This window comes from Sturnira hondurensis, unplaced genomic scaffold (assembly GCF_014824575.4).
Source record: "Sturnira hondurensis isolate 20B ecotype Veracruz unplaced genomic scaffold, ASM1482457v3 Scaffold0020601, whole genome shotgun sequence".
NCBI classification, from domain to species: domain Eukaryota; kingdom Metazoa; phylum Chordata; class Mammalia; order Chiroptera; family Phyllostomidae; genus Sturnira; species Sturnira hondurensis.
Window position 1 is genome coordinate 2,905,559 of NW_028093232.1, and position 139,548 is coordinate 3,045,106.

Here is a 139,548-nt window from a genome sequence, read left to right on the forward strand (position 1 = left end):
TCATGAGTCCCCCGCCAGGAACTGGCCTGCAACCCAGACATGCACCCCGATTGGGAACCGAACTGCGATCCTCTGGTTCACAGGCCCGTGCTCAATCCACTGAGCCACGCCAGCCAGGGCTGTCTTTAGTTTTTTTGAATCTAGCTACTTTTGTGTTAAGACCCAGAGACATAACTACGTTTCCACTTAAAGTAGCACTTAATAAATTGCTAAGTACGATATAGAACTCAAAGAAGAAGTTATTAAATGTTTTGTGGTCCAGAAGGTAGCTTGCACAATTTGAGTGGGAAGATAAAAGAGTGGTCACTTAGAAAAGAAGATATTTTCTTTATTTTCAGAGAGAGGAGGGAGGGAGAAAGAGAGGGAGAGAAACATCAATGTGTGAGAGAAACAATTGGTTGCCTCTTGTTCACCCCCAAATGGGGATCTGCCCGCAACCCAGGCATATGCTCTGATGGGGAATGAACCGGCAACCTTTTGGTTTGCAGGCTGGCGCTCAGTTTGCAGAGCCATACCAGCCGGGGCAACACTGTTCACTTTTAGACCTTAAATTAGTTGAGACTGAATACAAAACTCCTGAGGGGGAGAGTGTTCTGTTTTGGTAAAATCAAAGGGGATGCATATTTATTCATTGACTGTTCTTAAAACTTGAAATGAAACAAGACAGCAGGAAAAAAAGCAACTTTGCGATCTTTTTGTATCTACTTCAAGTACTATACACATGTAATCACCATTGCCAGTTCTGTTCATCCTAATCAGGAAGGGGTTAGAGAAAAATCACCAGATGGGGTTACTGTAGCTGTGCCTTTTTAAGGGGAACAGGACCTGGCTTTGACTCCAGGGTCTTATTTTAGTCAAACTACTTAATAACTGGGTGACTTTGGGCAAAACCATCCTTCTTCAGTATGTTTCCTCACTTGTACAATAGGGATTTGAGAGTGCCCACCTCATAACATTGTTGGGCGGGTTAAATGAGACAGCATGCTGCCTGTCTCAGTAAACATTTATTAGTAGCTTTTATTGCTTTCTGGGTTAATGACTGTTTGTACTATTTAAATAATCTGACAGAAATAAGACTGCCTCACTTCTTTTCTCAGTTATCTTCTTGTTTCTCAGTCAGTGACATTTTAGCCCCAGTTTTAAGAAAGTGGTCAGTTTAAATCTTTTTATGAAATGAGTTTTAGTCATTAGCTTGTTCTATTTATATTTAATTCTTATTTCCTTTCTTTGCATAAAGCTAAAATTGATGTAAGAGTGGCCATGCTTCAGGAATCCCAAGTTTATAATAAGGCTACAGGGCAACAGTTCTGTTACGAAAATGTGCTGGTCCCGAAGTGGCATGACATATGGACACGGATACAGGTAATGGATTGGGTCCCTGGCAAGGCAGCTTCTCTGACCATCTGTGTTAGCGCGGACTTTGACACTCTTTGCTCTGACACACAATTTTTTGAAAAAGTATTGTTAACAACCTTGGTAGAGGTGAGATTACCCTAAATTGTGTTTTCACCAGTAAGCATTTATGCCTACTTACGTTCCTCTCTCTGCTCATTTAAGTAGCTGTCAGTACTTGGCCCTGAGGTAAACTAACTTCCTCCTTTTCCAGAAGAGACTTCGTCTTTCTCTTGCCCTCTACACACACCCCCTACACGCCCCTGTCTTTTTAAATGCCTTGTGCCTTCTTTGACCTGGAAACAGTTGCGTGTCTCTCAGGATGTAAACTCTTTTGCCTTGCTGCTCCTATTTTGATTCTACACAAGATGTTTCATCAACCTTCTGAAGTTTCCTCTCGATAGAATGGCTTCGGTGTCATTTATTCCATAACACCGTGAAACTAGCTGGTGGAGCAAGAGTGTCTGGTTGTAGTAAAGGTTGACCAAAATGAGTCCTTTTGAAAATGTTGCTACTGCCACGAGCGTAGTCACTGACAAGGGTGTTTGTTCATATCAAACACATAAGGGTGGGCTTGTGGGGGGGTTTTTTTAATGCTCTCTTTTTATTATCTGATACAAAGATCATATTCCATCTGGGCCAAATTATAACCAACATTTACCATAGTCAGTGATTTGTGACAAAGGATTAAGCTTCTCAGCCTGTCATTATGGGAAACATTTTCAGGGCTGTTTATGCCTGGCAATTTTCTTAATATTCTAGACCCTCGCTTTGTATGATCTCTTGTGAATAGCTGCATTGTGGAGGTCCTTTTCTCTCCGTGTTCTGGCCCGATGGGAGATTCAGGTCACGTTGGCAAGACACCCTAGCAGCTGCCTGTCTGTGCTGGGTGCAGCGCTTGAGCCACTGCATCTCTGTATTTACTCTCATGGGCTTGGACCACCAGTGCCATTTCCGATTTAGATATTTACTCTAACGTTGTTGTTGTTGTTGTTTTTATTATATTTGTGAAAAACTCATCTTGATATTATTTGTGTTACAGATCCGGGTGAATAGTTCCAAAGTGGTACGAGTCACCCAGGTGGAGAATGAGGAGAAGCTGAAGGAACTAGAGCAGTTTAGTATCTGGAACTTTTTTTCCTCCTTTCTAAAAGAGAAATTGAATGACACCTATGTTTACGTGGGTCTATACAGCACAAAAACCTGCCTCAAGGTTGAGATTATAGAGCACGACACCGAGTACAGTGTCACTGTGACCCGCAGTAAGTCTTACCTGTGTTTTTCCCATGGATTCTATGATGAGAAAGGGCTGGACACTGGAGGGTATAATTAGTGAGACAAAAATCAGCCCAAGGTAGTTCCATTTTGGTTCTGATTACAGCCTGAGTTCACCACTGCTCCCAGGAGTTTAGGGAGAGTCCACCCCACATTAAACCCTTTAGGCCTAGAATTGAGACTTCACTTTAGGTCATTCCGGGTACCTCCTTACCCAGAGTAGCGCAGACTCGTGTCCCGAATACGTCCAGCGTCACTGACCTAGTGTTCCCAGAGTTGTTTGGCGGGAGAGAGCTGTGTTTCTGCCTCCAGGCACTCCTAGACCAGGACAGATGTCCTGAAGTGCACAGGTCTGCGTTTGAAGACGTGAATGGTTCAACAATAAAAACTGAAAAAAGGTAGAACTGAATATCGATACTTCGCTGGTAAAAAGTATTTGCGCAGTGATGAATATGAAGACCACTGCAGTTTAAGGTTGGTCAGTGGAACTGGGAGTTTTCCCTTCTCTAACTGTCTGAGGAAGCTTCACAGAGGCGGCAGATCCCTGTCCTCTGGAATTCTCCCTGACTTGCCTCTCCTTTGTTACCACCCAGGGTCCTGGATTGTTGCGGGTAGTAGAAATGGTCCTGGCTTTTGCTACACAGTGTTTTGTGCCCTTCTGATCGTCCTAGAGCTCCACAGTTCTTTGGTTGTATAGGATTGGCCTGGTTGGGTTTTTTCTTTTTTCGGTATTCCTTTTACATTTGCCAATCCTTCTTGCTCCCGTTCTGTTTGTGGGCCTCCCCAAGACTCAGAACTCTTGAATGTGAAGGCTGTGGGGGTGCCTGTTACAGCACCGAGGGCCCTCTGCTTGGGCTCCCTGGTCCTGGGTGAGATGTATTTTAGTGGAGGCTTTTCCATCACAGTGGTTGTGTAGCGAAGGGAAGTAAATGGTGGTGTTGGGCAAGAAAAATAGCCAGTTAGAGAACAGCAGAGGGCCCTGACCCAAAGTTCTAGGCAAGTGTGTTAAATTCCAGCCTGAGTGACCTAAGGCTTGAAAGCCTGAGTGATGGAGACCCCTTGTGGGCGATAGCGCGAAGTGTTGAGGGCACTATGCCTGGTTCTGTGCAAAGCAAAGCTTGGTTTCTTTTAGCCTTGGTATAGGCAGCCAGAATAAGAATAGATCCTCAGGAAAGTTTGGGTTAGACAGAGACCTAATCACACTTTCTCTTTGGAAGGGTGCCCAGGATTTGCGAGGAATTTATTATGTTGTTTTGGTGGGCTGTTAGCATTTATTTTATTAGCTGACCAATAATGCCAACGTTGCCATTTATTCTGTACAGTAATTCCCCCTTATCCATGGTTTCACTTTCTGTGGTTTCAGTTACCTGCGGTCAACCTCAGTTGAAAATATTAAATGGGAAATTTTAGAAATAAAAATATTTAATAAACAATTCATAAATTCTAAATTGTGTGCTGTTCTGAGTAGCGTGATGAACTCTCACCCCATCCCATCTGGACGCAAATCACCCCTTTGTCCAGTGTATCCACGTCGCACACGGTCGCTGCCCTCCTGTCAGCTGCTCGGAAGCCGTAGGGTTAGCAGATCGATTGTCACAGCTGACTTTCCCTGCACAGCCGTGCTTATGTTCACGTCCCCTTTGTTCACTTAGTAATGGCCCCAAAGCACAAGAGTAGTGATGTTGACGATTGTGCTATGCCGGAGAGAAGCTGTAAAGTGCTTTTTTTAAGTGAAAGGGTGAAAGTTACTGACCTAAGGAAAAAAGTTGTATGCTGAGGTTGCTAGGAAAAATGGTGAGAACGAAATCTTCTGTCTGTGACATCGTGAAGAAGGAAAAAGAATTCCGTGCTCGCTTTGCTGTCACACCTCAAACTGCAGAAGTTGCAGCCACAGCGTGTTAAACGCTTAGTTAAGATGAAAAAGACATTAAATTTGTGGGTAGAAGACGTGAACAGAAAATGAGTTTCTGTCGATGGCAGTGTAAAATGACCACATTCACTTAAGTAGTAACTTTTAATACAGTCCATTGTTATAATTATTCTATTTAATTTATTACTTATTGTTATTAATCTCTTACTCTGCCTGTTTTTTTAAAGATTTTATTTATTTCTTTTTAGAGACAGGGAGAGGGGGGGAAGGAAACATGAATGTGTAGTTGCCACCCACACTCCCCTCCCCCGACCCTGCACAAGGATCCTGGCCGGCAACCCAGGCATGTGCCCCGACTGGGGATCGAACCAGCGACCCTTTGGTTTGCAGGCCGGCACTCAAACCACTGAGACACACCAGCCAGGGTTACCGTGCCTGTTTTATAAATTAAACTTTATCATAGGTGTGTATGTGTAAGAAAATACAGTGTATGTAAGGTTCATTATCATTCACTGTTCTAGGCATCCCCTGGGGTCTTGGAACATATGCCCCGCAGATGAGGGAGGACTGATATAATGCCTCAACTGTTTGGTTCTCCTATTAAGCAGAAGTCTCTATTTTTTTCAGGATTTGACCCCAAACTCTTTCTCGTTTTTCTCCTTGGACTTACGTTATTTTTTTGTGGAGACTTGCTGAGCAGGTAAGTTCCAAGGCTGGAGTGCGGAATGACGGGGCTCAGACCCACCCTGCCAGATTCTTACCAATAAAAAATCTGGTAAAATCTTTAAATGCTGCTATTTCCTTTCTCAGGACTTTTATGGCTAGGCTATTGCCTGGTTGGATAATTTTTAAAAAATATTTTAGTATATGTGTTACGATTTTGGTTGTTTTTTTTTTTTCTTATATTGAAGAAGATTGGCAATAATGAAATCCTGCTGTTAGGTCGACCTATCTTTTGATGAGATTTAGCCAGTCCATTAATCACTCTTTCCACCATTAGAAAAGAAATAATGCGTTAACCTCTTCTTTTATTTTTAAATTTTTATTTATTGATTTTAAAGAGAGAAGGAGAGAGAGAGAGACATCAGTCTGTTGTCTCCCTTACTCATGCACTCATTGGTTGCTTATTGTATGTGCCCTGACCAGGGATCAAACCCACAACCTTGACTTATTGAGGTGATGCTCTAACCACCTGTGCTACCTGGCCAGGGCCAAACCCTTATTTTCACTGGGCTACATGCCATTCAGAGGTGAAAAACAAACACTAACCACTTGCTCATTTCCTGCCTTTAGGAAGGTACTAGTTAAACTAGGTGAAACTGACATGTGCAAATATAAAGAAAACATGTAGATAAGTAAACAAACATTGAACAAAGGTAGGACCAACATTAACTCTGTACACCAGTAAAAAGAATACTTGTGGAATAGTGAACAACAGATTAACAATTATTCGAAGTTGGGCTGGAGTGAGGTTGGTGGGAGTTGTTCCTTCTTTGGAGGGATCCTGGGAGAAACACACCAAGGGGAGAGTGACTGATACAGAAGCCTGGGTGTGAGTAAGGAGCTCTCTGTTCTGGGCCCTGTGTTTGGTTTATCCTCTTGGGTAATCAATTCAGTTCCAGTTTCCGCAAGGGACAATGTATTTGTTCCTTTCTTCTCCCCAGAGAGCTGTAGAGTTCTTCAGAAGGAAGATTCTTACTGAAATTTGGATTGGGAGGGGGGCTGGGATGGGTCTTATTTTGCAGAGTCTTATTAAGCAGAGTCTTATTTTGGGGATGTACTTGAGGGGCCTCCTCGATGCTAATCCTCGTCATCTGGCAGCAACTGTGTTGTTCCATTCTCTTCAGTTTTCTGGTCTCAAGTTTTGGGCAAAAAACTGCTCTAATCTTGTACCTTTTGCCATCTTTTGGCTGGGACAGTTGTCCTAGTTGGAACAATGCCATGTATGAAGAATACACAGGTAGTCACGTGATACATTTTCTCTTCCCAGAAGCCAAATCTTCTACTATTCCACGGGGATGAGTGTGGGAATTGTGGCTTCTCTGCTAATCATCATTTTTGTCCTGTCCAAGTTTGTACCCAAGGTGAGTAGCAGAATATTCGTGTGGTTAAGATGAGCCTGGATAGTCGAAGGGTGGGTTTTCTTGGATAATCTTCGAGCACTGAAAATTTGCTTTGATGGCTAAGTCAATGTCCTACTCTTTCTTGATTCAGAAGTGTACTTTCTGTGAGGAAGCTTGGAGCCTGATTACATACAAATGCTCCCTTTTTATTTAAAATTCTTTGCTAAGTGGGGGATTAAAGTCTCCTTCCATTTGCTTATTACGTAGTTAGGCTTCTTAAGTTATTTAGCCTCTCATTTTCCCAGTGTTCTTTGTAGACTGTACATTTTAAATGTAAAAAATATTTGTAAGAGATGTTTTTCAGTGGTGGTTTTTGTAGTTCCATTTTGCCTTTATGTATGGAAAGCCTTTTGTAACTTGCTGCTTTCACTTCTACTCTGTCTTAGAAAAGTCCCATTTACATCATCCTGGTGGGAGGCTGGTCATTTTCGCTGTACCTCATTCAACTAGTTTTTAAAAACTTACAAGAGATCTGGAGGTGTTATTGGCAGTATCTCTTAAGTAAGTGTGGTTGGTTTTGCTTTCTTTTTTATATATTTATAGGCTATTTTAGCTAATTTGATCATGAAGTTAACTTTTAGGAGTTTGAAGTCCACACCATTGTATTAATTTTTAAGAATCATGGTTCTTGACTTCTAACCCCTCTACAGTTGTTAGCTTCTCTTCAGTTAAAATGATTGTGCTCGGGAGAAGACTTGAACTTGTTGACGAGTACACCTTTCTGTACACGATAGACATCTTCTGAAAACCTATAACTTGACTTCATTTGTATTTTAAGTACAATTACATTAAGAAATACCTGTGGTGAATCTGATCTTTAGAGCAAGAATCCTTCGTACAAATAATAACCCTTAGTCTACCCTTTGGGAAGTGATTAACCTGGGTTTGCATATATTGGGTTTTTTAAACAGACTCTTCTGCTAGAGTTGTTCAGTGTATAGCAGTGCCCCATCCACACCAAGTAAATTCGGGACAAGGAAAGGCAGAACTTAAAGAGATAAATATATCTGAGTAGTGAAAAAGTATGAAGGATTAAATAAAGATCGTGTCTGTTTTCCTGGTTTAATCGGTGCTATATAGTGAATTTACTGCTGCTCCCCACACACATTATTTTACTAATTATAGATGAAAAAGAATGTCTTCTGATAACTCCTCTCGTAGGCTATGTCATCACGGTCGGCTTCATGAGTTTTGCGGTCTGTTACAAGTATGGGCCCTTGGAGAACCAGCGAAGTATCAACCTGCTGACCTGGACCTTGCAGCTGATTGGCCTGTGTTTCATGTACTTGGGTATCCAGATCCCACACATTGCCCTTGCCATTGTCATCATTGCACTGTGTACCAAGAACGTGGAGTATCCTCTTCGGTGGCTGTACATCACCTACAGGTGACTGAGAGGCAAAGTAACAGTGTTGAAATGTGCAGTGTGTGACGCGGTTGCGGCAAGAGGATACAGAGGTGTTGATCTCAGAGCCTGTCTTCTGGTGGATATTTATCGTATTATTGCTTCTGTTTTTGTTCTTCCTCAGTCTCTTTTCTTTAGACTCTATAGGCATTTTTATCATTTCTAGACATTTTATATAAAATAAAAGCATCCAGTAAAGTGTCATGTGTTCCCATTGCCACTAGGTGGTGCAAAAGATACTACTTTTCTATCAAATGGCTCAGGTCACCCCTTTCAGATTATTTCACACTGGCTCACAGATGCTCTGGGTGTCCTAGTCTTAACGTAAGTGTGGTTCATAGCATGTTATCACCTCACAAAGTGAGTACAGAATGACCTGAGGCTGTCAGTGGTGATTCTGTTACAGAGAGTCAAGGTGAAACCTTCAGGTTGGGGAACCAGGTTTCTGGGCCATGGTCTTACACTATCATTTTTTGGTCATTTTCCCTGTTTTTGGAAAATAAATACTTTATTGTTTATTGGAAAATATGTGAATTTATTTGTATTAGTGAATAATGCTGCCTGTCCTGACTGGCCACTCATAGTCTGACATGTCAAGAGTACACCATGACTAAAGGCATCTGTGGCAGAAGGGTGGGAGCCGTGACTCTTAAAAGTTCAGGCTCTCTGCTGTGTGCTTGGTCCACTGAAGGGAGCTAGAGCTAAGGGTGCGTGTAGATTACTGATTAATGATTCATGGTGTTATTTTGGTGAGCACAGAAAGATGTGTAAGGCAACAGAAAAGATTGCCCCCCCTCGTCTCCTGACAGAAGAGGAGTATCGGATACAAGGAGAGGTGGAGACCCGAAAGGCTTTGGAGGAGCTTCGAGAATATTGTAACAGTCCAGACTGCTCTGCTTGGAAGACCATTTCTCGAATCCAGTCTCCAAAGAGGTAAACTCTTGGCCAGATATGCGAAGCATTTCTCAGGGTAATTGTGACCTTGAGTTTTAACAAAGATCATACTTCTAAGTAATCATTTTATATTTGCGGCTTTATTTTCCTGTTTATGTGTGGGTAGTCCAGAGGAGGGTATGCATATCATCATATGTTAAATAGTAGCCTGTCTTTTGGTTCCTCAAAGAACCATCTTCTCTGGCTTTGATTGTAGCACGGAGATGAGAAGACCGTCCTACCGTATCAGGACTTCCCTCTGAATAGTATTGCATTGCTCTTTGAGGGGTGTTTTTTCTCTTTGTTTGCAGGGCAGAGGGGTGGGGGGTTTTTTTGTTTTTGTTTTTCTTTTTATTTGGGAACAACTCCACCAGTGAGTATATGAAGCTTTAATTTGGAATTCTGATGGCATAAAGTTTATAGGACCATAAACATGAACAAAGTGTGTGATGACCCTTAATCTTTTCTTATCAGGATTACAGATGATTAAGGAACCTTGGCACTTCCATAACTAAAGAGGATAGAATGCTGCTTATTAAGCAGGATGGAGTTTCAGGGGAAGTTGGCCTATGACCCCAGCTTTCCTTTTCTCCTGGTTTCTTGCTTTCGTTTACTTAACTGCCAGAGTAGGGGCCGGGGAGGTCATCTAGACTCAGTATGATTTGAGCATATCAAGGGTTTCAATTTATTCTTAATTTGAAATAAAACCAGAAAGGGCAGAAGGTTTCTAATGAATATTACCTTCTCTTTTCCAGATTTGCTGACTTCGTGGAGGGCTCTTCTCACCTCACACCAAATGAGGTTTCTGTTCATGAGCAGGAGTATGGATTAGGGAGCATCATTGCCCAGGATGAAATCGATGAAGAAACATCCTCCGAGGAGGGGGATTCAGATTCTTGGCACCGCGCTGTCACGCGGAACAGCTTTCTGAGTTAGGTAGTAGTTGGTTACTTGTACGTGGACTGGCTTGGTGCCGGGAAGGCCCGGGTCCCGTGTGTTGCTTCTCAACTCTCTGAGCCAGAGGGAGGCTGTGCAAAAACCCCCTCACTGAAGCTAGAGGCCTGAGTAGGTCTCTCTCTGAAAACGATCTTGGTGGTCTCTGTGGGACCCCTGAGGAAGGAGAGTGGAGAAAGCATGAATGCGTCCCATTGGTTAAGCTATCAGCTCACCTGTCTTCCCAAAGGAGCAGATGGGTGCAGCTTGGACAGCACGTTGTCTCCTGACTGGAAGCCGAGTCCACCGTGGCGTTGAGGGCTGAGAACTGTCACTCGGGCTTATGTTCCATGGAGAAGTCCACACGACTGAGTCTCCTTCATGAACATGAACTTCTTTTTTTCTTCTTCTTCTTCTTTTTTTTAATATCAATGTATGGCTGCCTCTCATGCATCCCCTGCTGGGAACCTGCAACCCAGGCATGTGCCCTGACTGGGAATCAAACCGCAACCCCCTGGTTTGCAGGCCCACGCTCAATCCACTGAGCTACACCAGCCAGGGCGTGAACTTCTTGTTTTATTTCAGAATAATCCTTGTTTTAAGAGAAAAATGGATTTTTATTTGCTTGTCTTATTTTTTCAACAAATATATATATATATACAATCTTAATTTCTTAAAATGGAGGGAACTCATGTTCCAGAACCAGCAGATGCTCCAGCGTGACGAACCCCACAGGCCCCTGCGTACTTACCCAGGGGCTGTTGCATTGAGCTTGGAACTAGTTCTCATTGTACAGTATTCTAAGTCCTGCTTGCTTTTAGGAACGTGCCTATGGGTTCTTCTGTAGGGGAGGCCGCTGGGCTTTTTATTAGTCGACTTTCAATTTCATCTTAAGAACAAATTTGCATTCTTCCCTTCCCATTCCTCCTAGCTCCCTTTGCCTTTTCAGGAAGGGTCTGTTTCCATACCTGTGAAGTTACGTACAATTCAGTTTGTTTCATTTCTCATATTCTCTTCCCCTTGGTTTTTAGCATTGCTCCTGCGATTTAGAAGTGATCTTAGGGAATTTAAGTGGTTTTTATAGGTTCTCCATTTTTCTTGTCAGCAAGTCACATGTCTGAGTGGCTGTGGAAGCAGGAAGCTGTCGCCTTTCCCTTTGCTTCCCTTGTCTGCCCATTCTTCCTGTTCCTGTCTGTCTTTCTGACCATCCATGCCCTTCCCCCAAGAAATTTGTCTAATTTTGTAAGCTCCGAAACTGTGAAGCTTCTTGATAAAACATACAAGTTGTAGCTATGTAGCTGCCACAGTTTGCAGTGCCAGGAGGTCGACCTCCAGGGATCTTCATGCCTTTGGGTGCTCATTTATCTCTCAGGGTTTAGACACATTTTTCCATGAATCTGTTACACTTGTTTGCAATTCCATTTCTGATCAGGGATTCGTGCTCCCTTTTGTTACAGTGGCATTAATTTCAGATTCTTTTGCCATTGGAAACTACCCTTGTAAACCAGCAATGCCATTTATGAGGGAGCAGATTTCCAAGTCTCTGTCATTAGTGGGTTCTGGCTTTGTGATCTTCACCCTCATACCTTGAAAAAAGCTGTAGTTACTCTGGCTGGGAAGAGCACCACATTAGGCTGCTGGATCACCACGATCAGAGACGATGTTTAAAAAGTCTTGATGACTCCTTCAGACCAGCCATTTAGCAGACAGTTTTGAAAGGCCCTGGGCTCCATTACTTACTTCCATCATGTGGTCAGTTGATTATTTCCAACTGTGTTTCCTATAGCTTTAAACTGTCCTAAAGTGACAACTACCTCAATTGGCAGCAAACAGGCATATAGTGAGAAGTGAAAAATAAGCAGTTTGAGGCAGATGCTAGCTGTGGGTTAAATTAAAGTTACAGAGTAAGGGAGCTTTATATTGGGAAACTTTTATTCCTTTGTGAGTTATGTACACGGTAAAATGTTCTCTCTCTACAAAGAACTGTTAAGACCTCTGGAATATACCATTTTTGTCCTCATTTACAGAAACTGAGGCCTAGGGTATTCGAGCATAAGTGGTAATGCAGCTCTCCAGGTGGTGTCAGTCCCCCCAAACAGCTGCTTAGGGAAGGCGGTGGTTTGCCCCCAGGGGGATTTTTCCTGACTCTTGTCTTTATTTGGATGAGAAAGCGCTATGAGTTAGGGAAAGGTTTTTCTCTTATGTTTAGTAAATTCCTTGTGAAATAAAGTTTCCATCTCAAGACCAGTTTTTTCACTGTGTTTTGAGTTTGGGGTGAGTAAAATCAAACTCAGTTCATTACTTCATACCTGGAAGCTGGAGATTGAACTGTAGGAGGGGAGATGACAAGGGGTCCCCATGCCTGAGAGCTGCTCTCAGACAGTGAAGGCCGGTGCCTCGGTTGTGCTGTGTGTCCTTGCCCTGCCTGCCTGTGAGGTTCTGCCCCGGATGCGCCAGAGCCTCCGTGTGCTCAGAGACTGCCTAACCTAGTAAACCTTTAGAAGTGGCTCTTGTCTCCCTCTTGGCCACTTAGTCTGCTGGCTCAGGCACTACTTGAAGCCCCCGTTTAATTTTCTTGGGCAGTTACAGCTTTTGCAGTTTCAGCAGTCTCATCTCAGACTGACCTCGTCAGGAGCTATTGGAGGATGACTGTGGAGTGAGCTGGACCTGGAGCCCTGTCTGCTGCCACGTCAGCGTCTTGCTTTGCAAATATGGAGCTGTCTGTTGGTGCAAGGGCCTAGGGGCTCACTGGCATTGGAAATCTATTGCCTCTAGTCGGTCTGACTGAGTTTGTGTAGGGCGTGTCTCTCATTAATGGGAACTCAAGAGCCGACTGGCCCAAAACATTTCTCTTTCACTTTCCCACTCAGATGGCTTTCATGAGACCAATGTCCAAAAATAAGGAAAGCTAAGCGACTTTGACATTTTCTGACAAATTTCTATCAGCCACTTTATCTCACCAAAACTGTTTTATTTTTACCCCAAATTCACGACTTTTATGTCTAGTATAAAGGAGGTTTTGCTTATAATACTTCCATTATAGTTCCAGTGTTGTACTTTGTGCTAATAGAGCCCACTCCAGGGCCCAGCCCTCTCTGCGTTAACTGCCTTCCTTTCTGTCTGATCTCCACTGGGTGCGTATGACAGGGTTTGAAGAATGAAAGGACCCACATAGCCCAGATAGTCCCTCTGGGTCCTGACAAAAGGCTTGGGGCTGGATTATGCAATTGCCTTCAGTTTTTCTGTTGTTCCAAAGAAAGGGGGGTAGTGGGTTCAGATGGACGCCTGAGTAGAAATGGTTCCTAGCTGTGTACTCATAACTTCTCTGAATTGAGTAGTGAAAGTTGAAGTAGGAGGAAAGGAAATGAAATGTCCTTCTTGTGTTCCTTTGGTATGACATATGAGATAATAACCTATATTGAAATGCCAAGAATTTTATCTGAACCAAGGAGAGGACAGTTTGACAGATCTGTTAGGCCTTCCTGTTACATAGGCCCTGGAACCAACTAATGAACATAAAAATAGCCATTGTATGAAGCAATTGCACCTAAAACCTTTTTCTTCTGTTTCGGTGTAGCTGAAATTATTTTCTTAGGGAAACCTATGCAATTGTGACCCAGTAGCATCTCTTGCTAACTTAGCTTCTGGATTCAGTTACTGTTGAGTTGGATTCTAAGGGTGTTCGGTGCCTTATGTGACCGGAGCCAGAGCCTGCTGGGAATGAACAGCGCAGTCACGTGAAAGTGCAGAGTTTTAGTGAGGACGGGAGTGGCACACAGCCTCCCAAAACGTGGGGCTTCGTGCTCCCGCACCCCAACTCGTGTGTGTTGTCTTCCTCCTCATACTTTTTTCGTTATGATGTGTACACTTTTATTAAAACCGAGTGGCTTAAAAAGTGAGTTTTATCTTGGCTTTAGAGTTTATGAAATGCTGCTGCTCTGTCCGCCAGAGGATTGGACAGCGCAGTTCTCTTCCTGCTGAGTGATGCGATCGCCCCCTGTTCGGTGTGTGCACAGTTTCCCAGGTTCCTCTGCACTCTGACAGTAACTTGGGGAGGATGAAATCACTGTCTCTGGACTTTTCTCGGGTATGGGTGATCTTTTTATCACGTTAACATAGCAGAAAACTGAGTGTATTAGCGCTCTTACAGCCTGCGGTTACCACAGTTTCCCGTGGTGGTGAAACAGCTGGGGCAAGGAATTACGGGGCAAGTTTTAGCGTGTGGGTAATGCCTTAGTGTCATTTAAAAATATTTTTAAAAAGATTTTCATTTATATTTAAAATAAATGTTCTTGAGTGTTCGAAAAGAACAAAATGATCAGGGTTGGCTCTTTGCCCTGGGTCTCATTTTTACTCTGTTCTGTAAGTAAAAATATCAATGTCTTATATATTTTTTTATTTTTACTCTACAAATTTGTGAGTAATCCCAATTTTAATAAAGTTTATAGACTATAGAGTGGTTTCTCTTACTGAAGATGCACTTTTCTTGTTTGGATTTCTTGTTTGTATTTCTTGTTTGCAGGTACTCAATGCTTAGCCCCTCGCTTTTATCTTCTCAACTAGACACCTTGCGTGCCGTCTTCCTGAACCACTGCTGCCATCCTGGGTCTGTCTGACGCCACTCCAGCCCTGCTCCGGGTGGTTTCCCAACACACCACATCTCCAAGGGTTGTTTTTTGTTTTTAATTTACTTGAGATAGAGTGATTGGTTGATTGATTGATTGAGATTGATTTTTTGTTCCACTCATTTATGCATTCATTGGTTGCTTGTACGGGGACTGAACCTAAAAGCCTTGGTGTATCAAGGTGGCCCTCTAACCAACTGAGCTACACAGCCGAAGCCTCAGAGGTATTTTTACAGAGGTAGCAGGTTGTACCATAGTGTTGTCTCAGAGAAACCATGTATGGGTTACTCCTGGACCAGGGAGCCACTCTGTACTCTAACATCTTAGTGATAGAAGGTGTTTGTTTTATTTCTGCACTGGGCCGAGGGGAAGACTCGGGTCCAGCTGTGAAACACCCGCCCAAAACTATAGGGTGGAGGAGGGAGCAGTGCTATAGCGAGCGTTAGGAGCATGGAATAAAACCTTCAGTTAATGTCTAGGCCCAGCTTATGTAGTAGGAGTCTGGTACCTTCTGTTTTTCATGTTTTACCTTTTTTCCCCCCTCTCTGGAAATCTGTTATAGCATTTGCATTAATTCTGTACCTGTCTCCTTTCATAGTTATTTAGATTACATGCAGATTCATTGTCCATTTTTCAAAGATGATGAAAAAGAAAGAAAACAGGGTGTAGACCATGTATAAATTTATATAGATTAATTCACGCTAAAGACAACTGTTTTCCTCTACCTCTATAACTATACTAGGTAAATAAGAGGCATAGGTGATCATTAATAGCTGAATTAATAAAACTTAAGCATAACTACCAGGTGTGCTACATCATAGGGTTTTAGGGAGGATTTTTAAAAAGTTGTTTAAACCAATTTTTCTCACGCTTTAATATGCGTCGGGAACATCTGGGGAGCTTGTTAAAATGCAGACTTTTGATTCAGTGAGTCTGGGATAGGGTCCAGGATTCTGCGTTTCCAATAAGCTTCCAGGCGATTCGGCTGCTGCTGGGCTGTGGGCCTCCCTTTGGACAGCAAGCACGGCAAGCCCCTCCTGTGTCACTGGACACATAAGTACCTGATCCATGTTACTGATCGACATCAGATAATTTGTGAGAGACAAGAAGACCCTCTGCCACCAAATGAATTCACCGTATCTGAAAACTGTGTTTTTATTGTGTAACATCTTTTAAAAAGTGAATATCACTGGGAGGACTAATAAATGTGAATTGGTTTGATCAGACTGCTGGCCTCCACACTCCATCAGAAATCAGCACTGAAGGAATTAGAAGTTTTTTTTTTTTTTTTTTGGCCAGCTCTATTGAAGTGTAATTTATATAGAATAAAATTCACCAGTTTTAACTTTTGCTGAGTTCTGGCTAGTAGAAACAGCTGTGTAACCACTGCACCATCACGGTGTAGAGCATCTCCGTCACCCCCAGTGATTTCCCTCATGCCCTACACAGACGAGGAATTTTCACCGGCGGGAGAGGGAGGTGATATTGGCGTCTGATGGAGGAAGGCCAGTCAACGCCAGCTGCTTCAGTTTTGTCTGGGGAACAGGAGAGCACAGCTCCCCACGTGTCCCCTTCACCTCAGGAATGCTTGGACAGACCTTAAAACTTTACCTGACTTGGAGGTATATTTTATCCCTTGTTAATTTGGAGTGACTCATTTGTCCCAGTTTGCCTAGAACTTTTCTAGTTTTGGCACTCAGATTTCCATGTCTAGAGAACTCATCTTAGGTCTCAGACAAACCAAGACGGACACCCCAGCTTGTTTCTAAGCCTAAGGTTGCCATCTCAGTTTCAAATCACTTCCCGCCCTGGCAGTGTGGCTCAGTTGGAGTGCTCTGAAACAAAAGGTTGGGGGTTTGCTTTCGGTCAGGGCACATACAGAGGTTGCATGTTCGATCCCTGGTCCAGGCATGTACGGGAAGGAACTGATCAATGTTTCTCTCTAAAAAACAATGAAAACATGTCATTGGGTGAGGATTTTTTTAAAAGCCCACTTCCCTTGTGAGCCCACAGTAGGCACTCAGTAAACAAGTGAATGGGTGGACGCACGTTCCTGGCTTGGAAAACAGGAGACCTGGGCTCTGGCCCCACCTCGGCCAGGTTTGCAGCCGTCTAATGCTGGGCGAGTGCTTTCTCACCGCAGGTCTGCTCAGCTGTTTCCTCCACTGTGACCGGGGGATCTTCAGTCATTGTCACCTCTGATGCTGTGATACTGCTCTCCCTTTCTCCCTCTCCATATGTGTGTGTGTGTGTGTGTGTGTGTGTGTGTGTGTGTAACCAATAAATTATGAAAGGTCAGGTTGATAATGGAACTGCTGATGGGCCAGGCTTATGCAGAGTGCCTCTGCAAAGCGATAGTGTTTGGACCTTGGACCAAGCAGCTGTGACTACAAGTTGGAGAATCAAGAATCTGTCTTCAGCTAAGTGTCTGTAATAACCTAATTGCCCCTTGTGCATGCCTCCTGGGAAGGAGGACGGTAGGCAGAGGGAGTCTGCTGTTCAGGAATTTTCCTGAGTGGGTGACGGGGTACCCTGGAAAATTGGATTTTATAAACTTATCTATTGGAGGCAGATATTTTCAGCTGGGCAAATGCCCAGGAAACATTACCTCAGGGTCTTACTCAGTATCCTAGCACAGAAGGATTAAAATTAGACCAGGACTTGGCCTGGAACCTGACTTGGGGTCAGGAAGCAGCGTTCTGTTCCTGGTTCTGTCTGTGGAACTATGGGCACATTGTGTGACCTCTCTGAGCCTCCGTGTTTGCCTCTAGTTTTCTTCCTCAATGGAGTGTACTGCCTACCTCACAGGGTGGTGTAATTCAGTGTGATGATGCAGGTGGGCGTCCGTGAACCTGATGTCTATGCAAATAACCTGTGTTATTGTTAACTGTAGTTTTTATATCTGTATAATGGGGTTTGATTCATGGTGGGTGTATGGAAAGGGATCTGAAGATTTTGTCTGCTTAGTTCCCCAATTAATGTCAGTGACACCCCCTGGCTTTCAGGAAGACAGGAAGGGCAGGTGCTGACGCTTTGTTAGGAAGACACCCAAGCCTGCCTTCCTCCTCGAAAAAAATTTGCCGTTTTGGAAAAGCTTGTCCTTGGCTACAAGTTCCACTCCTGCTCTCATTCCCAAATTTTGGGGACAATGGCACAAGATACCTACTTGAGCTGCTCAGCCAGGGCCTGCCAGGTGCCCTTTGCTGCCAGAGGCACTGTGCCTGTCTCCCTCCAGTGCTCCGGCCTGGGAAGGGTTAAGCGAGCCACACCCGCAGCAGGAACGGCCTCGGACTTTGTGCTGAGCAGCCGGCTCTGGCTTCTGGTTTGACTGACACGGAGCCCTTGCTGGAGGAGCCAGCACAGAGGAAGGTCAGAAGGAAGAGTGGACACTGGCAGAAGGAGGGCAGCCTCTTTCCTGGTCTCCCGACACCATGGACAGCTCCCGTTGACAGGCACCTCTCCATTCCTGGGGCTGGGCATCCTCTGCCCCCTTCCTGCCAGATTGGGATTTCATCCGCCATCCTCCAAGGGACAGTGAAGTTGCACCCTAGTTCCCGTGTTGGGTGAGTCTAGTCTGGACTTGTCACTGCTCTCTCTCATCTTGGGGCACCCAGCTAGGGGCTGCTTCCTTCACCCCTTCCTGCCCCCAACCACTCATATTTCCAGCACCCTCAAATCCAAATTCAGAGAAGATGCTTTCTCCCAGCCCTGTTTCAGCTTCTCACCCTTCCCTGCCAAGTTACTTAATGACTTAACTTTTTTTTGTTAATGTGGAAAATCTGAGACAAAAATAGTACTGAGTTCATGGGGAGGTTGTAAATGTCAAATGAATGAATGTATGTATAGTATTTACTTTTTATTTTTTTAATTATTTTATTTATTTATTTTTAGAGAGAGGGGAAGGGAAGGAGAAAGAGTGGGAGAGAAACATCAGTGTGTGGTTGCCTTTCCTGTGTCCCCTACTGGGGACCTGGTCTGCAACCCAGGCATGTGCCCTGACTGGGAATTGAACCGGCGACCCTTTGCTTCACAGGCCTGTGCTCAATCCACTGAGCTACACCAGCCAGGGCTAAGTATAGCATTTAGAACCCTACCGGGCCCATGGTGATCACTACGTGATTCCTAGCAACTGCTACTCCCAGTGTTTTTATCTCTCCCTTCACTGTGTCCTTCCAGGAAGTGACAAGCCCTCTTGTTTTCCTGGAGCTTGGGGAAAGCAGAGTGAAGGCAGAAGGCAGCCTGCGTCCCCTTGTTCCGTCTTCCATTCCTGCCTCCTTCCCCTCCCCCACACAGGTCAGCACTCAGGAGAGGAGGAGGATATCGCTCTTTAACTCCTGCAGGGAGTGGCGTTGACCATTGTACTAATAATGTACTAATAATTCTGTCCTGTACCAGGCCACCCCGCCTACTCAGTCCCACGGGAAAAGCTGAGGAGGGCTGGGCTTCCTCCTCGGGGTGCACCTGCCGGGTGCCCATGGTGTGGGCCCGGGAAGCAGGCTGAGGCTCCCTGTGTCTCCGACTCTGTCCCTCCACGCTTATTCCCATCAGCTGCAAAAAAGCTGGGTGTGCCCCTCTGAAGTCTAGGCCAGGTTATAGGAATTCATGTAAAAGCTGAAAATAGAAAAATAGGGACAGAAGTGTAGGGACAACAGGCACAGCCACCGGTCCTGACAGTTCCTTGCTTGTTGGGGAAACAAAGTGTACTGTATTTTCCTCAGGGTATTCCGGTCTTTCACAGTGGAACACCGGCCTCTGCCCTCAAACTCACTACCTTGTCTGGTCCCCATTTGAAAAATTACTCTCCCTGTAGCAAGGAGAGGTGGGGAGAGACCTTTGGAAGAACTTTTGAAATGGACATGGGTGGGTTGTGTCCCTGAACCAGGGACTGTGGGAGGTAAGGGGGTGAGGGGGAGAACTGGGGACAATGGTCAGAGAGTCTAGACTCCCGCCAGGGCATCAGTGCAGGAGGGAGAGAGCGTTTGGTGACCAGCTGTGGCACAAAGCTCTGCTTGTCCTGTCCTCTCCAACCCTCTCTCTTGCAGGTGCAACTGTGCTTCCCCAGTTGCCACCTACGGTGCCTCCCTTAGGCTGGTGGGCAGGGGCAGGTGGTCTCATCCCATTCCTTCCCTGTTCCCACCAACCCTGACCAGGGAGCAGAGGATTCCCCCACCTCCTGCCAAGTTTTCTGCAGCCTCCCACACTCTTCCTGGGCTAGTCCAGAGGCCTCTCCGGGCTGGGGTCTCTCTGGGGCTGGAGCTGGGGTGGGGAGGGGAGGAAGGCTCTCAGGCCCGTCTGCCTTCCCCCTCTCTTTACTTGTCTCTGAAGCTGAGAAGACATCAGCAAACTGCCCCCTTACTCCCAGGACCCATAGGCCCTCTGGACATGATTCTCCTGGAAGGGTCCATAGGGGTAGAGGACCTCGTGCTCCTGGATCCCCTGGAGCAAGAGTCTCTGCTCAGGAACCTCCAGCTGCGCTATGAAAACAAGGAGATCTACGTGAGTGCACGAGTTTGCCCGACTGTGGGTGTGTGGCTGAGGTCCTCGCGTGTTCCTGCTCCCCCGCCCCCTCACTTCCTTCACCTTCTTCCCTGGATCCAGACCTACATTGGGAGCGTGCTGGTTTCAGTGAATCCCTACCAACAGCTGCCCATCTATGGCCCAGAGTTCATTGACAAATACCGGGACTCGACCTTCTATGAGCTGAAGCCCCATATGTGAGTAGAGAGAGGGACCACAGGAAGCTGATGCATGTTCCTGGTGATGAGACATGCTCATTTCCTCTATCCTTTCTCCTGAAGGAGGTTCTCCAGCTGCCCCTTCTTCCCCTGGCCCTCTGGAGGCCCCTTCCTGGGCCTGTCACTTGCCTCAGAATTGGAGGGTAGATGACTTTGGAGGCTGGGGATCAAGACAAAAATAGTCTATTGGACTGGCCCCACATGAGTCCTTACCCACTTCTTCCCTGCAAGCTATGCGTTGGCGAATACGGCGTACCAGTCACTGCGGTCCCGGGACCAAGACCAGTGCATCCTCATCACGGGCGAGAGTGGGGCGGGGAAGACTGGTGAGGCGCCTGTCTGGGGGAATCACCACTGGAGCTGCCCCCGTCTCTTTCCAAGCCACGCCTAGTCCTGCCCGCGCCTAGTCCTGCCCTGGCCCTCTGAAATGCCCTCTTGGTTTTCCTTGACTGCGGGGTGTGAGGTGCTGGCATGAGGGTCGTTAAGGAGGGGAGCGAGGGGATCCACATAAGGGTTTCTCTTGCTCAGAGGCTAGTAAGCTGGTGATGTCTTACGTGGCCGCCGTCTGTGGGAAGGGGGAGCAGGTGAACTCTGTGAAGGAGCAACTGCTTCAGTCAAACCCAGTGCTGGAGGGTGAGAACTCCAGGCTCTGCCCTGTACCCCCACCCTGTCACCCCCAGAGTCACTCAGCCCCAGACCCTCGTCCCCGTTGTTCCAAAACTACTGTTCTCATTCAGCCTGAAAAATCGGAGGTGGCACGATGGCCATCCTCCTTTTCCTTCTCTAGAGTCCCTCTTCCCCTCAGCCACCTCACTGCCCCTCTCCTCGTCTCCGCAGCTTTCGGCAACGCCAAGACCATCCGCAACAACAACTCCTCTCGATTTGTGAGTGGCCTCTCCCTCCCCAGTCTGGGAGGAGGGGTGTGCAGGACTCAGGGGGAGGAGGGGTGTGCCACCGGCCCTCCCCGGACAGGGGCGTGACAGGAGGACATGAAGTCTCTCTCTCTGGTCTCTGAAGGGAAAATACATGGATATTGAGTTTGACTTCAAGGGATCTCCGCTTGGTGGCGTCATCACAAACTGTACGTATCTCCCCATTCTGCCTACCGCCTCCCACTTCCACCCGCCCCAGTGTCCCTTCCTGCCAATCTGCTGCTGTGGGTCGGCAGCAAATTAGCTTGCCAGGCTCCCCAACCACTGGGAACACCAGGGATGGGGGCAGAGTTAGAGGGAAGCTGAGGTGTCTCCCAGCCCCTCCGGACACTGTTTTCTAATCCTCTGCCAGATCTGCTTGAGAAATCCCGCGTGGTGAAGCAGCTCAAAGGGGAAAGGAACTTCCACGTCTTCTATCAGCTCCTGGCTGGGGCAGACGCACAGCTGCTGAGTACGCGCCCGCCCCAGACATCCCGGCCGCCACTCGGGCCCCTCCGGGCCCCGCAGCCTCTTTCCCCGAGCCCCTCAGATTTCTCCTTCCTGCGTTCCTCACCTGAATCTCATCCACCACTGCTGGGAGCAAATCCCAGGACCTCTGGGCTCTCTTCCTTAAGCTCTCTTGCCTCTTCATTTCTCATATTCCTCGGTCCTGCCTGGGTTCTTCTTTCTCCAAGCTGGCTTCAAAAAGATAGAACACTCATTCGCATCTACGATCCTTTTCTAGCTTCAATGAAAGGGATTGTATTGATAGTTCGACGGGAAATTAAGTGGGATGCTGCAAGTGTTCAAGATTTTGATGAGCTTTAGTTGCAGTGGTCCCGGGTCTGCATCCGCCTCACCCAGGACCCTGTCCTCGAGTTCCTCTTCTTACATCTACCCAGGTTCCGTTCATTCATTCATCAAACATCTCGTGAATATTTGGTGTGACTGAACACTAAGGGTGTAGAGTTGAGTAAGACGCGGATCCTGTCCCCTGAGGAACTTAGAGTCCCCTGGGGGTGGCGGACGTGTGAACAGACCCACTGCAACCAGTGCGATCCGTGCCTGCAGACCTGTGCCGACGGCTGTGGGAGCCCAGGGCGGGGGGCGTGCCGCCTTGTCCTGGAGAAGAGCCTGTCCCAGCCTGACAGCCGCGCTGGCCTGAGGTGGCTCTGGGCGGGCATCACTGCAGGTCTGGTGAGACCCAAGGCCCTGTCAGAGTTTGCCTCCCAGTGCCCCCTCTAGCTGTCAGCCCGGTGGGTGTCTGGCCCCTGAGGACCTGTCCCTTTGGTTTCTGGTTCTTCTGTGCTGGGTCTGTGCCTGTGTCACCTTTCCCTGGGGCAGATCTCTGTGGTTCAGGAGCCCCCACAGGTCTCACCCTCTCCTGGCTCAATGGCCTTGGCTGTGTTTGATGTGTCGGGATCACAGGCACCAGTGTCTTGTTCTGGTTGGTTCGGTGGCTCACTGCTTTAGGTCGGGTCCAGGCAGCGCCTCCCTAGTGCCACCACCCCAGGGCCTTTCTGACTCAGTCTCTGTTCAGACGTCCCCTTTGGCCGGCTTTGCTTTCAAAACTGTGCCTGGGTAGAAGTCGCCATTAAATTCTAGTTTGAGAGATACTCGCTGAATCTCCCATCATTTGAATAATGATCACTGATGTCCCTAAAAGCCTTGACTAACCTGCTCCTTGCCATCTCAGGTAAATAGTGATCATCCCTTTGGTTCACTTATTTAAAAGAAAGAAGTTCCCGTGTGTCAGCCAGGCGTACGGAATGTGGAGATGAAACACAGTCTCCACACGAAGGTTGTCCCTCTGTGGGGGAGAGGGGAAGCAAACCCCAGCGCCTGTGGTAGGGACTGGGACAGAGATTCGCGGCGGGGGAACACCAGAGAGCAACGCGGCGCAGCCTCCACGCCAGGGGAAACCTTCCAGAAGAGGGGTCAGGGCCAGAATGCAGAACCTGCCACTTAGTCGGTGTTTAGTGAAACAATAATGAAGGCGCCAACAGGGGCGAGAGGTTCGGCCTGCGGCGGTGCGGGATGGCACTCACCCATCTTTTCTTACCTTCGTCCTCCTGAGTCACTGGGACCAGAGCAGTGGGGGAGGGGCGGCCTGTTGGTTTTCATTGTTTAGAATGCTGAGGGTAGGAACAGGAATAAAATGAACCTTCTCTTTCATAAAAGGTGGGAGAAAACCCCAGTAATTACCAACACCTAAATCCTAAATACCACTTAAAATTTTAGTCTATTATAGGAGTTAATGATTCCAAAACAAAGAAAGCAAGAAAGAAACTAAAACAAAAATTCTTTGCATAAGTGAATGAGCCAACCTAGGACAAGGCTGGAGGGCCCTAGGCAGCCGCACCCTAACACCCTGCACTCTGGCCCTCCCAGACGCCCTGAAGCTTGAGCGGGACGTGAGTGCCTATGCCTATCTGAACGGGGAAGTGTCCAGAGTGGATGGCATGGACGATGCCTCCAACTTCAAGGCTATGCAGGTGGGTGTCCAGGGTGGGGTAGGCTTGGGCCTTTAGGCCACCCCCTGAGCCCAGGCTCTGGCTTCGAGAAGGGAGGCATTGGACCGGCACCCCAGTTCAGTTCCGATTTTCACTTTCTCCCTAAGAGTGCCATGACTGTGATTGGGTTCTCCGAGGAGGAGATGCGGTGGGTGCTAGAGGTGACGGCCCTGGTGCTGAAGCTGGGGAACGTGGAGCTGTCCAAGGAGTTCCAGGACAGTGGGATACCAGCAAGCGGCATCCTTGATGGGAGAGGTCTGCAGCCTCCTGCTGAAGTCCCCGCCCAGTTCCCTGAAACTCCTGCTGTCCTCCCGCCCTCTCGAGCATCATTGCCTTCACTCTGATTAGGTCCACTCAGCCTGCTCCTGAGTTCTACCCCAAACATACTCATCGAGGACTCCCAGTAAGGCATGTAGGAATGAGGTTTCAAAGTTTGATAGATGTAGGTTCTGAGACCTATCTGAGTCTCGGTTGATTTTCCCAGAATGGAGACAATTATACCTATTTCAGGAGCGTCTCAAAGGAGATAAGGAGAACAAAGTTCCCAGATCTCCCTTCCCTCCTCCCCCTCCCCAGACTTTCTTCAGGACCATGTTCTGAATTAGCTGCAGGGACTTCACCAGCAGGACTCGGGGACACCAATTTCCCAGCGATTTCACTTACCGACCCTTCCTCCCTCCCCGGGAGAAAGCCCTCTCTCAGGCCATGTCGTATTGCCCCATCACCCTAGGTGTTCGGGAGATAGAGGAGATTGCAGGTTTGAATTCAGAGGAACTAGAGAGAGCTTTGTGCTCCAGAACCGTGGAAACCACTAAAGAAAAGGTGGTCACTGCACTGAACGCCATCCAGGTAAGGGGCCCTATGGAAGGGACTGATTCTGAGGCTGCTCTGCGGCTGCCACACTAACGGCTTGGCCCTGCCCTATAGGCTCAGTATGCTCGGGATGCCCTGGCTAAGAACATCTATAGCCGCCTCTTCAACTGGATAGTGAACCGAATCAATGAAAGTATCAAGGTGAGAGACGCCCTCCTCCCTCAGCACTCCCCCGCCGGCCTCGCTGCTCCGGCCCCGTCTCCAGCCCCATGCCTTGGGTCTGAGATGAACAGAGGAAGGACAGGAAGTAGTGCACAGTTTTTTCTGGCGGCGAGTTGCGAGTTGGAGTCTGGCTTTGGAGTCTGACCACCTGGATAGGCTACTTACGAGCCGTGTGGCCTTTCAGTCTCACAAATTCTGAGCCTCAGTTTCCTGATTTGGAAAATGGGACGTTCATGCCCACCTGCTTCACAGGTTTAGCAAGGATCAGATAAGGCGACGTGCGTGGTGACCATGTAACCCAGTTCCACTCAGGTATCTATCTGAGCAGCCAGAAAACAGATATGCAGGGTCCAGCACAGATAATTCCCCTTTTTTATCACACAATCTTTTATTATAAAATCATAAGCATGTAGTTCTGTAACATAACAATATCACACTCAAGCACACCGTATGACATTTTAGGCGAAATGTTCAAATTAAAACTGTAAATCATTTCCCCCACATTATTACCCTACCAGACACACTCAGCAGGTGTTACTTCTGCCGGACCCTCTATATGAAGCTCACAGAGACATTACTCTTAATAGGCCAAACGTGAAAACAACCCCATTGTCCTTCGACTGATGAACGGATAAGTGAATGCGAGATATTCATATACAATGGGGTGTTACTTGGCCATAAAAGGAATAAAACACATATATACTCAACATGGATGAATCTTGAAAACATGTTGAGCACATGAAGCCAGATGCAAAGGCCATGTTTTGTATGGCTTTTTTTGTATGACATTTCCAGACTAGGCAAATCCATGGACATGGGAAGTAGGTCCATGGTTACAGGGGCTGGAGTGGGCAGGGAGAGGGGAACGGGGAGTGGCTGCTGGTGGGTGTGGGTGCCAGGTTTCCTTTGGGAGTCTGATGAAGTGCTCTGGAATTGGGTAGTGGCAGTGAATACACTTTAAAAGCCCACTGAATTGTACATGTTTAAAGGGTCAATTTTCTGGCCCTGGCTGGTGTGGCTCAGTGGATTGAGTGCTGGCCTACAAACTGAGATGTTGCTGGTTCGATTCCCAATTAGGGCACATGCCTGGGCTGCAGGCCAGGTTCCCTGTCAGGGACTTGTGAGAGGCAGCCGATGGATGTGTGTTGGGCACATCGGTATTTCTCTTCCTCTCTTCCCTTCTCTCTAAAAAATAAATAAATAAAATCTAAAAGAAAGATAAATTATCTGGTATGTGAATTAGATCAAAATAGAGCTTCATAAAAATTATCTACATGAAAATACCACCAATTAAGGAGCTATTACTTAATAGGGGGCAAAGGGGCAAAACGGGATTTGAGTCTAGGTTTTTGGTAAATATTTAGCCCTTTTGAAATTTGTTTTTTTTTACCTGTAAAGTGGGAATAATCACACCTTATAGGGTTATGATGTGATCAATGAAATAAGAACCTGAAACTTTTCGCAAAATGCTCAACAAATATAAGAGATGGTTGTTCTCCTGAGAGGACTTCAGTGTCTTTTTACCTCACACCATGGGAGCGCCATCCTGGAATCTGTCTGCGTCTCCTTCCTTCCTCCTTCTCCCCTCTTTGCTTGTCGTCCAGCACACAGAAGAGGAAGGAGGGTAAAATCACAACAGTCCCTTTACAGCTGGGTCAAGCTCACCCGAGTTCTGTTTGCCCCTTGCTCCCATCCCATCCACAGAGAACCTGTGCTCAGATTTACCTTTTCCTCCTCTCCAGGTGGGCACTGGGAAGAAGAAGGTAATGGGGGTCCTGGATATTTATGGCTTTGAAATATTAGAGGTAAGAGAACTTCGTCACCCCTCGGCACCCTGCTTCCCTAGGGTTAGGGGCAGATGGGCTCAGAGGGGCGTGTCAGAGTGGGGAGAGAGGGCTGAAAGGAGGGACGCATCTTGGGCTGAGCTGGTTTCTCCTTCTAACCTGTGTACCTTCCCTTAGGACAATAGCTTCGAGCAATTTGTGATCAACTACTGCAATGAGAAGCTGCAGCAGGTGTTCATTGAGATAACACTGAAAGAGGAGCAGGAGGAATATAAGAGAGAGGTAAACTAAGTCTCTTCCTCTCTTCTCTCTTCAATGACTCCAGACGCATGCCAGGTCTGTCTTCTCCTGGGTCACAGTTTCCTCTCAGTAGTTCCCAGGTGGGAGCACAAAGGACAGTACGTTTCCCCTGCGCAACTCAACATTCCAGCTTTACCAACAAGCCCTCGTTTTCTGCTCTCCACCCACCCAGTTCTCGATCCTCCCACTCCAGGCCAGGCAAGGAGGGGGGCAGACTGATAGACGTGGGGGTGGGGGTCATGACAAGAGCGAAGTGACAGCTGTGCTTGGCCTAGGGCATACTGTGAGCCAGATTCAGAAGCGACATTTCTCCTGGGCTTGGCACCCCACCATGTCCCTTTCTGTGCTCTTCTCTGACGCCTCCGCATCCTTGTCTCCTCCAGGCCCCGGCTGATGCCCCCTTCCCCTCTTGTAGTGCCCTCACCCAGACTTCCTCACCAGAAGGGCCCCGTGGCTCAGAATTTCCACACCCTTCCCCGTTCTTCCCGAAAAGCCCTGACTCTCCTCTTGGGCTGGATGCTGGAATAGCTCTCTGATGGAGCTAAACCACTCCGAAGTGTGAATGGCCGAGTCTCACACATCAGAGCCCTCCCAGAGATGCTCCCTGTGAGCTCTCAGGAGTCTGTTGTGCCAGGATTTCAGGCAATGTGGTAACAATGTATGAAAAAGATTTTTAAAGTATTTTGCATGTTTTTATTTTAAAAATTTAAATGGTCAAGTAGATAATACATTCCCATGCTTCAAAACTCAAAAAGCTTAAAAAGGTGTGTAAAGAAAGGCCTCACTCTCACCCCGTCCCTTCTCCTCCATCTCCTTCCCTATCTAGAGGCTCCTAAAGTGGGCTTCCTTCCAGGGGTCTTTGGTTTGTGATCAGATAAGTCTGTAAATGCATTTTCCCACAACATTCATTCAAGTACCAGTGACTACACTCTCTTCTATACCTTGCTTTCATACGTTCACAGGAGATCTTTCTATATCAGTATATAAAGATGCTCTTTTTACAGTTGCATAGAATTATAAGAACATCATACTTCCTCTAATTAGTCAGGGAAGGCATTTTTAGAATGAAATGGCCTTAACGCCACACTGCATTCCCTAAAGACCTGTTAGCGGGGAGGGAGAGAAAGGCTTGGGTTCCCCAGGCACACCTGGAAGTGGCCTGAACAGCAGGCCTGGCCCTTGGGTGGGTCAGGAGCTTTCCTGCCTGTAGGCCTGGTGCCCAGCAAATCCCTAAAGCAGAGGAAGATTGTCTTTGGGTTTTCTGCTTCTATACCATTCTATACCCTCACTGCTGCTCTGGGTCTGCCCGTGCGTCTCTCCACTGGCACCACAAACTCACCGTCAACCTTGGAGGAGTGGGGATGTCCATGGAAACCTCACCACAGGCCCCTCTGAACTGTGGGGCTTTTCAATGGCCCCTTGTGGCAGGGATGAAAAGGGGCCTGAACCTAATGAGGTCTTTGAAAACTTGTCTTGGACCTGCTCCCTGTAATTTTCCATGTCTCCCCTTGCCAGGGCATCGAGTGGGAAAAAGTGGACTACTTTGATAATGGCGCCATCTGTAACCTTATTGAGCATGTGAGTTCTCCTCCTCTTACTTTCGGGACCTCCCCTGAGCATCCTTCCCCTGCCCCTGCCACCCCCCGCCCCTCGGCCTACTTGGTGAGTGGGCAGGAGGTCCGGACATCCTGGAGGACCAGGCCTAAGTTGCACTGATCTTGTCCCCCGGCCAGAATCAGCGAGGCATCCTGGCCATGCTGGACGAGGAATGCCTGCGGCCTGGGGTGGTCAGCGACTCCACCTTCCTAGCGAAGCTGAACCAGCTCTATTCCAAGCATGATTACTATGAAAGCAAAGTCACCCAGAACGCCCAGCGCCAGTATGACCACAGCATGGGCCTCAGCTGCTTCCGCATCTGCCACTATGCGGGCAAGGTGATAAGGCAGGGCTGGAGGGTCAAGACTGGGGCACGGGCTGAAGGCAATGGGGGAGGAACTGGGAGGGGAGATGAGAACTAGGAATACTTCACAACGAGAATGGGAAGGCCAAATGCTGGGGCAAGGTCATGGGCTCTCCAGACCAATAGCTGTTCCTCTACAGGTGACATATAATGTGAACGGCTTCATTGACAAGAATAACGACCTACTCTTCCGGGATTTGTCCCAGGCCATGTGGAAGGCCCGGCACCCTCTCCTCCATTCCCTCTTCCCTGAGGGTGATCCTAAGCAGGCATCTCGCAAACGCCCCCCAACTGCTGGGGCCCAGTTTAAGAGCTCTGTGGCCATACTCATGAAGAACCTGCATTCCAAGAACCCCAACTACATCAGGTGACGTACTGGGAACATAGGGGAACATGCTACATGTGCGATAGCGTGTGCGTGGTCCATGTACCGTAGAACAGGTCCAGGGCTGGGGGGCGGGTCTCTGGATATATGGGTATCAGAGGTCAATTTCCTCATGAAAACAGCCACATGAGTCAGCCACTGAGGGTCCTGTAGCGGGGAGAGCATTAGATTTGGGTCGGGACCATACTATAGTGAGTGAAACAGGAGAGGCTAGTGTGCCCACTTCCTCTGAAACTTTTCCCCTCAGGGGAATGTGTATAGGGTTGGGATATAAAGACCAGCATGGGTTACACTGGCAAAGGTGAAGCTCCTGAAGCCTGCACCTCGCCCTGCCTCCCACCAGGTGTATAAAACCCAATGAGCATCAGCAGCGAGGTCAGTTCTCCCGGGAGCTGGTGGCAACCCAGGCCCGGTACCTGGGACTGCTGGAGAATGTGCGTGTGCGGCGGGCGGGTTATGCCTTCCGCCAGCTGTACAGGCCCTTCCTGGAGAGGTACCGATTGCTGAGCCGGAGCACTTGGCCTCGCTGGAATGGGGGAGACCGGTAAGACTCAGTGGGGAGCAGAGCAGGGCAGAAGGGCAGTGCAGGGAACATCTGCGGGGAAAGAGACTCTGATCTCTATTCCCAGGGCGAAAGGGATTAGGGGAAAGGTGGAGAGGACCCTCTCCTGGGTTGCCCCTGGGCAGCTTTCCCTGTTTGCTCTTATAGGGAGGGGGTTGAGAAGATGCTGGGGGAGCTGAGTATGTCCTCAAAGGAGGTGACCTTTGGGAAGACAAAGATCTTCATTAAAAGTCCCAAGACTGTGAGTTGCTGATTACACTTGTGTTTGGTAGGGGCGGCAGGCAGGAGAATCGGAGAGCTTATCTGAGGGAGAGGCTGGGTGGGGAAGGGAGCGTCTGTAACCTGGAGTGGGTAGTGGATGAGGAGGTGTCTCTGCAGGGACTGACTCCTCCGGTTCCCACCCTACCCAGTAAGCCCTAGGAGTCAGGGCTGCTCACCTATACAGACCACTCTGGAGAGTCTCCAGTTGGAAGTGGGACTCCTCAAGGGTCTGGGTGATGAGTCACTCAGGTCTGAGTATCCACATTCTAGTATAGTGCCTGCTACAGAGTGAGAGTTCATGTAGATGCTCATTAATTAATTAATGAATGACTCAACTGAGAAGACAAAGGAATGATGGAGTAAAACGCTGGCTGGGAAGTCTCTGCGGCTGTGGGGTACAGGAAGAGAGAGGGCGGTTCCCCAAGGCCAGCCTCTCTGTTCCCCCTTTCGCCTCTCCACAGCTTTTCTACCTGGAAGAGCAGAGGCGCCTTAGAGTCCAGCAGCTGGCCACACTCATACAGAAGATGTACCGAGGCTGGCGCTGCCGCACCCACTACCAGCAGATGCGCAAGAGTCAGATCCTCATTTCCTCCTGGTTTCGGGGCAACAGGGTACTAATCACCCCAAAAGTCCCATCCCCTCACTCTACTAGGAGAGTGGGAAGTGGGAAACATCTTTCAGGGGGTGGAGTTTTTCTAATGGTCCCATAATTTGCTGCAGCAAAAGAAACGCTATGGAAAGATAAAGGCGTCAGTATTACTGATCCAGGCTTTTGTGAGAGGTTGGAAGGTAATTAAAAGGGGGAGGGGTTCCCCCTCACACATGGGGTTCCTTCCCCCACACGGTTCCTTCTGCATTTTCCCAGCTGCAGGGGGGCGGGGAGGAGTATCGGGAAGCAAGCCCTGCCCAAACTCCCCGGACATCCCTCTGCTCAATGGCCTGTCTGTGTCTGGGTGTGTTTGAGTGCCTGTGTGAGTCAAGGAGTGTGAGTGCGTGCTGGGAAGATTTGCACGTGCTCATGGCTCTGCCTTCTGCTCTGAGTGTCCTCATTGCCGATTTGTCTGGCTTGACTCTGCAGCCACAGTCTCAGCTCTTTATCTTCCTTTGTTCTCCATGTGGCTGAAAAAGGGTAGAATCTCTTCAAGGTCTGTCTTCTGTCTTCTGTGTCTGACTATCTTGTACTTTCACTCCTTTCTTGTACGTCCTCGCCAGGCCCGCAAGGATTATCGAAAATACTTCCGGTCTGGGGCCATTCTCACCTTGGCAGATTTCATCTACAAAAGCATGGTAAGAGGGGGGTGTTGAGGGTGGAAGTGGGGGTGGGGGGTGGGGCGGGGGTTTGAAGAGGGAGGGACAGGTTTGATAGAGAAAGATGTGGCATTTGAGAAGAGGTGACTCAAAGCTTTCTCCCCAAGAGCTTCCGTGACCAGCATGCCTCAGGGCCCAGGGGCAAAATCAGGGTGCATTTGCGGTTGAGTGGACACTGTAGGCCACCTTGTGGTAGGAAGGGGTCCCAGCACACCCCAGAAGAGACTGGGGCTGGGTGGTTTGCAACAGTTGAGGAGCTGAGCCTCATTGCAAACCAGAGTGAGGACATCCGGGGTTAGCTGATGCAAACTTCCAAGGTCCATTTTACAGTTGGGGTCAAGGTGGAAGAAGTATGTTTTCCTTCTATGTCTCCTGAAACTATAGTGGGCAAGTCTGAAATTAAGCCTCAGGAAGGATCTTACCTCTGGAGGACTGAGGTCAGAGTGGGCAGGAAGAGGCCAGGACCAGGCCTGGGCTTTCAAACTGTGGGCAGTTTCCAGTGAGAGGAAAACAGGGCAGAGAAGGGTGATAGATAGAGGGGAACCAGACGGGAAGGGAGCAGCACTTCCAGTGAAACCTGGTGAAAGGCCAGAGAGGAGGAAGAACGGGGGGTCTTAGACGGAGGGCTGGGGTAAGTTGGAACTGCCCTCCACTGATTTGATTTTTGACGATTGTTAGGACTCTTACTAACTGTGCTCATTCAGACAAGAGACACATTCATTGGGACTCTTTGTTGTGGGAGAGGCTGGATCTCCGGGCCAAGTGGAGGAATGGGGGCTCTGGGCCTTCACTGTGTCCCCTCCCCGCTCCCCACGGAGGCACCTTTCCTGGCTTCCTCAGCCGCCTGGTCTCTGCTCACAGGCTCCAGGGTGTCTGCTTTCTCAGAGTTCCTACGCTCTGGCTGCATAACTGCATTCCTGAGACCTGTAATCTGGTTTTGCTCTTATCTCATGACTTGCCCTACTTCTGCCTTGTCTTTCTTTTTGTTCTTTTAATTTTTTAAAAAATTTATTTATTTATTTTTAGAGAAAGGAGAAGGGAGGGAGAAAGAGGGAGAGAAACATTGATTGGTTGCTTAGCGCCCCCATCTGGGGACCTGGCCCACAACCCAGGTATGTGCCCTGACTGGGATTCAAACCCCTGACCTTTCGGTTCACAGGCTGGTGTTCAATCCACTGAGCCACACCACCCAGGGCTGCTCTTTTATTTTTTATTTATTTCTTTTTTAAAATTCTCCCACCTCTATATTATCAGACATCTGCTGACACTACCTTAGGAGCTGTTTAGATCAGTATTTCACCAACTTGCACCCTGTACAGAAGAGTGCGTGCCGGGAACTGCTAGGCATCCGTGTTTCTGACTAGTCTGTATTTCGCAATTGCTTTGCCTGTAACTAATACTAATACTAATACTAATACCAATACTAAGACCTACTATGTCTTGAACACCTACCTGTGCACTAAGCCCTTTAGGGGCATTAACTCTAATGCTAGCAACAACCCTGAAAGGTAGGCCATTTTACAGGTAAAAAAACTAAGGCCCAGAGAGATTGAATAACTTGCTAGGAGCCCCTACAGTTGGTAAATGGCAGAGCTGGGATACAAACTATTTGACTCCAGAGTTTTAACCACTGTGTAAAGCTGCCTGCCCCCTCCCCCAATAGAGGCCTGGGCAACTGAGGCCTACACGGCCTTGGGTAGACCTGGGGATGGAGGGCTGTATAGGGAAAAGCAGAACTTTCTAGATCTATAAAAAAACAATAAAAAAAGAAAACCCGCAGAGACTCAACATGAATTGGAACATGGGGGATTATGGGAGATGCTTAGGAATGTTTATTGAGTTCAATCAAACCAGACCAAGCACTGAGATGAGACTCCAGGGTGATGAGACCAAACCCACTAGCTCTTTCTAGTAGAAGATACAAAGAGCTTGGACAGTTCCTGGAGCAATATACTGTGTGCTGTGCTTTTTCCTATTTTAATTTTTTAAACCTAATGTCTTAGTAAAAAGTTTTCATTAAAATTCCCTAAATTTGGAAGTGCTCAAGAGCAAGTCATTTTCTTTTTTCTTCTTTTTTAAAAAAATTTTATTGGTTTACTTTTAGAGAGAGAGGAAGGGAGGGAGAGAGAGAAGGAGGAAAATGTCATTATGTGAGAGATGTCAGTTGCCTCTCAGAAGGGCCCCAACCAGGTACCTGGCCTGCAGCCCAGGAACATGCTCTGACTGGAAAGTGACCTGGTGACCTTTCAGTTCACAGGCTGGCGCTTAATCCACTGAGCCACAGCAGCCAGGGTTCAAGTCATTTTCTTTTTTTTTTAAATATATTTTATTGATTATACCATTACAGTTGTTCTATTCCCCCCCCTTCATTCCCCTCCACCTGCACCCCCCTCCCCCACCATTCTCCCCCCTCAGTTTACAACCATGTGTCTCAAGTTCTTTAGATTCTAAATTTCCCCCACTATTCTTGCCCTCCCCCCTATCTATTTTCTACCTACCCTCTATGCTATTTTCTGTGCCTTCTCCCCCCTTCTCCTCTTCCCACTCCCCTGTTGCTAACCCTCCATGTGTTCTTCATTTCTATGGTTCCACTCCTGATCTAGCTGTCCTCTTGGTTTGCTTTTGTTTTAGGTGTGGTTGTTAATAACTGTGAGTTTACTGTCCTTTCACTGTTAACATTTTTCATCTTCTTTTTCTTATATAAGTCCCTTTAACATTTCATATAATAAGGGCTTGGTGATGATGAACTCCTTGAACTTGATCTTATCTGAGAAGCACTTTATCTGTCCTTCCATTCTAAATGAAAGTTTTGCTGGATAAAGCAATCTTGGCTGTAGGTCTTTGGATTTCATGACTTGGAATACTTCTTTCCAGCCCCTTCTTGCCTGTAAGGTCTCTTTTGAGAAATCCGCTGACAGTCTGATGGGTACTCCTTTGTAGGTGACTGTCCCCTTATCCCTTGATGCTTCTAGGATTCTCTCCTTCATTTTAGTCTTGGCTAATGTAATTATGATGTGCCTTGGTGTGTTCCTTCTTGGGTCCAACTTCTTTGGCACTCTCTGAGCTTCCTGGATTTCCTGGAAGTCTATTTCCTTTGCCAGACTGGGGAAGTTCTCCTTTATTATTTGTTCAAATAAGTTTTCCACTCGTGGCTGTTTCTTTCCCCCTTCTGGTACCCCTATAATCCGGATGTTGGAACGTTTAAAGATGTCCTGGAGGTTCCTAAGCCTCTCCTCATTTTTTTGAATTCTCATTTCTTCATTCCTTTCTGGTGGGATGTTTTGTTCTTCCTTCTGGTCCATTCCATTGATTTGAGTCCCAGTTTTCTTTCCATCGCTATTGGTTTCCTGGACATCTCCTTTCATTTCAATTAGTTTAGCCTTCATATGTTCCTCTAATTTGTGACTATAATCAACCAGTTCTGTGAGCATCCTGAGAAACAGTGTTTTGAATTGTGCTTCTGAGAGGCTGGCAATTTCTTGGTCGCTGAGAGTTATCAGCTCTGGGACTTTGAGTTCTTCTTGCACCATCTTTCGGGCTGTTCGTGCCTGTTGCACAGCAGTATCGGAGCCCTAGGTGTTCACCAGAGCAGGGCAACTAAGTTGCTGGGTTGTGACGTTGTATGTGGGGGTGGGGTCAAAGGGGTACTATGGCGTCCTGTCTGCCGCCTCCCGAAGCGGCCCCCACAGGTGCTGCAGCTGCCACTGTCACTGGGCCCACGCGTTTTGTCCCACTGCACACGAGTGTGCCACCGCCATCAGCCCTCACCCCCTGGGGCCTGCGTGGTCCGTCTCACTGTGCGCAAATGTGCAACCGCGGTTGGTCTGCCCCACACCCTGACTGTGTCCGGGCTGCCTGTGTGCCCAGGTCTGGGGATCTTTCCTGCCCAACCCTGCTCTGCTGCTGGCTCCGCTCCTCTTACCATCCCCGTTGAACTGTTAGTGGTTGTCGGACCTCCGTATAATTCAATTTTCTGTTCTTTGGCTGTGTCTTTGTTCTCCAAACCTTTGTTGTATTCAAACTTGGTTGTGGGAGAAGGCACAGTGTTTCCACCTATGCCTCCATCTTGGCGGAATCAAGTCATTTTCTACACCTTCAATAACTCTATCCCATAAACAAAATGGGTGCTGGTTACTCCCCAAAATACAGAGACTTATGAGCACTGGTTCTAGATAGGGGGGAACTGAATGGTTAGATGCCACATGTGAAACTTGATTGGATCCTGGAACAGGAAAGAATAAAAACAGAGCTAAAAAGGACATTTTTATTTATTTTATTTTTTTGAATTTGTGTATCAATCCCTTTAATTTTTTAAATTTAATTATTATTCAAGAACAGTTTTCTGTCTTTTACTCCCATCCCAGCCCACCCCCCCGTGCTCCCCACCACCCTCCTATTTCCACCCTCCTTAGTTGTTGTCCATGTGTCCTTTATACTTGTTCCTGTATAAAAAGGACATTTTTAGAAGTTTATAAAGGACATTAGAAGAAATCTGAGTATATACTCCTGTTAGATGAGTAAATCTAATTAATCTTAATTTTCTTAGGTGTAGTGATGGAATTACGATTATGCAAGTGAATGTCTCAGTTCTTGGGAGATGTGTGCTTAAGTTTTAGGGGGAGATGCTGTGCTCCCTGCCACCTGCTGCAGGATGATGGAGGTGTGTGTGTGTGCACCCTCTGCATTTGCGTGTGTGCGTATGTTAGAGAGCACCAACAGGGCCAGGTGCTAGCGTTAGCAGTTGGTGAATTTAGATGCGGGGGTATGGTATACAGATGTTCATTGCAATGTTTTCTTCAACTTTTAAGCAAGTTTAAAAACTTTCGAAATAAGAAAATAGATCGTATTAAATTTTTATAAGCCTTAAGTCAAAGTATGTCAGGCCTCCCCTTAAAGCCTTCTAGTGGCGTTCTGTTTCACTCCTAGTAAAAGCCTGTGTCCTTACCACAGCCCACAAGGCCCTTCGTGACCTGTCCTTGCCCAGCCATCCCTCTGGCCTGCTCTCCTCTTACTCAATTCAGTTCACTCACACTCGTTTTCTTTCTGTTTCTGGAATACGCCACCACTCATTTCTGTCTCGGGGCCTGCTTTTTTGCATCACAGCATATATAATTAACTGGCATCACATTATATGTATTTATTTGCTGTGGGCAGTCTCCTTCCCCAGCCCCAGTAGAATGTAACCTCGATGAGAATAAAGAGCTTTGTTTGTTCTGCTGGTTGCTGTGTCTCCTTGCCTGGGCATAGAGCAGACACTCAGTAAATGCTGAATGGTAAAAAAAAAAACCAAAAAAAACCCCAGAAACTCAAGACCTGGGAGACTAACTCCCAAGGACTCACGGTCTAGAGGGGGAGATTTCCACACAAATAACAGCACAGAAACAGAAGTATAGACAAAGTGCTAGGGGGCTCCAAAGAAAGGAGAGGCCCCCTTGGACTGCCTCTGAAAGGAGGGGTAGAGTGTGGGCTGGCGATGTGAAGCTGAGAGCAGCATGAGCTACAAGGGCTCAGAGCCACGATGCTGGGGCTGGGCGGAGGGCAAGGCAAGGAGCGCCGGGTTGGTGTGCCAGGCTAATGCAGGGGATCCTGTGATGGGCTAGGGCTCTAAGGAAAAGACTTAGGTGAGGTGAAGAAAAGAAAAGAAAAGAACATCAGGTGAGGTGTTGGGCTTGACTGATCAGAAAGGAGGGAGGACTTGGTAGCGCAGACAGTAGCAGCCAGCTGGAGGCCACAGTCAGCTGAGAGAACAGGAAGCTACAGGAGCAACATATGAAGGCCAGTTTTCACGTTGGTTCCTCCCACCTCACTTCCCTGGGTAGCGGGTCTCAGCTTGAAACTCATCCTCTCTTCCTCCAAACTCCCATTCGTGCTCTTCCTGCCTACGCTGCACCCAGAGATCTGGGGGATGACGCCTTCCATCTCCTCAGCTCCAGTCTCCTCAGCTCCATTCGCTGACTCTCACTCTGGGTGGGCTTCCTCCGTTTAAGTGGCAGGATCTGGGTGTGAGTGGGCCTGTTGGGGTCTGCCTTCTCATCATTGCACTGTCAATCCTACCGCTTCTAACCCAGGTGCAGAAATTCCTACTGAGGCTGAGGAACAATTTGCCGTCTACCAATGTCTTGGACAAAAAGTGGCCAGCTGCCCCCTACCAGTGCTTCAACACAGCTAATCGGGAGCTGCAGCAGCTCTTCCACCAGTGGAAGGTGAGTGGGGCCTGTGCACCTCTCCCTCATTTGCCTTTTCTTCCTCTTGCCTCTGGTTTTTCTCTTCATCTTTCTTCAACTCTCTTTCTTTCTTTTAAGATTTTATTTATTTACTTTTAGAGAGAGGGGAAGGGAGGGAGAAAGAGCAGTAGAGAAACATCAATGTGCGATTGCCTCTCGTGTGCCCCCTACTGGGGAACTGGCCCACAGCCCAGGCATGTGCCCTGACTGGGAATTGAACCGTCAACCCTTCGGTTTGCAGGCCGGCACTCAGTCCACTCACTGAGCCACACCAGCCAGAGCTCAACTCTTTTTCTTTCTTTAAAAAAAAACAAACTGTGGTGAAATATCTTTAACAAAATTTACCATTTTGAAGTATACAGTTTGGTGGCATTGAGCACATTTACATTGCTGTGCAATCATCACCGCCATCCATCTCCATAATTTTTTTAATCCTCATTCAAGGGTATGTTTAGACAGGAAGAGGTGAGAGGAGAGGAGAGAGATGGATATGAGAGAGAGACATCGATTGGTTGCCTTCTCTATGCACACCAACTAGGGATGGAACCGGAAACCTTTTGGTGTATGGGATGGCACTGCAACCAACTGAGCAGCTTGGCCAGGGTCATCTCCATACTTCCATTCCTACATCATCCCAAACTGAAACTCTGTACCCTACGAAGCAGTAACTCCCTGTTCTCCCCTCCTCCAGCCTACTTTCTGTCTCTAGGAATTTGACCAGAGTCATATGCTGCTTAACGATGGGGATACATTATGAGGAATGCGTCACTAGGTGAACTGCGTTGTGCAAACATCATACTGTACACTCACACAAACCTAGATGGCATATCCTACTACCCACCTGGTCACATGGTGCAGCCTGTTGCTCATAGGCTACAAGCCTGTACAGTATGTTACTGTACAAAACAACATGAGATTAAATCAAGCACAATAGAAAATAATGCAATCAAGAGACTCAGTGACCTTGCCAGGTGGCTCAGTTGGTTGAGCATCATCCCATGCGACAAAAGACTGTGAGTTCAATTCCCTGTCAGGGCACATACCTGGGTTGTGGGTTTGATCCCCTGCCAGGGCACAAAACAGAAGGCAACCGATTGATGTGTCTCTCTCATGCTGATGTCTCTCTCTCTCTCTCCCCCTCCCTTCCCTTCTCTATAAAATCAGTAATAATATCCTCGGGTGAGGATTAAAAACAGAGAGATGTGATAAACAAACACAAGATGTATGAGGCTGCTGTTGGCATAGTGTGGCATACTGTTTATGACAAACTATTTTAAATATGGGAGTAGCGTGCACTCTAAAACAGTGATAAAAAGTATAGTGTAGTAAAAACATAAACCAGTAACAGTCATTATCATTATCAACATTATGTGCGTGATTGTATGTGCTGTAGTCTATGTGACTGTCAGTGCAGTGCATTTGTGCACACCAGCACCACCACAACACCTGAGTAATGCGTGCGCTACGGCGTTACTGCGGCTGCAATGTCATTAGCTGACGGGAGTTTTTTAGTTGTTATGATCCTATGGGACCACCATGGTGCATGCAGTTTTTGTGGACTGGAATGTCATTATGTGGTGCATGCCTGTATTCTAGGCACCTCATATAAGTGGAATTGTACAATATTTGTCCTTTCCTGTCTGACTTGTTTCACTTAGCACGGTGCTCTTCTATTCAGGAGGTACTATGGAGCGCCTGTCTGGGACTGGGCCTTGGGCTGTTTTCTGGGCACACAGCCCCCATGGGGCTTGTATGTTATTGCTTCTCACCCCCACCCCAGCATCCCTCAGTCGCCATCCCCTCCCCGATGCTTCTCCAACCTCTTTCCTCTCTGAAGTGTCTAGTGCCTGTCCTTTCCCCTCTGTCTTTATTCTGTAGTCCTGTCCCTCTCCTTCCATGTCTTCATGTTCTCCCCACCCCGTTCTCAGCCCTGCCCTCTTCCCCCATGATCATAGCTTCTGCCCCAACCCACCCACAGTGCAAGAAATTCCGGGATCAGCTGTCCCCAAAGCAGGTAGAGATCCTGAAGGAGAAGCTCTGTGCCAGCGAACTGTTTAAGGGCAAGAAGGCCACATACCCACAGAGGTGAGGACCTCCCAGACCCTGCCCGTCAGTTTCAGCACAAGGAGGGAGGACATTCCCCGGGGGGGACGGAGCAGTGGGTCTACACTCAGTGCATTGGAGTCACTAGCAAGCTCGTTGACGCCCAGACGTTGCACCACGCCTCTCAGAGTTTCTGATTTAGCAGGTCTGGGGTGGGGCCCAAGAATCTGCCTTTCTGACAGGTTCCCAGACCTGGAACCAATGATGTTGGCCCCAGACCACACTGGGAGAACCACTGAGAGAGAGAATGCAGTGGGGATGTGGGAAGGGGCACCACGGGGCGAAGATGGGAACTTAAGGGGAGGCGCAGGGCCTGGGGGTCGGTGGTAAGGACTTTGTCTCCACTGCGTATTTCTTATGTGTCCTCAGTGTTCCCATTCAGTTCTGTGGTGACTACATTGGGCTGCAAGGGAACCCCAAGCTGCAGAAGCTGAAGAGCAGGCAGGAGGGGTCTGTTCTGGTGGCAGAGACCGTGAAGAAGGTCAATCGTAGCAATGGCAAGGTGAAGGCCAGCATCCCAACTCCTCCCCACAGCCTGTTCCAGGGCCCAGGCTGGTAGCTGGGAGGGTGAGGATCTATCCCACCATTCCTTAACCTTTCCTATTCCATCCCTAGACTTCCTCTAGAATTCTACTCCTGACCAAGGGGCATGTGATTCTCGCAGACACCAAGAAGTTCCAAGCCCAAGCTGTCATTGGGCTGGAAAGTGTGACTGGGGTGTCAGTCTCCCCCTTCAAGGATGGGCTTTTTGGTTTGCATCTGAGTGAGGTATCAGACTGGTTGGGGGCAGGGCCTCAGGCCAGAGAAGGTAGGGGGCATCGCAGGGCTGGGGACGGCTAGCGGTGATGGGGACCGAACCTCCTCCTCTGGGCCTTGGATGTCTCTCAGGCTGCTCCTGAGAAGAAAAAAATGAATCCTTTCTCTGCTATTTTTTTCCCTCCTAAGATATCATCAGTGGGTTCCAAGGGGGACTTCCTGTTGGTCAGTGAGCATGTGGTTGAACTGCTGACCAGAATGTACCGAGCCGTGCTGGACACCACACAGAGGCAGCTCCCAGTCACCATAACTGAGCAGTAAGGCCGTGAGCTGGGCTGAGGGATGGATTGGGGCAGACAACAAAGTTGTTGGTCATTGTGACTGGGAAAATTCGTGCAGTAAGAAAGCGAAGCGTATTATGTCAGAGTAGGGCTCAGAGGAGCTTCCTGGTCTCCCCACTCAAGTTCTCTGGAGTCTTGACTCCTCTGGTGGCCGGAGGGGTGGAGTGCATTTGCCTCAAAAAAAGGAGGGGAACCCATCATGAAAGTATGGGCATAGGCGATGAGGGCACTAGCTTTGCCTTTCTGTCTATTGCCCCTCCAGGTTCTCTGTGAGGTTCAAGCAGAGTGATGTGACTGTCACAGTCATCCAGGGGCCTCAGAGTGGTGAGAACGGCAAGCTAAGCTGCAAGAAGAAGGGGAGTCATAGGCTGGAAGTCACCGTGTCGTGAGGCTATGGGAGCCTAATGCAGAGATGGCGGTTCCTTCTTCCTGGTCCCGCACCCACCCCACCCCGCAGCTTTGTGGGAGGGTCTCACGTCTCAGGCCCCAGATTGTCGGCTGGTGCTCGGAGACTTATGAACCCTTGAGGAGGACCATTCTTCCCTCAAACCATCCCAGTCTTTTCTCCAAACTTAGCTTCCTTCTGTCCTCAGCCTCTTTGCCCGCTAATAAAACAAATGACTTCCCGATTTGGTCAGTGGGTGAGTCGCGCTCGCAGTTCCCCATCTTCTCACTGACTTATACTCAGACCCCTTCTCCTCCCCTCCCTCTCCCCCACCCCCCCCCCCCCCCCCCCCCCCCCCCCCCGCCTCCCTCGGGCTCCTCGGAGCCACAGCTAATGCAGATAATAAGAATGGAAAAGAAGGGAAATTGTCTCCAGGTCCTTGACCGGCTGAGCTCTGGGGGGAGGGTTGGAGAACCTGGGGTGGGGGCAGGGCGGTTGGGGATGGGACTGAGGTCGCAGGTGGCCAATGGGCTGATTCATTAAGTATGTCCCTGGAGGGAAGTGAGGGTCCCTGTCTTGACGAAAACTGGGATCCTTTGGAGATTCAGCCTCTTTTCACACTGGGCTTCGTCACCCCTGCCCCACCCCAGCACCCCCTTCCTTTCCCTACACCAGAAATGCCAGGCTGCTGCCAACAGTTGTCTTGCTAATCACTGTCTGCAGCTGAGGTCCGCAGCTGGTGGCATTTGACGGGGAGGCCCCCCCAGCCCAGACTCTCCCATCCTGAGCACTGGCCCCTTCCCTCTTGGCTTCATGATTTCCCCTGTGCTATCGTCATTTTTTTTCTCGGTTTCCAGCTGTCTCATACCGTCTCGTCTCGTTGTCCTCATTTCTGTGGGCTCTGACTAATACTAATACATAATATTCTCTATAATGCCTTTTTTTAAAAGAACTCACTCGGTTTTTTAAAATTTATTTTTAGAGAAAGAGGGGGAGAGAGAAACATCGATTTGTTGTTCCACTTATTTGCACATTCCCTGGTTGATGGTATGCGTCCTGACTGGGATCAGACCCTCAGCCTTGGTCTATGAGAATGATGCTCTAACCAGCTGAGCTACCCAGCCAGGGCTGTACAATGCTCTAACGATGTCCCCCCTTCATATGTATTTCCTCACAGACTCTGGTCTTAGCCTCTCCCACCCCAGTGTACCTTCAAGGAACAAGCAGCTCCTCTTTCTGCAGTAAAGTTTAGATCTGTGCCCCGTGAGATGGCTGCCTTTGTTTCTGTCTGGATGTCTCCCTGCCCTTTCACAGTCTCTGCCTTTTCTGCCTCTTTCCTGTCTCCACCCCTGAGCTCACAGCACCTTGAAGCTGGGGTCTCCCTCCACCCCGCTTCCAGCCATCTGCAGGCAGCTCACGGCTCCAGGTAATCAGGCTCTGGGAGACCCGATTAACTCCTCTTCTTGCCTGCAGATTAATCTTGCTCTTTGAGCGCAAGCCTCGTATTCTAGCCCAACCTGTACTTCGCTGAGATAGGACCCAGGGAGTCAGTTCTTTCTAGGCAGATAAGGGGCTGGAGTTGTGGTGTGCTGTGTCCTAAATTGGGGGTATCTGAGGCTCTGGCCAGTCTATTGCCCCCCACAACAGCTCCCCCATCCTTGACTTCTCAGAATCAGCCAGGAGGTTCTGTCTGACTGAGAAGAGGCAGTGACCAGAGCCTGACCTCCCCCGCGCTCTGTCTCATCTCCTGCTCCCAGGGCCCAAATTGTCGTCGCTTTTCCAGTGAAGTGTCTGGTCATTTTCTGAAGCAATTTCAGAAGAATATGCAGCTGCTGCTCCCAACTCTGCTTTTCCTTTCCCAGGGCCGAAGGCGCTCTCAGCTTTCTGGGCTGGGGATGGTGGGAGTGAGGACAGGCCGGGGTCCCTGCCCTCCCTCCTGTCCCCTCCCCAGGTCATGTGGGTGGATGCCAGTTTGAGGAAGGGTAGGGGTTCCTTTCCTTCTCCACACTCCAGCTCTCTCTTCCTCTCTTCTGTCTCTGCCTCTCTTCTTTTCTGGAGCCCCGGAGTGTGTGTTTTCCTCCTCTGAAGCCTGGGGGGCTCAGTGTCCCCACTGTGTCCTAGGGCTTGAATTCGCTCCATCAGGGCAGGAGGAGCTGGGGATCTGCTGCCCTGGCTGCACTCAGCCCATCTGGCCTGCTCAGCCTAGGTTGTTAGAGCTACTGACTACTCTAGGGTCCCCTAACCCCCACAAGGAGCTGCTCCAGCGTCTCACAGCTCATGCTAGCTCTGGCTCAGCCCTTCCGGTTCCTCCATTTCTTCCCAGGCTCTGAGGGACAATTTGAGTTTCTTGCTCTGTGAATTGTTCCCAGCTGTCTCCTGGCTGCAGGACCAGAAGCTGGCATGCTGCTGTTCTTCACAGGTGTCTCCAGCCGGGGTCACATGTGGCCCTGGCCTCTCCCCCCCACCACCCGAAGCACCCCTCCAGGATGTTGCACCCAAGTCGTGCATGTGGTGGACACAGGCAGGTCATCTGTGTGTACAAGCACTTGCCGAGTTGGCTTCCACCCCTGCCCACTGGAAACAGCGGACTAACCTGTCTCCTCTCAGCTCAACTGTACACACCTTTTCCTGCCTCACCCTCAGCCTTTCCAGCAAAGGGAGGGAACTCCAGAGGGAGGGTCTGCTAGGGACCCTGCCCCTCTTTGCCAGTGACAGCATCTGAGCTCCAGCGCAAATAAAGTATAGGTGTTCACAGGATAAAAGCACATAGGTGCTTTGTAGCCACACCACCCACTCTGTAAGCCATTTGCATATGATTTGTGGGCAAAACGAAGCCTCGCCTGCAGTAGCCATCTAAGGAAAGAGTGAAGAAACAAAATGAAGTCACCATAGCCAAGGTAACAAAGTTACTTAAATTGGAATGGTCTGGCCCTGGCCCGTGTGGCTCAGTCGGTTGAGTGTCATTCCACAAACTGGAAGGTCACAGCTTCGATTGCCAGTCAGGGCACCTGCCTGGGTTCAGTCCCAGGTCGGGGTGCTTACAGAAAGCAGCCATTTGATGTTTCTCTCCTTCTCTTTCTCCCTTCCTTCTCCTCTCTCTAGGATTTTTTTTTAATTTTTTTAAAGATTTTATTTATTTATCTTAGAGTGGAAGGGAAGGAGAGAGAGAGAGAAATATCAATGTAGGGTTGCCTCTTCTGTGTCCCCTGCCAGGGGCCGGGAACTGGCCTGCAACCCAGGCATGTGCCCTGACTGGGAATCGAACCGCGATCGTGTGGTTCGCAGGCCCGCGCTCAATCCACTGAGCTACGCCAGCCAGGGCTCTCTAGGATTTTTTAAAAAATTAAAAATTAAAAAAAATGAGCTGAAACATGAGGAATAGATTTTATTTTAATTAGCTTAAGAAACTACATTTTTCAATTGTGCATCAATGCCTGGAAATAGACAAAATTCCTATAGATAATCCTCTGAAGAGCTTAGGACAGAATGTTCACGTGTCCAGACCACGTGATACCCATTACCGAGACTACTGGACAGCTGGAAGATTGCCATCTCCGACTGATCTGGAGGCTAAGAATGCAGGACTGATTTTTCTCCAGAATGTAATTTTACTATAAGAACCCTCAACTCTTTTCTTTGGAACGCTCTGTTAAGCTGGCAATGTTCTGGTTTTGTTTTTCAGATTTACAAATCTTAAGACCCATGAATAAAATTTTGCGATTTAATTCTAACAAAACCTGATTCGTTTTTGCTTGTCAGACACCTCCAACGCCTCCCTCCTTCACCACCTCTGACTCTCGTTAGCCTCAGCTCTTTCAAGTCTTTGCTGATCCCAGAGATCAAGGGGCAATCAGTTCTACACGCCGTGCTCCCCCACCCTGGCTGCTGCCGTGCCTTGTGAGATGCCACATCATCAAAGGACATTATTCATGGTGAACCTTTGCTGAAGCTGCTTCCCTGGTGCCAGGGCTTGGGAACAGGATGGATGAGTTGGTGGGGGGAGGGAGGCTGATGCAGAGATGGGACCCAGGAAGCTTTAGTCTTTAGGCTTCAGCCTAACACATGCCCCCTCCTGCACCCCCAACTCCCTCCAGTCTGCCAAGCTTAGACCTCCTCCAGATTGGGGGCAGGGAGGAGGTGGGAGATGGCTAGGTCCAATTAGGGCAGTCCCTGAGCTTTTTGAAGAAATGAACCGTTCGTGTCATTTATGCACAAACAGCCTCCCACTTCTATTCCTCAGCCCACTGAAGGCTGCCAGCCTTGGGTCCTAGCCCTGTAATCAGGTGGGTAATGAGAAGCTTTTGATGAGGTGTCATTAGCTTTTCACATAATAAAAGGGCCTTGGGACCCAGCTGCTGCCCTCATTCAGGGCGAGCTTAGGTGGAGCCCTGTGAGGCCAGGGTGGCTTCTTTCGCTATGACCTGAGTCCCAGAGTGGGTGGGGTGCTGGGAGTGTGGCGTGGGGAGGCACACTTCAGGACCCCAACCACACTGGGGAGGCTCTGAGGGGGGGTCTGCACTGTGGGTTGCAACCAGAGGAGCTGGGCTCAGGCTTTCTTTTTTTTGTTTTATAAATAAATTTTTATTGAGCCCCTATTATATGCCAAACACCATAGAGCTGGGGATCTAACAGCAAACAAAATGGACAACAGTCCTTGCCCTCGCCCTGCTGACGTGCTGGTGGGCGTGGCATAGGCAGACTGGGGGTAAAGTGCTTAGCATGTTGCCTGTAGTACATGCATGAAGGAGAGAAATGGGCAGGCGGTGCGGAGTATGAAACGGTAGTGATTTTAAATAGGGTGTTTGGGGAAGGTGTTGGTGAGCAGAAGGCACTACGGTATGTGTATACACGGCAGGGCGAAGTTCTCTCCCCAATCACAAGATGTAGAGGAGTACGAAGTCCCAAATCTGCAAGTCTCTTGGAGAGGTGGGTCACCGCTTCTCCTGAGAGGGTTAGCTATTCAGTTGCTGGTCAAAGCTCATCCCAGTGCAATAAAATGATAGGGAAGTTTAGAGTGACAAAAGTCTGAATTTGAGGCTGTTCTGCCGTAGTTGTCTGTCCTGGAGCACGTGACTGAACTTTCTGAGGCTCAGTTTCCTCATCTGAAAAATGGAAATATTTCCTGCCCCCATAATGGTGGTGACCCTGCACCCATTAGAAATGATGGAAGTGACTAGTCACTCTGAAGCACCTCTCGCCTTATGTTTTCTCTCCGGGTCTTTCCCGTCCTGACTGTGACCCACCTCTCCCACGGGGCCTCTGCCTCGGGTGTGAGACGAACAGAGTGAGTCCTCTCAACAGTGTGGGCCAGGAACAAGAGGCTTGAGAGGTCAGTGGGGAAGGTGCCTGAGCTACAGGAAGACAGATAAGAGTGGGGGAAAGTGTAATTGTGAGGGAAAAAAAGACGCAATTAAGAGACCAGTGCTGGGAGGGGTGCAAGTAGGGGAAGAGCTCAGTTGCAGTGTTTTTTTCTTCCTTTCTGAGACTGTAGCAGGAGGACTAGAGGTTAGAACTCTAGGATGATGCAACCAAGTCAAGCTGATTCCCGGATCCAGAGGCGTGCAGGGGGGACATCGAGGGGGGAGGCATTGGCATGGGGGAGGTGGCCGGTGGGGCTGGACACTGATGGGATCTCTGCATTCGGTGGCAGAGAGAAGTACTGACTCCCAGTTTATCTAAGGACCAAAGTGATAGGTCCACTCCAGCTGAGAGAACAGAGGGTACCATGAGGGCTAGAAAGGATGCCAGGGTCACCTCCTCATCCTCACGGGCCTGAACTTGGCTGTCCTGGTTGTCTTGGTGGTGGGAGGGCCAGAGAAGCACCTGCCTGGAATTGTTCTGGCCTGGCAATTTAAAGGGCAAGGAGCTGGGGGCTGTGAATAAGGAGGAGAAAGAGGACCTGGGACCACACCTACTGAGCAGGCAAATTCTGTGACAAATAACACCCAGATTATTCCCAGCTGAAGGACTGTTAGAAAGTGGGCTGCTGGATAACCCCAGCTCACTGCTGAGCTTGGGGTGTGTGTGTGTGTGCGTGTGTGTGTGTGTGTGTCTGCATCCTGTACCCTCCTTCCCACCAGCCTTCCTCCTCCCCTCCAGCCATCCTGGGATTGGCGATTCTCAGCCCCTCCCCCAGCTCCCCCAGACCCTCCCAGAGCCTTTATCAGGGAGCTGGGCTGGAGATCCTCCACATTCCCAGATCCTCCCCACTCCCTGGTTCCCTCTTCACAGCAGCACCAGCAGCACCAGCTGCACCAGCAGCACCAGCTTTTGTGGGGAGCAGGGCAGAGATCCCGGCCTGCCGGCTCCCTGATTCTACTAGACCACCCAGCTGTAGGCTCAGAGCTGCTCCAAAGGTAGGTGCGGATGGGAGAACATTGGAAGGACTGAAGCTGGAACCAAAGGACAGGGGCCAGAGTCAGCAGAAATCAAAGAAGTGGCAGCTTTTGATCGGGGAGTGGGGAATTGATTGGGAAGTGAGCAGATAGCAGAAAGAGGTTGAGAGCTAGTCATGTTTGGAGCTTGTGAGTGCAGATGGATTGTTCCACATTAGAAAGTTTTTGCTTAGGTCTTGGGGTTGCCTAGTGCTGGAAAATAGCACCCAGGACCCCTCCTCAAGCCAACTAAGGAAAAAGACCTGTGCATGTCCTATAAATCTGTTATCTTCCTTTGGAACCTACCGTCCCCGGCACTGTTGCTCCTGTTGCTCCGTGGCTCATTGCTGCCAGTTGCCCATCCTGGGGAGAAGTGTCTGATGGGGCAGCAGGGAACCCAAGCCCAGTGGACTGTGCCCCTGCTCAGAGATACTCTCCCCAGACCAGAGGTTGGGTGGCAGCATCGGGGTCTCGAGAAGCAGGGTCAAGCCACGCTGCTGGTCGTGAATGTTTCCTGTATTATGTCCTCCTCCTCCCTGCCTTCCCTTCCTGTCTCTTTGCTCTCCTAGGCACCATGCGGAGCACCCTGCTGTTGGCAGTCATCCTGGCCATCAGCCTGGCTCTAGGGACTGTCTGTGAGGAGTCACAGGAGCAGACGGTGCCCCATGGGGGCCGCAGGGAGGTAAGGCATCCATCCCTCCAGCGGGGCCTGCCTCGGCAGGGTCCTGGACAGCATCACAGGAGAACAGCTTTGCTGGTTCCACAAGCTGCAGGGGAAGGTGTGGCCCGTGGGTGGGAGTTCCCTGGGCTGTCCATCAGGGGGCTGGATTTCCTGGCCTCTCCCGTCAGCTCACGTTCTCACTGTTTTTGGTGAGGTCTGTAAGTATCTCTGTCCCCGTGTGTGAGTTTGACACCTTGTATGTAAGAGGTGCCCTCCCAGTGTGACTGACTGGTGACTTGGCGATTGGATGGTACTTACAGGGGCAGGCCGGGTGGCCCAGGTTGGTCTGGGGTTCTCTGTGGTCTAGCTCAGGTTCGGTCCCTTTGCAGGGCAATGGGAGGGGTGGCGGAGGGAGGGTCTCTCTACTCCCTGGATGGTATCCAACGCAGTCAGAATTTCTCACCTAAATTGTCATCTGGGTGCTCTTTTGCCTGCAGCTACATGTATTATTTTGTTTTCAGAATTCCACTGCCCCTCTAGCCCTCCACCCCTGGGAACCTCAGGGGCTCCTAAGATCCCAACCTTTCCTCTCTTCTCTCGCTTGCTCCTCTCTATCCTCTGCTTAGTCAGGGCAGGAAAATAATAGTGAAAACAAACACCAGCCAGGTTAGACCCGGATTTCCAAAGTTCCTCTAGGGAAAAGAATAGGACTCATCAGGGTAGAGCTGCGGGAGAAGAACAGGCAGGAAGTCTTTTCAAGGTTTTGAAATGATAGCAGTTACACTGGTACGAATGCTTTTAAGATGATCGTAGGTGGAACTTATTACAAATTCAGTGTGTGAAGTCTAACCGCCTTTCTAGCTTAAATCTGTTCAGCGTTCCATTACAGGAGGTGGGCAGCGCATTTCCACAATTTGGGGAAAGTGGCTGCCTGGGAAGCTGCGTGCTGGGCAGAGAGATCGCCAGTCCCCACGCAGCTGGTGAGGTGGAGCAGGGCAAGGCGGGCTGGCTGCCTAGCAGGTGGCGGCAGTGGTATCAGATTCGCAAGACAGGACCCACTCAAGAAATACACAGGGTGTGCCAAAGACAGGCTGGCCACTGTGTTTGGAGCCCAAAATTCCAACTCGAGATAGTCAGAATGTCTGGGTATATTCCTCTGAGACAAACTTGCTTTGAGACCTTTCCTCTCTTGGTCAATGAAAAAGAGAGATTGCTATCTCATCCCTTCCACCGGGAGAATGAGGGAAAAGTGGGGAGGGAAGCGGGTGGGACACATGAGTGCATACCGTTGGCCCGTGGGGGGGTGCGTCCTGTGTCAGTGTGCTTCTGTGTGTGCTCAGCACCCAGGGATACGGGACTCTGGAGAGGGAGGCACCTCCGAGATTCGAGGCGAGTCTCCAGACACGACGCTTGTCGCTGTCTCTGCAGCTACGATAAACGGGGCGTGCGGTGTGTGCCCACCAGCCATGCTGCTGTGCTCAAGCGGCTAAAGGAAAATCACCAGGACAATTCAGAGCCCCTGCTTGGCAGCAGGTCTAGAATTGGGTCCATCCTGGGATGGAGCAGTGGTGTCACTCTGAACCGCCACCTTTCTCCGAGGGGAGAAAGGGGAGAGGGAAAGAAAACCAGAGGCAGAGACCCATGGGGAAGGAAGGGGTGAGAGGCAGTGGGAAATGCAGGGAGAGAAACACCCACAGACATGGCACAGACAGGGGGCACAGTTGCTGGTGCCCTCGATCCTGGGGACAGCTCCTACCCCAACCTGTCCCCAGGATCGAGTCCTGTCTGCAGCTCATCATGGAGCACAGACCAGCGGACACTTGCTCTGTCCGAGGGGCCTGTCTTGTGAGCAGGGCAACTCATGGCTCACTCAGTGGGGCCACCACGTCGTTGGGAAAACTAGCTCCTGATGTGCCAGGGAGCAAAGAACCGGAGGCCCTGACTGAGAGGCAGCAGGAGCTGGGAAAGGTCCTCAATGGAAAGAGCCCGTGGGAGCCCCTGAGCCTGGAGAGAGCATATAACTGACGGTCTGTTTGGCTTGGACCACCTCAGCTTGAGCTCTGAAAGCCCCACATCTCAGGGCAGCCTTGAAGGTCTTGGGCAGACAGGGACAGTTGGTCAGTCTGCAGGGACACCCTGTGTGTTCCCTTTACCAGGGCTTCTCAAACCTCGCCAGGCACACAAATCACCTGGGGGCCTGGGTGAAACAGATTCTGTCTCAGCGGGTCTGGGGTAGGACCAAGAGTATGCATTTCTAACAAGCGTCCAGGAGTGCTGCTGCTGGCCCACAGACCACACTTTGAGAGCTTACTTCTCTTCCACTGTAGGTCAGAGGAAATCCTGAAAGAAATAAGATGTCAGGTTCAGCTGTGATAGACTCAAGAAAAGGCGGTTCCTCGTGGGAAAACTGTGAATGGATTGGGTTCGAGCCTCCTGACTCAGCTCTCTCTGCCTCTCTCCCCTAGAAGTTCCCAGATATCAACCAGTTGCTCAAGACACTCTCTGGCAGCGGCTCTGTCTCCGTGGATGAACTGCTCAAAATCCTGGGCAAGGCTAGCAAAGGTAGGAAGTGCCCCTGGGGAGAGGGACGCGCAGGGCAGGATTCGGAAGATTACGTAGGCCTGGGTGCCCCCTCAGGTGGGAGACAGCTCAGTGAACAACTGAGAGTTGTGACTGGGATGCCCCCTAATCATCGCTTTCCAGGTTCTGCTCCCCAGTTACACGGTTGTTCTGTTTTCACAGACCCTAAGAAACTGTCACTTCTCCAGAAACGTGAGTAGCATCTTCTCCCTTGCTGTCTCTGCCCACCACTTACTCCAGGGCCATGGGGACCAGGGACCGGTTGTTATGTTGGCCCCTTTCCTGCAGGTGACATGCATGACTTCTTTGTGGGACTTATGGGCAAGAGGAACATCCAGCCAGGTAAGAGTGTGTGGAGGAACAGTGACAGGATTTAGGGAACTGGCCAGGACATGCAGATGTCAGAAGCCTCCTATTTGTTCTCAGAGGGAAAGACAAGACTTCTCTCGGCTACAGTGAGGATTCCTCAGCCCCTTCTCCCCAGTCAGCTGGGTGCTCAGTGCGGCGTTGTTCCCCGGGAGACCTGTACAAGGCAGTCCTGCTGCAGCTCGGGGGTGGGGCGGTTCGCCAGGAGGACTTTGCTTCCTCCCAACCTCCCAGACTAAGCATGGCTCTTCTTCCCACCTCTGTCTTCCAACGTTGCCCTTCACAGCCAGCCCTTCGTTTTGGGGTCAGGGTGAAGGTCACATTCAGAAGAATTCTAACTACACGGTTTACTTCACCCCAGACACTCCGATTGGTGTGAACCAAGAGAATGTCCCCGGCTTTGGCAGCCTCGAGTATCCCCACAATATGGAATGAGGTAGGGGTGATTGGCCAGGGAGAGGAGACCGGACTGTGGCGGGGTGGGGGGGGGGCGGTTGCCGGAGAAGCATTTCCTCTGATGCTTCGGGCTTTCATGCGCATAAACTCACCCTAAAATACACTGCCAGTGCCCGCCATTCAGAGGAACGTGCCCTCAGAGGAACGTGCCCGTCTGGGACCAGGCACACACACCATCCCCTTTTCATCTCATCTCTGCCCCCTGCTGCTTCTCTGAGGGGCAACTTCTGTTGTTTGGGTTCTGTTCTCTTCCTGATTGCCCCAAAGACGGAGAGATCGTCACCTGGTAATTAGTTACCACACCCAGTTTACAGGTGAAGTGTTTTTCCTCCCAGGTAGACTGAACCGTTAGATTATTCAGAATCTCCTTTACTGGGTCCATGTGTAGTTCTCTGCAGGAGCAGTTTAGGAAGAAATGCGAGGGACTCTTGAAATCTAATGGCGTGGAGTGGCCGGAACCCATATCTTAGTTGCTCTGTGCAACATAATGGGCAAGAGTGTGGCCTGACTTTGAATCCTGGGTCTGCCCTTCCCTGGCTGTGTCCTCTTGGTCAAGTCACACACACACCCTGTGCCTCAGTTTCCCCATCTGAAAAATGGGGGTGATAATAGAACCTGTGGACCTGAGGACTGAGTACAGGTAAAGTGTTCGGAACAGCACTGGGCACACAGAGCTCTGCGTTGGCTTTGGTAGGACTTGTGATCTGGGAGGTATGGGGACCGTGCTCGTGCTTCCCTGGCTGGCTCTGGTCTGTCTGCCTAGAGTGGGCGGTCTGGGCTGAGCCCGGCCTGAGTGGGCTGATGGATCTCTCACTTGGTATGCAAGTGTGAGTCCCCCAGGAAAGCGTCTAGTCAAAACACGGAGGCTTCTGCCCAGGCACCATTTTCCCACGCATGGCAATAGCTGCTCAACTGAGTTCCAAAGAAAGGCGGTGAGGGAGAGAAGGAGAGGTATTCAGAAACCTCAGTTATCACAGAGGGACAGTTGCCTCTCTCCCTGTGTCCCTATCACCCACACTCATTGGTCTCAAAGGAGCCCCCAGGAGCAAGAGCTGGCTCTCAATGAAACTGCCTGTGCGTGACTCCCTGGGCCCAGAGACGAGGCCTGGCCCCCCATTCAGGGTCAGGTGAGAGGGTGCAAAGAGCCATAATAATCGTAACTCGCTGATTACATGGTACTTACCGTATCATTTTGCTCTCATTAGATGGTTATTTCAGTCCTGCAGACTGCCAGATAATTATACGGGCAACTATATCTGGATGACAGACTCTCCCCCAGCGTTATGCATCAGCCATAAAGATAATTACAGTGCAATTTTGCCATAGTATTTTATACAAATAGCAGAAACAAGTGCATTGTGGAAATCTACTTTTACTGCTTGCTGGTGAATCTAGGTTCTTTCAGAGGGATCAGGCGTATAATTGCAGCCTTCACAATCGCACCACTGATGGAGCATCCTCAACCTGTTAGGTGCCAGGAAGACTAGGACATAAGGTCCTCGGTGCCTGGCATTTAAAAGAGATTAGATTCATCTAATAAAGATCATTTTATCATCTTATTTTATTCATGTGAAACTGCTGAAAAAGGAAGTGATCTCTGGGCCTGTTCTTGCTGGGGAGTGGGGAGTGGCTGGGTGGGGGTTCTGGGAAGGTGGGGGGTGCTGAGGGAGGCTGGGGGAGCCTTAGCACCAGGGCGCATCAGATGGGGTTGTATGTACTGTATGCCTGGCTCATGGGGATTCTAAGATAATAGGAATTTTTTGTTTTTGTTGCTACTTTTTTTTTTGCATGGGCCCCCACCGACCACAGGCATTTATGAGTACTGTCAGAAACACACCTCTGGGGGGTGCGGGCACCTGCAGCTAGGAGAGTTTAGTCCTCTAGGTCAAAGGCTGAGGGACAGCTTTGCCTAAGACTTCTGTTCTCTGTCTTTCTCCCATACAGATGCCCCTCCCCTTCTCTTTCTGCTTCCCCAGCGGGTGGTTGGTGGGAGTTTGACAGGACAGAAGATGTGACTTCATTTTTCGGTCCTCAGCACTCCGTTCCTGGACTCCTGGGCTGCTTCATGCAGGCACCCTGCCCCCGTCTCCAAATCCCCAGGTGCATGCATTCCTGTTTCCCTTGCTCTTCCCAGCCTTGTGACACTCCTGTGCTTAGACCCCTTCCCCACCCGGCTCCCCAGCACTGATGTGGAAACTGCATCTCAAGCAGCCCCCGCCCCACTCAGCCCGGACTGTAGACTCCCCTGGCTTCCTCAACAATAAAGGATTTTTACATACGACCTGGAGCAATGTATGTTTTTGCTTGGTGGGTGGGTGGGTTTTTTTCTCTTCCTTAACTCTTCCAACTACATTGTATATACATACATGCTTATATATGATATGTACACATACAAAATATATAAATGGAAATATTTTGTACACATAATTTTTTCCAACAGTGGCTTATTCAGTGCTTCATATAATTAGTATCAGAAAATTATCTAGTGATTAAAAGAACAGCTAAATGAATTTAAGATAGTTTCTAGCACTCCAAGAATTTCAGAGACTAGCTTCAGGTAAAGAAAAAACATATCCTGGAGGGCTTATCTGTACTTCTAGGATGGGCATGGGAGGCACCAATCTCTGAACTTGACTTTGCCCAGAGGAGAGAGGTGGGTATCGAGGCTGTGCAAAGATCCAGCCACAGAGGAGGATGCGTCTCTAGCACCATGTCATTATTCTGTCCCCAAATGTCAAGCATGGGTCCTGAAACAGGTCGTAGAAATGAGATGGTGACCCCTACACAGACTTTTTAGTCTAGCAAAGCCGTGGACACACAAACCACTCTGATCCTGCCAGGATGGGGCATGGGCGGGGAAATTGTTGAAGCAGCTAAGAAAGAAGGGAGCAGATATTTTGAGTTTTCACTGACCACCTTAGTTATTATAGAGAGAAACATTTATTTGAAATTCTTCTATAATGCTATGGATACCAGCCTGCAGCAGGTCTGCAGTATACAAGGCACTTAAATGAGGTGCGTATAGGTGTCTTTTATATATTTTTTAAAGATTTTATTTATTTATCTTTAGAGGGGAAGGGAAGGAGAGAGGGAGAGAAACATCAATGTGTGGTTGCCTCTTGTGCATCCCCCGCTGGGAACTGACCTGCAATCCAGGCATGTGCCCTGACTGGGAATTGAACCGTAATCCTTTAGTTTGCAGGCCCACACTCAATCCACTGAGCTACACCAGCCAGGGCTGGGTGTCCTTTATTAATCTGATGTGCTCTCACAGCCCACTGGTCCCAAGGGGGCTTCTGTAGTGGAACAGCCTGGGAAGTCCTCAAGCTTCCTATTTTAGCCTGGAGCGGGAGCCTTGGCCAAGCCTCTGAACTACCCTGATACAAGCCAACATTCAGCTCTCTCAAGGCAGCATGAAGAAAGGGCCATGGAGGCAGAAGCCACTTCCGGCAGTTCCTTCTGCCCAGTGAAAGCTCTTTCTTCCCAGAACCCGGCTAGGGCAAGTCTGGACTGTGATCTGTGCATGGGGGCGGGAGGGGGAGGAGCTCAGCTCAGCTCTTCAGAGTCACGTTTATTGCTAGAGGTCAAAGGACGTTCTCACCCCGGATCCTTAAGGCTTTCGTCGGTGAGTCATCTTGTGTCTTTTCAAAATTATCTATGTAGAGGGTTTACTTTTTGCAGCCTTGGGGATTTATGTGGATCATAAAGTCGTCAAGAGTCGGTTCTACTCGCACTCCGGAGTCTGACGAGTGTGCTAAGACTAGTGCTTCGCCAAGTAGGAGCATAAATGCAGAAAGGCCGCTCTCTGGTGGGACTGGCGGAAACTGCAGGACTGGGGACGCCGGGGAAAATGGAGAGACGTTTTAAAGCAGACTCCTGTTTTGTACTTGGGAAGTGGTGAAGGAATCCCGGCCCTCCTCCTCTATATGTAGAGGTTCGTGCCTAAGGATGGCTAGTCGACAAGACCTCAGCGGAACTCATGGCCCTTCCCCATTTAGCTTTGCCTACATGTGCAATTCCCACAGACAAAATTCCTAAATCCTTTTGCTGCTTAAATTTTTAAAAACTCATTGAGCCTGGCTGGTGTAGCTCAGTGGATTGAGCGAGGACCTGCGAACCAGAGGATCGCGGTTCGATTCCTAGTCAGGGCACATGCCTGGGTTGCAGGCCAGTTCCCTGCAGGCCAACTCCCAGCAGGGGACACATGAAAGGCAACCATACATTGATGTTTCTCTCCCTCTCTCCTTCCCTTCCCCTCTAAAGATAAATAAATAAAATATTTTTAAAAAAAAAAACCTCATTGATTTTTAGAGAGGGGGAAACATCAGTTTGTTGCTCTATTTATTACCGTATTCTTTAGTTGACCCTTGTATGTGCCCTGACTGGAGAATGAAGCCCCAGCCTTGGCGTATTGGAAACTCTAACCAATAGACCTGCCAAGCCAGGGCTTCCATGGTGATTTACTTTAAAAAGACTTCAGTACTAAATGTTCTGGACCCAGTTCCACTGTGTGTAGGAGTAGGTTTTCCTATACCAACAAGCCGTGCTGTGATTATCTACCCAGAGAGGATATCAGATTCTGTATGTTAAGGGCTTAGTCTTTCGTTTATTTATTTCTAGAGTGGGAGAAAGAGAGGGAGAGAAACACTGATGTGTGATCAGTTGCTTCTCATACGCGCCCCCAAGTGGGTACCTGGCCTGCAATCCAGACATGTGCCCTGACCAGGAATAGAATTGGCGACCTTTCAGTTTGCAGGCTGGCACTCAGCCCACTGAGCCACACCAGCCAGGGCAAGGGCTTATCCTGACAAGACTACCCCCCAACTTCACATGCCAATCCAGGATCAGGTTGTTACCCTGCTTCTGACCAACCTTCTGCAGATTGGAGGTTCCCATGACCCATGGCCTGGGTTCAATAAACTACTCTCAGTTTGTTATAAAAGGTTATAGCTCTGGAAGAGCCAGGTGAAAGGGATGCGTAGGTGAAGGCATGGGGAACACGGAGCTTCTACGTGCTCTCTGAGTGCACAACTCTCCTCTCTCTGAATCTCCAAGTGTTCACCAACCCAGGAGCTCTCTGAATTTTGAACTTTGATTTTGTGTGTGTGTGTGTGTGTGTGTATAAGCTTTGTCACATAGTGTTGACGTAAGAAACGTCCAAACCTGTAAATATTTTTATGAGTTTATTTGAGCCAAACTGACATCAATTGCTGGGAAACAAAATCTCAACAGATTGAGAAAATACTCCAGACAATGGCAGTTTTGCACCTTATTTTGCCCATTAGAATCAAAGGAGGAGGTGCAAGGAGGGTTACCTGAAATTTACTAATGATAGATCAGGGAGGTGGGAGAAAGCAAAGCAGGCAAATCTCTGAGATTTGATAAAATATGGGTGAGAGAGGGTATGCAGGGTGGAGGGGAGTGAAGGGGGAAAAATGGGACAACTGTAATAGCATAATCAATAAAATATATTTAAAAAAGAAAAAGAGGCCCTGGCTGGTATAGCTCAGTGGATTGAGTGCGAGCCTGCGAACCAGACGATCGTGGTTCAATTCCCAGTCAGGGCACATGCTTGGGTTGCAGGCCAGTTCCCAGCAGGGGATGCACGGGAGTCAACCATACACTGATATTTCTCTCCTCCTCTCCTTCCCTTCCCCTCTAAAGATAAATAAATAAATAAATTTAAAAAAAGAAAAAGAAAAAAAGTCAAATGAGGAGACTAATTGGCGGGTACAGGATAGTTAACAATGAACGTTTACAGCACAGAGAGGTGGTGTGCAGGTACACAAGGTGGCAATGGGTGAACAAGGTGACAATAGTTGAGGTGACCATGGAAAGCGTGTGGAGAGCATGCTCTAAGGGGTCTGGGAAAGGGGAATTATTCTGATGTTCCCAAAAAATGTTATTGCAGATGCAAAGAGACAACAGACAGGCACAGACAGGCTCAGTTACGGCAAAGATTGACCTTTGTCAAGAAAGGCACCAGCCTAGGACATGATTACTTGCCATGACTTGCTTTTAGGCAGGAAGTTTTACTTTCAGACCATTCTCTGTGATTGCTTTCTGTCCATGAGTGTGTTGGGCCCACGGGGCAGGCCTCCCCTGAGCTCGTCAGGTGCAGTGTGAGGCCCCTTTTTGTCCACAACAGGTGCTGAGGAAAAGTAAAGAAATAAAATGAAGTTGTTAGAGTCAAGCTGCTAAATTACTCAAATCAAGCAGTTTGAGGCATGAGAAAATGATTATATCTTTGTTCTAACTAGACTGGGAAATAAAACTTTTGAACTTTCAGTCCTTTGTCAATGCCTGATGTACACCAAACCTCCAAATAACTGCCTGATCACTCCCCAGAAAGACTAATAATAGATTGTTCACATATCGAGACCATCTGACATCCATTATCCAGACACCTGGTCATCTAGAGGATTAACAATTTGGACCAATCCAGAGGCCAAGAACACCAGACTGATTCTTCTCAAGAATGTACTTTTTTTATAATGGTATTACAAGCTTTTTGAAAGTTTAAGACTCTATTTATTTATCTTTAGAGGGGAAGGGAAGAAGAGAGGGAGAGAAACATCAATGTATGGTTGCCTCTCCTGGGTCCCCTGCTGAGAACTGGCCTGCAACCCAGGCATGTGCCCTGACTGGGAATCAAACCGCGATCCTTTGGTTCACAGGCCCACACTCAATCCACTGAGCTACACCAGCCAGGGCTCAAGAATGTACTTTTAAAAATATATATTTAAAAAAAGATTTTAAATTAATTGTTATTTTTAGAGAGAGAGGAATGGCAGGAGAAAGGGAGAGAAACACTGCACCGATGTGTGAGAGAAACATCACTTGGTTGCCTCTCACGCTGGTGTACTACCCAGGCATGTGGCCTCACTGGAAATAGAACTGGCAGCCTTCTGGTCTGCAGGCCTGTGCTCATAAGAACTCTTAGCTTTTCTTTGTTCTTCAGAACACTGTGGCTATTGCCTAGTTGGGTTTATGGTTTGTAAACCCTAAGAACCCTGAATAAATCATTAGCATTTAGTTCTAGCTTAAGCCTTCAGACTCTTTTTGAGTTCACTTGATAGCATGGTTGATTCAATCAATGACCATTGGTTATTATTTCAATCTCCAGTCCCTCCTCTCCCCTCTCTGGAGGTCTGGGGGTTGGTTCTCCTGGCAACTAGCCCCCATCCTTACATCCCCTCCAAAAGTCACTCATTAACGTAATAGAAGACATCTTTCCAGCTCTGAATCTCTTAGGAAACTCAAAGGTTTTTTAGGAACTCCGTCTGGAACAGGTATGAAGACCAAATATTATACAGGAGTACCTTGGAGATATTGCAGGTTTGGTTTTAGACCACTGCAATTAAGTGAATATGGCAATAAAGCGAGTTACGGAATTTTTTTGGTTTCCCAGTGCATATAAAAGTTATGTTCACACTGTACTGTAGTCTATTCAGTGGGCAGTAGTAGCATTATGTCTAAAAAAGCAATGTACCTACCTTAATTAAAAAATACTTTATTGCCAAAAATACTAATTGTTTTCTGAATCTGTTGGCAAAATGGTGCTGATAGATTTGCTTGATGCAGGGCTGCCACTGTTAACAACCAAAATTCAACCAAATAAATGCAAAGATCAAATTGGCTTTGTTAAAAAATTTATGAATCAGGCAATTAATCCCATGTGGCAGCTAGAAAGAAGCATAAAAGAGTTGTAGAAAAGGAAAGACCTTAAAGGCAAATGGGGGGTGGGACAGGAAGTGAGTTAGCAAAGAGCTGAGTATCCCAACAAGGCCAACTTCCTCTGCCCCCACCCCCCCACCCCTGGGGCAGGGGACTATCAAGCAGATTACCTCACTAGTGCTGACTGGTAAATTCCAGACTGACGGGTTAAGATTACATTCCTGGGAGAGGCTGAAACTGCAGTTAGGTGAGGTATTAAGTCTTGGTTGTTAATATGGACTTAGCACAAGGGACTCCATTTGGGGCCTCTTGTCTGTCTGTCTGTCTGTCTCTCTCTAACCGATGGTTTTGCAGTTGGTTGGAAAGATTGAACGGGTCCAAGACTGTTGCAAGTCTTGCAGCCTAATGCTTCAGTGTCATGCTGGAGGTTTGGAGTTTGTTGGTTGTAAAATACTCCGCTTCAGGAGCACTTGGTGGCCTCAGCTGCAGGGGTCGGGCCTGCCTTGCAATATATATCAGTCTCCAGCAGATCCTTTCACCAGAGAGCTCACTGGATTGCCTGCTCCCAAACTACAAGAACAGGTTGTGTGGCAGTTTTTGCATTCCCGTACTAATAAATATTACATGTTTGGCAGCATTTAGTAGAATGTTTGCTTTCAGTATAATCTACCACCAGTTAGTGAGATTGTTGAAAAGGGGACACACAGTCTCCCAAATTCATCAGAATAACTGATGATTGTTAACCAGCCAAACTGGCTTAGATCAGCTGGCATCTTCCTGTGTGTCTCCCTCTTTCCATTAATCCATCCAGGAAATACTGAGCCCTACTGTACCCCCGTGTGAGGGTTTTAGGCCTGGCTGCCTATCACCAGGCAGTGGTAGGATGAGACAGAAGAGAGGTTGAAACAGAAAGGTCCTGGAGCTTGAGAGGTTCCTATGTATTGAGGAGGGAGAGCCATAGAACAGCGGGTGCGGTAAGAGTTTCCAGTTGGGATAGGGGTTTTTCTGCTTCTCCAGGTACCAGCGGGAGGAAAGTGGTCCTCCACCTGGTGGATTAGTGCTTTCGAGAAGCCAAAACTTGGGGGGTGCGGGGGATTGGAAATGCCCCCACAACTGCTCACGCGGGGCAGGCCCAGGGCTACGAGGTGAGCGGAGGCAGCTCCGAGGCGGGAGTCTCTGATCTGGTTGGGACCAGCGGCTGACTTGTTGGCTCGGCGGCTTTGCGCCCCGCCCACCTCGCTCCAGGTCCCACCGTGCGGGGGCGCTGCGGTCGAGCGGCGGGGGGCGCTGCCTCCTCCAGGACGGCGGGGGCGCTGCGGGCCAGGCAGCAGGGGTGGCCCGGGCCGGCACTGCGAGCAGCGAAGCGGATGGAGAGTCTGGCCGTGGCCGGCGGCGCCGCCTCCTTGTCGGGCCGGGCACGGCTGGCCAGGGCCTTTGTGTGAGGCGGCAGCAGCGATGGTGCTCGGGGCCCTGCGGAGCCGGGTAAGCGCGGCCGGGCCAAGGGCTGTCTTTGGCCAAGGCCCGACCCCTGTCCTGGCCTTTCTCGCTCTCGTTGGGCTCCCCCCTGCGCACTCCTCTCAGCCGGACCCAACCTCCCCGACCGCGCGCCGACCCTGGCCGACCCCGCTGCCCATCCCTGGCCTCCGGGCGGCCCTGCTCCCTGCGCGCCTCCGCCCCTCCCGGCGTTCTCCGTGGAATCGCGGCTCTTTGGGGAGAGACCCAGGTGCTCGGTGCCACCCAGATGGAGTGCTCCAGCCCGATCCAATGCCCTTCCTCTTGGATTCGACCTCCAGAGGGAAGACTGCGGTGCCACGGGATTGTTGGGGTACCTTCTCGGAAGTTCCGAATCTGTCCCTCTCCTGCCCCCAGTCAGGCTTCCTACAGCCCCGACCTGCTGACCATTGATGTGTGGCCACCAGGGCCTGGGAGCTGCTTTCGCCTGGCACCCAGACAATGCTTAGAAGCTTTCTGGGCCCCTGCAAAAGTTGAGAGTTAATAGAATGCGGTGAGGTGCAGGGGACTGTGTTGCACAGGACAAGAAGTGAGACAGAAGAATGTTGCTGGTCTTCTCTTCCTTGGTCATTTGAGATTCAAAGGGGTAAAAGTGGCATTGAGCAAGCTTTTTAGGAGTCTTACCTATACAATTACGATAGATGTCTCCTTATGGCAACAAGTATATCTCTTAGCCCTGGTCAACATAAGTATAAATCCCGGAAAGGGTGGTAAGTAGAAATAAAACATATTTAAGCAATATTAAGTACCACAGTTGTGTTCTACTTTGCTTTTACTCCATTGGGTTCTGAAGTATTTTTACTTCACCCAGAGCTCGCAGAGAATGTGATAGAGTACTCTCGGAGTTGCTCTGGGTAGTGGAGACAAGAGAGTGGGCAGGTAGCACAGGTAGGAAAAGATTGGAACTCAAAAATGAGCAAGAGATTTATTTAGGATCAGGACAGCAATGCTAGAAAACTTAAAGGTGGAGGGAGCATCCTTATCTTTTTCTTAGCAATGAAAGGAGCTTTGATAGTTGTGTTCAGATAAGAATATAATATGACGTTGTAAGGGAAGAGAATGTACCCAATGAGATAGGAGGAAATTAGGGAATTAACATGAGAAAGATTTGGGCTAGTTGCTCCAGAAATGAGGTATAAGATTGCATCTGAGAGGCTATCTCTGGCTTGGCTGTAAGGCACTAGTTTCTGTCCAACCAGGCCCACAACCTCTCTTATTGAATCTTAAAGACCAGGCCGTCAGGTTTTTTCAGTGGTTTTGGCTTTTGTCATGACAACTCTTTTTGGGTATGTGCAGGGGGAGAGGTCATTGTTCTGTCATTTTGCTGTCCTTGCTCTCAGCAGAATGGAGCAGCTCTCCGTGTCTGTTCACTCGGCTCCCCACCTCAGGCTTTGAAACTTTCAGACTGGTGCTGTTTTCTCCTTCAGAGTACCTTGTTTGCAGGGATGTGTTTGGCCATCCATCTTTTCCTTTTGCAGTCCACAGATTAACCGTGCTGGTAAGGAGGCAACTTCATAGGAGCTGCTAAGATGGGCATGAGGATCAAACTGCAAAGCACCAACCACCCCAACAACCTGCTGAAGGAACTCAACAAGTGCCGGCTCTCAGAGACCATGTGTGATGTCACCATTGTGGTGGGGAGTCGCTCCTTCCCAGCCCACAAAGCTGTGCTGGCCTGTGCGGCTGGCTACTTCCAGAACCTCTTCCTAAACACTGGGCTGGATGCTGCCAGGACCTATGTGGTGGACTTTATCACCCCTGCCAACTTCGAGAAGATTCTGAGCTTTGTCTACACGTCGGAGCTCTTCACGGACCTGATCAACGTTGGGGTTATCTATGAGGTAGCTGAGCGTCTGGGGATGGAGGACCTCCTCCGGGCCTGTCATTCCACCTTTCCTGACCTGGAGAGCACGGCCGTGGCCAAGCCCCTGACGAGCACCAGTGAGAGCCGCTCCGGCACGCTGAGTTGTAGCTCAGCAGAACCTGCCCATCCTCTTGGAGAACTCCGGGGCAGTGGGGAGCACTTTGGTCCTGATAGAAACTATGTCTTACCTAGTGATGCTGGAGGAAACTATAAAGAGGAAGAGAGGAATGTTACCAGTGACACTAACCATAGCCTGCCTCTACCACAGCAGCCACTGCCATCAAAGACGGAAGACCGTGAGAACCCTGCTCCTTTCACGTCTGTACCTAGTGTGGTGACCCAGCCAGTCCTAGGCACTGTCAGCATGGGCATCCAGACCAGCACGAGCTCCTGCCAGCCATACAAACTTCAGAGCAATGGAGACTTCAGTAAAAACAGCTTCTTCTCCCCCGACAATGCAATAGACATTACCACTGGGACCAACTCCTGCCTGAGCAACAGCGACCACTCCAAAGATCCAGCCTTTGAGCAGATAGATGAGCTCCAGCTGGAGGACCTGGGGGATGATGACTTGCAATTTGAAGACCCCACCGAGGACATAGGGACAGCGGAGGAGGTGATTGAATTGAGTGATGACAGTGAGGATGAGCTGACCTTTGGAGAGAATGACAACCGAGAGAATAAGGCCATGCCCTGCCAGGTGTGCAAGAAAGTCCTAGAGCCCAACATTCAACTGATTCGACAGCATGCTCGGGACCACGTGGACTTGCTGACAGGCAACTGCAAGGTATGTGAGACCCACTTCCAGGACCGAAACTCACGGGTGACCCATGTTCTCTCTCACATTGGTATTTTCCTCTTCTCCTGTGACATGTGTGAAACTAAATTCTTTACCCAGTGGCAGCTGACCCTCCACCGACGGGATGGAATATTTGAGAACAACATCATCGTCCACCCCAATGATCCCCTGCCTGGGAAGCTGAATTTGTTTTCAGGGGCTGCCTCTGCAGAATTGAAGTGTGCTGCCTGTGGGAAGGCATTGGCCAAAGATTTCCACATGGTCCGGGGCCACATCCTCGACCACCTAAACTTGAAAGGCCAGGCCTGCAGTGTCTGTGACCAGCGCCACCTCAACCTCTGCAGCCTCATGTGGCACATGCTCTCCCATCTCGGCATTTCAGTCTTCTCCTGCTCCGTCTGTGCAAACAGCTTTGTGGACTGGCATCTCCTGGAGAAGCACATGGCCGTGCACCAGAGCCTGGAAGACACCCTCTTCCGCTGCCACTTGTGTAGCCAGAGCTTCAAATCAGAGGCTGCCTATCGCTACCACGTCAGCCAGCACAAATGCAACAGTGGCCTTGACCCACGGCCTGGCTTTGGGCTACAGCACTCAGCTCTCCAGAAGCGGAAGCTGCCAGCGGAGGAGTTCCTGAGCGAGGAGCTAGCTCTGCAGGGCCAACCTGGGAACAGCAAGTATAGCTGCAAAGTCTGTGGCAAAAGGTTTGCCCACACAAGCGAGTTTAACTATCACCGGCGGATCCACACAGGTGAGAAGCCGTACCAGTGTAAGGTGTGCCACAAGTTCTTCCGAGGTCGCTCAACTATCAAGTGCCACCTGAAGACACATTCAGGGGCCCTCATGTATCGCTGCACAGTCTGTGGCCACTACAGCTCCACCCTTAACCTCATGAGCAAGCACGTCGGCGTGCACAAAGGCAACCTCCCGCCTGACTTCACCATTGAGCAGACCTTCATGTACATTATCCATTCCAAAGAGGCGGAAAAGAACCCGGACAGCTGACTGGGTCCCAGCAGAGCCAAGGAGAGCTCCCAGGAGGCAGCCAGGACCTTAATTTTCTAATGGCTGTTGCTCCCACCCCAGCTGAAGTTACAACTTTGCCTTGGTAGGAATTCTGTTCTGTCTTGTGTTTAAAGAAGAAAAAAGAAGAAATAGCACATGTATTTGAGAAGCAATGGCCCTATCATGTTTACCTCCTTACCTGTTCTTGCCCACGGAGGGCTGTGTTTTTGGTTCTTTTGAGGCTGGTCGTGGGATCTCATCAGGTGGTTGGTGTCAACTAGATCCCCTCCTCCAGCCTCTTGAGTTCTGTGCTGCTAAGAATCCAACCAACAGCCTCACCGAATAGAGGAGGTAGAGAGAGGTTTTCGCTGTGGGTGCAACTGCCAGATCTCCCACTAAGACAACCAACTGTGAGAGAGATTTTGGCAATGTGTCCGTTTAAAAAAGACTAGTTAGCCGGGCAGCGCACCCCAGGTTCCAGTCCCAAGCTTCAGCAGGGAAAAGGCATCAGGGATAGAGGTGCCTGCTTGTTTCATGGCTCTAATCTATCTGCTGGTTGGACAGTAAAATCTTGTGGAAGCTAGATCCAACTGGGGACTAAGCTTTCTATTTAGACTAGAAAGCTTTGGGATGATTCCTTGCCAGCCAGAAGAGGTCCTTCAGTGCCACTGGAAGTGGCAGCCTGGATGAACAGGAAGGGAGGTTTCTCTTCTCAATTCCAAAGAAACATGATTTTATGGAGTGACGGCCTAGGACGTCAGGCCTTCCCTTTGGGGCAAAGAGGACAGGGAGCCATTTGATGTAGTCATCTGTTATCTGGCCACTTCTGTCAACCTTGAGTTTCCTAGTGGAGAGGTGGGGATGTCTCCTACAGCAGCAACCTTGCCTTAATTTACACCCTGTCTCCCACCTACATGTGTGTTTGACCTGTAGTGTAGATGAGAAGACCCCGTGAGGTGGAGTGATGGGCTGGGAGCCCTTCAGGATTAAAGGGACTGAGTGACTGGTGGTGTGTGGTGGGATGTATCTCTGGCCCAGTTGGGTAACCTGTTGTTTACTTTGTGGAGCTGGGCAGGAGCTTTGGCCGTTGACTTTTGACCTGCTGGAATTTATCCTGATCTGTCTTTGTATTGCCACCAGGGGGCTCTATTTGTTGGCCTCTAGTTCAGGCCCTCCCTAGGTGTCTGGGAAACATTTCTGCCCAGCCCAAGCTGTTTTGTTCTTAGTTGACTTTTGAGGGGGTCTTGCCCAAAGAAGGCTTGAGTGAGAGGGCTGTTTGTCTCGCGTACTCCCTGGCTCACCTCAGTACCTCATACTACCTCACTGCCCAGGTGCACTCTGGGAGCCCCTGCCTGGGCCCTGACACTGCCCCTCGTGGGACTCAGCAGCACCCCGGGCCGTTTCTCAAGCAAGTGGTTTTAATGAACTCACAAAGCCTTTTTTGACATTAATATTTATTTATTTTAGTTTTTGTATGCATATTACCCAGCATCTCTTTTGGCTAAGAGACTTCAGGAAAATGAGTTTCTCTCCAGAAAGGAGCCATGTACCAGGGGACAGTCCTGGCCAGAGATTTGGGAAATAGGCCAGAACTGGGAGAGAATGTGTCACACCTTTACATAAGCAAATTCTCTTCTCTCTCTCTAGATAGGCTCTTCCAGAATAAACCCAGAGAATCTTTCAGGCAGTGGATGTACACTCCGGGAAGTCGTCGGGGCCTGTGGAATTCCTAGGCCTTCCATCCTCCTTCCATCCTGTGACAGGGGAGACTGGGGCCTGGGCTGAGGGGATCCAGTCATGTGAAGGACCTTTTTGCACATTTTTTCATTGCTCCTAAACGCGGAAAGTTGCATTAAGATATACAGGCAAACCGAAGCTCTGTCTTTGGTGGACCCACTGCCTCTCTCCCCAGCCCTAAGCTTATAAAGCCTCTGAGGGCATGGCTCTCTGGTGGGGTGGTCGTTACATGAAGGGACTTGTATGAGTGGCACCTTCACCATCTAAACCCAGCTGGTTAAATCTTCCTTGGACATACTTGTCAGGAAAGCAGCGCTGAGACTTTTCATCCCTGGCTGGCTTCTTTAAAGTATTTTTTAAAAAGATTTTATTTATTCATTTTTAGACAGGGGAAGAGAAGGAGAAAGAGGGAGAGAAACATCACTGTTACCTCTTGAGTGTCCTGTACGGGGACCTGGCCTGCAACCCAGGCATGTGCCCTGACTGGGAATCGAACTAGCGACCCTTTGGTTCACAGCCTCCACTCAATCCACTGAGCTGCACCAGTCAGGTCAGGACTGATTTTTTAAATGACCAGATTTGAGAGAGGTAGTACTGGAACCTACCAGGATTAAGGTGCTGGAGAAACCCTTTTCCTTAACAGAAGGCATCATGGATGCTGGGTAGTCTGTATATTTAACCTGAAACTGTGAAGTATTCCCTTTTTGCCAGTAAACCAAAAAGCAAATCCTTGAAACTTTGCCCTGAAACACTAAACAGAGAAACTGCACCCCCAATCCTCCTCAGGCCAAGAGGCTGATCGGTGGTCCGGCCGGCCGCAGTCAGACGTGGAGCAGGGTCAGCGGCCCACGAGGCTCATTGACCAGACCCTGCTCCTCCATGTGTCCCATGTTCATACCCAAACTTCCCTCTCTTTGGGATCATGTTTGCTGCCTCTGCCTCTGGGTCACCCTGTTCTGAACTGTTTTACTTGAAACACTGCATTGTGGCAAAGGGCACTCCAGGATACCTAGTGGAAGGTATTGATTTTATTTCGAGTTTTTTATTTTGTCAATGTCTATTCTTTTGATGTTGCTGCACCCTCCGCCCCAGAACCCAGTTCAGCGCTGTCTCCTGCTGTACCATTCCAAGATCCAGTTTGACCCTTGAATGTCTTTTCTTCTTCCTTTTCCTCCTTTCTCTTGTTCTGTACTCTGGCTGGCTACATAATTGGCAGAGCCCTTTGTTTAAAGATTACTAAGCATTTCCAGATGGCAGTTATAGAACAAACCAAGCATGAGGCTGTTCTCAACCTGCTTCCTAAGGGTAGAGGGTGGCACTCTCGTGGCAACACCGGGACAAAGAGCAGAGGCTGTTTGTGCCCAGTGGGAGTCCTGTCCTGGCTCCTCTGTGTCCCTGAATGGCTCACTGGTGCCACAGCACTTGCTGGGAAGCCCTGCTGTACCCTCATATTTGGTACTGAATTTTCAGACTCCATGGAGTCTGTAGTTCAAGGTCAGTTGGGAAGAAAGGAGGTGGGGATGGGGCTCTGGCCCAGGTGACCCCAAAGAACCAGAAATTGGGTAACAGTTCATCTTTGCCTCTTCTGACCTGTCACCACCCGTTGTCTCTGGGACAAGCCTTTGGGCCTAAATACCTCCTCCCCAGTTGGGTTTTGCTACTGATTATTTTTCTTCCCCTCTGGCCTCCTGCCGTGCCCTCTTTTCCCAGGCTGCGCAGCTGTGGAAGTGAATTTCAGTCCCTTCGTAGGTGGACACTGATGTTACTGGCGCGGGAGTGGGCTGTGTGGACAAGTCCGTGTCCGTCTGGGAGTCGCTGCACGTCCTCTTTCCCAAACCCTGCACTGACCAAGTCAGGAAGTGGGGCACACAGCGTTCATGTCAGTGTGGTTGCTCATTGTAAACTTGACATCAGGATGGAAATGAAGCTGTTTGGGTTTCAGTGTTTCTTTGACACCCCTCCCCTCTCCAATCCACCCGCCCCTCCGACTCCACTAGCTAAAGTCTCTCACAGAATGGAGAAGAGCCGTCGCTGTCTGACTCCTTCCATTAAATTAATAAGTACTGACCTCCTAATATTTAAGTGTTTACTATCTATTGCTGTAAAGTTTTGTATATTTTGTAAACCTTTTTCCCCAAATAGTAGATGTCTAAAATCGTTGTACATCTGATTCTTTTATATTCCATTGTCAGCACAAAGTGTGGTTTTTATTTAGAATAAAAAAAGGAAATTGGAAACGGGAGTTCTTTTCCTTTCACTGTGGTCACGCGAGCCCCCGAGTTCAGAGCGTCTGGGTCGTGGCCCATGTGGTAGCGGTGCTCAGCTCCGCGGGGACCTTTAGATGGCAAGCACACTTTCCTGTAGCTGGAGTTCCCCAGGGTGAACTCTATGTCCTGTTTTTGGTGGGAAATCAAGTAAATGATTCTACCTTTTTGAGGAGGACATGTCTGAGAGGGTCTTCTGTCGGTAGAGAGAACAAAGTGGAATTCTACTAATGTTTAGTTGGCCTTGAAATTTGGCCACGGATTGTCTTGCCAGTGTTGTGAAACTCACTGCAATGTGGCATGTTGGGGTGGGGAGGGGCGGGTCAAACAGAGGCAGAGGTTTGGCATCTTTTCCTGAGGCTGAGAACAAATGTGCCTCCACAGAGGAGACAAGCCTCCTAAAGTCAAGGTAAGATGCAGTCCGTTTGGTCTCAGAGTACACTGCCTGGGCCTGGGCCCCATCCCTGCTCAGGAAAGGCTGAGCCGGGCAGCCTGGCTGTGGGCTGCCCTCCAGAGGCCCTAAGGAAGTGTGTGAACAGGGTCGGAACTGGTTGCCCCAGTGAAATCCATGAGAAGAGCACAATCTTGGGGAAGTGGACTCCGAGGTAACCTGGGAAGTGACAGGGATATAAAATTGAGTTTCCTTTAGGGAACCTGGGAGCACAGGTCGGGAGGTGACAATATGGGCATCAGATATTGGCTTGGCTTTCACATTGGCATAGGGGAAGAAAGTGTAATGTGTTTTCTCCATTGGTGAGTCCTAACTGCAACCCCAGCTTGGACTATCCTAGTTGAAAAGCCTTCAGCTCTATGCCACCGAGCAGCTGTTTGTAGCTTACGACCCTTTGAGGCTGTGCCCAGTGTACAGGGGGGCTGTGGATAAAGAGTTCCCCTGAGCTTCTGACAGATGGGAGCGTACCCCATTGGAGCGTGTGTTTAATGCAGCTGGTGAACAGTTTCAGATTTCTGAGAGCAGAGGAGACAGCACTCAGGTCGATGAGTTATTCCAAGTTAAACATTCCAGATACAGAGCACCGAGCAGGACAGAGGCTCTCAGGGGTTCGGTCAGCAAGCCCTTCAGTCTCCGCAGTCAAGGACTTGAACCTGTTCTTAGGCTTTTCCTTCAGTCAGAGTTCTTCATGGTCATGGTCCTAGTTTCCCAAACTGATAAATGAGCCTTTCCAGGAGACCCACTTGTCAACAAGAGGACTTCTCCTGTCTCTAGGACAAGTGTTTATAGAAGTAAGTTGCTGGACAGATAAACTGTGGAAAAGCCTAGGCCAGAGAGAAGTGTGGGGGTGAGAACTGATGGAGGAGCACCAGAGCCCTGCCCGGAGACAGAGGTGGGAGATCCCCACTCCCCCAGGGAACACAGGCTGAGGGACAGAACATCTGTCAGTGCCTGCTGCTGGCTGTCCCACGGTCTGCTCCCAGAATGGGCATCCCCCACTATTGTGCTGTGAACATCTGGAGAGAACGGGAGGGATGGGGTGGACTTCTGGTAGCATCTCACCTAAATCCGAAATGTCCTCCACCCAAAGCTGTGGGGAGACAGGCTGTGAGCAGCAGTGACTGGGGCGGTTTCTCTGCTCTGAGGGAGGGGAGCTGGACAGGTGATCGGGAGAGTATTCGCAAGGAAATGGAGAGTTTCCTGGATGGTGGAAGTGGGTGGAGAACCGCCCTGACCACCCAGCTGCTGGTGCCTGCTCAGATCTTGGCTTTGCCCCGCCCCTGCCTCCCCACCCCCTCCATTTATCCGGCACCGAGGATGCGCTGCATCCTGCTGGGACCTCCTGGTTCCTTGGCCTCTGGCCTTTTGTCCCCACAGCCTGCCTGCTGTGCTGGCAGATCAACAAGTGCACAAACACAAAAGGAAGTTTTGTGAGGTCCCCGTGGAGCTCACTCTTTCCGGGCCAGGGCGATTTCTGCAGTGAGCGCCGTTTCTGCGGCGCGTCCCTTTCGCCTCGGCTGTTTCCCCAGTCCCAGCCGCAAGAGCCGATTTTTCAGAGATCTGGAGTTGTGGCTGTCGCTATTACTTTATTTCACCCCTTCCCCCCGTGTGGCTGCCTTAGACACCAAGACTGAGACAAACAGTACGACACCAAGGACCTGTTCTTTATCTCCCCCATCCTCTCCTTCTCCACCTCCCCCTCCCCACCTGAAGATATAAGATAAAGTCAAAACTGACCCTGCGTGATGCTTTGACCCTTTCCCCTGCTCCCCCCAAATCTCTCACCTACGATTCCAGCTTTCCACTTCACAGAGGGAGGAGACTGAGCTCCACCTCAGCTGGCTGTAAGAGACTGAGGGGTGGAGATGGGCGAAGTACTCGGTGCCTGGCAGTCCAGGCTAGGATGGTGGTGGGGGCCGGCTTCGGTGGGCTGTGTGCCCTCCTTGGTGATAACGATGGAGTGCTGTGTGGAGGAGGAGGAGGAGGAAGCGCGTCTGCCTGCCCCACTCTGGACCTTGGGAAGGTAATGGACCACGGCGCTCAGCAGCCGGCCCCTGAAGCTCGGACTGAGAAAGTTGTAAAGGATGGGGTTGATGACGCAGTGGAGCATGGAGAAGCAGTCGATGACGTCATAAAAGAAGTAGAGCAGGTGAGCCAGGTAGCAGTGGAGGGAGATGTGGATCCCGTCCAGTGTGACCAGCAGCAGGGTCGCGTGGTAGGGAAGCCAACAGATGGCAAAGACAGTGATGTAGGCACACATCAGCAGACAGTGGCGCCGGCCCTCAGGCCGGGCTGCCCTCCTGAGCCGGCAGGCCGTCAGCACATTGAAGACTGCGATGAGAGCAAAAGGCAGCAGGAAGCCCAGGATGGTGGTGGACAGAGTCACCACCAGGGCCCATGTGCTGAAGGTCTCAAAAGGTGCCATGAAGAGGCATATGGGCTCAGAGCTCTCCACAAGCTGGATGTGGGCCACCTCGGGGAGTGGAATGATGGCTGAGAGCACCCAGATGCCTGCACACACCACCCGCCGCACTCGGTGCTGCTGGCGCTGCCAGGAGGGAGAGGCATTGGTAAGGGTGACGTAGCGGTCAATGCTGAGGCACACCAGGAAGAAGATGCTGCTGTACATGTTGGCAAAGTAGAAGTAGTGGGCAAAGCGGCAGGAGAAGCTGCCCCAGAGCCAGGTGTAGTCCAGCGTGACCTCCAGCATCCACACGGGCAGAGAGAGGATGACGCCCAGGTCCGCTATGGCCATGTTGAGGACGTAGAGGCTCAGCAGCCCTGCCCGGCCGGAGTAGCGCCAGTTGACGCAGATCACCAGGAGGTTCTCCACCAGCCCGACCACGAAGATGGCCAAGTAGAGGATGAAGAGGACCACTCGCTTGGTGCTCTCGCTGAGCTCAATGTGGCACTCCAAGATAGTGTGGTTGAAGAAGTAGAGCAGCTCAGTCCAGTTGTGGATCTCTCCAATGCCATAGTCAGGCTCTGCAGTGACCCCCGAGGAGGGGCCGGACTCCATGCTGGCCGTGACTAGGACCAGCAAATGCCTGGTGGGGAGAAGAGGGTTGGAAGAGAAAGGAGACTTGGGTGACAGCTTTGTGTCCCCCAGGTAGCAAGTCACTGGGACCAGGAGGCTTTGGGAAAAGATTCTAGGTACGAAGAGGCAAGGAAGGGAAGATACACATTCAGACTGTGAGCATATAGTACACAAGTCACTTGTCAGCTTTGACCCAAGAGCAGAGACACTTTGTTAAGGGGCCTCACGGGTGGGAGAGACCAGAAGTGCTTGTGCCCAGCCAGACCTCCTCCCAGCCGGCCCGTCCCACCCGTCTCCAGCCTCAGGTGGGCCTGCTCAAGCCTGCATTTCCCTACTGGCGCTTCGCACCTTGTCCCTTTCACACCGGCCTTTCTTAGGAGGTTCTTGCTCCATTTTGCAATTTGGGCTGTGAATGTGGGGCACACACACAAATGTGTGCAGCACACGCACACCCCTCTAATTCATCCCTGGGAACATCTGAGCATCATGTAGGAAAAGCAATTGCTTCTGAGCCCCATTCCTTCTTCCCTGAGAGGGAGTGACACTCACCTGAGTTTCCCTAGGGGGCACCTCCAATCCCGAAGGCCAGGGGGTCTGGGCTGGTGGGGAGCTGCGAGGAGGCTGGAGGGACTGTAGCCTTGGGGCTGGCTTTGCTTTGGGCTTCAGGGCCGCCCTCCTCATCCGGGAAGCAGGTCACTGGCTGAGGCTCTGTGGGAGAGGACTGGGATTTTTCCTGCCTTCCCCCAATCCAGTTAGAGGGAAAGTCCAGCAAAAGACCAGTGTATGGGGGTCAGGGAGGAGCCAGGCAGCAAGCATTAAAATCCAGGCTCCTCCCTCACTAGATGTGGGAATTTGCCTCTTATGGTCTGGGCTCTTTCTCCTGCAAAGTGGGACAGTAGGATCTACTACTGGGTGGGGGGCGGGGTGGTGGGGAGTGTGAGGATTAAATGAGCCCACCGGTGAAGTGCTTAGTGCAGGACAGGGCCGTATTTAACGCTTTACATATGTCTGTGTTTCCCACTCTCTAAATTAGCTTGGAACCCCACTCTTCCATGTCTGCATTCATTTCTACTAACAGAACTCGAAAGAGGTGGGAGGGCTAAAAACATGGGAAAATCAGTCAGACTCTTAATCACTCTGGCCCTTCCCCCGGCCATTTCTCCCAGGCTTCGTTTGGAGGTCTGAGTTGAGAATCTGGAGAGAGAGGAGGGACTGGATGCGGGGGGTGGGGAAGGGGCAGCGTTGAGCTTCAGGGAGACTGCATCTAGATGGAGCGGGAACAGCATTCTTTCCCCCTCGGCTTCACACTTCCAGTGAAGTGTGTGCATGGGAGAGGGGGAGGGGAGGGAGACTGAAAGTCACTCAGCTTCCCCCTCCCTCCAGCCCATAGGATAACCCCTGGTGTGGGTTGGGTTTGGGGAGAACATCTTGTGTCAGCAGAGCTTCCTGCTTCTCAGGGTGCTTTCACCTCAGTTCATCATTTGGTCCTCGAGGTGCCCCTGGGGGGAGAAAGGATGAGCTTCCTCGTCCTCCGTAAGGCCCAGAGAGGTTGCCTGTCTCCCAAGCCACCTCACAAGCCACACTGCGCAGACCCACCTGGTGCTGGGGCCGTGTGGCGTAGAATGTAGAGCAGGGACGTGTTGGCTGGAGGAGATTGGGTACAGGTACATCTCGTCGAGGTAAAATTCCCACAACAGTGTCAATCATTTTAAAGTGTACAACTCAGCGGCATCTAGTACACTCACATTGTTGCACAGCCACCATCTCAATCTGGTTCCAAACGTTTTTCATGTCCCCCAAAGAAACCCCGTACCCATTATGCAATCACTCCCTGTTCGCCTAGTCCCTGGCGGTACCCGTCCTGCTTTCTGTCTCTGTGAATTTACCTATCAGGGATATTTAATAAAATGGAATCATAAATGGCCTTTGTGTCTGGTTTTGTCACTCGGCGTAATATCTTTGAGCCTCCCCGCACGTAGCTTGTGTCGTGTTGCGTTCCCACCCGGCTCCCAGGCCAATGCGAAGATAGGGCACCTTTTGTTTATCTGTTCAGGGAGGGGATGTTTCCGGTGCGCTAATTCATTTTGTACTACTTTTATTAAACATCAGATTTGCCGTTCCAGCTGCTTTAAAAAGGCAGCTCGGCAGCACTGAGCGCACTCGCACTGTTGAGCGGCCGCCACCAGCCGTCCCCGTGGGAGGGGGCGTTTTCAATCTTGCAGTTTTCTTAAAGCCTCCTTTACAAAAGCTGCTTCTCTGCTCTCAAAACTTCTGACACTGAGTGTGCAGGGTCCCGGTCCGCGACAGCCACCAGTTTTCCCACTCCCCAGACACCAACTGGGTATCTGATCATTTAATTCGATTCTGACACCAAGAAGTTAGTGTCAGTCCCACAGGACTGTCCTCACTTTGGCTGCCAGTCGCAAGCAATTGGTCCTCCGGGTACACACACTTCTGTCCAGCGTGGCTACAAAGTCAGGGGTTCTCGCAGAGTCCCCTCCAGTTTCAGTAATTTGCTGGAATGGTCCCCAAAGCTCAGGGAGACATCCACTCACATGTAGTGATTTACTACGAAGGACCCAGCTGCACAGTCAGACAAAGCGGCAGACACCCAGCGTGAGGTCGGGAGGGTCGTGCAGCTCCTGTCCCCACGGAGCTGGGGTGCACCACACTCGGGGCATACGGATGTGCTCCTGACCCAGAGGATCTCTGAACCTCCGAGTTCAGGTGTTTTTACAGAGGCTTCATCCCATGGGCATGCTTGATTATTAAGTTAATGTTCGGCCCACTCTTTCCCTGTAGGATGGGGAATGGAGCTGAAAGTCCCAAGCTTCTAATCAAGGTTTGCTCTTTTTTGATGGCCATCCTCCATCCCGACGCCATCAGGGAGCCCATCAAATCCACCTCATTCGGGGAAAAGATGCTCCTATTACCCAGGAACTGGAGGTGGAGTTTGAGAAATCTGTCATGATGAGCTCTGGTGATACAAAATGTGGTTTGCTTTGATTTTCCAGACAGTTCTATTCTCTCTCCCTCTCTTTGGGGTCTCAATTGCTAGCCTATGGATACCTTTTTTTCAGTGAGGAGCCTTATGAGATTTTTCTGTTTGTTTCCTCCTCCATGCTTTTGACCCACACAGGTAGAGACTCCACTAGACTGAGCCCTCCTAGTTCTGGACTCTGTTCTCTCCACTCAGACCCATGACCATTTCCATCCCTCTCAAGACTGCATTTTAGTGGCTCATGTCTCCCGTGTCTCTGAATCTTCCACCCCAGGACCTCTTCTCTCCCATATGGCAACATCACCCCCCTCCCCCGCCCCCCAGCCCACCCAAAGTCCCACTTCCACCTGCTCCCCAGCCCCCGCCCCTCACATTGCCCAGTGTGTGTGCAGCCAGAAGCTCAGTGGGAAATCGTCCTCAGGAAGCAGTAAGTGATAGCTCTGCAGTTTTCATATGAGTGTTTATCTTTGGAGGGAGGAGGGAGGCAGCTGGAAAGAGAGAGATTGGAAGGAAGGGAAAGAGGGAGGGGCAGGAGCTCAGGCAGAAGGATGGGGGCAAACAGCTTTGCAAGCAACAGGAGCTGCAACGGTGAAACAATTACCGGAACAAAAACTCTTTGTTCTTCCTCCTCCCATCCTCCCCCTTTTGTTTTTCAACAAATGTAGACAAGACATTGTGATCAACAATCAGAAAGGAAGGAAGATACCAGGGAGGAGTTATTGGAAGTCACAGATAAAGACAAGCAACTTCCCAGGGTCGGTTAGGGGCCAAGGGTTTGTGCCTGGACCCTCGAGGAAGGGGCCTGCTGTCCTCCACACACGCTTTGTGGCATTTGTGATCCAGGACCCTACTTTGTGTGGCAAGGGCAAGTGGACTGGGAACAGCTCAAGTCTGAGGCGTTTGGCAATAGTTGCACTCCCATCCACAGCCTGAGCTTCTAGAAGGTCACTGAGTGCAGAAGCCAAGTCTGGCCCCTGACGCTGCTTTGCCCTCTGACCGTGGCTTCCTCCTGCCAGACAAGCAGCAGTGTCTGCCCAGCAGCAAAGATAAAGGGTTTCCCAAAGATGGATGTGTCCCACTGACCCTGTCCTTGGCTTGGCTCAGCAGTTTCCTGTTGACTCATGTGTCACCCAAATGCAGTGGAGGTAACACCAGTTTGGGGACTGGACTTGGCTCTGGCACCTTTGTTCTACCACTTAGTAGCTGTGTGACTTCAGGCAAGTTACTTTACCTTTCTGAATCTCAGCCTCTTTATATAGAAAGTGGGGATAATGATGTACAGGATACATCAGATGAAAACATCAATATAGAAAGTGTGTGGCATTCAGTAAGGCCCTTTTCTTCTTCTTGAAGATGAGAAAGAAGAGACCCTTCTTGTGGAAACGCTCTTCAGATGGTGGACTCCCGAGACCCACCACCACCACCAGCCTTTTTCTCTAAAACCAATAGACACTAGCTTCCTCTTTTATTTAGTTGTCTGGCGCGGCATTTCTTACATAGAAGATGACAAATATTCCCAAATGCCACTATGAATTACCACAGAAGAGATGAAATGACAACTAACATTTATTGAATGCTCACCATCTGCCAGGCACAATTGCTTTTCACGTGTGGCCTCATTTAATCCTCATGGTAATTTAGCGGGGCGGGCTCTGGGGTAGGCAAGGAGCTGCAGCTCTCAGGTTAGACATCTTGCCTGAGCTACACAGCTGGTAGTTCAGTAAACCCTTATTGCTGTGGCACTTGACTTGGGTTTGTGGCATATAATGGCTCTAGGTGGTCTGTGAACTCCCTGAAAAGTATACAAGGGTCTGTCCGGAAAGTATCCAGCCGAGTACTATGAGAACTAGAGACATTTTTTGAAGAAGATACAAGATATAAGAAACACTGTGCACAGGACAATGATGCCTCAGTCCCCTTCCAAGTAGGTACCTTGGGACCTCACACAGTTCTCCCAGTCACCATCAGCTGCCCCATTGGATTTTCCTGAATCTCATCGACAGTCTGAAATCTCTTCCCTTTCAAAGGTGACTTCGGTTTTGGGAAAAGCCGGAGGTTGCAAGGCACCAAATCTAGACTACAGCGGGGCTTAGTTACCCAGATGATTTGATGTTTTGCTAAAAATCTCTGCATGAGATGCATGTATAAGCAGGCACATTGTTGTGACAAAGCTGCCCATCACCAGTTGCCCATTGTCGCGGCCTTCTGAATCATCTGAAGAGTTTCCACAGAAAATGTTCAAGCTTAATGCAAAATGGGAAGCAGATGCGTTGCTCCACTCGCTCATTTTGAATGCAATGGCCACGCAGCACACATGCTGACTCAACAGCATCTACTGCCCCCACCGACAACTAGCACAGTGATGTCATCATTGTTCACACATGTGCATTCCAGTCCACTCTCCTTGCCTGCCAGGCATCGATGTCATACAAGCTGTTCTTATTAGGTTAACAATGGTTGGACTTTTTCTGAACAGACCTCATGTACAAAATTCCAAGTCATTTTTATGGGGCTTGGAACTTCCCTTAGATTTTCAAAGGAGTCCATGGTGTACAAAAGGTTAACAATGACTGCCCTAGAAGAGCTTCTCATAGACAGGGGCTAGGATAAAAAAAAAAGTGGATCAAGGCATACACCTCTGGGGAGGTGCCTCAGCCCTGGGGATTCTGGGAAATTTCTTTTAAAAACATATGTTTTATTGATGATGCTATTACAATTGTCCCATTCCCCCTGCCTTTATTCCCCTCCATCCTGCACACCCCCTCTCACCTATATTCCCCCCCTTTAGTTCATGTCCATGGTCATACATATAAATGCTTTGGCTTCTACATTTCCCACACTATTCTTAACCTCCCCTGTCTATAATTTTTTACCTATAATTTATGCTACTTATTCTCTGTACCTTCCCCCCCATCTCCTTGTCCCACCCCCCTGCTGATAACCCTCTATGGGGTCTCCATTTCTGTGATTCTGTTTCTGTTCTAGTTGTTTGCTTCGTTGCTTTTTTTTAAAGGTTCGTTTGTTAATAGCTGTGAATTTGTTGTCATTTTACTGTTCATATTTTTTATCTTCTTTTTCACAGATAAGCCCCTTTAACATTTCATCTAATAAAAGCTTGGTGATGATGAACTCCTTGAACTTGACCTTATCTGAGAAGCACTTTATCTGCCCTTCCATTCTAAATGAAAGCTTTGCTGGATAGAACAATCTTGGATGTAGGTCCTTGCCTTTCATGACTTGGAATACTTCTTTCCAGCCCCTTCTTGCCTGTAAGGTCTCTTTTGAGAAAAATCAGCTGACAGTCTGATGGGAACTCCTTCGTAAGTAACTATCTCCTTTTCTCTTGCTGCTTCTAGGATTCTCTCCTTATTTTTAATCTTGGGTAATGTAATTGTGATGTGCCTTGGTGTGTTCCTCCTTGGGTCCAACTTCTTTGGGACTCTCTGAGCTTCCTGGATTTCCTGAAAGTCTATTTCCTTTGCCAGATTGGGGAAGTTCTCCTTTATTATTTGTTCAAATAAGTTTTCAGTTTCTTGGTCTTCCTCTTCTCCTCCTGGCACCACTGTGATTCAGATGTTGGAACATTTAAAGTTGTCCCAGAGGTTCCTAAGCCTCTCCTAATTTTTTTGTATTCTTGTTTCTGCATTCAACATTCTTGTTGAATGTTTCTTTCTTCCTTCTGGTCCAAACCATTGATTTGAGTCCCTATTTCCTTCCCTTCATTGTTGGTGCCCTGTACATTTTCCTTTATTTCACTTTTCATAGCCTTCACTTTTTCCTCTATTTTTTTGACAATACACAACCAGTCCTGTGAGCATCCTGATCACCAGTATTTTGAACTGTGCATCTGATAGGTTGGCTATCTCTTTGTCCCTTAGTTGTATTTTTTCTGGAGCTTTGATCTGTTCTTTTGTTTGGGCCATTTATTTTTTTGTCTGGGCACACCTGTTATGAAGTAAGAGGTGGAGCCTTAGGTGTTCACCAGGGCGGGGCAAGGTACATTGCTGTGTTGTGATGCTGTATGTGGGGGAGGGATCCAAGAGGGAACAGTGCTGCTTGCTATGCTCTCTGCTGGTTTTCAGTCACTTCCCTCGCTACCCACAATCAAATTGGGCCTTCTGATGCTGATTCCCAGGTGGATGGTTTTGTGTACTAAGGTTTTTTTTAGATTTTATTTATTTATTATTTATTTTTAGAGAGAGGGGAAGGAAGGGAGGAAGAGAGGGAGAGAAACATCAGCATGTGGTTGCCTTTCACATGGCCCCCACTGGAGATCTGGCCTGCAACCCAGGCATGTGCCCTGACCAGGAATTGAACTGCCGACCCTTTGGTTCACAGCCCACACTCAGTCCACTGAGCTACACCAGCCAGGGCTGTGTACTAAGGGTTTTTTTAGTCAGAGGTTTTGAGGCTTTATTTCCCCTCACTGGAACCCTGGGTTGCGTGGTCTGTCTTGCTCCCCAGTTGTTCTTCTTGGTTTATCTGCACAGAAATGTGGGACTGCCCTGTCTACCAGCGACCACCTTGACACCTAGGTCCTCTGGCTGCCGCCTTGCAGCAAGTCTTGTCTGCCCGGTTTCCCGCCACTGCTCCTCCTACTGGTCTGAATGAATGTTTTTTCTTGAAACTCTTTGGTTGTCAGACTTCCATACAGTTCGACTTTCTGGCAGTTCTGGTTGTTTTTTGTTTTTAATTTTGTTGTTGTTTTTCTTTTGGTTGTGTGAGGAGGCACAGTGTGTCTACCTACACCTCCATCTTGGCCAGAAGTCCTCTGGGAAATTTCTTGAGTGAAGGAGAAAGTCCTCTTCACAGAGGCTGAGAGAAGCATGAGATAATGTGGAAAGGGCTTGAGAAAGTGATGGTAAATTGCCTTTGCTTGCTAGCCCTCATCCTTCCATAAGATGAAGGACATCTGTTTCCTCTCTGTGACTTACCAAGAATGTGTGTGTGCATGTGTTTGTGTGTGTAGGGGATGTGCAATGTTAGTCGAAGGATGAGAAAGCTTGGAGAGTCTGATAGAGACCAGAAGGGCCCTAGGTACCATTCTCCCAGGGAAACTGACGGCCTCCCAGTATGCCTCAGCTCTTCTTCCATCCTTCAGTTTCCTTTCCCTACTGTTCCTCCCTCAGATTCCCCCACCTTCTGATCCCCAGCACCCACCTCATGGTCTCTGCAGATGTGTTGACAGTCCCTCGCTGATTCCAGACTTACTCAGTTTTGACTAACTTTTGTTGAGCACCTAATGTGTGCCGGACAGAAATTCTCCTTGAATTCTCCAGTGCTTCCTAAGGCCCTGACTTCCTAAGGTTTTACCATTTTGATGACAACATGTGGTTTCTTAGACTCCTTGGGAGTTGGAGTTGGAGTCATCTTGACTCTCCTCCCTCACTATAAACAGGAGGGAAATGGAGGTTTGGGGAATCTCATACTGTCAGATGATGTAAGAAATGCAGGAGAAAAGGCAGAATGAAGCAGGATATTGCAGTGTCGTCTACCTCCTAGTATCTCTGTAAGGTGCTAGGCACTGCCAGGTGCTGAAAATGTAAACACGACGGAACCCAGACCCTTCCCTGCAGAGGCTTCGGGTCAGTGTTCTGGTATTCAGTGCCCACAGGTGAAGTCCACTGGCTTCATTAAAATGAAGCCATTGCTTCACACTTAGCCTGGAGCATCTGAATTTCTTTCATTTCCCTTCCCCCAAAACAATGATCATTGAGCCATTTGGCAGCACTGGAGGAAAGGTGTTCAAGAAGTTTGGGCCCACCTCCAGGAGTCCTCTCCAGAAGATCAGGGGGCAATGGACAGGTTGGGTCTCCGATCTGAGACTGTCCTTTCCAAAGGACACAAACCACTGATGCTTTACTGCCCGGCTTCACCGGGGCTACAGCTGAGGGGCCTGGCCACAGTGGAGGGCGAACTGCACTGGCAAAGTGGTCCAGTGTAACCCAGCCTCAAAGTCCCTCTGAACCTCCACCAGCCTCTCTGTCCTCCCAGGCCACTTTTCCTGAGAAGGGGGTCCAGTCATTTCTGGGGATGTGAGCAGGACCCAGGCTCAGCTGGGTCAATGCCACAGGAGTGCCACGAGGAGGCTGTCCCACTCCCAGCTTCGTTCCACTTGCCAGTCCACCCCATTTTAGGAAATGGTTTCCTCAGGCTCAGTCTGAAGGCCCTCAGGCACAGCTGTTCTGGGCTCCAGTCTCTAGTCCTTTCTTTAGTCTCCTAGGGGGCAGCTCCCTCCGCCTCCGAGCATCACCCTGATACAACCCAAAATGAGACCCTAGCAGTTATGGGGGTTTGCAGTTCTCCCTGATAGTGAAGGTAAGGACCCATCCTTGATTTCTTTCCAAGTTGGTCATTTCTGCCTTTGGAGCCCTTGTCTGGGCCTGGATTCTGCCTGCGAGGCTGTCGGGGAGCCTCAGCCCAGGACTGGCAGAGGGCCACGTAATCGACACCAGGGCTGGGGACAGGCCATCTTCATGGAGTGAGAAGGTGACAACTATTAGGGCCACTTTTTAAAAGTCCTTTCTTTCAGCCCTCCCAGCCTCTGGGAGAAGCTTCACTGAGTGAGCCCACCCCATTCCCGTCTCCCTCCCTCACCTTTGAGCTCAGACACCGTCGTTTTCTCCTGAACACATTTCTGCTACTGACAGTTACTGTATCAGGAGGGGTCTTGAATATCAAGTTTCACAGTTGCCACCTAAAGGAAAAAGCGGTTCTGGAAAAGGTGGCAAAGGGGCAGCATCTGGGAGTGACAGTTCTGACAAGAAGTCTCAGGGTCCCAGAAGTGGTGGCAATGCAGTAAAGGTCAGACACATTCTGTGTGAGAAGCACGGAAAAATCATGGAAGCCTTGGAAAAGTTAAAGTCTGGAACGAAATTCAATGAAGTAGCCACACAATGTAGTGAGGATAAAGCTAGGCAAGGGGACGACCTGGGTGGGGTGACCAGAGTGTCCGTGGTGGGACCATTTCACAAAGCAGCATTTGCTTTGCCTGTAAGTGGCCTGGACAAGCCTGTGTTTATGGACCCTCCAGTTAAGACAAAATTTGGATATCATATCATTATGGTTGAAGGGAGAAGATAAAATTATGGTTGAAGGGAGAAAATAAAATTGTATGGAAAACAAAAAAAAGGGAGGGGTCTTTATACTCTTTTCCTTCTCCTAATTCTGGAAACTGACAAAGCTTATTTTCCTCAGTGAATTATGTGCTGAGCCATATGAGGGGACCCCAGGCTCAGAGGCTATGCCAGCAGCCAAGGTGACACAGGAGTTGGAGCAGAGCTGGGTTTTGAACCCAAGTGTGTCTTGATTCATAGTGTGTCCTCTTTGTAGAATCTACAGTAGGTCAGGGGACAGGGTTCCAGACTGGAGCAGGTAAAAGACAGGAAGACAGTTCTGTACCTTGGGGCCATGATCATAAGGGGCTCCAGTGTGTGTGTGTGTATGTGTGTGTGTGTGTGTGAGAGAGAGAGAGAGAGAAACTATGATAGGGTTGGTGGAGTGGGAGGACCAGGAGAAGGTGGTTGAGGAAAGTATACATAGATCAAGGGGTAACCTGAGAAGTGCAACGACCTGTTAGTGATGGTGCTAGTGTGCCAAAGATCATATGAGTTGGGGCCAGAATCAATACCAGACTTGATAAACAGGAACAATCGGAGGACTCCATGCCAGAAGCCTGGAGTTTGGCGTGCTAACTCATATCCTGTGTGTCCTTAGGTCCTCCTGACTGAACACAGGCCACCTTCGAGTTTCACTGTTGCCTGCCTGCCTGTCCCCTGCAAAGCCATGTGGCTGTACCTGGTGGCTCTTGTGGGCCTGTACTACCTTCTTCGCTTGTACTGGGAGAGACAAGTAGTGAGCCACCTCCAAGACAAGTATGTCTTCATCACAGGGTGTGACTCGGGCTTTGGGAACCTACTGGCCAGGCAGCTGGACCTGAGAGGCTTGAGGGTACTGGCCGCATGTCTGACAGAGAAGGGGGCTGAGCAGCTGAGGAGCCAGGCGTCAGACAGGCTGGCGACAGTGATCCTGGACATCACCAAGACGGAGAGCATTGCCGCAGCCACCCAGTGGGTGAAGGAGCATGTAGGGGCCAGAGGTACTTACAGATTTCTAAACTGTGTCTTCTCTCTCAGTGAAGGGAAGACCCCTTGTCTGCTACTTGGGAAAGATTCCCAAAGTCTTTTCTGGGACTTGAAGTCATACCAGCTTTCTTCACCTCACCCAGCTTATCAGCCAAGTCTTTTCTCTTTCCATGGCCCCCCACACCTCCTGACCTTGGAGCTCTGCAGTTTTGGGGAGAGTTTGGGCTGATGAGAATTTGTCCTGGCAGAATCCTGTCTCTGGTGTCCCCTCCTCTCTCAGCAGAGGTTCTGGATTTCCGGATACTGAGTGCCTTGGAGAAACTGAGTTCCACTTTCTGGAGGAGGGGTGGAGGACAGGGCACTAGCCTGAGGCTTAAATGGGTGGCCGGGGGACAGCATGGGAGCCGAGCCCCTGTTCTCAGCACATCACTGTCTTCATGCTGGTGACTCGTAATCAGCGGACCAGGGAGTCGATGTCACCCATTTTCAGATGGCGACACTGAACTCTCAAGACTCACCTAAGAAAGGTCAGGAAATCAGTGCAGGGTCACTCACTCCTCTCTCTCTCCTTTCTAAACTGCAACTGTGTCTGTCCAATTATGGGGAAGAAAAGAACATCATTTTCCTGTATCTAAGTATGAATGTACGACGTGATCAATGTGGAAAATACAGAAAAGTGCAGGGATTAAAAAACCCTCACCCCTAATCTCACTACCTAAAGATGAGTGCAATTAACATTCTGATATACCGTATTTTTTGGACTATAAGACACAAGTTTGGGGACGGAAAGCGGGGTATGTCTTATAGTCCAAATGTAGCTTATCTGGCTCGCTGGGGGGCGGCGGCAGGGGAGCGGGGTCACAGGAGGCAGCAGCAGGGTCACTGCTGTATTTTTCTCCCAAATTGTGGGGCTGTGTGTCTTATAGTCCAAAACTAAGGTACATGGTATATTTTTCACATATAGTTGACAAATCCTTTGCATTAAAAGAAGATGAACAATTTTATAGCATGGTGAAAATTTCTATAAAAACTTAATTTTTAATGATTGAGACATTTCTATCCTTCTGAATAACATGATTTACTAAAGCAGTATTTTATGGTGTAATATGAAATTATTTCCTACATTTTATTCATCATATTCAGCATAAAAATATCTTGGGAAACCTATTTTTACTCAAATCTCTATCTATAACCATGTAAATTAATTGGGTTCTTTGAAGGAAAATATATGCTGGGGGAACGTGATTCCTACGATAGCAGGGCCTATGGGAGCAGGCCAGGGACTCCACTCTGAGCTAGCACTTCCAGAGTCCCCGCCCCCAGCTGTTGTCCCGTGTCCCCCTGATCTCTGATCCTGCTGCCCTGTTGCCTGTGGCTGGTAAATCTTGACATCTCTGGGACTGTGCCTTTGGATCTTGCAGAGAGATTTCCATGAAGCAGGGGGCACTGTGAGCCAGAGGTCTGGGGGGTCAGGGTCTCCTGCACAGATGAGAGGGGAAGGCGGCGTTGACCAGGGCTCGGAGCGAGGTCTGTGCCTGTAGGTAGGAAGGGCAGCCTGGGTCTGCCTGAGAGCCCGCCCTTCCGCAGCTCTGTGTCCATGCAGGGTGTGTCCAGACCAACAGCCTGAAGTCAGTCACAGACCTGCTCTCCCTGGTTCTCCACCCCTGAGGTTTCGGATCTGTTTTACCCAGTCAAATTGTCCCCAAATATTACCCATATTTTCTACTGTTGTCTTTTATATAATGTGGTTTTCTTTCTCTCCCACTCCACTCTTCATTCTCTGTCTGTATCTCTCTCTTTACCTCATTGATAGTCATTGAACACTCACTAAGGAAACAGTCCAGAAACCTGAAAATGTGGGCGAATAATGATACCGTCTGCAAGGACAGCACCGATGTGCGAAACCCAAGCATGACCCTGCGACCCACACTGTGGACTTGCTAGATTTCATCCACACCTGTCCTGCCTCACCAATCTCCTCCACGAGGCAGGAGGCTGGACGGGAGGACTAAATCAGAAGGAAGGCACACTCTCTGTCACCAGCAACTTACAGGATCAGCACTGCCTTCAGCCCTGTTGGCGGCAGGCACTTAGTTATCTGTTCTACCCTCTCCCCATGCCACCTCCTCAGAGGGTCCCCACTGGGTAGCAGGTGAACTGGACCACAGCTGTGTCCTCACTGCGTGGCCTCAGCAGTCGCTTTCTCCCCTCTGTGCGCCCAGGACTCTGGGGTCTGGTGAATAATGCTGGCATCTCCACGCCCACGGCACCCAACGAGTGGCTGACCAAACAGGACTTCGTAAAGATTCTCGATGTGAACCTGCTGGGGATGATCGAGGTGACCCTGAGCCTGCTGCCCTTGGTGAGGAAGGCAAGAGGCCGTGTGGTCAACGTCTCCAGCATCTTGGGTCGTGTGTCCATGTGTGGTGGGGGCTACTGCATCTCCAAGTATGGCGTTGAGGCCTTCTCGGACTCCCTCAGGTATTGGGCTGGAACAGAGGCCCCCTTTGGTCCTCTTGCTTCTGTGCTTCAGGGGAGCCTTTTCCAAGGGGTTGTTGATATCACACAGCCTCAGAGTCTCTTCCCTCCAGCTCCTTTTCTCTTGCTTTGTGCCAGGCATTCATTGGGAAGCACCTATGTATCTTCTGGAGATTGGGATGGGCTCCAGGGCATTAAAGTTTGATTCAAGCTGTCCCTGCCCATAGTCAGAAAGCATCTGGGGCAGAATTAGCACCGATATTATTCAGCCCTGCGGCCCATTCATGTACATAATTGCTGTGATACTTGGGTGCCAGGAGGCCTATTAACAGTGAAGCCTCAGGGAAGCACTTTATTCAGGGAGCTTCTCCATCACATCAGCAGGAGAGACTGCACTGGCTGCAGGGCTGAGGATGGCTGTGATGTGGAGGAGGTGAGCCCACAGGCAGGCAGATGCTCCTGGAAGCCAGGTGGCCTGGAGGTTGACCTGGGTTGGGGAGGAGAGGGAGGGAATTTAGGAGTGTGGGAAGGATAAAATGGGCACAGCCCAGGTTTTGATTGCATGTGACAGAAATACAAGGACATCGAATTTAAGTGGCACCTTTCAGCAGAATTGGTAGGATTTAGAGTTAGAAGCAAATGTATGTAAAACTTGGAAAAATACTCAAACTCTGCTGAGAGGCACTACCATCATCATATTTCCCCCTCCTGTGGTACACTTCACAGCTTCCCTGAGCTTTGAGCTTAGTCTACTGCAACCCTATAATGATGTTTTATTTGTTGTTTTCCCCTGATGTTGTGCATGCGTGCACGTGCGTGTGTGTGTAAAAGACTCCTGAAGTCCTTGCCCCTCTGCCTGTGTGCCTTGCAGGAGGGACCTTTCCCACTTTGCAGTGAAAGTGGCAATCATCGAGCCCGGTTTCTTCAAGACTGCTTTGGCAAGCTCTGAGACGGTTTCTAGGGGCTTCCAGGAGACATGGGATCGGGCCAGCCCAGAGGTGAAGGAGATCTATGGAGAGAAGTTCATGGCAACCAGTGAGTGAGCTGTGTGTGTCATGGGGACAGAAGCAAACCACTTTCTGGAAACCTGGTTTACAGTCAGTACCACCTATGGTCTCAGGTTCAACCTTAGTGCTCTGACTCGCCCACAAACAGGGGACCTTTGGTTCCATCTCTATAGTCCCACATGGTCCAACTGGTAACCCAAGGGAGGGATCCAGGCTTGTCAGAGCAGGCACTAGTGTCTTATGTGAACTTCTCATTGTGTTGAGGAGGAAACTAAAGCTAGAGAGAAAAGGTACTTGTGTAAAAGAGTTGTGCCTGAGGTAGGAGTGAGGCAGTCTCTGAGGAATTTGGGTGGATTCACTATGTAGAGGGCCAGGAATTCTAGAAACTCATTCTATAACTTGATTTTAATGTGGGAGTGGTCAGAGGTGGGAATACATCTGGATTCTTTCTCTTTCTGGACAGGTATGAAATCACTGGGATTGTTGGACAAAATATGCACAAAGGACCTGTCCTTGGTGACAGACTGCATGGAACATGCCCTGATCGCCTGCCATCCCCGCACCCGATACTCATGTGGCTGGGATGCCAAGCTCATCTACATTCCCATGAGCTACATGCCCACTTTCCTGGTGGATGCCATAATCTCCTGGAAAAACCCAAGGTCCAGGAAGGCCCTGTGATTCATAACTGTGATGTATAATAAGGAAGAGTTGGGTACTATGTGAGGGAAGGGATGCATCTGTGGAGAGAAATATGGGGCATTTTGCTCACATTCTCAGTAATGTTACTTAAGTAAAATTAAATAATTAACTCAAAGAATATGCATTTCCTTAAGGCCAGGGAAGTTCAGGGAAGTTTTCTGAGCAGAGCAGGGACTAATATTGCAGGGCCTTGTTCTCTTTCCAGTATCCCGAAGGTCAAACTCTGCCTGCCCCCTCCTCCCTCACGATCCCCAACTCGCTAGTCACCCTGTACCTGCTGTCCTTGTTGTGTCTTTTCCCTCTGTCTCTTCCAGAGAGGTCTTCTGAAAGCTGAGTGGACTGGAGACCTAGTAGGATGTGGCAAGGATGGCCTTTGGGAGGGTGAAAGGGGCCATTGACACTTCCTGGAGCCAAGGGTCCAGTCTACACTAAGGTGTGGCACCTGGCCTCCGCATCTTTCCCCAAAGCCTGCACCATTCACTCCAGGGTGAAATTTAGGATTTCCCGACAGAGAAGATGAACTTGGCTTCCTGAGCAGATAGTGCCTTGGAATTAATGCAGGTTGTTTCAAAGCTGGTCTCTTGGTGTTCAGTGCATGCTTGTCTCTACTCACCCTCTTCTGGGATGTCAAGTGTATCTCTCCAACCACGGTGTGGCAAATAATTATTCACAGCTTTCTTTCCCTCATTTCTTGTTTTCCTGTTTCCTTTCTCTTCTCTAGTTTTCCCTTTATTTCTGTCTCTTACTCATTTCTTTCTACCTATCTATGTCTCTCTCCTATAGGATACTGTTGAATAGGACTTCCAGCCAAGATGGAGGTGTAGGTAGACACACTGTGCCTCCTCACACAACCAAAAGAGGGACAACAAACAATTTAAAAACAAAAAAACAACCAAAACTGACAGAAAATTGAACTCTATGGAAGTCCAACAACTAAGGAGATAAAGAAGAAACATTCATCCAGACCAGTAGGAGGGGTGGAGACAGGCAGCCAGGTGGAGAGGGCTAGGGGCAAGGTGGTAGCTGGCAGGCCCAGTGAGGCAGCAGATTGTGGACTGGGTAGTTCCACATTTGTGTGCAGATAAACTGAGAAGAACACCTGGGGAGTGAGACAGACTGCACAACACAGGGTCCCAGTGCAGGAAAATAAAGCCTCAAACCACTGATTGAAAACACCTGTGGGGGTTGAGGTGGCAGCAGGAAAAATTCTCAGCCACACAGGAGAGTTTCTTGGAGAGACCCACAGGGTCCTAAAATGCACACAAGTCCACCCACTGGGAATCAGCACCAGAAGGGCCAATTTGCTTGTGGGTAGTGAGGGAAGTGACTGAAAACTAGCAGAGAGCAGAGCAAGTGGCATTGCTCCCCCTCAAATCCCTCCCCCACAAACAGTATGACAACATAGCAATGTGGGTTGCCCCACCCTAGTGAGTACTAAGTTCCCGCCCCTTACTTCATAACAGGTGTGCCCAGACAAATAAAATGGTCCAAATGAAAGAACAGATCAAAGCCCCAGAAAAAATACAACTAAGTGACAAAGAGATAGCCAACCTATTAGATGCATAGAATAGGACAACTGTAATGGCATAATCAATAAAATATATTTAAAAAAATAAAAAATGAAGGCTGTGCTAAGAGAAATAAAGGAAAATGTACAGGGCACCAACAGTGAAGAGAAGGAAACAGGGACTCAAATCAATGGTTTGGACCAGAAGAAAGAAAGAAACACTCAACCAGAACAAAATGAAGAAATAAGAATTTTAAAAAAGAAGGAGAGGCTTAGGAACCTCCAGGACATCCCCAAATGTCCCAACATCTGAATCATAGGGGTGCAAGAAGGAGGTGGAAATTGAAAACTTATTTGAACAAATAATGAAGGAGAACTCCCCAATCTGGCAAAGGAAATAGACTTCCAGGAAGTCCAGCAAGCTCAGAGAGTCCCAAAGAAGTTGGGCCCAAAGAAGAACACATCAAGGCACATCATAATTATATTACCCAAGATTAAAGGTAAGGAGAGAATCCTAAAAGAGGCAATAGAAAAGAAGATAGTTACCTACAAAGGAATTCCCATAAGACTGTCAGCTGATTTCTCAAAAGAAACTTTGCAAGCAAGAAGGGGCTGGAAAGAAGTATTGAAAGTCCTGAAAGGCAAGATCTACATCCAAGATTACTTTGTCCAGCAAATCTTTCATTTAGAATGTAAGGTCAGATAAAGTACTTCCCAGATAAGGTAAAGTTAAAGTACTTCATCACCAAGCCCTTATTATAAGAAATGATAAAGGGACTTATCTAAAAAAAAAGAAGATAAAAATATGAACAATAAAATGACAACAAACTCACAGTTAATAACAACCAAACCTAAAACTAAAGCAAAAGCAAACTAAGCAAACAACTAGGACAGGAACAGAATAACAGAAATGGAGATCACATGGGGGGTTATCAGAGGGAGAGTGGGAGGGGGGGAGAGGGGGAAAAGTAGCATTAATGGTAGATAGAAGATAGACAGGGGGTGGTTAAGAATAGTATAGGAAATGTAGAAGCCAAAGAACTTATATATATATGACCTAAAGGGAGGGGAATGCAAGTGGGAGGGGGTGCACAGTGTAGAGGGGAATAAAGGGGGGGAAATGGAACAACTATAACAGCATAATCAATAAAACAGATTTAAAAAATAAAAATAAAACCCTAAAAAATAAACAAAATCTTTAAAAAAAGATATTGTTGAATACTACTCTATTATCTCAAACTCTGTCCATTCACTTAACAAAGATGGGTTTATTTTCTATTGCATTCCAGGCACTGAGGAGCAGAAAAATGATCATCCCTGCCATCCAGTGGCTAAACGTGTTTGCAAGCCCTGACACCCTGCAACCACAGCATTCCTATTTCTTTTCCTGCATGCTTTCCTGTATCCCATGTACCATGCTGCTGTTCATTCAATAAAATAAACTTAATCATAATGTAAGTTGGAACCACACACCTGTCCTCACTATAGGGTCATAGCACAATTTTGCTCTCTTACCCTCACTGTGCCCAGGATTCTGGGGGCTGGTGAATAACGCTGGTATCTCCATGCACACACACCCTGATAGACTCATGAAACAGAACTTCATTAAGATACTCAATGTGAACCTGTTGGGAGTGATCAAGGTGACCCTGAGTCTGCTGCCCCTGGTGAGGAAGGCAAGAGGCCATGTGGTCAACGTCTCCAGCATCTTGGGTCATGTGTCCTTGTATGGCAGAGGCCATTGCATCTCCAAGTACAACGCTGAGGCCTTCTTGGACTTCCTCAGGTATTGGGCTAGGACAGAGCCCCCCCCAACTCGGTCCTCCTGCTTCTGTGCTTCTGGTGGGGACTTTTCCAGGAAGTTCACTTCACACAGTATCAGAGGTACTTCCTTTCATATTTCTCTCTTGCTTTGTGCCAGGCATTCATTAGGAAGCACCTTTTTATCTTTTGGGAGTCAGAATGGGTCTCAGGTCTATAAAATTTGATTTAACCCCTTCATGCCCTGGAGGAGGGCCCACAATAGTAAAGTGTCTGAGACAGAATTGGAATCCAGATAACTTGGCTGTTAAGCCCAGGTCCTTAGCCCTATGTCATTTAGTTTCTGGGAGCCCCTGAGCTCAGGGCAGAGTATTTGACCCAATTTTACATATATTTCTGGGTACTTCTGTGAGTACACAAGTAATGTCTGAGGATAGCAAGGTTTGTTACTTGAAGCACAAACTCTTTACTGCTGGGAAAAGGACAAGAGATACAGAAATGGTATGGCCGTTTCTTGTGATGTAGTGGCCACGTTAGCCATGGTGGCTGAGGTAGCCAGTGGAATGAGGGGAGGGTTTGGAGAGAGGTCTGAGCTGAGGATTGAAGAACTGAACTTGTACTTCTGACCAAGATGGAGGCGTGGATAGACACACTGTGCCTCCTCACACAACCAAAAGAAGGACAACAACAAATTTAAAAATAAAAAATAATCAGAACTGCCAGAAAGTCGAACTGTATGGAAGTTCGACAACCAAGGAGTTGAAGAAACATTCATCCAGACTGGTGCACCAAGACAAAAAAATATGGCCCAAATAAAAGAACAGATCAAAGCTCCAAAAATAGAACTAATCAATAAAGAGATAGTCATTTTATCCGATGTAGAGTTCAAAACACTGGTAATCAGGATGCTCACAGACATGATTGAATATTGTCACAAAATAGAGGAAGAAATAAAGGCTTTGAAAAGTGAAATAAAGGAAAATGTACAGGTAACCAACAGTGACAGGAAGGAAACCAGGATTCAAATCAACGATTCAGAGCAGAAGGAAGATATAAACGTTCAACCAGAATGGAATGAAGAAACAAGAGTTCAAAAAATGAGAAGAGGCTCAGGAACCTCTGGGACAACTTTAAACATTCCAACATCCAAATTATAGCAGAGCCAGAAGAAGCAAATGACCAAGAAATTGAAAACTTATTTGAAAAACCAATGTAGAAGAACTTCCCTAATCTGACAAAGGAAATAGACTTCCAGGAAGTTCAAGAAGCTTAGAGAGTCCCAACAAATTGGACCCAAAGAAGCACACACCAAGGCACAACATAATTACATTAGTCAAGATGAAAGGTAAGGAATATTAAAAGCATCAAGAGAAAAGGAGACACTTACCTACAAAGGAGTTCCCATTCGATTGTCAGCTGACCTCATTAGAAATCTTGCAGGCAAGAAGGGACTGGAAAGAAGTATTCAAAGTCATGAGCCCTGGCTGGTGTGGCTCAGTGGATTGAGCACCAGCCTGTGAACCAAAGGGTTGCCTGTTCGATTCCCAGTCAGGGCACATGCCTGGGTTGCTAACCAGGTCAGGTCCCCAGTAGGGGGCACATGAGAAGCAACCACACATTGATGTTTCTCTCTCTCTCTTCCTTCCTCCCTTCCTCTCTGCCTGAAATAAAGAGTGAAATCTTTAAAAAAAAAAGTTATGAAAGACAAGATCCTACATCCAAGATTACTCTATCCAGCAAAGCTATCATTTAGAATGGAAGGGCAGATAAAGTACTTCCCAGATAAGGTTAAGTTCAAGGAGTTCATCATCACCAAGCCCTTATTAAAAGAAAGGTTAAAAGGACTTGACTATGAAAGAGAAGAAGATAAAAAGTACAAAGAGTAAAATAACAACAAACTCACAACTATCAACTGAACCTAAAACAAACTAAGCAAACAACTAGAACAGGAACAGAATCACAGAAATAGAGACCACATGGATGGTTATCAGTGGGGAGGAGGGAGGGGGGGAAAGGAACAGGGAATAAGAAGCATAGATTGGTAGGTACAAAATAGACAGGGGGAGGTTTGAATAGTATGGGAAATAGAGAAGCCAAAGAACTTATAGGTACGACCCATGGACATGAACTAAGTGGGGGGGAGGGAATGCTAGTGAGAAGAGGGGGTGCAGGGCGGAGGGGAATAAAGGGAGAAAAAAACCCAGGACAACTGTAATAGCATAATCAATGAAATATATTAAAAATAAATTTTAAAAAAAGAAGAACTGAACTTGGCAACCTGGCAACCTAGCAAAGTAGGGTGGGAAGGCTTCCTGGATGTGGGAAGTAAGGGTGAGGAATGATTGACTGCCTATGCTGTGGGATCCTCCAGGGATAAACAACTTGGCCTGGCCTAGCAGGAAGGGTCCTGGGGAGGCAGACATGGTGGGCTCATGAAGGGAGGGGGGCCCCCCGGACAGGCTGCGAACTTCTGTGCTGTTGAAGGCAGCACAACATCATGGAAAAGATTAAATCAGGGGAGCTATTTATCAAATCAGCCTCTAGAGAACGCACGGGCTGGAGGGTAGGGGATGTCTCTGAATGGGGGGAAGCTGAGACACAGGCAGAGAGATGCTCCTTTAGAGGACAGACTGTCAGGGAATTGACTAGGGCAATAGGGGGAGGGAGGGGCTGAGGAGTAGGGAGGAGGTAAAAAGGGAAAACTGGAGACTGATGGAATGTAAGGGGGACTAGAAGGAAACAAAATAGCATTTACTTGGTGCTTTGCAGCAGAATAGGGAGGATTTAGAGCTAATAGGTTTGTATATGTGCATAGATAACTACTTTAACTCCACAGAGACTATTTCACCTCCAGATTTTTCTCCCCCGTGGCTGCTGCACTTCACAACTTCCCAGGCTTTCAAACGTACTTTCCCCCAGTCTTCTTTGGGATTGTACTATTTTTGTTTATCTCCCAAGACCTCCTTGCCTCCCTGCCTGTGTGCCCTACGGGAGGGAGCTCTCCCACTTTGGGGTGAAGGCAGCTATCATCAAGCCCCATTGCTTCGACACCCAAAGGAGCAGTCCTGAGATGTTTTCTTAGGGCTTCAAGGAGGCATGGGATTGGGCCAGCCCAGAGGTCAAGGAGATCTATGGGGAGGAGTTTCTAGTTCAGTGAGTAAGCTGTGGACCATGGGGAAAGAAGCAAACTATTTTCTGGAAATCTGGGTTCCTCGTTAGAGCGTCTTACAGTCAGAGGTTCATCCTTCTGGCTGACTCGCCTACACAGTAGGGATATTTGGCTTCATACCCATGATTCCATGTGGTCAACTAGTAACCTAAAGAAAGAGTTTAGGTTGTTAGATGACAGGGGGAGGGGGGCGGCGAGGGGGGGGGACGGACGACACTACTCTGTCATGTAAAGACCTGATCATGTTGAAGAGGAAACCAGAGAGAGAGTTCTTTGAAACTTTCTTTCTAAATTGGAGCCATGAAATGGAAAAGAGGGATGGGGAAGTATGTAAGGGTCCTTTCTCATTTTGAACAGAGAAGTAAAATCAATCAAAATAAATAAAAATCTTTTGAAAACATGCAAGTTGAATTTATCCATGGTGATGAACTTCATGGAATGCACACAGGACTTACCTGGCTGAGAGTCCAAGCTCCCCTACCCCATGAACTACGTGCCCACCTTCCTGGTGGGTGCTGTGGTCACCTGGAGTTCCCCAAGGCCCGCCGAGGCCCTGTGAAGCCAAGACTGGGGTGCATGGAGGGTCTAGTTGGAATGCTATGTGAAGTCTGATGCTTTATGGGGGTGGGGAGGAAATGAGATGGAGGGAGTGATCTCTCCAGTCTCTAGATTTATGTTGTTTACTCTCCTCCTTACCTCTGCCCCAGGTTCTCCCAGGACTCTGAGGCTATTAGAAGGGAAGAACCCCACTTTGAGGCAGAGGAACAGGGACCCAGTAGCACACAATGTGTGCCCCATTGCCTGAGCAGCTTCTCAAGGCTCTGAGCCTCATGGACCCAAATCCACACTTTTGGGAAAGAGTGAACACTGGGAGGGGGCTCAGCCAGACCTCCTCTGCCTCTGTTTATCTCCTCAGAGTGTGCCTTGGCCCTGGTCTGTCTCCCCCTCCCACAAGATGGAAATCGCCTAGAGGAGGTGAAAGCCCCTCTCCACTGAAGATACCCATGGATAGAGGTAGGGGTGTGGACAACCACCAGGCTGACCCACCAGCTTCAGGTGCCAACTCAGCAGGGAGGCCTGTCATCTGAAAGCAGGTGGCAATCCCAGCCCCAGGAAAAGAGCCTTGTATGTGGTCCCACAGCACTCTAAGCCTCCAGCCCATGGACTATTTTGTGATGTTAGGAGTTTGAGCCCAGGGAGGCACTGCCTTAGCCAGCAGTCAACAGAGAGGCCCATAAGATGATGAGCCAGGCCCAGGCCTGTGCTGGGGCAGTCTGAAGTCATCCAGAGGCATCCAGAGCTCTTCAAGATCCAGAGGCAGGCCCTGGGTCTCATTTGTCTTCTCAAGAACTGAGTTACTCCTGGGCCTGCTCAGCCCTCAAGTGAACTATCTGACATCTCCCAGCCAAGACTTCCCTGTCCACTCACCCAGGAGGCAGAGTTGGGAAATGCCTCCTGGATCCAGTGTAAGAGGTGCTGTGCTCTGGAGTGGTTATGAAGTAGGTGAGGTTTGCTTCTATCACTTCCCATATAGGCTTTGGGTTTGTTCCTCAGAGGTGGGTACACAATCTGACCTCCCACCACCCTTGGGATAGAGTAGCCAAGCTCTCTGTCCTTTTCCAAGGAGACACCTGCTTTGACCGATTCTGGAACTGACCAACTTTGGTAGACAGTGGAGCACAGAGAAGCATCTTCGTCCCTTCATTCTGGGGAACTTTGTGTCAGCTGCAGAAGGAGCTGGTCATCAGGCTCATCGTGAGGAGTGGTGACCCTAGAGGTTTATTCAAAGAACCACTGTAGACTCTAGCATCACCCTGTGCCTGCATCTTGTACAAACCTAGGTGTGGTCCCTCATGACTCACACCTCTGTCTCACATCCTTATTTCCTTATGTTGACCGGCTTCCCTCCTACTTTTCTGTGAGTTCTTGTGATCCCCATGGCCTGGAATCTCTCCCTCCCTTCCAAGTTCCGACCCTGAGAACTTTCCAAGCAGCCGTCTGGCCCGTCTTCTGATCTTCTCATGCCTTTTCCTCTCAGAGCCAAGGACTCAGCCCTGGGCCCTTTCTGCAGCTGCCCAAGGAGCTCATGACCCATCCTCATGACCTCATCTCATTGATATTCATATCAGAACTCTCTCTTCTCCCTGTGCTCAAAGTATCCCCTCTCCTATTACTCTTGCCACCTGTGGTTCTACCTGTTATCAGCCCCCTACCTCCTGGTCTCCCTGCTCTCTGCACATTCCTCTAACCACTGTGCCAGTTGATTTCAGAATCCCTTCCTCCCGCCATCACCACCACCCCACCAGGCTCCCCAGATCACCAGATCACCTCATCTGTGTCTGATCCCAGGGGTAGAAAAAAAATGCCCAATGGGGGCCCTGCCCCAGGGTTGCTGATGTGTCCTCGGTCCTTGACTTTCTCCATTTGCCTGGTCACTAGGGGAGGCCAGTTGCTGGGCCTGCCTAGAGTGCAATGAAGACTCCTCATTGGTGATCTGAGTATTGTTTCCCATGGACCCAGGCCCTGAGGCCCTTGGTCTTTCTGCTTTGCGTGAGTAGGGGCCTCCCTTCACCAGCCTCCTACATAGGAGGGCCCTGCTGCCTCTGGCCTCAGGACAATGCAGACATAGCTTCCCAGAGAGAAACTCTTTTTCATCACCTCCCATAATGGACACTCACCTAAGGGCAGAGAATTCCAGAGAGCTAGTAACCTGGAACTCATTTCTCTTGGGGTTTGGAATGCACAGAGCCAATTTTGTTTGTTTTACATTACCGAATTTATCTTAATTTTTTCCTCTAAAAATAAAAATTTAGTTTATTTACATGCCTGCACTCTTGACAAATGATTTTAATCTCTGGACCAGGGATGGGGGATTCCCGGGGGGGCTTTCTAAGCTGGGTTCTTTCTCATCTACCCTGCTCAGAACACCCAGGTGAGCCACCTCTCATCACCAACATCACCACTGGGGTCTGTCCCATCCCTGGCACCTTCACCCATCAGGGCTGGGGAGAGAGAAGGGCAGCTACCAGGGCTGTCTGAGGTGACGAGGCTTCAGGTTAGACTTGAATTTCTTGCATCTGGGCTAATTGGTGTGTGATGCATCCATCCACCTATAAAAATTATAGAGTGGCTCACTCAGGGCCCTGTGTGTGTTGCCAGCAGTGGAAGGGAGGAGAGCTCTTCTCAGCAGCCTCCAGCACGCTGCCAGCTGGGGGTCAGAGGACCAGCCTTTCCTGCTGTCTCCTGAGCCCCATCCTTCTTGGCCATCGCCTCTTTCCTGCCCTATGGCGGCTCTCACAGACCTCTCTTTTATGTACCGCTGGTTCAAGAACTGCAATCTCGTCCGAAACCTCTCAGACAAGTATGTGTTCATCACAGGCTGTGACTCGGGCTTTGGGAACCTACTGGCCAAGCAGCTGGTTGATCGAGGCATGCGGGTGCTGGCTGCTTGTTTCACCCAGGAGGGGGCCCAGAAGCTACAGCAAGATACCTCCTACCGGCTGCAGACCACCCTACTGGATGTCACCAAGAGTGAGAGCATCCAGATGGCAGCCCAGTGGGTGAGGGACCAAGTGGGCGAGCAAGGTGGGGTGAATTGCATTCCTAAGCTCTCTCAGTTTATCCTTCTTTTCCTGTCTTTCTCCTACAGGCTTCGGACAGTTATCAGGGGCCCTGTTGTTCAGATGGGGCGGGAGAAGTGATGTGGAGATAGGGGCTGAGGCTCTGGCCCAGTGGGACGAGAAGCCATTGCATGGTTTTGTCTGTCCACAGGAAGGGCTGATTTCCCAAGGACGTTTTCTCTCCCAGATACTCAGAGGGAAGGAGGGAGGTCGCCATAGGAGGTAGGGGAGAGAAGCTGTATTCTGTATGTGCAAAGCTCTAAGGATGGAGTTGCTTCTCTGGGACTTTGGAGGTTCTGGCCAACAGCTCTTGTCAGGACCAAGCTGGGTGAAGGCAAGACAGGAGCATGAGGCTGAACTCCCTGAGTGGAGGCATTTGCTTTCCTTGAATGCACCAGGCTAGAAGGCTGAGGACAGAGACATCTGTCCTTTCCTCGCATCCTGGTGGATATTAGGTTGAACTCAGAGTAAGTGCTGACGTCAGAATGGATGTTCCTATTGGGAAAGGAGGCTGTGGGCTGGGGCTGGACCAGGACTGCGTAAGGACCTGCCTGGGGAGGTTCCTGCATGAAGGGCATGGACACAGGAACGGGAAGAACAGGGTGGCTCTGTTGTAGAAGTGGCAGCCTAGGGGAAGTCCTAACTCCCAATGGAACTAGTCCGGGGTCAGTGCCCTCAGGTGGGGACAGGAGAGCCCTGGAGGGACCAGGCAATAATTACCTGCTTTATTTTCCCCCTTAGTACTTACCACTATTCCCTACTTAATATTATTTATTTATTTTTCTCATTTATTGTCTATTTTCCCTGCTAAAATAAAGCTTGGTGGGGGAAAGGCATTTTGTCTCTTTTATTTACTACATATCCTTAGTATTTAGAACAGTGTCTGGCATCTAGCTAGGTGCCAAATATTTGTTGGGTGAATTAAGTCATGAATAATTCAGCAAGAGCGAGTCTCTTTTTTCAGCAGGCTGCCTTGCCCAGCGCCCTAGATTCAGCCCTGAGCCACTCGTGTTAATGCTTCACTGGGTGTATTAGTTTCTTATTGCTGCTGTGATAATTTAACACAAACTTAGTGGCTTAAAACAACACGGATTTATTATCTTGTAGTTCTGGAGGTCAGAAGTCCAAAGTGGGTCTCCCTGGGCTGAAATCAAGGTGTCAGCAGAGCTGGGTTCCCTTGCAGAGGCTCTCGGGGGAAAATCCTCTTCATTGCCTTTCCCAGCTTCTAGAGGCTGCCTGCAGTCCTTGGCTCATGACCCTCTTCTATCTTCAAGGCCAGTGAGGTCAGGCCAAGTCCTTTGCGCACTGCCGTCTCTCTGCCTCCCTCTTCCACGTAGAAGGACATTTCTGACTATACTGGGCTCACCTGGCTAGTCCAGGTTAATCTCCCCATTTTAAGGACAGTGAATTAGCAATTTGAATTTCATCTGCTACCTTAATTCCTCTTTTCCATGTAATCCACCATATTCACAGGTTCTGGGGATTAGAATGGGCCCATCTTCAGGGGGCCATTTTTCTGCCTACTCCATTGGGCAACATCCTTGCTCTAAGAAGCATTGGGAAATGGGGGGAGGGGGTTCTGGCATACTTTCTTATTGTTCCTGGCAGTCTTTGGACATGGCAGGTTGACTCTAAGCTTTTGCACTGCTCTGACTGTTCTCTAGTTGCTCTTCGCAGGAAAAAAAAAAAAAGGTTGTCCTGATTCCCCAGCAGGCAAAGTTGTTTACCAGGGCCATCAAAGGTAGTGGTGAGTGTGTGTTTTTAACCCACAGGCAGAGATCATTTGGGTTTCATAGTCTTTGGGTCTCAGAAGCTTCATTCTCTCCTCTGTAAGACAAGAGAGTCTCCTCTGCTCGAGAAGGTTCTGAGTTCTGCCAGTCAGTTGGTCTTCTGGGGTCTCTGTACTTGGAGAAAACAGGAAGACAGGCTGAGGGCATGGCTTTTGTGTGGACCAGAGCCCTAGGGGAAGGGGTGGCCCATGTATGGCGTTTACTTCCAGCCCTGCCCTCAGGAAAGAGTGGAAAGTGTGCCCAGAGGAGTACCTGAGGCTGCAGAGGCCAAGGTGGGGGTTATGGGGGAGGGGAAGGAAAGGAGCCAGGGCAGTGGGGCTCACAGAATCCCTGAATGAAAGACTGGGAGGGCCTTCTTGGGGATCATTTAGAGGCTTTTCCAACATGGTTTTTTCCCCTTTCTTTTCTTTTTCTTTTTTCTTTTTTTTCAAGCATCAAACACCCTCCACCAAGTAGAATTTAACTTGTAAAGCAAAGAGAGTTCAGCTCCTCTGCATTCCCCTCCCTGGGCAGGTTCTGAGGTGCAGCCTGGGAAGCTCAGAATTGCAAACCTCAGGCTGGAAACAACTGTTCTGGTCCAGTCAACATAGACTCTGAGGCCCGGAGAGGAAGGGGTTTGTCCGAGGCTGGGGTAGAGCCAGCACCAGAACCTGGCTCCTCAAGCCCGGGCCTCTGCAGAACTGAATGGCAATACTTAGCATTCTTCTCTCCATTGATACCAACTCAATTTGATGATTTCAGACAGCCCTTTTCACGCTTTCCATAATTATTTAAATGCTTCATATATTTATTTATAAATGTTATTTCTCCTCTGGTTTGTGAACTCCTTGATTGATAAAACCCTGTCTTGTTCACTTCATGTCTCTAGCACTTTCCTCTGAAACTGACAGAATACTGGGTTCATGAACGGATGAATGAGTGAAGTAACTTTGGTAATGTGTATAATACAACAGGTCTCTTGTACTTAGGGAATACAGAGGGCAGAGCATAATGGGAGAAAGAATTCAAACATTTATTTCTTGGTATGAAAATGATATCTCTTTTCTCTTCTCCCAGAGCTAACAGCTTAGATGTCATTAGCTAAAGCCTGGACTGTTAGCTGGTACAGGGCCCAGGTAGCTGGTAGATTATGTGAGTCAGAAAACAGGCCCCTTTAGGGAAAACTAATTAGTAAAAGGCACATCTTCCTTCAGGCTGTCACAGCTCCCTGCCCAGGCCCCAGCCCGGTGTCTTATGCTTTGTGCACCTGCTCAACCATCCTCAACAGCCCTGAGCAGTGGGTAAGAGGCCTTGGTGATTTCCGCGTGGTTCTCTCTCTCCGTCTCCCTGCAGGTCTCTGGGCCCTGGTGAACAACGCTGGTGTGGGGCTGCCCAGTGGTCCCAATGAATGGCTGACAATAGAGGACTTTGTGAAGGTGATCAATGTGAACCTGGTGGGACTGATCGAGGTGACCCTCCACATGCTACCCATGGTCAAGAAAGCCCGGGGCCGGGTCGTCAACATGTCCAGCTCTGGTGGTCGTGTGGCTGTCATTGGTGGTGGCTACTGTGTCTCCAAGTTTGGTGTTGAGGCCTTCTCTGACAGCATCAGGTGACTGAGCCTTGGTGCCAAGCCACCCTGGGTGGGAGTCCTGGGGTGTCACCTCAGGAAGAGAGGGCTGGGGGCGGGGAGAACTACAGCAGCAGGGCAGGGGAGTTCGGAAGAGAAGAAACTGAAACAGTAGTAGGAAGCAGGCTGGTCCTCGGGGGGCTCTCCCCAAGGACCAAGAGAAGAAAGGGACTAGAGAAGAGGCGGAGTGGTGCTAGGAGGGACTACCTTCCTGCTTTCCCTTGAGCTGCTTTAGAATAAGTGAACCCCTATTTGGGCCTGTGGGATTAGAGGGGACTGCCTCCCAAACAGAGAGGCCTGGGGATAGATGTGCTTGTGGGAGACCCTCTGAGGAGGATGCAGGCCTTGTATTGACCTCTCATCCCCTTTGCCATGTGAGTGCTGGGTATGGGGCTGAGTGGGAGGTACCTGGTGGGAGGTAAGGCTTTGGTCTAGATTCTTTGTTAACTTGAATTTGCCTCATGTCAATTGCCCAGAGGCCAGGCTTTGGAAAGGGCTGAGGCCCTACAACAGGGTTTACTTGCACAAAAGCCAAGGCTGGCCTGCTGCAAGGGGTAGGGAGAATGCCTCATTTCCTGAGGAGATCAGCGCCTAAACAGGTATCAGAAGTGACTCTCCCCTGGTGACCCTTTGTCATCTTGGAGCCTCAGACTGAATCCAACTCTTCTTTCCCAGGCGTGAGCTCCACTACTTTGGAGTTAAAGTCAGCATCATTGAGCCCGGGAACTACCGGACATCCATTCTGGGCAGGGACGGCATAGAGCCGCGCATGCAGAAGCTGTGGGAGCAGCTGCCTCAGGAGACGCGGGATAGCTACGGAGAGGAGTACTTCCGCATCTGTGAGTTTCCTTCACAGGGAGAGGAACAGGGAGATCTTGGGGGCCACTGACATACTTCCATTTTAGTGAGGATGGGGTGGAGGCTCAGAGGGGTTAAAGGGCCAAGGCCACACAGCTAGTGACAGAGCTGAGATTTGAGAACAGAGACCAAGTGGACAACTTCTGTCAGTGACAGAACTAGAGCTTCGAGGGAGACGGGGGGACGCTAGGAGACATGCAGTCCAGGGATGCTGCCTGCTCCTGGCACCCACTCCCCTGCCCCATGTCATGATGCTAGGGAATCAGGTGAAAATGCACTGACATAAGTACGGAGAAGTTACTAAGAACACAGCTGCTTGAGCCAGACTGCCTGGATTTGAATCCTGTCTCTACCACTTACCAGCTAGGAGACTTTGGGCACGTTACTTAATAGCGCTATACCTCAGTTTTCTCATCCATAAAATGGAGCTAATGATAGTGTCTGCCTCACAGGGCTGCTATGAGGAGTAGTATCTGAGATATCTTGCACACACTAAGTGCTTGTTAAATTAATAAAGAGGAAAAGGAGCACAGGAGTATTTTTTTTTTATTTATTTATCTTTAGAGGGGAAGGAGAGAGGGAGAGAAACATCAATGTATGGTTGCCTTTTGTGCATCCCCTGCTGGTAGTTAGCCTGCAAGGAACCGGTTTGCAACCCAGGCATGTGCCCTGACTGGGAATCGAACCGCAATTGTCTGGTTCGCAGGCCCGCTCTCAATCCACTGAGCTACGCCAGCCAGGGCAGCACAGGAGTATTTTACAGGAAGCGTCTCCAGGCCCTTCTTCCTTTCCAAGCTAAGGATTTGAACCTCAGATGTTTGAGGTGAAGGGAGGAGGGTCGTTACGGATGTTTACTATGCTGCCCCCAAAACTTTGTGCAGTTCTTCCAGTTTGATGGATGAATGGAACCCTGGCCATTGAGGCTTGAGAGGAGGGGGTGTGGCCTGTGGGTGCAGTGGAGGAGGAATTGGCCGAAACGCCTGTTAGAGCATCTCATGGTAGGAGAGAGAAGGCCACTCTGAGGACCAGAAGTGCTCACATTCACTCAGATCATCTAATCTCAAAGCTGAGGTTTGATTTCATGAGAAGACGATCCAGAAAACTTCCTAGTTTTCTCCATTTCTCTGGCTCCTGGCACCTCAGAGCCATCTCTGTAGCTGCCTTGGAGAGTGGGCAGCCTCTGACCTGTCACTATAAATTGGTTCTGACACCATCACCTGGCACCTCCTTGGCAGGCAGCTCACTTCTCCAGGTGCTTCTTTGTGACTTGCCTGCTGGCCAGGAAGGTAGGGCTGGCCCTTCGTTGGTTCAGGAGGCTTTCCTGGGCCAGAGTGAAGCAGCCATGCAGGCTCCCAGCCCCTTCCTGCTTCCGTTGGACCTCAGTGGTCTAGTTACTCATTTCCCTAACCCAGATTTTCCCCCTCTCTTTATTTGGCTTCTGTTGTGAACATCCCCAAAAGACAATTTACTGCTGCAGGTAAGTTCTTAGACTCTGGAACTGGGCTGCCAGAGCACAAATTTCAGCTCTCTTGCTGGCCTTGGGCAAGTTACTCAGTTTTTCCATCTGAAATGAGTTATGAGAATGAAATGAATTCGTGTCTATAAAGTGCTTAGAAGATGACCTGATCCCTGGTAAGAACAATTTGATTCAAAAGTGGTTTTTATCCTCCCTCAGATGGAGTCTGGCCTCCTCCCCTCCATTACACTGGTATCTACAAGCTGTAATTCTTGCACTGCAAAGAGATATTCTTAGAAAGTAATGATCCAAAATCCAAAGGGATGAGTGTTGAAACACACCCAGAAACCCTGGATGGGTTACGTGTAATCACTCAATCAAACCCGTGGCCAGTGTCTAACTGCCCGGCGGGTTTGCTTTTAGTGGCATACTCTCCTGCACATCATACATCAACAGAGTAAAAAGTCAAGACACCAAAACCATGACAACCATTTATTTACTTAATGCACATTTTATTGGGAGCCTGCCACCTGCCAGGCACCACGTGGGGCTGGTGAGCGAGAGTGGGTCATTGAGCAGCAGGGCTCACAGCTCACTGCAGCTTGAGGCTCAGCAGGGGAGACAGATCTTAATAAACACACACATTTAAAGGCAAATGTGCACAAGTGCCATGGAAAGAAACACAGGGCTGTGGGAGAAGAATGGGGCTGGGAGTTGGATCCCAGTTTAGATTATGGTGTAGAGGAGGGCTTCTCTGAGTTGACTTTGGGGAAGAACAAATAAGGCATTGCTGAAGACTGGAAAGAGGGGATAGGCAGGGAAGTTTTTGCAGGAAGCCCTGAGACAAGAAAGTCTCTAGAGGAACTTTAAGAATGCCACAGGGTGGGGAGCTGTGTGAGGGAACTGAGGGGAACAGGAGAACTTAGAGCAGCAAAGCCCAGTGAGGATGCACAGGAGATGATCTGATTTGTAATTAGGAAGGACTGCTCTGGTTGCCATGGTGTTCCAGGCTAGACTCCACACTGGCTCGGACTACATAGGAAGTGGAGAAAATGGAAAGAAGTTGATAGATGCCAGGTGTATATTAGGTCTGCTAGTCTGGGAGGGAGAGAAAGCCATCTTGGATGAGTGCTAGGTTTATCATTCAAGGAACCTGGTGGACAGAAGTATCATTCATCCATTGATTTAGGGGAAAATATTCAGAGAAATATTCCTTGAAGAAAGTAATCTTTTAGTTCTGGATGTACTGGAATTCCATGAGAAAAAAAAAAGCCCAAAGAATTTTACATCAGTTGAGAATTTTTCAGTCAGTGGACAAGTGACAGAAAATGCAACCCAAATTATTTAAGTAGAAAGGGCATTTCTTGACACTCATGAGTAAAAAAATTGAAGGAGATGGCCCTTGGGCATAGCCTGATCAAGTCCACCAATGATATTTTTAGGATCTGGTTTTACCCTATTTCTTGGCTCTGCTTCTTTTGTGTTGGCTCCAGTATCATAGGCTCTGTTCCCTGTGGGGGTCACGTGGCTGCAGCATCTCCTCATCTCCTCCCAGGGATAGTTCTTTCAATAGTTCCTCAAAAGGCCTAAGATGCAGTCTGACTTGATGGACCTAAGATAGCAGGATCAGAGTCAGAGGGACAGCAGGATGTGCCCAACCATGAGCTCATCACTGCACCCAGGGGAATGCAAAGATCTGATTGGCTCACGCTGGGTCACGTGCTCTGCCAGACCAAAAGACTCAGAGAGGGAGAGGCAAAAATCTCCAGAGAAAAATCTGTAGCTGTTGCTCTTAGCAAGGGAAATAGATGAGTGTGTGGGTGGGTGGGGAATAATATATATCCTCTGTGAGGTCATCCTAAAACTCTCTCTTATGAAAGAGTGGCCCAAATTATTTATGGGGCTCTTATGGGGCCTAGGGTGAAACAGGGATTCAGCCTGTGCCTGGAAAACCTCACTAGGCTGTTTTCTAAGTACGTAAAGGCAAAAGTTGTAATCTCTGCGGGCCTTAAAAGAACATGGAGAAAGAACTTCCCCTGAAAACCACTTATCAAAAACTGCTATCATTCTTCTGAAGAACAGTAAGGACTGAGTTTACAAAATACCATGTGCTGAGTAATCTGTTATGGTATGTTGTCCATACCATAATTGCAGGGAAAAAATCTCAGGCAGCATTTGACCACTTTTAGGTCAAAAAATTTCCAGGTGATTATACTCTCTAATTTTCACTTCAGTTTAACTGGAGTGTATGGGGACACAGAGCTGATGAGACAAAGTGTCCAGAAATCAGTCTAGCAGAGGAGATGTAGAAGCAAATACAACACCACAGGAGAATCATGCAACAATGAACATGCAAACAAAAACAAAGTAACACCCTGGTTGGTATGGCTCAGTGGCTTGAGCACCAGCCTGCAAACCAAAGGGTCGCCGGTTCGATTCCCAGTCAGGGCATGTGCCTGGGTTTCAGGCCAGTTCCCAGTAGGGGACAGTATGAGAGGCAACCACATAGTGATGTTTATCTCTCTCTTTCTCCCTCCCTTCCCCTCTCTCCAAAAATAAATAAATAATAATTTAAAAAACAACAACAAAGCAACAGTGCAGTCTTACTTCTGCTGTTGTAGAAACCTTCACAGAGGTGACAACGGATTGTTTAGTGAGCTTTGAAGAGTGAACCAGAAGGGGAAGAGATGGCAGTTACTTCCCATGCAGGGAGGAGCATGAGCAGTGTTTGGAGGCCAGGCTACACTGCATGCTTTTGGAGCCAGTGTGGATTCAGAGTTTAGATCATAGCCGTCTCTCCGGCTGTTTCACAGCTTGTCTAAACTTCAGTTTCTTCCTTATAAAGTGTAATAACTCCTCTCTCATGGATCATTCAGAGAATTAAATCTCAGCCATCATCTAGTACAGTTTGGCCTGAGAGAAGTGTGAAGGGATTGCGGTGGGGGTGAGGCTGGGAGTGATTAGGAATCAGTTTGTAGAGGCGTTGATGGCCGCACTGAGTGTGGCTCTATCCTGAAGGCATTGGAGAGCCTGTTAAATGGCTCTGAAGTGACCTGATTGGATTTGTGTTGCTGTAGGAAGGATAAGGGTGGAGACAAGAGACCAGCTGGGAGGCTGTTGCAGAAATCCACTGAAGGAACAGCAAAGGCATGAAGTCTTGGTGGTTATAGGAACTGTGTGTGTTGGGGGGGGAGCTGTTTAAGGAGGGCAGTGTTTAAGGAGGCAGGTGCTGTGTAGACAGACTGAAGATTTAGGAGTGGTCATACAGCTCAACTGGGCAGAAATTCCAGCAAGTTATGGCCAGACAGTCCCGTGGCCTGTGAACCCTGGACCAGATTAGGTATCTTGGAGTGATATGTACGCTAATTAATAACCACTTAACACTGGAACATTCCCAAAGAAGTAGCACACAGAATCACCAGGGCAGGCATGTGAGCAGGGCACAGTATTCTCATCCTAATAGGCTTGGAGTTGAGCCACAGCCTACAGGCAACACAGTCGCCTGCCAAGTTTTTTTCTGTATCTCAACCCTGCCAGGTAGGCCACCAAAAATTCCCCTTTTGGTCCCCTCCCTTCCTGGGGATGGACTAGATCAGAAGTAGTTGTCCCTGGCAAAGGAGAAGAGGCCAGAAACTCAACTATGGGGTCCGTAAGTGCCACAGCCTGGTCCCTGATGCTGAGTTCTCACAATAACACAAATGTGCCCTGCTGCCTGAATCCAAAGCCCATGCTCTTCACTATATAGGAGAGTGACCAGTTAAATGGGTACCTCTGTCCCCCTTCCTACTTCATGTCTAACAGGGTGCCCAGCATAAAATAGGGGGTCCATAAATATTTGAAAGAACAATGAACAAATGTGCCTTATACAACTTCATGTCTCAGGCAGCTTTTTCCATCCCACTGGCTGTGTAGGTCCTTCCAATCTTTCAGAACCTAGTTCCAAAATCATCTTATCACATCAGCTTCCTTGTCTCTTCAGGCCACACAGCCTTTCCTGGCTCTGAGTGAGCGTACTCAGCCCTGAGCATCCTGAATGAGTCCCCTGACACTTGCCTCCTGGCTTGGACCTGCTGCTAGTGGACTGTGTGTCAGGCCCAAGGATGGAGGGCAGAGTGTTCACATCCTAAGACATTATCACTTTACAGAGAGGCCAGCTTTTAAGTCAGAGTGGCTCCTTTGGGGACCCCAAAAGGTCGTTTGTTCTTTTTCACTGCAGTAGTCTTCTCTCTAGGAAACAGAAAGGCAAGTTCCTCAAAGTCAGGGTTAAGGATACTCAAATGGTATTGTCCTGCCCTCATCAACTCAGTGTCTGGCTCAGAGGGGTGAATTCCTAGCCTCCCTGGACCATCTCCAAAGTCAGGCCCACTTTAGCTCTCTCTTTGTTTTCAAGTTTCAATCCTTTATCTCGAAGTCTGACTCTCAGGCACCACTTCCCTCAGAGTGCTTGGAGATGTCACTGAATTACAAGCCCAAGGGCACCCATGCAGATCAGAGCCCAGAAGTGCATCTCGTTCCTTTCTCCTGTTTGTGTGGTGAGCTTTTGCAGGCTTGGACCACTTGGGTGCTTTGTACCTACCTCCACACTCATGTGCCCGGTGTTAACAGAATACCCTCACATTTGTTAGAGCCTTACCAGGCACCTGTCTGTGCCTGAGATCATTTGAACCCCACAATGGCCTGTGACCAAGGTGAGGGCAGTGTTACTATTTTCTAATGACATTTTTTCCCTGTATGCTTTTACAGAAAATTTGGGGACTCTAGGGAGTAAGCAGGAGGGAAAAATCCCTCCAGCAACTGGAATCCCAACAGCCAGACAATATTTTACTTCCTTCCAATTTTTCCATGCAGTTAAATACATTTGTTTCCTACTTCATCCTCCTCCACTTTCCAACCTGCTATTATTTATATTTCTTATTCTCTAGGACAGGTACTATCATCCTCATTTTACAGATGATGACAGTTTAGGCTCCAGGTCACACAACTAATACACAGCAGAACAGGGAACAGGTTTTCTTGTTGCTAGTCTAACACAATAGCAGTAATTCAAAGCACAATTCTTTTTTTTTCAATTAGTTTATGTTCAATACTATTGTGTATTGGTTTCGGGTGCACAGCATAGTGGTTAGACAATCATATACGTTGCCAAGTGATCCCCCTGATATTTCAAGTACCCACCTGGCACCATATGTAGTCATTACAATACTATTGCCTACATTCCCTATGCTGTACTTAGGTCTCCATGACTATTTGGTGACCACCAAGTTCTACTTCTTAACTCCCTCACCCTTTTCACCCAACCCCTCACCTTCTCTCCTCTGACAACAATCAGTCCAATCTCTCTATTTACGAGTAGGTGTCTATTTTCTCTGTTCATTTATTTTGCTCTTTAGATTCCACATATAAGTAAAATTGTATGGCATTTTAATCATACAAATAACAAAATAAGGTATATTATAATGGGTACTTTGTATAATACACTATAGGTCTATCCATGTGGTCACAAATGGTAAGATTTTTTTTATGGCCAAGTAGTATTCTCTTGTAGATATGTACCACCATGTTTTTACCCACCTGTCTGTGGAGGGGCACTTGGGTTGCTTCCGTATCTTGGCTATTGCAAATAATGCTGTAATGAACATAGGGATGGATATATTCTTTTGAATTAGTACAATACACAATTCTTGAATTTAGGAATAGAAATAAGATTATTTACAGGATGTTTGTGTAAGGGACAACCTGGAGGGTGTGGTGGATCTGCCTGAAATGTTAGATCAGTTATTTGATGGAAAGGGAGCTTGAATGGAATTCAGAAAGAACCATCATTAAGGAAAAATAATAGAGCCTTTTATTCCCCCCCTCCCCCAAACAGATACTGAGAAGTTAGCAAACATGACTCGGTCAGCGGAGCCAAGGTTCAGAGATGTCACCAATAGCATGGAACACGCCATCGTTTCCCGGAGCCCACGCATCCGCTACAACCCTGGCCTGGACGCCAAACTCCTCTACCTCCCCTTGGCTAAGTTGCCCACCCCCGTGACAGATTTCATCCTGAGCCGGTACCTTCCAAGGCCAGCAGACAGTGCCTGAGCTGGGGAAGCCCAAAGGCTGGTCAGTGAAGTGTTCAGAAGGGGTCTGGGAGAAGGGACTCTGAGGTCACAAAAGGTGGCATCAGACTTCCTGGGGACACTTTGCTTGGCTGACACACATTGCTGGTGAATTTATGGGTAACTTCTAATAGAAGATGAGGACCTCTTCCCACTCACTGGGGCCACACAGAAACCTGCGATGGCCTTTGCAGGTTCAAAGACCTGCAGGATGGCCCCAAGACTATCTGTCACCTGATCAGTATATGGCTTTTTCTGGACCTGGGAAAGTCAAGGAGAGGATGACTAACTCCTGCTGAATCATGACCCTCCCTCAGTGGTCGGTGCACCAGGAAACACTGTGGCCCAATCTAGCCCACAGGCGAGTCTCAACCACTTTCTTATTGGGTCTCTCAATATGCATTAACCTCTTACTCACAACCCATTATTTGAAATGTGTGGTAGGACAGACGGAGTACATAATTAAACAGGGAAAGTTTAGAATATTTTCTATTTGGATTTCTCTATCTGTAGGTGATTGGGACCCACATGAAATAATATACATTTATTTTATTACCATTAATTAATTCTTCAAATATTTATTGAGTTCTTATTACATACCAGGCACTGTGTAGCTGCTAGGCTACAAAATGATTTAATCATGGTCTTGGTTTATTTTGTGGTTTTGTTTTGTTTTTTTAGCACAGTATGTAGTAGTGAAGATGGACAAACAGTGATAAAAGAAACAGAAATCAGAAAGTCACATTTTTAGAGCTGTGAAGAGTCTTGGAGGTCACCTAATTCAGAGGGTCCCAAAACTGTCTGTATGTCATAATCATGCAGTTAGTTAAAATAAGATGCCTAGGCCACGAAGTTAGAAATATGACTTAGCAGACTTGGGATGGGGCCCAGAAATCTGTATTTGTAACAAGAACACAGGTGATTCTGAAGCACTTGGGGACTGCTGATAGCCCTGTGGAAGTGATTAGTGCTCTATTTTGTTATAGAAGAACAGGAACAGAACCACAGAAATGGAGATCACACGGAGGGGTATCAACAGTGGAGTGGGAGGGGGAGAATGGGGGAAAAGGTACAGAGAATAAGTAGCATAGATGGCAGGTAGAAAGTATGTGACCAATTCAAAGCCCCCAGCAGAGTGACCAAGTCAAAAGTCAGGTGTTCGGATTCCCAGTGTAGGATTTTTGTTATAGAAGAATAAATTTCTGAAGTTAGTAACATTGTTAAATAATTCATTGAACTAAATTTTAAAGAAATACCTTAAATTTCTGGGTCATATGAAATCCTGTTGAATAAAGATGTTTTTGATCTTGAGGAATGGCGATGTAATAAAGGCAAATGTGAAAATAATTTTAAAAATGTCTTTGTGTCTCTTCAACATCTGGCTGAACATGAAAATAATAAAATTAAACTTAACAGCATCTACAACAGACCCCTTTTCCAAATAAGGTAACATTCACAGATTCCAGGGAGTAGGATGTGGACATATCTTGTCGGGGGTCCCCATACAACCTGTTATTTGCATCACTTCTATTCCTGGCACCTAATTCTGTACCAGGAAGGATGCACTGAGATGCAGGTAACTCAAAAGCCCACTGACCATTGGCTTAAACAATAAAGAGTTAGGGCAAGATCCTATAGCTGAATGATGGTGTTAATGGATATTCTTGCCGACACGGTTAAGAATTACAGATCAGTGAGGCAGCAAATTGTGGAACCATTGTGCACAAGGTTGCAGCTGGCCAGCAAGGCAGTGGCTGGTGGATACCTAATCACATATTCACGTGCAGATAAACCATGAGAAACTGGGGAGCAGAATGGACCACGCAAACCACAGTCCCAGCGTGGGGAAATCCTCAAAGCCTCAAACCACTGATTGAAAACACCTGTGGGGATTGAGGCAGCTGTAGGAGAAACTCCTGCCTCACAGGGGACTTCGTTGGAGAGACCCACAGGGTCCTAGAACATACACAGGCCCATCCACCCAGGGGTCAGCACCAGAAGGGCCCAATATCCTTGTGGGAAGTGGGGAAAGTGACTGAAACCTGGAAGAGAGTAGAGCAGTGCCATTGTTCCCTCTCAGACCCCTTCCCCACACACAGTGTCACAACCCTTCGATGTAGGTTACCCCGCTCTGGTGAACACCTAAGGCTCTGGCCCTCACTACGTAACAGGTGCATCAAGACAAAAAAAAAATGGTCCAAATGAAAGAACAGATCAAAGCTCCAGAAAAAATACAACTAAGTGATGGATAGCCTACCTATCAGATACACAGTTCAAAATACTGGTAATCAGGATGCTCACAGAATTGGATGAATTTGTGTCAAACTAGATGAAAAATTAGATGCAAATTAGATGAAAAAATGAAGGCTATGCTAATTAAAAGGAAGGAAAATGTACAGGGAATCAATAGTGATGGGAAAGAAATTGGGACTCCCATCAACACTGTGAATCAGAAGGAAGAAAGAAACATCCAATCAGAAAAGAATGAAGAAACAAGAATTTTAAAAAATGAGGAGAGGCTTAGGCGCCTCCACGACATCTTCAAATTTTCCAACATCCAAATTATAGGGGTACCAGAAGGAGAAGAGGAAGAGCAACAAATGGAAAAGTTATTTCAACAAATAATGAAGGAGAACTTTTCCAATCTGGCAAAGGAAATGGACTTCCTTATTTTGCTCCAGGAAGCTCAGAGATTAGCTTTGGAAGCTCTTCCAAAGGAGGAAGACACCAAGACACATCATAATTACATCAGCCAAGATTAAACCTAAAGAGAGAATCCTAGAAGCAGCAAGAGAAAAAAGGTTGTTACCTGCAAGGGAGTTCCCATCAGACTGTCAGCTGGTTTCTTAAAAGAGACCTTACAGGCAAGAAGGGGCTGGAAAGAAGTATTCCAAGTCATGAAAGGCAAGAACCTACATCCAAGATTGCTCTATCCAGCAAAGCTTTCATTTAGAATGGAAGGGCAGATAAAAGTCTTCTCAGATAAGGTCAGGTTCGAGGAGTTCATCATCACCAAGCTCTTGTTATATGAAATGTTAAAGGGATTTATCTAAGAAAAAGAAGATAAAAAATATGAACAGTAAAATGACAGCAAACTCACAATTATTATAACAACTACACCTAAAACAAACTAAGCAAACAACTAGAACAGGAACAGAGCCACAGAAATGGAGATCACACGGAGGGGTATCATCAGTGGAGTGGGAGGGGGAGAGTGGGGGAAAAGGTACAGAGAGTAAGTAGCATAGATGGTAGGTAGAAAGTAGACAGGGGAAGGGTAAGAATAGTATGAAAATGTAGAAGCCAAAAAACTTATATGTATGACCCATGGACATGAAGTAAAGTGGGGGAATGAGGGTGGGAGTGGGTATGCAGGGTGGAGGCGAGTTGGTGGGGGGAATGGGACAACTGTAATAGAATAATCAATAAAATATATATTTTTAAAAAAAGAATTACAGATCAGCAAGTCTGCTACCTTGCAAGCAGGGTTTATTAGTGACACATTCTCATGGAAGAGAACAGGCGTTGCCAAAGTCAGGGTGAAAGGCATAGGTTCAGGGCACAGTAAGGGTGGCAAGAAGCAAGAGCAAGGGTGGTAAATGCAGGGCAGCAAGAACCCCAGGTCCCCCAGTTTGGCGGGATGGGGGTGAAGCAGTTGCATATTGATTGACAGGTAAAGGTGGTGCCAGCTGTCCCGGGGAGACATGACTACCCAAATACAGGTATGGGTGGAGGTCTGTTAGCCTGAATCCTTATTTTGCTCCAGACCCCTTGTTGTAAAATAGATGTGTGACAGGAGGCAGTTAAAGTTGGGGCAGTTACCTAAAGTTATTTATAGGCTCTTTCTGTAAGCTTAGGGACTCCCAAATAAAAGATAGTGACCAGAGGTAGGCAGTTAACCAAAGTTGTTTTATAGGCTTTTTCGTTGGACGTGGTGGACTCCCTCCTCTCCCACCTTCCAGGCCTTGGGGTAAATACACAGTTTCAAGACTTTCTTTCCCAGATAGTGGAAACGATACATAGGATTTCAAGGACTTCCCTCCCCCTGTACTAACAGAGTTTCTTGTGATGCTGGAAACCTGGCAGTATTATTGGACCAAGCTCAGGACTGCTGAGTTAGTGGGTTAGACATGTGTCCCTCCTCCTCCCTGCCTTGGTTTACTATTCATCCTACCTAAGTGCTAAAAGGCATTTTCTGGCAACCAGGATGCCTGGTGATGGTCAGCAACAGCAGCTCAGTCTCAAAATTCTTCCTATGCTACCTCTTGCCTCAATGGCATCAAGATACAGGTTCTTTCTGCTTCTTTGTTATGCCATCTACAGTTTTGGCTGTAACCTAAATCCATTATCTTTATTGTTGGTATTTTTACTGTTACTATGACTGCCGGTGGCAATGGGAACTCTGTGCTTCCTCATTCACAACTTACAGGAGAAGAGAAAAGCCTGTCGTTCGGGGCATCAGAGACAGGAAGTTTCTGTCCCACAGACTTACCAAGACTCTCCTTAAATCTCATTAACCCAAATTAGCTTCAGTTTGTTTATCCCTGAACCCATCACTGACAAGGGGGTAAATTACCCTGAATTGTTTAGATTAAGCATGGAACAGAATGAAAATATTGGGGAGTAAGTCACAGTGCATACTGCCCTGGAAAATTAAAAACTTGAATTCTATGCTATTAAGAGAGTTGAATCTAGGTCAAAAATAAACTTTCCTTTTTGAAGACACAAAAATTTGCTGTGGAAGACTATAGCTAGTTAATACATTGAGATGTTTACACATTTTCATTGCTTCTTAGTTTCCTATTTCCTCTTCCCCCACTTAAGTAGGGAGCCAATTTGATACTTTTTTACCTTGGGTGAGATATTTAACAGAATGGAACAAGTTACATTTCCTGCACTTTCTCTAGCTTTAGTTTCCTTGACCCTAATATCTTTAAAGAAATCACAGAATTTGGCGGGGGGGAGTAAAAAAGAATTTGACTTGTGGGTATACATAATGTCTCAGAGAAGCAGATTCTGGCTGGTGAGAGAAGAGGGTGAAGTTTAGAGCTTCCAGAGCAGGAGGAACCAAGGGTCACTTTCTGGAAGTTTGTTGGGAAGGTGGCTGGACTCGAGAGTCTAGCTGCATCTTGTGTTCTGACAGATGAGACTCAGGGTGACCTCACAGAAAAACCATCTGTCCCGCCACGGCAGGAATGCAGTAGAGATATAAAAGGCATGCAGGCCAGGACAGCAGGCATTTAAGAGATAACCTACACAGATAGAAAATATGTTGCTCTGAGGCTATCCTGCCATCACATCCTTAATAGTTGAGGTAGTTTCAGATTTTTGAGATCCATATCTTCTCTATTATTGCATTTTAGTATATTTAATATTAAGATCATCATTTTTCTTGGATATCTTTTATATTTTCCTAGAATTTTTAATTGCCTTTTCTTTTCTTAATCTCTTATTCATCCTCTTAATGAAATTATCTCCACATCTTTAAAGCAGAAAAGTAATGTGATCTGATTTGAATTTTATTTTATTTTTTAATTATATGTTATTGATTATGTTGATTTAAATCAGGAATACCTGATTTTTCCCTATTCCCCCCACTCCATCCAGCAACCCAACTCCCTCAGGCAATTCCCATACCATTATTCATGTCCAGGGGTCATGTATATAAATTCTTTTGAGGCAGGAGATAGTCAGGAAGGAGGAAACTCTGGTGATACCCCAGGGCTAAGATAAAGGACATGGACACAGGACAGAAACCCTGTTCTAAGACTGGTTGTTCTCACTTTCTGGAAAAGCACTGAATCATGGCGAATCATGAATGCACCTGCACAGAAGACGCTTAATTATAATAGCATTGTAGTAAGTTAACATTGTTTGACCCTCTTCCCTGGTTGCCAATCAAGAAAAATCATGGGAGGCCACATGTTCAGTAGCTTTAAAGTAATATAACAACTTGTACATGTGCAATAAAACCTCACCAAAACTAGCCAGGAAATATCCACCCTATAAGAATGGAACCCCTGCAGCCCATGAGGTCAGTCTCTGCTTGGAATTGGCCTACTCCCATGTTCCTTGGAGTGTACCATCGCTTAATAAATCTGCTCTCTCTCTCTTTCTGCTATAAACTGTGTGTTTGGTTCAATTCTTTGTCCATAATCATCAAGAACCTGGTTGCCTGTGCCCACCTGTGACAATTCCTTTAATTCCGTAGTTGTTAGGCTTCCATTCAACTCAATTTCTTTTTTTAAATATATTATATTTTATTAATTATGCCATTACAGTTGTCCTATTCCCCCCTTCATTCCCCTCCACCCTGCACACCCCTCCCACATAATTTCCCCCCTTTAGTTTATGTCCATGTGTTACAAGTTCTTTAGATTCTGTATTTCCCATACTATTCTTGCCCTCCCCCCTATTTTCTACCTACCATCTATGCTACTTATTCTCTGTACCTTCTCCCCCATTCTCCTCCTCCCACTCCCCTGTTGCTAACCCTCCATGTGTTCTTCATTTCTATGGTTCCACTCCTGATCTAGCTGTCCTCTTGGTTTGCTTTTGTTTTAGGTGTGGTTGTTAATAACTGTGAGTTTGCTGTCCTTTCACTGTTCATATTTTTCATCTTCTTTTTCTTATATAAGTCCCTTTAGCATTTCATATAATAAGGGCTTGGTGATGATGAACTCCTTGAACTTGACCTTATCTGAGAAGCACTTTATCTGTCCTTCCATTCTAAATGAAAGTTTTGCTGGATAAAGCAATCTTGGCTGTAGGTCTTTGGATTTCATGACTTGGAATACTTCTTTCCAGCCCCTTCTTGCCTGTAAGGTCTCTTTTGAGAAATCCGCTGACAGTCTGATGGGTACTCCTTTGTAGGTGACTGTCCCCTTATCTCTTGCTGCTTTAGGATTCTCTTCTTCATTTTGGTCTTGGCTAATGTAATTATGATGTGCCTTGGTGTGTTCCTTCTTGGGTCCAACTTCTTTGGGACTCTCTGAGCTTCCTGGATTTCCTGGAAGTCTATTTCCTTTGCCAGACTGGGGAAGTTCTCCTTTATTATTTGTTCAAATATGTTTTCCACGTGTGGCTGTTTCCTTTCCCCTGCTGGTACCCCTATAATTCGGAAGTTGGAACGTTTAAAGATGTCCTGGAGGTTCCTAAGCCTCTCCTCATTTTTTGAATTCTTGTTTCTTCATTCTGTTTGGGCATTTCTCTCTTCCTTCTGGTCCACCCCCTTGATTTGAGTCCCAGTTTCCTTTCCATCACTATTGGTTTCCTGTGCATTTCCCTTCATTTCAATTAGTTTAGCCTTCATATGTTCCTCTAATTTGTGGCTAAAATCAACCAGTTCTGTGAGCATCCTGATTACCAGTGTCTTGAATTGTGCATCTGAGAGGTTCGCTATTTCCTGGTCACTTAGAGTTATTGGCTCTGGGGCTTTGAGTTCTTCTTGAGCCATATTTTGGACTGTTCATGCCTGTTACGTATGAGGAGCAGAGCCCTAAGTATTCACCAGGGCCGGGCGACCCAGTCGCTGGGTTGTGATGCTGTATGTGGGGGCAGGGCCAAAGGAAAGCAATGGTGGAACCCTTTGCTTCCTCCCGCCGCCACCGCGGGCCGCGCGATTGGTCCCAATGCTTGCGAATGTGCGACTGCACATTCAGCCACTACTGGGTTCGTAGCTGGGGGCTGCTTGGTCCATTTCACTTCTCACTCCCGCCGTCTGGAGCCCTCACTGGGTCCGCCCAATGCTACCCCGAATGCCTGGGCGCCTGAGGTCGGGGGATCTTTCCTGCCCAACCCTGCTCTGCTACCAGCTCCGCCCCTCTTACCTGTCTGGGAGAACAGTTCGTTGTTGTTGTTAGACTTCCGTATAGTTCACTTTTCTGTTCATTGGCTGCGCCTTTGTTCTACAAACTTTTGTTGTATTCAAACTTGGTTGTGGGAGAAGGCACAGTGTTTCCGTCTACGCCTCCATCTTGGCGGAAGTCCCCAGTATATTTTTTAATAAATGAAGAAGGTAGCATGTCAAGCTCATCAAAGTTGTGGGCCTCTCCAAGTCTGAGGCTCTTTAAATTCTTGAAAGCAGTGATTGTTTTCTATGGAATCCAACTTTGTAGCAGTTGCATGCCTTTCCAGTCAAGACGTCTGCTCAAGGAAGAGTAGAGGTTTCTTCCCTTTTGCTACTGGCAGCATTTAGAGGCCTCTTCGATCAGTTTCTTCATCTTTGACTTATGACACTTTTTGGTGGCTTAGTTGGTGATCTTTGTCTTAGAATATTGATATGTTCTGCTGGATCCTTGTTCCTGATGAATAGTGTCTTTCTGCCTATTTGGTTCTCACAGATGGCCCCTCTTGCAAGCCTGAGGGAATGGCTGGTTTCTTATCCTTCCATTTCCAAGCCCTCCAATCTTTCACTGTCCTTATAGGGCAGAAGTTTGTCTGAGTCCCATGGGCAACTCACCACAATCTGTCTCTGTTCATTTGATTGTGTCCATCTGTTTACGCCCTTCCTCCTCTAGCATTGGCATAGTTTGGGACGAAATAATTTCAAAATGATTTCCCGTGCTTTTCAATCTTTCTTCTCTAAAAAAAATTTCTTCCTCTTTTCCTGCCCAGCCAGCTTTGGATGGTTGTCCTTCAACTCCCCAATGCCCTGTCCTGTAATTGTCCACAGCCTCTTTATCAGGACTTTTCTTGACCTCTGGGCTCAGACCTGGAATCAGGAGCCCGAAAGAGCCTCCCTTCTCAAGCTGAATGGCTTCAGTACTTTCTAACATTTCTCATGTTGTCTTCTGTTCTCCTTCACATGAAGAGAAGTTTGCCAATCACAGCGACACTTCCAAGCATACATTCAGGTCTTGCTACTCAACAGGAAAATGCTCCAGACATCAGAGCTGGATTCTCTCTCTCTCTCCCCACCCATTCATTCTTCCCTTCCACGGTATATTTCCTCCCCCCACCATTCCCCTCCCTCCTTCCTTCCTGAATGGTTAATGGATACATTCGGAAATAACTGCCCATGCTCTGTAGCCTCTAGATTGTACACAACAGATTCTTATTGTAGGATACAATTTCAGCTACATATCACAGGCATCAAAATTAACAGTAGATTACACAAGACAGGTGTTTCTTTGTGGAAAAACCTGGAATGGTATAATCTCTCTCTTCTATTAATTTGTAACAGACTAATATAGACAAATTGTAATTTCTAATAGGCCATCCTTCCTTGTCCCATTCCATTTACAGTAATGTAAATATTGATATTATTAGATTTATACCTGTCATTTTGCTACTTATTTTCTTTAGGGTCTTATGTCATTTTTGTTCTCATTTATTGCCATCGTTTGTGTTAAAATTTTTAGAGTATCATTTCAATTCCTCTTCTGATTTTTTAAAACTTCTCAAAAATGTTATTTTCTACATAGTTGCCCTAGAGCAGCGGTTCCCAACCAGGTGCCATATTGCTCCCCCACTCCCACCAGGGGACACTTGGAAATGTCTGGAGACATTTTCACTTTGTGACAGCCTGGGTGGGGGTCATTCAGAATTCAGCTAGGTCTCAAATCAGCTTGGCTTTCGCTTCTAGCTTGGCTCCCGCTTCTAGCTTGGTGCCCAGTCAGGAGCTATGTATGGACAGCTTACTCCAGCACTTGTCACAGGCATTGTGAGACAATGTGAGGAATCTCTCATCCCCAGGATCTCACTGGTAAGTTTTTAACTGGTCTGCTACTGGCCCCAACCAGGGCCACCGCTCATACTAAAGGAGCAGTGGGTTTTCCCTATTAGTGTCCTAGCAAGCTTGCTGCTTTTACTGACAATGCTACGGTGTTTTCACCTTCTGCCTGAGGTCCAGCGTACCTCCTCTGGTGCAGAGCTGCTGATTTCCTGGCCAGCTCTGCCATTCTTGCCTACTGAGCTCAAGAGGAAATGGGGGAATGGCTGCAGGCAAGCAGATCACAGATTCCTGCTGAAGAGCTAGAGGTCTTTTATGAGTAAATGACTCTCAATTTATTATTTACCTTTGGTTGACTTCCAGAGACCTTAAACCATGGTTTTAAACAGTTTTGTCCAGTTTTATACTTGTTTTTGGAGGAGAGGATTTGCCAGCCTCTTCACTCCACAGTTGGAAGTCCTCCCACTACTTTGGAGTTAAAGTTAGGATCATAAAACTGGGCAACTTTAAGACAGACATTTTTGCCTCTGAAAGGATAAACAGCAGCAGCCTTGAAGAAATCTGGGTTCGTGTTTGTCTGTTAAGCAAAGAAAACTAAAGGAAGAAGTTATTTGAAAACTGTTGGCCCTCTTGTACCAGCAGTCAAGCAAGTAATTTTGCCCTTTAGTTAGTTCACAACAACTGATTCTGAGACCCAAACAGAGCTCTGGCCCATGAGGGACAAGCCCCTCAAAGCTGGGCAGCTTAATCCCAAGAAACTGGCTTCCTAAGGCCTTACACTGTGGTATTTGTTCTCCTCGGCATGCCAGTCTCTCCCATTCTTCCACCTCTCGCACTGCGCATGTGAGCCCACTCATGCATGCAGAGAGCACACGCTTGCAGAGAGCACACGCTTGCATGTGAGCCCACTCATGCATGGAGCAGCAGTTAACTCTCTAGAGCAATTCAACCCTGGTGTCAGTGAGACCAGTGACCTTTATCTGAGGTGCCCCAATGTAGGCCCTGGATGAGGCAGCTGAATACTTTCTTCTAATGTCAAAAATCCGAGGCCACACCTTCTTTATTCATTCAATTAATTTGTGTAGGTACCTACTATGGAGCCCAGCACTGTGCTGGGGGCTAGTGATATGGCGGTGAACATGCCACAGTTCCCACCCTGGAGGAACGCTCAGTACCAGGAGCAGACACAAATGAGTAAGCATCTATAATAAAGTGTGATGAGCATAATGGAAGGAGAGGTACAGGAACTGCTGATGGAAACTCATATAAAGCAGGGCAATGTTGTTTCGAGACTTGGGAGGTGAAAGGCAGTTTCTTGGAAGAAGTAGCGTCTTAACTAAGACTAAGGAATGAGGGAGAGTTGAGCAAGCAGCTAGTTTACGTTGTGTATTATTCGCAAATGTTCAAAGCAACACAAGTTCACCTCAACCTCCCACCCTCTCATCTTACTTCTAGAGCACCCTGTCTAGTTTGCATCCTGGCCTCATCCTTCCTATGTGATTTGGTTTGTGATCTTCCAGGAATTCCAGCTTATTTTAATATTTATTTGAGCCAGATAGATAAGTATGCAGCAATAAAATTAATCCTTGACCTGAGGTTTGAAAAACAAAGTTGTATTCCCTGGTAGCTTCTGAGCATGATATGACAGATGGCTCTAGAAGAGAGTCATGGCCCACTGGGAGTTGAACTAGATAACTCGGCAATTCTAGTCTTGGTCTACTATTGAGTAACTGGGTGGTGCTGGGCAATTTTCTTAACACTATATGTGAGTTCCCTTATTTATTTATCTTTGTAGTAAAAAAAGAGCAGTAAGTCTCCAGTTGCTCTCCTCTAATATGACGTGAGTCAAGTTATTTTGCAAAGCTAAATAGAAACAATCTAGAATGGGTGGTCTCATGGAGAGCAAACTGAGGTCTCTAATAAAATGAGAAAGGTTCAGCTCCAGCTGGGAAGCTCATTTGGTTAGAGCATCCTTTCTATACACCAAGGTTGCAGGTCAAGGTACATACAAGAATCAACCAATGATGATGATGTTCCTCTCTCTAAAATCAACATATATAAAACATAAAAAGAAAAAGAAAAAGATTCTACCTGTAGTGCCAGGGTAGAGTTCAGGAATAGAACTAGAGGGCTCGCAATCTACCACAGCAGCTCTCTCAGGCTCACCCTGCCCTTCTCTCAAAGCTCTCTTTCCTACCTGTGGTTAAAGAAAGTTTCCATCGTGTTCTTATAGATTGTACCTATTTATAAATGTTATTGACTGAAGCACATCGAACTGTCTCTATGAACAGTCAGCAAGGGGCATACATTCACTGTTTCATATCCCCGCATTTCCTACCTTGCCAAGTTACATTACATTCCTCAATCTTACTATCTTTCCTGGAAGAACCCCTGCTTCTCACTGGTACTAAGTCAAAACCTGTTTTTTTAGTAAGTGGGGTTGACCTACTCTTGGGCCCAGTACAGGAGTCTAGGCACTATGGAATTTAAACCAACCACACTGGTGACCACAAATTCCAGTATAGGGTGGGGCAAAAGTAGGTTAATATTTGTTCATATGGAAAATAATACAGTAATTAATAAACAATTATACAAGAATAAACTCTGTAAACTCACAACTGTAAACCTACTTTTGCCCCACCCTGATAAATCCCATAATAAGTATTCAGAAGACTTGGCCAAATATGAAGTTCTTAAGTACACTTAAAGAGTCAACTCAACATTTCAGGTTTCCGATTTTCAGTTTTAGAATAAATGACTTCCCTTTTAACACTATAGCTGGGAGTGGAAAATGGTAGACAACATTTTCATTCAATGTAAGCCCAAGGTTGTTGCTGGGGCAGCCCAGGGGTCTGAGACATCCACAGCCAGTAGTGTGTGGGGGAGAGCACAGGGGCTATCAGCTTGGTTTTCATAGCATTTGCAGAAAATTAAATGTAAAGGACTTAGCTGTCGTAAGTGACAAAGGTGTAAGGGAAATGTTTACTACAGAGCCATTCTAACCTGCAAACGAAAGGTAGCATCTTTTTGAGTCTCCAGTAGAACAGGATACCTTGAAGCAAGTGTTAGGTCACTAGCTCTTTCAAAGTAGGAGTTTCCCACTGTTCTGGGTTTGAAAGCCTGCAAATGAGATAGGAGAAAAAAGTAAAATAATACTAGCAGCCAACATTTATTGAGCTCTTTCTATGTGCCAAGCGCTGGACTAAGCATTTACACACATGTTTGAATGCCTTTAAAATTTATGAAGTGCTCTTTCTCTTATTTTATAAAAGAGGAAATAGACTTGGAGAGGGTCAATAACTTGTTCAAGGTCACACAGCCAGTAGCCCTGCTCTGAGCCAAATTTGCCTGAAGCAGGTCATACAATTTTTGACTCAGAATGGCATTCTGTGCTTTGATCACGAACAAATTAATATCAGGGGGCCACTGCCCTCACTCTAGGAGGGCTGGTCCCTCCTCACTGGACACTCCCCTGCTCATGCCACCACTCACACCATTTCATGAGAGCTCATGATTACTCCTCAGATTGTCACCCAGATACCATTGTGTGTGATGGGAAGATGAGGATAATTACACCTTGCCTTTCAGAGTCATTCTGAGGATTGAGAGATGATGTCAGTGAAGAGCTTTCCCCAGAGTAGGACATGATAAGCTTAGGGCAAGTGGCAGCTTTAGACCCAATCAGTCCTATAACTGATTCACTGTGTCCTCCACTATTTATACTTTTATCTCTACTTCTTTTCTTTAAGCCAATTCCCCACTAAAATTGTAATCCCATATTTTTTTTAAATTGGTACTTGGATTACACTTTTAAAACTTCAGGTAATTTTATTTACTAGATTACTACATGTGCACGTTGTCTAACCACCACACTGCTGTTATTCCAGTTAAACCAGGGTGGTTTGCACATCCATAAACATGATTTGATCTTTGTGGCCCTTGTATTATTCATTTGTGTTTTTTTTAAGGTTGTAAATGAGACCCTGGGGGCACTGGAGTCCTATTTCCATCACAGGGATCTGCAGCTTTGGTTAAAATTGACCTCACCTTTCAGTCTCCATTCTATCCTAAACATTTCTAGAAGGGGAAAGCACATCCTGGAATACCCTCCCCATTTTCTCCCCACAAGCAATTTCTATCAGTTATTCAAGGCTCACTTTACATATCGTCTCTTCCAGGAAGCCTCCTTCCCTGAATCCCTCCCTTAAGAGGTGACTCCCTCTCAACTCCCACAACCTTCGTGCTTACCATCCTTTATTTTAATGTCTTTGTGCCCCATGATCTTTATCTCCATCGACTGTGCTCCTTGGAGGCAGGGACACTGTGTTTGTTTCTGTACCCCACCCATCTCACCGTGCCCTGCTCACAGGAGTGTTCGATGTTTGTGGGATGAACGTCACATAGTTATTTGTTTCCTATAGGAAAGGTCCATTTGTCAGACATATTTGGCTCTTACGGCAATGTTGTTTATGCTGTTCCTGTGTGGATGTTGAAGGGATTGCTCAATTGTACACTTAGTGAACCTCACCAGCTAAGTGAGATCCTGGGGTCTCATCCTGTTTTCCTAGTTTGCCTTGGGTTCATTCAGGTCTTAAAACAAATGAACAAATAAGCAAGGTACACACATACACATACACAAGCTCATGAGTGTGCCTTTTTACTGTTTTTCATTATATAAGCAAAATAGGCTCATTGTAAAAGACATTAGAACACATAAATAATAAAAAGGAGGAAATGATAATAAGCATAATCCTACCAACTCAAACAGAAACCTTTATATTAATATTTTTCTGACCATACACACAGACTTTTCTTCATGCATATATATATTTTAAAAATGGGTCACAGTATTTATATACTTTTTTCTCTTTGTATATATTTAAGTACTAAATATCTTTTATGTCATATTTAGACCACATAGGCTTTATTGTATTAATATGACACATTTTATTAATTCCTGGATGGCTGCATTCTTTACAAATTTTTTCAGTTATCCACATCAATGCAAGGTGGTTAACTACTTAAGTTTTTTAAAATATTTTTTTCTTTTCTTTTTTTAAAATATATTTTATTGATTATGCCATTACACTTGTCCCATTCCCCCCCTTCACCCCCCTCCACCCTGCACACCCCTTCCCCACCATTCCCTCCCTTTTGTTCATGTCCATGTGTTACAAGTTCTTTAGATTCTGTATTTCCCATAGTATTCCTGCCCTCCCCCCTGTCTACTTTCTACCTACCATCTATGCTACTTATTCTCTGTACCTTCTCCCCCTTCTCCTCCTCCCACTCCCCTGTTGCTAACCCTCCATGTGATCTCCATTTCTATGTTTCCACTCCCGATCTAGCTGTCCTCTTAGTTTGCTTTTGTTTTAGGTGTGGTTGTTAATAACTGTGAGTTTCCTGTCCTTGCACTGTTCATATTTTTTATCTTCTTTTTTGTAGATAAGTCCCTTTAACATTTCATATAAGGGCTTGGTGATGATGAACTCCTTGAACTTGACCTCATCTGAGAAGCACTTTATCTGTCCTTCCATTCTAAATGAAAGCTTTGCTGGATAAAGCAATCTTGGATATAGGTCTTTGGATTTCATGACTTGGAATACCTCTTTCCAGCCCCTTCTTGCCTGTAAGGTCTCTTTTGAGAAATGCACTTACAGTCTGATGGGTACTCCTTTGTAGGTGACTGTCCCCTTATCCCTTGCTGCTTCTAGGATTCTCTTCTTCATTTTAATCTTGGCTAATGTAATTATGATGTGCCTTGGTGTGTTCCTTCTTGGGTCCAACTTCTTTGGGACTCTCTGAGCTCCCTGGATTTCCTGGAAGTCTATTTCCTTTGCCAGATTGGGGAAGTTCTCCTTTATTATTTGTTCAAATAAGTTTTCCACTCGTGGCTCTTCCTCTTCCCCTTCTGGTACCCTTACAATTCGGATGTTAGAACATTTAAAGATGTCCTGGAGGTTCCTAAGCCTCTCCTCATTTTTTTAAATTCTTGTTTCTTCCTTCTTTTCTGTTTGGTTGTTTCTTTCTTCCTTCTGGTCCACTCCCTTGATTTGAGTCCCAGTTTCCTTTCCATCCTGTGCATTTCCCTTCATTTCAATCAGTTTAGCCTTTATTTGTTCCTCTAATTTGTGGCTAAAATCAACCAATTCTGTGAGCATCCTGATCACCAGTATTTTGAACTGTGCATCTGAGAGGTTGGCTATTTCTTGGTCACTTAGAATTATAGGCTCCGGGGCTTTGAGCTGTTCTTGAGTCATAATGCTTGGTCTGTTCGTATCTGTTATGTATGAGGGGTGGAGCCTTAGGTGTTCACCAGGGTGGGGCAACCCAGGTCGCTGGGTTGTGATGCTGTATGTGGGGGCGGGGTCAGAGAGGGAAAAAAAATGGCGCTTTGCTCCGCTCTGCTCTCTCTCAGATTTCTGTCCCCTCTGCGGCCTCCTACAAGCAAATTAGGCCCCTCTGGAGCTCGTTCTGGCGTGTGTGGGCCCGTGTCATCTCCAGGACCCTGTGGGTCTCTCCAATGAACTCTCTGTAAGCCTGGGAGCCTCTCCCGGCTCTTCGACCCCGAGAAAGTCTTTCCAGTTGGTGCTTTCAGGCTCTAATTCCCGTCTCTGGGGTCCTAGCCTGGGCAGTCTGTCTCACTGTTCGCCCCTTTGCTTGGTTTATCTGCGCGCAAATGTGTGACCACAGTCAGCCAGCCATCCCGCGCCCTCACTGAATCTTCCCGTCGCCCCTCCACACCTGGGATCCACCAACCACCTCTGCCTCCGCTCCTGGGTCGGTGGGACCGAAGGATCTTTCCAGCCCAACCCCACTCTGCTGCTGACTCCGCCCCTCTTACCGGTCTGGTTGAGTGGTTCATTGTTGTCGGACTTCCGTACAGTTCAATTTTCACTGTTTTGGCTGTGTTTTTGTTTCTAAAACTTCGCTGTCTTTAAATTTAGTTGTGGGAGGGGACACAGTGTTTCCACCTATGCCTCCATCTTGGCCGGAAGTCTCTTTTTAAAAAAATATTTATTATTGATTATGCTATTACAGTTTTCCCAATTTTTTCTCCCTTATGCCCCCTCCACGCTGTCCCCACAACACTCCAGCATCCCTCCCTTAGTTCATGTCCATCGGTTGTACATATAAGTTCTTTGAGTCCTGTTTTCTATATTGTTTTTTATCTCTCTATTTTATGTCTACTAGTTATGCTTCTTCTTCCCTGTACCTTTCCCCCCATTCTTCCCTTCCCATTCCCCACTGAAATCCCTCCATGTGATGCCCATTTATCTGATTCTGTTCCTGTTCTAGTTGTTTGCTTAGTTTTTGTTTTCATTGTTTTTCTTTTCTTTTAGGTTCATATGTTGATAGCTGTGAGTTTGTTGTCATTTTACTGTTCATATTTTAAAAAATATTTTATTTATTTGTCTTTAGAGGGGAAGGGAAGGAGGGAGGAAGAGAAACATCAATGTATGGTTGCTTATCATGCATCCCCTGCCGGGAACTGGCCCCTGCTGGGAACTGGCGTGCAACCCAGGCATGTGCCCTGACTGGGAATCGAACCATGATCGTCTGGTTCACAGGCCCATGCTCAATCCACTGAGCTACACCAGCCAGGGCTGTTCATATTTTTTATCTTCCTTTTCTTAGATAAGTCCCTTTAACATTTCATATAATAATGGCTTGGTGATGATGAATTCCTCTAACTTGACCTTCTCTGGGAAGCACTTTATCTGCCCTTCCATTCTAAGTGATAGCTTTGATGGATAGAGCAATCTTGGAGGTAAGTCCTTGCCTTTTATGACTTTGAATACTTCTTTCCAGCCCCTTCTTGCCTGCAAGGTTTCTTTTGAGAAATCAGCTGATAGCCTAATGAGCACTCCTTTGTAGGTGACTGTTTCCTTTCCCCTTGCTTCTTTTAGGATTTTCTCTTTATATTTAATCTGTAACTTAATGATGACATGCCTTGGTGTGTTCCTCTTTGGGCTCAACTTGTTTGGGACTCTCTGGGCTTCCTGGATTTCCTGGAAGTCTATTTCCTTCACCAGACTGGGGAAGTTTTCCTTCATTATTTGTTAAAATAAGTTTTCAATTTCTTGTTGTTGCTCTTCTTCTGGCACCCCTATAATTCAGATACTGGAGTGTTTCAGGTTGTCCCAGAGGTTAAATTCTCATTTCTTCATTCTGTTACCCTTGGATGTTTATTTTTTCCTTTTGTTCCAAACCATTTCTCTGAGTCCTGGTTTCCTTCCTGTCACTGTTGGTTCCCTGAATATTTTGCTTTATTACTTTTTGGGTATCTTTCATTTGTTTTTTCATCTTTTGACCAAATTCAATCAGATCTGTGAGCATTTTGAATACCAGGGCTTTAACTTTTCTATCAGATAGATTGGCTATGTCCTCATTGTTTAATTCTGTTTCTGAGGTTATGCTCTGTTCTTTCAGAGCATATTTGGGCCATATTTCTTTGTTTTGGCACACCGCTGTGGTTGTTCTGATTGATTTTTTCTTTAATTCCTTTGTTATCAGAGTTTCATGCAGTTTGCCTTTCTGGAGTTTCTGATTATTTATTGATTTTAGATTGGTTGTTATCCTCCTTTTGGTTGTGCAAGGAAGTAAAGGGTTTCTACCTACGCCTCCATCTTGGCTGGAACTCCTAACTGCTTCAGTTATTATTATTACCTAATGAAAAAAATTGAGAATAATAATGCTAGGCCAGTGGGCATGCGCAATTTATGTGGGTTTTTAATACTTTTTATAAGCTACCAAATTCCCTTTATTCCCCACTGTCAGTGTGTGAGTCTTATTAACCTTGGACACTTGCATTAAAACAAAACCAAGAAGTTCTAACTGGTGTGGCTCAGTGGGTTGGGTGTCATCCTGCAAACTGAAGGGTCACCATTCAATTCCCAGTCAGGGTATATGCCTGGGTTGCAGACCAGGTCCCCAGTTGACATTTCTCTCCCTCTCTCTCCCTCCCATCCCCTCTCTCTAAAAATAAATAGATAAAACCTTTTTAAAAACCAAGCAAACAATACACTTGGTCATTGCAAGGTCATTTTTGTTTTACTTGGCATTTATTTAACCACAGAAAGGTTAAAGTCTTTGCATATGTTTATTGATGCTTTTTCTCTTTTGTAAAGTTAAGTACTCTCATCTTTTGCTTATTTTTTACTGAATAATTCGAATGCTTTGTTTCACATGAGAGTTAGATCAGTACCCAGTTACCCTAAACTTTCTAATATGGTTTATGAATTTATCAATGTTTTCTTCTTCTTTCTTTCTTTTTCTAAAAAATATTTTATTGATTAATTTTTTTTAGAGAGGAGGGGAATGGAAGGAGAAAGAGTGGGAGAGAAACATCAGTGTGTGGTTGCCTCTCATGTGTCCCCTACTGGGGACCTGGCCTGCAACCCAGGCATGTGCCCTGACTGGGAATTGAACCGGCGACCATTTGCTTCACAGGCCCATGCTCAATCCACTGAGCTACACCAGCCAGGGCCTCTTTTTTTTTTTTTTCTAAGCAATTTAATCAGCATTTGGCTTTTCTTTCTTTCTGCATTTTATTTATTTATTTTTAGAGAGGAGAAGGGAGTGAGAAAGAGAGGGAGAGAGACATCAATGTGTGGCTTCCTCTTGCATGCCCTGTACTGGGGACCTGGCCCACAACTTGGTATGTGCCCTAGACTGAGAATTGAATCAGCAACCCTTTGGTTCACAGGCCAGCACTCAATCCACTGAGCCACACCAGCCAGGGCTAGCACAATTTTCTTTTATCTTAAAATCACAAATCTAACAAATAGTAATCATACATCTAAAATTGGAATTAAAAGGAAAAACTGTCTTTTATGCTAAATTGTCCTTAATATGTCAAATTCTCTTACATATTTTAAGTACCTAAAGTACTGTATAGCTATACAGTATTCCCAAATTTAATAATTCAAGGTTTGGCTTACTTGGCCATCTTTATAGTTAATTGTAAATCTCTCCAGACATTTACCCATAAAGGAGGGAATTATTTCCTCCCAAGTATTTGACATTGACCTTTTAGGTAGGTGAGTTTGCATACAGACCTGCAATTTTGGTTGGGGTAACAATATAGCTGCATACATTGTCAAAGGACAAAACTAAATTCAGTAATGAGTTTGATGTCCTTCATTCATGGAAAACCATCCACAGGATGGGGGAGCCCAGGGCCTCTCAGGCAGTGGAGCACTCTTCCTGAGGGATTTTGCTTAACAAGTTTTTGTAGGGCATTAGAAGTTCCAGTGCCAAATCAGGGCATGGCTGGGTTGCATAGATGACCTTAGTTAAATAAAAAAAAATCAAAGAACAAGAAAATAAATGTAAAGTGCAACCCCAGCCTAGTACTTGAGGATTTTGCGCTTCTGGTCAAGCAAAGCATTTATAGGAATTCAAAAGTTTGGTTTGTGGAACGGCTCCGTCTTGGGCCTAGAAGTTTATCTCAGCAACATTTAGAATGAATTTTCTCACAATGATGGAGAACGAGTATTACTAGAAGTCTCTTTTAATGTCCATATCTCTACTCACACAATCCCCTGACCTTGTGTTGGAATGTGTGACCTCTAATTTTCATGTCTGATTGAAGTCTGCAACTCCCATATGCATTGCCTCACCTACCAATTAGATCCAACAAATCATTTCCAGTTATAGTCTAGGCTGAATTATTTTCATATTCTTTTTATCTATAGTGCTGCAAGTCTTAGATATTTGAATGACATGTTTGGATTCTATGTCTGTCTGATTCAAGGGTCACAGTTCTAAAGTCATTATTGTGACAAGAGGTTACACTTTTTCTTTGCCAAAGTAAATAAAACAAGATTCATGAAGTTTTAAAGTTGGCAAATCAGTATAACCACGTGTCATCGCTTCACTCATAAATGTCGAACCCCTAGTAGATGCATAAGGCAGCTATCAGCTCTAAATGAAGAGATGACCTCTGAATTTGGGAACACATTTAGAAATCCTGTCACTCTCTGAATGTGAGATGAGTCATCTCAGAAGTGACCTTACCAAGAGATGGTTTGCTCATGTCATGCTGAAGCACCTTGAGAAACTCCTGAGTTTCACTGGGGCAAGAAAGCAGGCCTGCAATGTGACGTGTGTACATTGCCTGCATGTACTTGACATACTGTCACAAGTGTGAGTGTGCTAGGGTCCTGACAGAGGGGTGACGAGTTACATGGAACCCAGGAGAGGTATCCAAAGAGGAGGCAGCCTAGAGCCAGCCTTTCTAGGACTGGATCTTGGCTCCACCACTTACCAACTCTGCAACTCTGGGCAAGTTCCTTAGCTTCTCTATACCTGTTTTCCTGAACTATAAAATAGGTTATTATGAAGATTAAACGAGATGATGTTCACAAAATGATTAAAACTGTGTCTGACATATAAGATATACTATTATCATTTAATAATAATTGTGGACTATTTTATTTCTCGTGAATTAGATAGGAAAGAAAAACTAACTGGCGGCTTGTTAAGAAGATGGCATGAAGAGTGGAAAAAATGGGCTGGTGTAACCCTCCACACCATGCTCCTCTCTTTTCTTGGAGAGTAAATAAAAACTTTATTTTCTACACTTTTTTCTCTTTGTGAATTCTTTCACAGCCTGTGTCAGCGACCACCTTAACATTCTGGTGGCCTGTACAAGGACATTCTCTATTTCTCCCTCTCCTCTAGCCTCCTGAGACTTGCGACCAGGGGAGCAGTGGGCAGCAGAAACTCAACCTGGGCTAACCCCCTTATCCTGTCTCTGTGAGGTTCAGAGAGAGGATTCTAATTCTTCTCTGTCTGGACTCTGAGCACAGCCTCCTCCTCATCCATCTTCACAGGCAGCCAACTGGTAAGTCTCTTTGAATCTTGGGATAAAAACATCCCATTGAAAGTGATGGCTTATTCCCTCATCTTGTCATAACGCCCCGTACTGGGTCTATCACTTTCACAGGGTTTCAGCTGGGAGGAACTCCTCCAACCATCTCCCTGCTGGCTCAGTCTGCTTTCAGGGTCCAGGGATGCCTGGCACTGAGGCAGAACCTTGTGTTCAGTCTGCCCTCAGGTACAAGGATGCTCAGTTCTGGCTGCAGACTTCTAGGTTGTTTGAGTTGATGATGCCCTTCTTAAACCTTCCCCGGCTCGGTTGTTCAGGTCCCTGAGATGCTCTTCCCTTTCCTTTTTCACAGTTCTCACCATGGGAAATACTCAATTGACCCTACCCAAGGACTCCCCATTGGGTGACCACTTAAAAACTTGAAGAATCTGGGACTTACCAACCTCAAGCCCAAGTTGGTTTTCTACTGCAACATAGCGTGGCCTCAAAACAAACTCAGTGACCAAGAAGTCTGGCCCATGAACAGATCTCTTAACTAGAACACTATCCTCCAATTTGACCTGCACTGTTGTCGCTCTGAGAAGTGGCCTGACATTTCTTACATTTGGGCCTTTTTCAAGCTTTCTTGCCATCCTGATCTCTTCACTTCCTGTCACATGTTCTTACTTACACCTACTTCCCTTCCTCCTCCATCTTCCCAAGATTCAAGGAATCTCCCCCTCTCTGCACCCCCTACTCCATATCTCCTGTTACACAACACTTCAGCACCCCTTCCATCTCCTCTCCCTACTTCTCCTCAGACCTCCTGCCTGGCTATACCCATTTAAGCTGTCTCTCTTAAAAAAAAAGTTTTATTTATTTATTTTAGAAAGGGGAAGGGACAGAGAAAGAGAGGAAGAGAAACATCAGTGTGTGGTTGCCTCTCACGTGCCTCCTACTGGGGACCTGACCCACAACCCAGTCATGCTCCCTGACTGGAGATTGAACCCTGTGACCTTTTGGTTCACAGGCCAGCACTCAATCCACTGAGCTACACCAGTTGGAGCCAGGTCATTTTTTAGGAACCTCCTAAGCCTGTGACCCAGTTCCTTCTCCCTGTGGTTGCTGGGTCAGAGGGCATTATTCATGTCCAGGCTCCCTTTTCAATGTCAGGACTCCCAAATTGAGGTCAGCCTTGGCAGTTTCACAGCAAACCCAGTTAAGTCTACAAAGGAATTGAACATCTCACTCTTTCCTATGACTTCACCTGGAGAGATATTCATATTATCTTTTCTATGTGTACCAATTCGGGAGAGAGAGGCCGCATTTGGGCCAAGACACAGGAGTATGGGGATGACCTAAATCGGAGGCAGCTGAATACTTATGCCTCCGGTGCCACGGTGGTCCCGGACCAGAATCCTGATTGGGACTACCAAAGTAAGTCCCCTGACCANGTCCAGGCTCCCTTTTCAATGTCAGGACTCCCAAATTGAGGTCAGCCTTGGCAGTTTCACAGCAAACCCAGTTAAGTCTACAAAGGAATTGAACATCTCACTCTTTCCTATGACTTCACCTGGAGAGATATTCATATTATCTTTTCTATGTGTACCAATTTGGGAGAGAGAGGCCGCATTTGGGCCAAGACACAGGAGTATGGGGATGACCTAAATTGGAGGCAGCTGAATACTTATGCCTCCGGTGCCACGGCGGCCCCGGACCAGAATCCTGATTGGGACTACCAAAGTAAGTCCCCTGACCACTGTAAATGGGATCACATGCTCTCCTGTCTCATAGAGGGAATGAAGTAGGCCAGTATGAAGCCTGCTGACTACTACAAAGTTAAGGAAGTCACTCAAGGGACAGATGAGAATGCTGCTATTTTCCTCTTCAGGCTCTGGAAGGCCTTTCACCTCTACAGTAATGGAGACCCGGATTCTAGGGGAAGCCAGTCAATCTTAGTGATGTACTTCATCTCCCAGTCAGCCCTGGACATTTGGAGCAAACTCCAAAAGCTAGAAAAGGGCCCTCAGACCCCACAATCAAAGCTAGTTTATCTGTCTTTCAAAGTCTTTAAGAATCATGATAAGGATAAACAAAAGGAGAAATGGGAACAGGATCAACAACAATCCCAGGAGCAAAAAGAGATTTTCCAAGTGGTAGCCTCAGCAATTGAGGGGGCTGTACAGAGAGGGACTCACCCAAGGCCCCCGTCACAGCAGCAAGGACAGCCATCAGTGGCATGGGGCCCCCAAACCTGTTTCAACTGCGAACAAAAGGGTCACTGGAGCAACGTCCTAAGAAAAAGTGGCAGCCGTGCCCATGTTGCAAAAAGTCGAGGCACTGGAAGAAGAACTGCCCCTCCTCAAGGGAGGAGATGGAACTCCCCTTCTGGAACTGGCAGGTACTCCTAGAGGTGCCTCGGACATCCCATGGACCTCCTTGGCCTCCTCCAGGCATTGGACTGACAGGGCCCGAGTTGGACCAGGCTCCACTTAGTACCATGGAATTGGCCCCAAGCCTTGGATAACTCTGTTCCAGGTAAACTGATTATCTTAATCAGATTAATTTCTTAATCCATTCCGGAACCACCTACTCTGCTTTTCCTGAGTTTTTGGGCCCTTTGTCTCCCTCTCCCATCTCCATCATAGGGGTGAAGGGAAGGCCACCCTGAAAACCCCCAGACTCCTCCTCCATCTGGGAGATCAGGTCTTTGCCCACTCATTCTCAGTAGTTGCTAATTGTCCCACCCCTCTCTTCAGAAGAGATTTAATGACTAAACTAGGTATTCAGATCCTTCTGCACCCTCAGGCTCCTTTCCTAGGATTGTTCGGGACTTCCTCAACCCCAGCTTCCCTCCCGAACTCCATTCCTTCTGAGGTTGTAAACAGAGCCCCACCTCAGGTCTGGACCACTGACACTCCTGGGAGGGCACATTACACATAGCCCATCACTATCCTCACAAAAGATCCCATACATTTCCCTTGCCAGTCACAATAACCAATAAAGCTAGAGGCCTACAAGGGACTCAAACCCCTTATTACCAAGTTTCTCAAATCAGGCTTACTAAGACCCACTGACCCAACTAAGAACTCTCCACAGGAGAAACTGCCCAAGGACTCCACTCTTCCCTCTTACGCGTGCCAGCCAATTTTGAATACCAAGCTCCAACTCATCAAAGCCCAGCCAGCAGACACATGAGCACCAGAAAGTAGCTGACATGATCCTATATTACTGAATAAGTCCCCTTTTACAACTGCAAGCCAGTCCTGCAAGAGGTCTCCTGTGTCCTCGCTGGGAGCCCTAGTTTTACTCCTAATTATTTTTCCTTCAGGAAACACTCTCTTGCAACAACACCCTTACCCACCTATAGTCCAGGAAGCCCTTAGTTTTTATTATTATTATTATTATTATTATTATTATTATTATTATTATTTTAATTTAATTCTTGTTCAAATACAGTTTTCTGTCTTGTATTCCCAGCCCTGCCCCCCAGTGCTCCCCACCTCCCTCCCATTCCCCCCCCACCTTAGTTATTGTCCATGTGTCCTTTATACTTGTTCATGTGAGTCCCCTTTTTCCCCTGTGATTCTCTCCCCTCTGGACCCTGTCAGCACGTTCTGTATTTCAGTGTCTTTGGTTACATTTTGCTTGCTTGTTTGTTTTGTTGTTTAGATTCCTGTTAACGGTGATATCATATGGTATTTGTCTTTCACCGCCTGGCTTATTTCGTTCAGCATAATGCTTTCCAGTTCCATCCATGCTGTTGCAAAGGGTAGGAGCTCCTTCTTCCTTTCTGCAGCATAGAATTCCATTGTGTAAATGTACCATAGTTTTTTGATCTAGTCATTGACTGAGGGGCATCTAGGTTGCTTCCAACTCTTAAGCCCTTAGTTTTTTAAACAGTAAGGTTACTCAGCCCCACAAGAACTGCTGAATCTGTGCCAAACCCTCCTCTAAAGTGGGACTAGTAGCAATTCCTATCCTTCCTTCAGAATGGAGCCAATTAGAGACCTACCCGGTCCCCTCCTATTTCAGTCCACCTGGACAGGCTGTTAATGAAAAGGTCAAGCCCACCGTAGACCACATACTTCTCAATCACCTACGCCAACAGGCCCATTATAATATCCAAGGACCAATATTCTCCTCCATAGATCTCTTTAGCCAAGCACCCCTTTGCTTAACAGCTGAAACTGGACCTGGACCATCAGTAGGATCTTTTTCTAACATATATAAAAGCTGCAGTCACTTCTTTACATGGATCTCCTTAGATACTACTTCCCCAACTAGCCCTAACTACGACTCTGCCTCTCCCTTTCACAGAATCTATATCCTCAAACCCACCAGTATAATTACAATATGGAGATAAGCCAGTTATTTGAGGACTTCTATTTGCCCAGAGTCCCCAAAACAACTGCCCCTAAAAATACCTTAACTGCTGGTTCCAGCCACATAACAAAGGATGAACCAATAACTGTAAAAAGTTGTTCAATCCCCCAAATTATGATATTGCCTGGGACTCCACTAGTCTTTCCTTCAACTGGGCCTTCAATTTCCCCTCTGTCCCAGCTCATACTGAATGCCTCCTCCACTGGCAGGAATGGCTCTGGCCACCACCTATGAGGGCATTGAGGCATTCAGGAAAGAATTATCCAAGCCTTACTTCAATATCACAATTGGTACTTGCCTAAACTCAAAAAATCGCACCTATTTCTTCTGTAGGGATAAGGCCCATCTCTGTGTAGATGCTAATTGGACAGGCACTTGTACTCTTGCTTATTATTCCCAAACTCACCATTGTCAATGACAGCATACCTCTCCCCTTATACTTCCGACCCACAAGAGTCAAAAGGGGGACTTAGTTGTAATCATCGTAATGGGCATCCTAGCTGCAGTAGGAACTGGCACCGGAGGCCTTTTAAACTCCATTTTTATAGCTCAGTGACTATCCTTAGAAGTAACTCAACAGAGAATTGACAGAGCCAACCAAATTAATACCCTACAAGAACAAGTCACTTCCCTAGCAGGAATCGTCCTACAGAATAGGTGAGCTCTAGACTTCCTAACGGCTAACCAGGGAGGGACCTGTGCTATGCTTAATGACAATTGTCCTTTTTTTGTTGTTGTTAAACAATCTTGAAAAATACAAAATAATCTAAGAAATATCATTGACAAAGCTAACACATTCTATAAAGAAGGGGCCATGGGAAAATTTGACTGGTAGGATTTTAAAACAAATATCTGGTCTTGTTCTCTTGGCTGACTCCTTTCCTAGCTCTTTTCGCAGCTCTTCTCTTTATCGGGTGATGTCTCTTAAGATATCTCATGTCCAAACTCTAGAAGACTCCTTTCACAAATGACCCCCCGCTACAGCTCTCGCCTTTTAGGCTGTCTGGTTCCACCCTCTCCCCTTAATGACCAATACCTACATAGAGGGACAGCTCCATGTCCATCATCCACAGGAAGGAGTTACAGAAAAAGAGAACTTCATCCCTACTCCCCAGAACCAGAACCAGAACCAGAACCAGAACCAGACGAGGTCATTAAGAATATACCCATTTTAAAACCGGGGGTGGGATTGGGTAGGGGGAATGACAAGACAAAACCAGCCTCATCTGCTATTGTGGCACCATTTGCCTAGCAGGCCTACGACCTTGTTGAACATGACTGCTATTTTACTCTCTGAGCTTGTCCCAGGACTGGAAATTACTGGAAGCAAGAACAGAACTAACTGCTCCCTACAGCCACAGGCAGAAGATAACACTGGAACTAACTGCGGCCTGTGTTACAATGCTCCAACAGCCCAGGGGCCACACAACAGCAACCTCCCACCCTTTTAAAATCCAATTATAACTCAAGAAAAGCTCAAAGTCCACACCCCTCAGGCTAGTATATCTCTCCACACCATGCCCCTCTCCTTTCTTGGAGAGTGAATAAAAACTTTATTCTCTACCAAAAAAAAAAAAGAATGGAAGAAATGGTTGGCTAACTCTTAAGTGTGTCATCTTTTGTGAAAAATAAAGGGCACAATTTTTTATTTAAGCCTATGCAGACAGTATTTATTTATATTAATCAGGAATGGCTTACATAGCACCTATTAGTTACCAGACACTGGTCCATATACATTACAAATACCACTTCATTTAACCTTTCTTAACAATACTTTGCTGTTATGAACATACCCATTCTACAGAGGAGGAACTGAGTGAGAAGTGAGCTGAGGCTGGAACTCCAGAGCAATGTGCTGAACCACTGTGGAAGGCTTCAGACCATCTCTTGGCTTCAGACAGGATTGCAAGTGCAGAGTGAGTAAACTAAAGACGCTGAAGCCACAACACCAACGAACAGCGCTGGCACAAAACATTTTTTACCTGTTTGCCTTAATTTTTTCCTTCATCAAATTGTTAAAAGAGAAGAAGTTATGGCTTTCTTGACTCAAATTAGTTTAAAGCGTGCACAATTAAATTTTTTTATTAGGATAATAAACCTGGAAGAAATAAACCATCTGGGGTCACCAAGTCACTGCACTTCCCCAGTTCTATACTGATGTCACACCGAGGGTGACAAGGTCACCCTTCATTATGTCAGCCCAAGTAAGGTCTGGAAGCATTTACTATACTTGACATTTTTTTGCTGGTAGTGTGTATATAGTAAGAATTAAATTTGGTAAATTCTTGATTTCCTTATAGTGTGTTTCATTATGAATGTGTGTTATTGGCCTTGGCAAAGTTTCTTCTCTTTCTAGAAGTTGTGGAGCTGCAAAAATTAAGTTTCATAACTGCAATGTTGGTTTGTTAATAAGAAATGAAGGAGGGGGACTTCTCCAGGCAATTAAAATTCTATGTTGCTTTATCTCTATTAGAGTAAGTCTAACCTGAAACAGAATTAAAGGACAGAAACTGAGTCTTTGTCTATGTTCTTCCCACCTAACACACCACTTGGCACATGGAAGGCATAAGCTCATGCTTGTTCCATCCAATTCAATTTTGGGGTGCAGCCAAAATGTATTAGGTTAAATGCTCAGCTGGGAGGAAATACAGAATCTTAACGGCTGAAAAAAAATTTTTTATTTTGTTTATTTTTAGAGAGAGGGGAAGAGTGGGAGAAAGAGAGGGAGAGAAACAACTCACACACCCCCAAATGGGGAACCTGGCCCACAACCCAGGCATGTGCATTGACTGGGAACTGAACCGGTGGCCTTTCGGTTTGCAGGCCAGCGCTCAATTCACTGAACAGCTGTTATCTTAATAGCAATTATCTTTGGGTAGTATGATTCTTGTGCCTTTTATTTCCTTCTTTATATTTTGATATGTCCCCCAAACCACAGCTTTATTCTTTGCAGCAAATGATGGCTTATAAAAATAAGAGAACCCTTCTCTCTCAGTCTTTTTAATTGTGTTTTTTTACTTTCACAAAATTGGTATTTAAAAATTATATGGGCACACTGACAATACTTTTGTAGTTGCTATGAAAACCAACAGGACCCCCTTCCCTCTCTCCTTCCATTTCCCAATCCACTGAGGACACCACTTTGGATTCACTTAGTGATTATCTTGGTATTTACCTCCTCGAGTATAAATAACACACTTACGTTGTTTGAGTTTGATTTGGGTATTTTTTGTTTATTCTCACTATGGGGGGTGAGGGTGAGACTTTAACCTGTTTTGCCACCACTCCCATCCCACCCCAAGATATTCAAATTGCCACCCCTCTTCCAGCTTAATTATGAAGAAATTCAGCCAGATTGAGGCTCAATGTTTATATTTTACTATGTAAATAATTACTTTGGGTTCCCTGCAGAACATGTTATTTTCTCTACAGTTAATTTTTTCCCCCCACAAACTAAGGGAAAAGAGGTCAGTGCCCCTGACTAAACAGGGGTCATCATCCTAGAGATTCCTTTTGTCTTTTTCCTGTGTTGGATCCACTGTTGCCTGAGTCCTCATGTCTTCCTCTTTTTTTGGTTAATTCACTCATTTTGGAATGGCACCCTTCCTAACAAAGGGTGCATGGGAGGTAATATTTCTGAGATTTCCACATCTGAAAATGTCTTTACTTTATGTTCATATTTAATTGATATTGACTGGATGTAGAACCCAAGGATGGAAAATCCTTTCATTTTGAAATTGTAAGGCAGAGCTCCTTCGTCTTCTAGCTTCTCTCATTGCCATCAAGAAATCTGATCATTCTGACCCTTGACCATTTGCAAGAATCATGTTTTCCTCTCTGGAAGTCTGTTAGAACCTTCTCTTTGTCCCTGCTGTTCTCTACTTTCACTCTGATGGGCCCCAGTACCACAGTGAGGGTCTGCTTTCACCCATTGTGCTGCTGCTCCATGGGCCCATTAATCTGGAAATTCATCTTCTTCATTTCTGAAAAATTTTGCTGAATTTTTTTTGATAATCTTATCCCCCCCACTATTTTTAGGCCATTTTTCTAGAATTCTTATTATTTGGAGGTTATGCTTCTCATATTTTTCTCTTCTGCATTTCATGTCTTTGCTTTAAGAGAGATTTCCTACCCTGCCAGGTTGCCCTGTGGGTCAGAGCGTCATCTGCACACCCAAAAGGTGTGGGTTTGATTCCTGGTCAAGGCACGTACCTAGGCTGTCGTTCAATCCTATACGGGGCACATACGTGAGGTAGCCAATTGGTGTTTCTCTCTCTCTCTCTCTTTCCCTCTCTTCCTCTCTCAAGGGAGGATAAAAGAGACTGAGTGAGGCAGGGGATCGTCACACCCCTCATTTCATTTAATCCTCACAATAACCCTGGGAGGTAAAAGTTACTTTTTTTAAAAAAGGGGGAGAGAAAGATTTCCTCTCACTGAATATTCTTGCCCTTCCATTAAGTTTTCTCTCATACTGTCTGAATTTCCAAGAGCTCCTTTTTCTGAATGTTTCTTTTTTAACAGCATCTGCTTCTTGTTTCATGTGTGCTGTATTTTCTCTTATTTCTCTGAAGATACTGAGAGTATTTGCGTCTGTTTCCCCCTTGCATTTTCTGCTTTGTGCAGGTGGCT

General features: G+C 47.5%; 8 protein-coding genes across 13 annotated transcripts in view; 7 read left to right on the plus strand and 1 right to left on the minus strand.

The window, feature by feature from the left end:
- NEMP1 (nuclear envelope integral membrane protein 1) overlaps positions 1–10,331 on the plus strand; it is an 18,978-nt gene extending 8,647 nt beyond the window's left edge. Inside the window, exons 2-9 of the mRNA XM_037030258.1 lie at positions 1,238–1,362; positions 2,435–2,654; positions 5,165–5,237; positions 6,528–6,621; positions 7,047–7,161; positions 7,822–8,047; positions 8,825–8,998; positions 9,754–10,331. Coding sequence (XP_036886153.1) covers positions 1,238–1,362; positions 2,435–2,654; positions 5,165–5,237; positions 6,528–6,621; positions 7,047–7,161; positions 7,822–8,047; positions 8,825–8,998; positions 9,754–9,934 — 1,208 coding nt within the window. The 3' untranslated portion in view covers positions 9,935–10,331. The remainder of the gene's footprint in view (positions 1–1,237; positions 1,363–2,434; positions 2,655–5,164; positions 5,238–6,527; positions 6,622–7,046; positions 7,162–7,821; positions 8,048–8,824; positions 8,999–9,753) is intronic.
- A 7,559-nt stretch (positions 10,332–17,890) lies between these two features.
- Positions 17,891–41,363, plus strand: MYO1A (myosin IA). Its single transcript, XM_037030264.1, has 28 exons — positions 17,891–18,119; positions 19,919–20,052; positions 20,155–20,270; positions 20,523–20,617; positions 20,820–20,924; positions 21,129–21,175; positions 21,309–21,372; positions 21,576–21,674; positions 23,594–23,697; positions 23,823–23,970; positions 24,446–24,564; positions 24,643–24,729; positions 26,493–26,555; positions 26,712–26,816; positions 28,350–28,412; positions 28,568–28,768; positions 28,935–29,161; positions 29,523–29,723; positions 29,889–29,982; positions 30,464–30,613; positions 30,723–30,791; positions 31,215–31,289; positions 37,379–37,513; positions 39,513–39,619; positions 40,007–40,139; positions 40,253–40,405; positions 40,583–40,710; positions 40,997–41,363. The coding sequence occupies exons 2-28, from the start codon at positions 19,939–19,941 to the stop codon at positions 41,121–41,123; spliced, it is 3,129 nt and encodes a 1,042-aa protein (XP_036886159.1). The 5' UTR covers positions 17,891–18,119; positions 19,919–19,938; the 3' UTR covers positions 41,124–41,363.
- Positions 41,364–47,333: 5,970 nt separating this feature from the next.
- Positions 47,334–53,841, plus strand: TAC3 (tachykinin precursor 3). Of its 3 annotated transcripts, none has more exons than XM_037030278.1 (7): positions 47,334–47,475; positions 48,063–48,175; positions 50,620–50,716; positions 50,897–50,926; positions 51,023–51,076; positions 51,462–51,536; positions 53,501–53,841. In XM_037030278.1, exons 2-6 carry the CDS (start codon positions 48,068–48,070, stop codon positions 51,533–51,535), a joined length of 363 nt encoding a protein of 120 aa, XP_036886173.1. In that variant the 5' UTR covers positions 47,334–47,475; positions 48,063–48,067; the 3' UTR covers position 51,536; positions 53,501–53,841. The 3 variants fall into 3 exon arrangements, with proteins under 3 accessions (XP_036886173.1, XP_036886174.1, XP_036886175.1); XM_037030279.1 differs by having other exon boundaries at positions 53,533–53,841; XM_037030280.1 differs by having other exon boundaries at positions 53,592–53,841.
- A 6,794-nt stretch (positions 53,842–60,635) lies between these two features.
- On the plus strand, positions 60,636–65,853 carry ZBTB39 (zinc finger and BTB domain containing 39). The gene is made up of 2 exons (XM_037030271.1): positions 60,636–60,715; positions 62,224–65,853. Exon 2 carries the CDS (start codon positions 62,275–62,277, stop codon positions 64,408–64,410), a length of 2,136 nt encoding a protein of 711 aa, XP_036886166.1. The 5' UTR covers positions 60,636–60,715; positions 62,224–62,274; the 3' UTR covers positions 64,411–65,853.
- Positions 60,641–90,136, plus strand: RDH16 (retinol dehydrogenase 16). 4 transcript variants are annotated; one of them, XM_037030276.1, is made up of 5 exons: positions 60,641–60,715; positions 82,617–82,998; positions 85,207–85,465; positions 86,334–86,497; positions 86,933–87,286. In XM_037030276.1, the coding sequence occupies exons 1-5, from the start codon at positions 60,689–60,691 to the stop codon at positions 87,148–87,150; spliced, it is 1,050 nt and encodes a 349-aa protein (XP_036886171.1). In that variant the 5' UTR covers positions 60,641–60,688; the 3' UTR covers positions 87,151–87,286. The 4 variants fall into 4 exon arrangements, with proteins under 4 accessions (XP_036886171.1, XP_036886172.1, XP_036886170.1 ...); XM_037030277.1 differs by lacking the exon at positions 60,641–60,715 and adding an exon at positions 68,756–69,016; XM_037030275.1 differs by lacking the exon at positions 60,641–60,715 and adding an exon at positions 68,756–68,820.
- On the minus strand, positions 66,507–72,624 carry ACKR5 (atypical chemokine receptor 5). The gene is made up of 2 exons (XM_037030272.1): positions 72,449–72,624; positions 66,507–71,909 (listed from the first exon to the last, which is right to left on the minus strand). The coding sequence occupies exon 2, from the start codon at positions 71,879–71,881 to the stop codon at positions 70,697–70,699; it is 1,185 nt and encodes a 394-aa protein (XP_036886167.1). The 5' UTR covers positions 71,882–71,909; positions 72,449–72,624; the 3' UTR covers positions 66,507–70,696.
- On the plus strand, positions 80,606–81,984 carry LOC118975929 (peptidyl-prolyl cis-trans isomerase NIMA-interacting 4-like). The gene is made up of 2 exons (XM_037030175.1): positions 80,606–80,705; positions 81,505–81,984. Exons 1-2 carry the CDS (start codon positions 80,606–80,608, stop codon positions 81,981–81,983), a joined length of 579 nt encoding a protein of 192 aa, XP_036886070.1. The 3' UTR covers position 81,984.
- Positions 90,137–96,622: 6,486 nt separating the features above from the next.
- On the plus strand, positions 96,623–109,585 carry SDR9C7 (short chain dehydrogenase/reductase family 9C member 7). The gene is made up of 4 exons (XM_037030122.1): positions 96,623–97,193; positions 100,351–100,609; positions 101,303–101,466; positions 108,811–109,585. Exons 1-4 carry the CDS (start codon positions 96,893–96,895, stop codon positions 109,026–109,028), a joined length of 942 nt encoding a protein of 313 aa, XP_036886017.1. The 5' UTR covers positions 96,623–96,892; the 3' UTR covers positions 109,029–109,585.
- The last annotated feature ends 29,963 nt before the right edge of the window (positions 109,586–139,548 follow it).

Bases quoted from the DNA above. Each gene is read 5' to 3' on its own strand.
- ZBTB39 (XM_037030271.1), top strand. From the start codon at position 62,275: ATGGGCATGAGGATCAAACTGCAAAGCACCAACCACCCCAACAACCTG.
- RDH16 (XM_037030275.1), top strand. From the start codon at position 68,782: ATGTGCCTCCACAGAGGAGACAAGCCTCCTAAAGTCAAG. The intron at 68,821-82,616 runs GTAAGATGCAGT...GTGTGTCCTTAG, and splicing joins ACAAGCCTCCTAAAGTCAAG to GTCCTCCTGACTGAACACAG. The intron at 82,999-85,206 runs GTACTTACAGAT...CTGTGCGCCCAG, and splicing joins GGAGCATGTAGGGGCCAGAG to GACTCTGGGGTCTGGTGAAT.
- ACKR5 (XM_037030272.1), bottom strand. From the start codon at position 71,881: ATGGAGTCCGGCCCCTCCTCGGGGGTCACTGCAGAGCCTGACTATGGC.
- TAC3 (XM_037030278.1), top strand. From the start codon at position 48,068: ATGCGGAGCACCCTGCTGTTGGCAGTCATCCTGGCCATCAGCCTGGCT. The intron at 50,717-50,896 runs GTAGGAAGTGCC...CTGTTTTCACAG, and splicing joins CCTGGGCAAGGCTAGCAAAG to ACCCTAAGAAACTGTCACTT. The intron at 50,927-51,022 runs GTGAGTAGCATC...CCTTTCCTGCAG, and splicing joins ACTGTCACTTCTCCAGAAAC to GTGACATGCATGACTTCTTT.
- SDR9C7 (XM_037030122.1), top strand. From the start codon at position 96,893: ATGGCGGCTCTCACAGACCTCTCTTTTATGTACCGCTGGTTCAAGAAC. The intron at 97,194-100,350 runs GTGGGGTGAATT...GTCTCCCTGCAG, and splicing joins GGACCAAGTGGGCGAGCAAG to GTCTCTGGGCCCTGGTGAAC. The intron at 100,610-101,302 runs GTGACTGAGCCT...CTTCTTTCCCAG, and splicing joins GCCTTCTCTGACAGCATCAG to GCGTGAGCTCCACTACTTTG.
- LOC118975929 (XM_037030175.1), top strand. From the start codon at position 80,606: ATGATCATTGAGCCATTTGGCAGCACTGGAGGAAAGGTGTTCAAGAAG. The intron at 80,706-81,504 runs GTTGGGTCTCCG...CTCACCTTTGAG, and splicing joins GATCAGGGGGCAATGGACAG to CTCAGACACCGTCGTTTTCT.
- MYO1A (XM_037030264.1), top strand. From the start codon at position 19,939: ATGATTCTCCTGGAAGGGTCCATAGGGGTAGAGGACCTCGTGCTCCTG. The intron at 28,769-28,934 runs GTGATAAGGCAG...GTTCCTCTACAG, and splicing joins TCTGCCACTATGCGGGCAAG to GTGACATATAATGTGAACGG. The intron at 40,711-40,996 runs GTAAGGCCGTGA...TTGCCCCTCCAG, and splicing joins CCAGTCACCATAACTGAGCA to GTTCTCTGTGAGGTTCAAGC.